This window comes from Sphaeramia orbicularis, chromosome 15, assembly GCF_902148855.1.
Source record: "Sphaeramia orbicularis chromosome 15, fSphaOr1.1, whole genome shotgun sequence".
In the NCBI taxonomy this organism is placed as follows: Eukaryota; Metazoa; Chordata; class Actinopteri; order Kurtiformes; family Apogonidae; genus Sphaeramia; species Sphaeramia orbicularis.
In genome coordinates, this window is record NC_043971.1 from 33100985 (window position 1) to 33234114 (window position 133130).

At 37.6% G+C, this 133130-nt stretch overlaps 3 protein-coding genes across 10 annotated transcripts; 1 reads left to right on the plus strand and 2 right to left on the minus strand.

The window, feature by feature from the left end:
• Positions 1-2863: 2863 nt before the first annotated feature.
• LOC115434474 (SH3 and PX domain-containing protein 2A) lies at positions 2864-54513 on the minus strand. Of its 4 annotated transcripts, XM_030156439.1 has the most exons (15): positions 54175-54513; positions 52375-52455; positions 46869-46944; positions 46017-46093; positions 43287-43378; positions 39760-39798; positions 34754-34785; positions 21601-21729; positions 11538-11651; positions 9338-9421; positions 7220-7337; positions 6813-7141; positions 6374-6423; positions 5968-6087; positions 2864-5841 (listed from the first exon to the last, which is right to left on the minus strand). In XM_030156439.1, the coding sequence occupies exons 1-15, from the start codon at positions 54244-54246 to the stop codon at positions 3907-3909; spliced, it is 3348 nt and encodes a 1115-aa protein (XP_030012299.1). In that variant the 5' UTR covers positions 54247-54513; the 3' UTR covers positions 2864-3906. The 4 variants fall into 4 exon arrangements, with proteins under 4 accessions (XP_030012299.1, XP_030012300.1, XP_030012301.1 ...); XM_030156440.1 differs by lacking the exon at positions 39760-39798; XM_030156441.1 differs by lacking the exon at positions 9338-9421.
• Positions 54514-55995: 1482 nt separating this feature from the next.
• slka (STE20-like kinase a) lies at positions 55996-78649 on the plus strand. Of its 3 annotated transcripts, none has more exons than XM_030155709.1 (19): positions 55996-56591; positions 59229-59393; positions 61591-61639; positions 62233-62382; positions 63320-63392; positions 63667-63861; positions 64080-64161; positions 64327-64458; positions 65554-66852; positions 66939-67069; positions 67476-67599; positions 67942-68121; positions 70415-70507; positions 74084-74213; positions 75091-75215; positions 75323-75517; positions 75650-75775; positions 76543-76656; positions 76773-78649. In XM_030155709.1, exons 1-19 carry the CDS (start codon positions 56442-56444, stop codon positions 76917-76919), a joined length of 3660 nt encoding a protein of 1219 aa, XP_030011569.1. In that variant the 5' UTR covers positions 55996-56441; the 3' UTR covers positions 76920-78649. The 3 variants fall into 3 exon arrangements, with proteins under 3 accessions (XP_030011569.1, XP_030011570.1, XP_030011571.1); XM_030155710.1 differs by lacking the exon at positions 70415-70507 and adding an exon at positions 72711-72782; XM_030155711.1 differs by lacking the exon at positions 70415-70507 and having other exon boundaries at positions 55997-56591.
• Positions 78650-79329: 680 nt separating this feature from the next.
• On the minus strand, positions 79330-114954 carry col17a1b (collagen, type XVII, alpha 1b). 3 transcript variants are annotated; one of them, XM_030156467.1, is made up of 56 exons: positions 114582-114954; positions 113231-113299; positions 110827-110877; positions 110570-110677; positions 108552-108815; positions 108357-108413; positions 108231-108266; positions 108052-108102; positions 106035-106181; positions 104032-104658; positions 102647-102730; positions 102483-102545; positions 101849-102001; positions 99866-99955; positions 99741-99785; positions 99504-99647; positions 96511-96738; positions 96022-96453; positions 95897-95941; positions 95729-95755; positions 93954-94007; positions 93764-93868; positions 93602-93655; positions 91083-91118; positions 90930-90974; positions 90793-90828; positions 90671-90706; positions 90519-90581; positions 89552-89587; positions 89341-89412; positions 88664-88690; positions 88482-88517; positions 88333-88368; positions 88169-88249; positions 87990-88025; positions 87812-87904; positions 87545-87625; positions 87333-87383; positions 87167-87226; positions 86512-86571; positions 86386-86412; positions 86175-86210; positions 85959-86045; positions 85776-85823; positions 85338-85439; positions 85131-85250; positions 84690-84803; positions 84405-84557; positions 84192-84311; positions 83843-84019; positions 83016-83156; positions 82643-82888; positions 82288-82452; positions 80608-80688; positions 80408-80518; positions 79330-80325 (listed from the first exon to the last, which is right to left on the minus strand). In XM_030156467.1, exons 2-56 carry the CDS (start codon positions 113286-113288, stop codon positions 80270-80272), a joined length of 5592 nt encoding a protein of 1863 aa, XP_030012327.1. In that variant the 5' UTR covers positions 113289-113299; positions 114582-114954; the 3' UTR covers positions 79330-80269. The 3 variants fall into 3 exon arrangements, with proteins under 3 accessions (XP_030012327.1, XP_030012326.1, XP_030012328.1); XM_030156466.1 differs by having other exon boundaries at positions 96022-96738; XM_030156468.1 differs by lacking the exon at positions 113231-113299 and having other exon boundaries at positions 96022-96738.
• Between the last annotated feature and the right edge of the window lie 18176 nt (positions 114955-133130).

The window sequence follows — 133130 nt, forward strand, 5'->3', positions numbered from 1 at the left end:
CCGTAGTTAATTTCCCAGATAATGATACCCTTTAAACATCTCATTTGCACAGAACACTGACCGCTGCCACACAAAATCCAAGTGTCCCACAGTGTGTTATTGTTTGTGAGCATATAGGTTTATGGCCCACAGGAGCAGCTTTACAAATACACTCAGGTATTCAGTGTTAATTAACAGTGACTATGGAATAATACTGGAATATAAAACTGTAAGAGTAATTGCTACATGTATATTTGTGTCTTTAAAAGTTAAATTTTTGTACTTATGTTATTGACCGTAGGTAGAAAGATTTAACAGCTAACAAATATCAGGTGTGATTAGAAATTTAACCATCAAAAACCTAAACAGTCACCAGTGACCAAAAACATCGACTGATCTAAAATATTAAATAACCCTTGAACCACTAAATCCTATCAATACATGTAAATAATTCAGGTTAAATGCAGTTTCTCAGCTTTTCATGGTCATCAGATATAACCCATTTGGACGTTCAGAGGCTCCGTAGTGAACATGGAAACACCATCATCTTCTATAACATTGATTCACCAGTAAAACCCATGGAGTTGGATCAAAGACAGTGGATGGAGACACTTGTTTTTATGTTCAGTTTGTGAAATATTTGGCTGAGAAACTCACTTTTTCTTCAGTTTTCTGTTTTTATATAATAACCTTTCTACATAATCAGCAAACTGAATATAGCAAAATATCTTATTTTCACTGAAAAATGCAAAGGATATTATTATAATAAATGATGTTAAGTCACTAGAAAATGTTACATTTGGAAGTCACCACAAAAATAGCTCTAGGTTTTTAAGGATTAAAGACTAAATATGCAAATATTCCAGCCTTTTATGTGACTTGAGTTTCTCTCATATTGAATACTGTATAACTTCCTGGTCACTTGCTGCTGGCACATCACTCAAATCCATAGAATCACTTTTTAAAAAAGCCATAAAAATATTTGATAAAAAAAACATTTAATTTTCACCACTGCATTGTTTTAGATAAATATAAATGTCTTAATTTTAATAATTTTGTGAATTTTAAAAATGCTTGCCTGATATATAAAGTCTTGCATGGACTTCCCCTCCTCCCTTGACAGATTTTATCAAATCCCGCTCTGTCAGTGGGATGGTCACCAGGGCCACAGCTCGAGGAGACTGTGAGGTGCCACGCAGGCGCACTACTTTTGGACAAACTGCCCTTTCAGTCACTGGAACTAAATATTGGAACAGTTTACCGCTCAACATAAGAGACTCACAATCATATGCCTCCTTCAAATAACAATTTAAACATTGGATGAAGGAAAACCAAGCCTGTGACCATCAGTAGATCATCCTCACTGTGTTGTTCTGTGTGTTTTTAGGATGTTTTGCATTTCTGTCTACTGTCTTTTTATGATGTCTTATAATATTTTGCCTTTTTGTCAGCTGTCTTTCTTGTCACTTGCCTGGGGACTACAGATGGAAATTAGCACTGCCGCTACAGTCTGGCATATTTACAGCTGCAACTGTTATAGATGTTCATTAATATGCACTGTCCCTATTAAATAAATAAAATAAAATAAAAAATAAAACTTCAGGTTTGGGTATATCATGTAAAAATACATTCTACTTGTCTTACTATTTTTCAATGTCCGCTGTTTAGTTTCACACTGCTATCATCCCGGTTTAACCTTTTAAGACCTAGAACTGTATTTGTGGTGACTTCCAAATTACATTTTCTCTACATTTAACCTTCTGAAGGGATTTATCACCAATTAATAAAATATCATCCTCTACATTTTGCATGTTTAATGCTAATTCATTATATTTATTCAACTGATCATGTAGATGTTTATAAAAGTTCTGTGTAAATTCAAAGCCAGGGTTCATACACATTTTTAAGGTCATATTCAAGAACTTTTAAGGGTCATTTTAAATTTTTTTCAGCATCTCACTGGGGTAAAATACATATCTACATATAATAATAATAATATACATATACTCATGATCATTTTTTCACTCTTTATCACAATGATGTACATTGTATTATGCTATAAACATCTAAAATTATGTTTCATAACAGCAAAAAGTTTAGAAATTAAAAGACAACACAAAGTTTTATCCACACTCACACCAAGCCAAATATTAAAATATAAATATACCTGGAGTCGACCTGAGAACACCCACTAATTTTCTTTTTGACATAAAGTTTAATTTTTCAAAATGTATCACCTCTCTGTAAGTAGCTTTGGCTTGGCATCTAACCTGGTAGAGTTAATATAAAAAATAAGTATACAAATAAATAAATAAATCACATCACAGAGTTAGAATTAAAGTAAAATTCAAGCACTTTCCAGTCCCTGAAAACAAAACAAAACACTGAAATTCATGCATTTTCAAGGATTTCAAGCACCAGTATGGACCCTGCACAGGTCATTATATCCAAACAGCAACATATATCATTAACTTAATATAAAAACAAGCATCTACAACTACTGTCATTTATCAAAATACACAGGCTTTACTGTTGAATCCACATTCACTGTAGAGCCTCTGAACATCCAAAAAAGGCACAACTGATTCTGCTGAAAAGCTGAGAAAATACATTTTTATGTGAATTATTTAAATGTATTGATAGTGTAAGAGGTTCAAAGGTTGTTATACATTTTAGATCAGTATATGCTTTTGGTCTTTCAGGGTTAATATACCAATCATTATAAGAAAAGGACAAATTAAAACACTTTGTGGTTGTGTATGTTCATAATCTGTGCATGGATTTACTCTGCTTTTATCTCCTTCATATCCATAGTGATAAATCAGCTACTAGAGAAGCAAAACACAAACCATTACTGAAGTAAATTAAACAAAGAAAGTGTAGATAATGGTTCAAAAGTGCATTTATTTAATTTGTTCTTTAGGCACTTCAGTTAACATCATTGGTCACACAGTTAAGAAACAAAAGCATCGCAGTACTGCTGCAGCTGAAGAATTACTGTATGTGTCAAATTTACTGCCCAGCAGAAATTTTTAATTGTCATAATAATTAATAGAGCAGTTTCTAGAAAGGCTTTGGCAATTGTGAAAATGTCTGTTTCTGTTTTTATGAGGTTTTTTTTTTTGTAATAAAGAAAGTAAGTAATTTTAAAGTAGTGAATAAATATAATTCTTGCTGAAATTAGGAAAATTTAAAGGTTATATATGTTTGGGAAATTATCAGAAATTATATTTTACATTTTAAAGAAAGAAAATACTGTCGCGATCAGAGATGCTCACAAATTGTTTCATTAGCTAAGACAATATCAGACAATTAAATGGGTAAAATATTTCACGTAAAGGCGACATATGAGGAATATAAAAACATGCAAAGAGACAACATCAAGATGAGACTAACACAAAGCAGCTTTGGCAACATTTCAGGTGTTTTTAAGAGAAGGAGTAGAAAATTGCTTCATTTTAACAGCCCAAGGCATTGTCAGTATAATGAATCCTTTCAAACATGCAGTAAGCTTTAAATGCTTTTTTTTTTTAAAAATGCTTTTAGAAAATGACATAAACTTAAAAAAAAAAACCAAACAGTTCAAGGAGTGGACACAAAATGACTCACTTTCAGACAAATCTTATTTCAAGTTAAAGTTAGCCTGAAGAAAAGCATCATTCCTCCACTTTCTGGTGTTCTCTTTGGCTGTCTCAAAATGCTCCAAATGCAACATCAGAGGCACTGCACTACTCATGTCGACTCATTTTACCAGATGTCTCATTTCATTTCAAAGTCATAATTTGATCTGGCTGATCGTTTTGGCAAAGGTACCGGGAAAAACATAATCCTCATTTAACACATTTAATGGCTTTCACAAAATAAATGTATCTGTTAAAGTAGTCTTTACACACATGTTGAGAGTTCTCCCAGCTCCATACATGCGTGCTAGTGCTTTTTCTCGAGGTAATTTGAGGGAACCCATCCTTTCTTTGGTGTGCCATTGTCCAGAACCTTGCAGTACCACCACCCGTTGGGGTTCTTTTCAAGAACCTCCAGGTTTGTCCCCTCAGGGAAGCCCATGGTCTCCTCATCACCATGGTAATCTGCAATTGAGACGTACATCTCTCTGAGATTGTTGTGGATGATATGTGGCTTGGGCTTCACTGTGGAGACAGGGAGTGTGTTCTTCTGGGAGCTGTGGCCGAGAGACTCAGAGCTACCGGTGCCGGATCTGTACCTGCTGGGAAGTGTTATGTTATTTGGGGCCAGGCTACGGGGCACGGTGCCAAATGAGGCGTTGCGTCGCACTGTGGGGCTGGCGCGAGGGTGGTCTGTTGAATTTAGGGACTCATTTCTTCTCAGAGAGCCAACAGGGCTGGGACCATCCACGATGGGGGCTGATATGAAGACAGACTGAGGTCGAACAACCTGCTGCTGTTTGGTGCTATTCTGCTTTCGTGATCCACCAAACAAGCCCAAAGGTTTAGATAGGCCACCAGGGGGTTTGGAAGGGATGGGTGGGGTGACCTTTTTCAGGTTTTGATTGATGTTGTTCAATGCCTGCACCCTTTGCTCATTTTTCTCCAGGCTGTTGGATTTGCTGAGGCTTCCAGGTTTGGTTGGGGTACCATCTGATTCTGATCCTGCCACGTCATCTTGATGCCTGATGGGCTCCAGGTAGTAGGTTGGGGCCCAACCCTCTGTATCACCCCAGCGAATATACCACCACCCACTCTCCTGCCTCTCCAGTACCTCCACCTCTACTCCGGCGGGGAAGCTGAGCTCAGTCTCTTGGACTTTCTCATAGGGGTCTGTAGTGCGATAAAGGGTGCAGCCTTCCAGGTCCGAGTCTCCCCGGCTGCCTTTGGAATAGATGGAGGAGAGGTCAGATGTGCTTTGAGAAGAGAATGAGTCCTCAGAGGAGATGACCGATGCCGTCTCAGAGTCTTCGCCTTTGGAGGTTTTGGTGCCATTCTTCAGCTGCCCTGTTGGCCGCAGCTGTCTTCTCAACGTACTGATGTCCATCTTTTCTGCACTGGGGGTCTTGGCAAGCTGCGGTTTAGGCCTCACTACAGGTTTTAGTTTTGAAGAGGACTTGGTGGATGAAGATGCCTTGTTCTCCTCCTGGTCCTTCTTAAGTCTGGACTGCTCTGGGGTAGACTCCATGGAGGCAGATTTTGGGCTGGATACTTCCTCTACTTTAGTTGAAAATGAGCTTCCATTCAAGTCAATCTTGAGTTTGCTCCCTGCAGGTCTCCATCCCCCAGATAAAGGGCTTAAGTTAGCAGTCTTGCCAGTTTCTGACAAAACACTTGTCTTGGAAGAATTTGAGTCCCTGCTGCACTGCCTCTCTGGGGTCTCCCTAAAGGGCCGGAAGCCATCATTCTCATAGATACACTCCTCCTCTGGCTCCCCCTCTGCCTCGTGGCCATCTTCAAATGACTCACCCATCTTGAAGGAGGCGCTGTGCAGAGATGAAGCCGGGGAGGGCTTAGAGGACAGATGGGATCCCCTCTCAGAACATGTGTCCTCATTCTTTGCATCCACTAAGGAACCTTCTCCCCTTAGGAACTCAAACTCAGATTCCAAATCCAGATCACCAATGGCAGGTACATCATACTCTGGTTCTTCATACACAGGCCTTCCAGGAGACACAGGGGACTCTGGGGCTTCGGACCCAGGACTGCTGGGAGGTGCAGTCTCCACGGAGTCTTGTTTTTTGACTGGTGGGGCTGGGGGTGGAACCTTTGGGCGACATAGAGTGCTTGTTCTGCGATTCAGGTTGGGCTTTTTACGTTTGTCAATATAGGAACAGGGAGCCCAACCTTCCTTCTCTCCTATCTGGACATACCACCAGCCTCCAGAATTCTTTTCAATGACCTAAAACACAAATTAAGAAAAATCAATTTGACCATTACAGAAAGGCATTTTACACATTTTGCATACGCAGTGTTGTGAGAAATGAAAACACAAGTTAAATATTTTAAGCTGCATAAGAAAACATACCTCCGCTTTCTGTCCTCCATTGAAACTGATGCCATCTGATATACAGGACTGAAATTCTGCAATAGTGTAATACTCTGCTTCAACTGTAGGGGGCTCTGGTGGGGAGGGCAACTGAAACCCCTAGACACAAACGAGATTAACATTATTGGATACAGACTGCAGGAAAAACAGGAAAAAGCTATGATGTAACTCCTTTCACTTCTTAAAAACTGATTGTCCATTGTGAAAATGCAACATCAAACTCTCACAACAAAAGTAAAGTTACAATCATTGCCCTCCCAAGGGATGTAATTGTTTCAGCGTGCTTAGATGCATCCTTTCATGCTCCATGCTCTTTAAGCATCCACATAGAAAACCAAATAAAGGAATAAATTACATTTGCATGAATAAAATAAAACACTCCTACCAGTGTGGCATCTCGTCTTGGGGGAGGTTTTTGCCTGAGAACTGGAGAACCTGTGAAGCAGCACAAAATGTTAATATTTTAACATCTATGTCCCTTCAATACCTTCAAGCCTTTCAATGTCGTCTTGTTCCACACTGACATTACATATTCTATATAATCTTGCTCTTTTCTTTCATGATGCTAGATGTGAAACATTCCCCACCAAAGACTATTTTAATGACTGTACCACATCTCATCAAATACTGTGTCAGTTTAGAAGCCCTTCCTCAGACATGTAGTATGTGGTATCTTTGGAAACTTTGAGGTCTCTATCTATCTACTGTTTTGAACACAGAGAGAGCAATTTATTACTGATTCTGCTCTGGCTTGTAATTTAGCAGTCATTAGTGTATGGTCCCTTACGAACAAAGATGAAGACAACTACATCAGCACGACTAACCAATTTCCACTCGATGAGGAGCAATGCGGGCTATGGCTGGTGAGGCAGGTTCTGCTTTGCTTTTCCCATCCTGCTGGCTGTTACCCGGGCTGCTTTCGGGACACGGGATCGGCATACTGATCTCCTTCCTGGCCACCTGGGGGCTCTCAGGGACCCCTTCACTTTGTACATCCTTCTCACTCAGGGCTTTCTTGTTGAGAAGATTACTGATCTCCATGATGTTGCCGATGATCTCCACCGGGCCTGTCACGGTCTTCTTCCGTGGAGTGAAATCATCTTTTACTTTCTTTAGATAAGAGGCTGGAGCCCATCCTTCTTTATCTTGGTACCTGTGAAGTGGTACAGGTTGTTATTGAAGTAGTCAAATCATACCCATTTCTTTGTCATGGAGCTTGAGTGAGTCCTACCTGATAAACCACCAGCCCTCTAGGTTCTTCTGAATCACCTCTACAATGACTCCTTTCTCAAAAGCAATTTCATCCTTGCCCTCGCCGGTATAGGACTGCACTGTTATGTACTTCTCTTCTGCCGAAAGCAGAGCAGAAAATGACAACACATTTCAGATATACAGGGCCATTTCTGTGGCCAAAATAATCACTGTATTGCATGTGTACTAAAAAGAACAGAAAGACGGGCATATTCTAAAAATCATCTAAATAGACTGCATGTATAGTATTTAATTCATCACATTCAAGAATAAATAATGAAAGATTCAGTTTTGACGTATTTGCACCAAATTTACAGCCTATAACTGGGCAGACGTGTATCTTTTGTTTTATACAGACTTGAGTTATTTGGTTTCTGGCTGTGCACCGGCCAGATGTAGTAGTAAATTTGCAATGTGTGTGTGTGTTAAAAAGCCTCCTTGGCACACACTGTTGCATCAGATTCGTCCATAAATTTTTTATGAATCTAAAGGTACTTTATAATGCAGTGAATAAATGTAAGGCAAACTAAGTTCCTGTAATTAAATATCAATTTAATATTGTAGTAGTTGTGTCAGTGAAGTTAAACATATGATGACACTCTGCAGACTTGAGTGCAGTGTTATTGTTGCTTGTTATGTTGTCAGCTCGAGCAACTCATTATGACAGGACTAACAGTGTCCTTGGACTCGGAACAGCTAGCATCCCTTAACTCAGCATATAATAGAGAGCATGCTGATTTATGCATTCCCAAGAGGCCAAGGGGCAGAGCAAAGACACCATTTCCTGTCATTACAGCCATTCCTGTCTAAACAGAGACAGCTCAGGGAGAAGAGGTGTGTTCAAAAGAAAGACGAGCAGAAGGAGAGGCGCCTTTCCCTCCCTGTTAGTACACAGAAATCAACATTTTGGTCAGACATTATTCCATTTTCCTATTCTCCACCCTTTCCAAAGTTGTGTAGGAGCTAAATGTGTGTGGGATAGTAAATCCCTTTAACAGCAAAACTACAGCCTGCACCATGGGTACAGAATATTTCTGTATGCTTTATTTTCCTTTTGCCTGTTTCTTCCGGCCTCTTTGTGTTACGGCTGGTAGAACGCTTTCCTCTGACCAACCTCTTTCAAACAATATCCAGCAGTGCAGTGAAGGGAAACTCTGAATCAGATGTTATGTTAACCACAACATGCATCGCCTGCATCAGTGTTATAAATTATTTTTGTGGAGTCAGCAAAACATCAGTCGTTTTTTTTTTTAACACAAGGCAGCATTTCAGTCCTAGGGTGGAAACAACTCTCTCTCTCTACTCCAGAGAGCAGCATTAGGTTTTCTAGGAACCGCTGCCAAGCACAAAGTTTGGGCTGAACTCAATAGCCTATCCTCACTCCACTGTCAGCAATCCAACTGCATCTTCTGTGACAAGAAAAACCCTTGGCCTTGGTGAGAACATGTGCAAGATAAAATGATTGCAATTATCTTGCTATCTAAGTGATAGATTAACAAGACTCTTTGTTTATCCCTGAGTACTAGTGGAAATGTGCACCATGGCAGGAAAAATGTCTGTTGCTACACACACACACACACACACACACACACACACACACACACACATACGCGCTTCATTTGCTCATAAAAAGCAAAATATGGGTTTAAAATGCAGCATAAGGCATTCCAAAGTCTATAACGCAAGTACTTTTAGATTAGTGGGTGATGATTTTTTTCTGTAAAGTTTCTGAGAAGATTGGTTTTGGCACACAGTGTGTAATTATAACAAAATGTGAACATTGAGCAGTTTTGTAACATAATTTGAGCTTAGCATCAATAATTGCTGTATATAAAGTTGTAGATTTCACCTTTGCTTTCCAGGCGTATTTTATATTAACACCATTTAGTGGTTAGTTGTTGTGGATTGTGGCTCATGATGAAGGCATTTGTTGGAAAATACCATGGGATGCAAGACTGAACAAATGCACACGTGGGAAGGGACACAATTAGCCATGTGATAAAAGACAATAATAACAAGAATACAGACAGGGTGAGTAGAATAACAACACAGGGTGGGAGAGTGAGAGGGAGGTGATTCAGCATCTGTCTCAGTTCACCTCGGCTCTGCTGCCTGCTGATGACACCACCCAAAGTCCATCTCCGGTCCAGCCTCTTCAGATGGGCCTTATGTCGCTTAGTAACTGACACACATGGTGGCCAGACGATAGTACACAAACAAACATGGGAGACATGAAGAGCAAGCACAAATATTACACAAACACACAACACACAGGACATGAATCCAACCACAGGGTCGCCATTATTAGCTACGCAGAAGACATAAAAACTAGACCACAAAGCAAAACATGGTGGGCAGTTAGAGTGGATGGATGCATGGATGGGTGGATGAATGAGTGAGTGAAGGTTACAGAGGAAGTGTTAAACCAAAACGTCGTCTCTGTGGCTTTTAATTAGGACGCCGTTAGCGTGGTTTCCCCATCCTCTTGTGTTTAAGCATCTGGGCTGCACATTGCATCTGCAGGCATGCCATCCAATTAATAGAGCAGCTGAGAGCGCCGCTCGGCAAGGGGAGTCTATAATTTCTCACGCCTTTTGTGGCTACAACACTGGAGATGGGAATGACTTGTTAACTTAAAAAAATGTTGCATACAATAACGCAGTTTAAATTGTTCTCCGTGAGAAATTGCTAAATAAGAAGCTATGAAACCGAAGCAAAACATCTGCTCTTGTAATAAATAAAACCCAAACATAGGAGTCTGTGCTTATACTGCTATATGTAGAGGTTCACAATCTGTACGTCTCTTTTTCAGCTTTCTGACAGAAGTATCATCCAGATCCTGCTAAGTAGAAATATGACTTTTTTTTTGACAATGTAATGGCACAGACTGCTGAAGACCACAGCACTGACAAAAAGATGCTTTATGAGTTTCATGCCATTCCCATGACTGGCTAGACACATAAACACTAATTACACTGACAGATTGTCCTTCCCAAAATCCCCTGGCAGCAAACTCCTGCTATCTCTGAACCAGCAGATAGGAGTGTTGGGTGTAGTTTGCATTACAGTATGCATGTGCACTAGTGTGTGGTCATACATTTGTTTGCATTCTGAATTCCTCTGTTGATAAGTATGAATTTAGTAAGAGTAAAAGGATGACAAAAATTGCATGTCAGCATATTGTGAAACACTAACACAGTTTAGACGTCAGCGTTTTCTCTCAAAATCGTGAAGTCATAAGATATACAACACCAAGGGGCTTCTGGGTCCCATTGTTACAGAGTATACAAGTGGTACAGCAAAAGATGTTCTGGCTAGAGTACTGGAAAATCATGATGTTTGTTTGGAAGTGTAATACGCAACTTAATTATTTCCGTACTTCCAGTTTGTTGGGCTTTCTCTAACACAATGCAGCATAAATCAAAAGTGTAACTGCTGCACTACCTGACAAAACTTCATTAAATTGTTACATTTTGACATTAATTGAGCCCTATTTAGAAATTAAAATGTCTTATACATTATGTTAAAAATGTGTGAGGTATATGTTGGCTTGAGTATTTCTCTGACTTGATAACCATGTCTGACAGGGAGATCAGAATGATTGCGTGATCTGACAAGGTCTTTGGCTTCGACTATTGACATGATATTCTGGCAGAGCGAGCCTTTTATAGGTATGTTTCCTATCAGGATTTTGGATCTGGAGTTGACTTCAGTAAGATCATGAAATTTAACATCAACACCCCACCGTACTGTAACTTATCAGCAATGCACAATCCCATGAATTGGCATAATTCATGTTAGAGCTTGCTTTAATTTTAGGATAACCATTAAAAAATGATGACTCATGAAAAATCTTCATGTTTTATTCCCTGCTGCTGATGGAAACACATGCCTCATTCATGAGCTCACTGAACAGTGGTCATATCTCATCATGTTGCCTTACATCTCACCCGTACAGTGAATTACTATACAGAACATCATTTCAGTGCACCTCAACACACGGCTGTGGTCTGGTGCTCCTCCTCGCTGTTTACCCAGGTCTGAATCTGTACTCTGTTCAAGTGTGCTTATGATGGCAGGCAGACAGAGAGAGTTGTTCACAGCAGCCAGGCGTCTACCGTTAGCGTAGGCCGGCGGCAGTGAAGCAGGTCTTTGGGGTGAATTTGTTCCATTTTGTCACAGATCAAAGACTGGGGATTGGGGGCAGAGGTGGTATCTGTGTGTGTGGGTCTGAGACAGAGTGTGTTTGCATGTGTGTGGGTGGGCAGAGGCTGCACAGTGAGTCTGGAAGGACTTACCTTCCCCGGATTTAGAGGCACCCAGCTCCAAATCATCCCGCGTGCCACTGTGGGAGTTTAGATACGTTGCCGGGACCCAACCCTGCTCTTCTGCGGTGCTGACAAACCACCAACCTGTGGACACAATGAAGAAATCACCAGAAATTCTTTAGCTCTGGCAGAATTAGTTAATTACCTGTAAATTAACAGATTAACAATGTAAATTCATGTAGATGATTGATGAAAGAATATTGGTTAGTTGCAGAAAAAAGATATCTTGCAGTGAATAAAAAGTGAAGTAAAGGAAAACTGCACAATGGCACAAATAATTCACCACATAATAAAAATGGATTAGATTTCTATCGCACTTTTCAAGGCACCCAAAGCACTTTACATTATTGATCCATTATTCATTCGCTCTCACATTCACACTCTGGTGGTGGTAAACTACGCTTGTAGCCATAGCTGCCCTGGGGGAGACTGACAGAAGCTTGGCTGCCAATTCATGCCAAACGGCCCCTCCGACCACCACTGAACATTCATACGCATTCATACACCAGTGTGAGTGACACTGGAGGCAAGGTGAAGTGTCTTGCCCAAGGACACAATGGCAAATGACTAGGACAGAGCTGGATTTCGAACTGCCAACCCTTCAGTTTTTGGATGATCCACTCTACCTCCTGAGCCACGGCCGCCCACCATGATGAGTTTTTTTAGATGAGTTTTTAATAATACTCACTGTCAAAATGTATACATTGAACATGTCAGTAACTGAAAAGGCTGATGTACCCATCCTGTACTGCACGGTTTATATCCAGTGTTTGTGTCTTTTTGTAACTAAGCCTGATTTAATTAAATATGTCCTAACACATGAACACGAGGAAAAAATCACCTTAATTGCGCTGACATAGAATCTATGACTATAGCCAGAGCCGAGGACCTAAGAGGGAGCTCAGGCTGACTGGAGCTGGGTTAGTGAGGGGCTCTTGTTAAACCTGCACTTCATCAGGATCACTGGTGGACATTGTTCTAGTAATGTACCATCACTGGCCAAAATATTCATTTGCAGTGTCACAGCTGATTTGAATTGGTTCCTCTGGGTATGACGACATTGCTCCAACATCTACGACAAAGGCCACACATGGAAAGGAAGCGGTACATAAAGTCGTGTTTCATTTTAAACATCTGAACCAAATCATGTGACTTAACAGTGATCCACTGTGTTAGGTTAGTACTGTCCTTTCACACTCTACTCACAAAAACCGCTGCACATTTGTAAGGCTATGTCAGAGCTCTGCAGGAGACATAAGTGGCAAAGTTGGCATGAAAACTGTCCTGTATGAGGTATGCCACACATACCTTATTTGTTGTGGTAACGGTAATACAATATGGCCGACAGCTGTCTGGACAACCCATAAAGGGGATATGACTGTTCCATCACACTTTCACAGCTGGCCCAAACCTCCACTGGACATTTTTAGAAATTATTTAGGGTCCTCTAGGTATGAAAAATGTTGTGTAATGTGAAGGAACAGAAATGTATTATACTGTACACAGCAAAGAAATGTAATGGACATGGAATGAAGAAAAATGAAAGAACAGCCAGTACCGACACTGTTAGCATGTGCTGCACTTAGAAAATTGGCATTTAATACCTCAGTAGTTCATAATGTGTTATGATTGTTTTGGGAAGAACAACGCCAGAAACCCACTTTTCTCATTGTAGATGGCGTTTATCACTCCATTATATTAAATGTGCAATGGAAGAAAATTACCCTCAAAGCCATAGACACTGTGGATAATTGGCCTTCAAGTTGTTTCACACCTGTTGGATTTTAGCATTTCATCTCAAACAAACTTGACAGGAGCTGCCTCTACTAACAATAATAATTTGTTGAGGTTACACCCAAATAGCATTCAGTTATTTAATTGAAAACGTCCTTAAAATCTAACATCACTTCTCTATGTCAGGTGCTGTCATAGCTACTGCAATAAAAGCTAATAATTATTGCCTGATCCAAGATGCTGATGTCTCGTTCCCTGGCTAAATGCTTATCTGTCCACTAAATTCAATTGCAGTTGAGATATCCTGCTGACACACTAAATCCATAACATACACAGTGATTTTTTTTCCCAGGGCTTTTTGTAAACTTCACATGCAATCTCTGTGTTTCATGTGAAGAATGATGTGTTGAATTAATGAATTTGCTTAGCTACAGAATAAAAAAAACATAATCAGCTGTGCAGTGGAGTTATTCTGTGTGGGGCTAGGTTGAGTCCAGATTTAAGAATGCCTTTGCTGTTAGTGTCTGGCGCTCAGTACCACACTGGCTGGGGCTCAAGGACGTAACAAGCCATGTAATGTGCTCAGCCTTTGCACCAAAGCTGTGGCTTAAACAAAACCCTATGTCTATAAATCAGCTGCAAGCTATGAAAAACAAAATGGTGTCTCCATCACTCAAGAGGCAAAACATAGATTTTTTTTTAATGTTGCCAGTACAAATCTATGCACAGATCAGTGTTCTAATAGTGGTATTAGAAAAAGAGGTATCAGCAGACACTTGGAATAAGCAGCTACGAAACTCAGTTGGATCATAGAGCATTAAAAATATTTGATATATCATGCTCAGTGACAAGGAATATCAATGGAATTAATGAGAATATTGTGGGAAAAAAAATGCAACTTGGCAAGGCCTTTGTCAAAGCAATAAAAAAAATCCCTGGACATGAAAACTGCCATTTTCACACAGGCATGCCAGCTTGAAGAAAATGTCATCTTTCACCTCAACAAACTGACACATACAGAAATATAAGCAAATATGAGAATCAGGTGCAGGAATGTATTTTAATTTAGAGCACTTGGCTGAAAGTCTGAATACAGATATACTGTGCAAAGACTGTCACTTTAAAGAGGCTGAATAAATATATGCTGGTTTTCATTTCTAGAGGTGCCTTGCTTGTGTTTTTCTCCCATATGGCAGGTGCTTAGGCTGAGTTCACTGAACCTCAAAAGAGGCAATAAAAATACTTTAAAAATGTACACCCATTACGCAAGTGCTGATTTCCGGACTCTTGCAGGTTTATATCACATAGGTTGTAATTAAATGCAAAAAAAATGGAAGAACTCTCCTAAAAGAGGGACCTGTTGTATGTCTTTCTTCGCAAACATTTGCTCAAAATACAACTATAACTTTGCAGCTTACAATAAAAAAGCTGCATGGTAAGTGTACTGTATATGGACACCAAAGAAACCTGACCCTCGAGCAAACATTTTTCACATGAGATCATTCACTTAGAACTTAACCTAAGGGCAGAAGATATAAAATTAAACTACTTAAAGTTATTAGATTAATAGTAAATATTGTACATTTTGATGGGAATACGTCTACTGAGAATACATACATCCATAAAGGCTGGGAGGGGAGTCTCTAAACTTTTGGGTAATGCTATCACAGTCATATTTGACAGGGTTATCGGTTACAAATTTTTTACAATGACACAGACCTTAACCGGTTGTTCCAGAAGAAACAGCTGTTTTCTCAATCTCCTGTTGCCAAGAGAAGAGGTTTGCAGAATTACATAATGCCTAACTTTTCAATGAATCATTTTGGACCAGGCTATGCAGTTTCTGTAAGCTGCTAGCCTTAATTGGACTACATCACTGAAAAACCCAGAGATGTTCAACATTGTACCCTTGGGTTTCTGTAGAGCCACAACTACTTGTATGTAATACCACAAAAAACAAAATGAGTCATGTAAGTAATAGGTAATAACATCAAAAGTACTGCATCTGACACAGGTGATTGTAAATGTGTGTGCTGCAAGGTAAATACCAGATAATGGAAATTAGATTAAATAAAATGTGCCCTTTTGTCTTGGTTTCTGGATTGCAGGGATTATGAGCACAGATGTGAGGAGAATAAATGACACTAATGGACACCTTAAGTCTGGAAAGACCTGGTCTTAACTGTGTCTGCTTTTATGCACATGTATCTGTGCATGTCTGTTTGTCATATATCAACTGTCTTGATGTAGACCTAAAAAGCTTCACCAGTATCTACATCTGTATCTATATCACAAACTGCCCCTTCCACATGTTTCTCTACCATTGTCTCCACGTAAGGAAAAGCTCAAAATCCTGGAGACCACAAAAGGAAAAAACATTATAGAGCCAAATGCTGTCTGGCAATATACTTTGCAAATACATTTCAATAATATGATCGAAGCTCCTCTGGTTAACATATTGGTAAATCAAAAAGCTTTTAAAAAGAATTGCACAGTTTACTTTTAATAACTTTTTGGGGGGTCAAGTTAGACAATAGCTTTATCCACAGCAGGGATCACATGTGACATCATTACATCACAGAATCACGACCACAAAATCAGCCTCAAATGAAATGTCACAGTCGGAGAGAGAGTGAAGGAGACAATGCTTATTTATCCGTGGTATAGCCTGCTGTGAGATGCCAAACACTGGTCTTTTACGCCCATGATTTAATTAATTTTGATTACTGGACAGGGAATGAGTATGTCATTTGCACAGCATAGAGAGTCTGAATTCAGATTAGACTAGCAATGCACACACATAAAAAAACAGTTGAGTAAAAAATGGAAATACAGCTGTAAAGAACTGCAGCCACTGCATCACTGCCAGGCAAAATAAATTGCTTTTATATCATATCAATATTTCTGAAAGCAAGGAAATTTCTGGTTCACCCTTCTAATGGCGCGGTCCCTATTTGCATAGATCAGGACTCCAGACATACAGTACAATGACAAAGGAAGAGGACAAAGGCAGCATTTCTGAGCCGTACTCATTTCTCATACCGTACCTGCCATCTGGAAACTCTATCAGCTTTAAGACCCATTCCTTATTTTTACTGTAATCAACAACAGCCTCTCAGCTGCAACAAGAAGCTGGATTTTGGCCATTCTGTGTTTTTCCTAAGTTGACTGGATAACTTATAAAACAAAACTGCAATATGTGCGTACTATCAATCACGTCTGGTACCTAAGCAATGACATACATAACACAGCATGACAGTGCAATGAATTACTGTCTTTACTTTATGCCATACATACTCCTGCAAATTTATCACTGAGACAAATCGGCTTAAAAGTAAAATGTACTGAAACATCAACATTCTTCTGTGCTTTAATGCAACACTTCAATCCTCTGAAAAGAATTCAACGGATATAGCATGAATATTAGAAACACAGATTCAGCAGCTTTTTTTTCTCAACCTGAAATGATGAGGAATGCAGTGGCTCAGCAGTCCTGCAGATATCCGACACCACTGTTGAGAAGTGCAGGAGAAAACCCCATTCATTTCCAGCTTCTGTATTTATTAACAGTATATCCAGTATCAAAGCACAAGGGGGAAGGTATCCAGCCCAGTGCACACACTTTCAGTTTTCATAAAACACTGGGTTTCAATTACCTGGGTGGCTCTGGTAGGAGGAGGGAGGTTGAAAACAGCACAAAACGACTTTGAAAAGCTGATGTTGACCTAAGGAACAACCTTCTCTCACTCCCAGTCCCTGAAAGGATCCCCTCATGGACTAAACTCAGCTGTAGCCCACTACCTGTGCACTCTTTAGACTCCACTGATTTGGAAACACAGCAGCCCTTGAGAGCTCGAAAGCCCACCACTTAAAATGCTGGTTTTACTCAATGGTCAATTCTTTTGACTTTTGGCTCCAGACAATCAGCCCACAGACCACTTTCTGTGGGGTAATACTACTATTATTTGCGCTCTTAAATGCTGTTCTTGACACTTTTGTTTATATGCTGAACCTTTTCCACCAACTCAAGACACAAGAGCACATTTCTGAATCTAAAAACACAGCATAAGGTCATCGGTACTTCCTATGGTAAGCTGAAGAATGTGAAGGGTGGGGATTACTATGAGTGGATAATGTGTCTTCCATGTGCTCCTGCAAACCTCCAGTTAAAAAAGGCATTTAACACTTGGCAATTTACTCTATCATGTCTTTGGTGGTTCATTGACAAGAGTTATAGTGTTTCTTTGCTTTATACACGGAAACATGTTCTTGCTGAAGCTGCACATACCGATTTGGGAAAGTTTTTGCAAGACTTTATTATAAGTCTCCTGTAGAAACACTGCTGCTGTGATTACTTGAAAATTCAACTCTAAAATACTATTCTGGACAAATCTACACAACAGTTGTAGTTTTCCACAACAAAGCTTTTGGTGTTATTACCTAGGCACAGTGGAAAGATATTCTAATAAGATGCAGTCTATGCAGGATTGTTGGAAGGACATGGAAAGGTGAAATAAATAGATTAAGAGCTTCCAGGAGCTACACAACTTATTACCACTATTAAAGTTATATCTCTGCATTATATATAAAAACCTTGTTTAAGGGATGGTACATTCTGGAGGTCGAAATTTTGTTCTATTTAAAAAGTATTAACATATGTCACACTGCAAGTGTGTGTTGTGGACTATGCGGATTTTTCAAAGGCTTCCTCTGACTGAGCTCCAAGGTTAAAGACAGAGACTGGAGACATTATTGTATAGCTACATTTTTTCCATGTGAAGGCACACTAGACATGTACATGTACATCTGTCATGCCACACTGAGGCCCATTCCTTTTTTTATTTGCAAGGATTTCCCTGCAGTGGTCTCAACTGAACATTACCTGTGGGACACCTCTGTAACCTCCCAGCCTTTTGTAAAGTTTAGCAGACTTATACAGTATAAGTCTGAACTAATGAGTATAAGTTATACTCATTACTTCATCATGGTTTGCAAAGGGCATTTTAGGCAGAAAAGTTTTCTGTGTCTTTCTCTGAAATTGTACATACTCCACCCTGCTTAAGTAAGCTGGGTGGAGGAGTATGGATACGATATATACAGGGTGGTGCCCAGGCTCTTTGGGGAGCAATAAGGACTGAGTTCACCTCTTCAACACAGACACCTGGAGATCATCTGTCAAACTGTTTTCCAAAGAGGGTAATCTAGAATAAATAACATTTCAATCCGGAGCGGTTTATAACGAGAGATTTTGTAGAGAGGAACAATGTGCACATCTCTGCCCTTGAGGTGTGGGCAAGCAGGCTACAATAAATACAACATTTCCAGAAGCGAGTGCAAATTATTTTTTCCTTTCCTACATACTGTTCAATTAAAGGCCAAAGTTTAAACCATTGAAGACAGGGCATTTGAACTGACCAACAAGTCTGCTAGCTTTGGTTAACATCTCTCCAATATAGTGTAAACTGAAGAGGCATCCTGGAGGATCCATTAAGCCATTATAATGAACCAACCTCTCTGAACCAGTAACTTTGGCAGGAAATGGCTTTTTCCATTTTCTCTTTGGGTTTCTCCCTGCACTGCTCTCTCCTCCTGAGCCAGCATCCCCCCTGGCAAATTCTCATAAAATAGACAAATAAAATAGCTGCAATCATGCAGCGAGAGTGAGGACAGAATTAATCATTTCAAAACAAATGTTAATTAAAGATCTCCTTCATGATTTTAGACAGCAAAGCACTGGTTTTCTAACATTTTCATACTGGTTCTATAAGTTAATGCTATATGAATCCCTTTAAATGACAATGTGTGTGTCTCTGGAGTTTTAGACAATTGGGGACATCTTCAAACAACTTTTGTCTACTTCAAACAAAACATAAAAACTGTCAATGGAGGCAGAAAAGCAAAGCAAATTATGATACTGTACCAGCTGAAACAAAGGCAACGACATAAACTGTCAAAAAAGAAAAAAAAAAGTCAACCCAGTGCAACGGAAAATACTGCCTTGGCTTGGGACAGCGAGTAGGAAAAGTGGGGAAAGCTGAGCTTGCTTATAGGTCTGACCTAGATTCACTGCCCTGTCGAAGGCATATATTATCTAATCCAAGGTAAGGAAAACTCGATAACTGCGCTGGGCAACAGGCATAGCCATGGTCTATGGTACAGTAGCTCTAACAGCAGGACTTCAACTGTTGATAGACTACGGTGCATAACAAAAATAACACAGGCCTGTGGTTTTTCACTTCTAGATATGTCACTATTACACTCTCACACCTTTACATAACAAATGAAATACAAGACAAGTCAGACACATATATAGTTAGGGTGGATTTTTATGCTGGATTTATGGCATTATGACAGCATAAGGAGATTTTCCACTGAGTGCATCCAAAAACTCTGCAGGGAACACATGCTGGTTTTAAAGGATATATATATATGTGTATCACTACTGTAGTTCAAAACTCTATAAAAATCCATACAATGATTTTGTCATTACAAATGTAATGGATACCTTTTAGTACCTGAGGCACAGCATAGTCATTTCTCAGCTGCAATTCACAGATTAATCTGTCAGAAACCATTAAAAGGTTGTACTTAACCTGCAAAGGAATGGATGCAAAATCAAATGAGCTCTGAAATCTTCTTTGCACACACCTGGTCTTGTTAGGATTGGCAAAGGGATCTGGAGTGAAGTCACCCAGCCAAATGGAGCAGATTTAGCCTACTTCCATAGCAGGAGGTGTTGAGATTTAGTTAAATGCTTGCTGTGCTGCTGGAAACAATCTCCATAGCAAGATGTAGAGGTGCCGTGTTTACTTCAGATCTTTGTGAAAGTGTCCGTCAGTGTATAATAAACCTGTCAAAAGGCCTAAAGATGTGTTTTAAGAAACCCTTGTTAACTGCACTCTACTGTTTAGCTTTCTAGAAGCTCATGACAAATCCAACTAAATCAGAGACAAATGATTGGAATGACATCTACCTGCATCTGGGAAGAAAATGAAAGAAAAGCAATAACAACACAGAAACTAAACTAATAACCCCAATACCTGGAAATCGTAAATCTGTAAGACCCTTGAAGTGCATGAGTTTCACATTCTGCATGGATCATCACAACGCTAAGATCAACTACCATTACTGTGTAAAGCAAAGGGGCCTCTACTCAAAAGCACTTCTAGTTCATTTATGTGCTGGAGGAAAGGTCTCATATAAGGCCCCCTGATAAAAGGACTTCAAGGTGTTGGAATATCCGCCTCCCTGTGGCTCCCCATTGGGTTGAAATCCTACTGGAGCAGGGAGTGAAAACAAATACGTGAACCCAAAGGCAGGACACATAACACTTCAAAGCAGTCCTGCTCTACTGACGCTCTTCCTTAAGGCCAGTGTGCCGTGGGTTTTCACTCACACCCATCATGAAACCCAAGTCCAACTGCCCTCCTGATCACTGTTTCCCCTTCCATCTCTCTTTTTCTGAACACATGAGGCCCATTACTGTTTTACTGTTTCAGCACACCGTTAAAGCTGAACGTCCGACCCTGTTCCTGGGCCTATTCCTGTCTGGTCACTGTGGTGTTTCATACGACAAATGAAGGAAATAACTCAGTCGGGTGCTTTTGAATTGCAGCACAAAAAATTTATCAAAAGGATATATTTTAACACTTGTAGATCATGGGTATCTTTGTTGTTTCTTCGACGTTAAAAGTCTCTTTGTGCTCAATTCCATGACCCACAAAAGAGCAAGAACCATAACAAACATGACAGCATGTTACTAGAATATCAGCTCAGGACTTTTGCCTTACATAAGCATTTTGTTGCCTCATTCTACATCAAATATTTAGGTACAATGAATGATACAAACTTTCAAGTATAATCTTGACCTACAACCAGCATTTTCCAGAGGTTAAACAGCTGACTAAGGGCTCTCTGCAGCTGGCATTTGTAAATCCGGCATGTCTTGCTGGCTTTCCATTAAAGTGAGGTGGAATAATTAATACAAGTCTGGAAGACATTCCTCTTGCTAGAGGAAACATTCTGGCCCCCAGCCTAAACCAACAGTGGGAAAAAACAGGGCTGACTGCAGGCCAAAGCGAGCCTCCAGATGGGGCTAAGAAACAGCTAGCAAGCTGTGGACAAAAGAGGTGAGAGGGTTGAAGAAGGAAAAAGAGAACTGTGGAAGAATACTTAAGGAATAGGGACTAAAGAAATTTGGCTTGCATTATGAAAGTCTGTGTCTGTGTTTGGGTGTTAGAAAACAATCAGTATTTCTGTCAGTTCATGTTTTTGTCATGCATTTGTTTTGATTACTCACCACTCTCGCTCTTTTCAATGACGTCAACCACCTCACCCGCTTGAAGACTGATTTCAGCAGGCTCTTGTTTCTCGTAACTGGCCACCACCACATATTGTTCCAGGAGCATGGGATCTGAAGCATCCAGACCTGGAGTTGATGGGAAAAAACATGCTGTCAGCCAGCTGCCAGCCATAGGTCCACGAGAACGACTGTTGGGCACCCGTTGTGCCATAGGCCAATTTGTCAGTAGAGATCAGCCAATCACAAAATTCACAGGGCTCAGTGCATCTTCCTGAGAGTCTAGCCATAGAGCTGCAACCCCGTCCAGCCCAACATCAATGATGAATGGAGATGCTGAGCGCCTAGAAAAAGCACCTCCCTCCAGAAAGTAAAAGATCAAGCGGTCAACTGCAGAAAATCCATTCTGTGTTACTGAAGGAGCCAAATCCTTATTGTCCAACAAAGCTGAGAACACGTCAGAAGAAGCAGGTAGACACATTAACACAGTGGAAATGGGAGCAGTTATCAGAAAGCAGAAAGAGCTGAACAGCAGTGACAGAGAAGTGAGCTAAAGCCAGTTGAGGACAGGACAGTGGAGAGGGAGAAAGAAATGGTTTCCCTTGGAAAATAAACCATCTGCTAAAAAGCCTCCTTCTCCTCAGTTGGGGCTGGAGCTGGAGGAAGAGTAGGGGGTTGTGTACGCCAATCATAAGAGTCGGCACTAGAGGCCTTAAATAGAACCAGATGAAGGGGCTGGAGCTGTGCTCAGAGGGATGGCCCTCTGTCTCCATGAAACACTAGAGCTCTGACTACAGCATGCAGCCCAGCCAATGGAAACCCTCCTTTCTGTATTTCACAAAGTTAACCATATAAGCACCAGCAGTGACTTAGTTTTCTTAGTTTGTGGCTGATCTCATAACTCGACTAATACTTAAAACAGGGCATGGTTCACTTTGATTGAATGAATGCTTTTAATTGTTTACTTTTGTGAGGAAATGCAAAACTAAATTATATTCAAGAAGTTGTTACATTTTCTCCCCAAAATAAGTGAGGCTAGACTCCTGTGAATGTTGCTCAAGCCTCGATCATGACAAATCTTTAAACAAGCACAGCTGAAACTCAAAATGACTAAAGCAGATCTAACAGGCGTCAGCTGGGCTCCAGAAACAACCCCAGCTGACTCAAAGTTCACACATTGACATGGGCTTCTGCTAACCATGGAGCAAAAGCTAAACAATATAGAGGGCTGCTATGGGTACACACACACTTTAGATTAAATCTGTTTACACTAATAAGGCCGCTGGAGATCTGGATGTTTCTTCAAGCTGATAAAACAATCTACTGAAGTTTTATGTTTAAGAAAAAAAAAAGATTTACAAACACCATAAAGGCCACGTGTCTATTTAGCGTATGCTGTTTTTGATAATCATAATTGGCTAGCATCATTAGCGAAGGGAAAAATTACGTTTATGGGCTCTTGACCTACATAATTAACAAATATTTCCAAGAATATTATGTCACCAGTTTAACTAAAATATTTTTCCCTAAATACAGTTTATGGAAAGAGTAACTGTTTTATTCTTAGGATGGAAAATAAGAGCAATCGAGTCCAATAGATTGAAAGTGTAAATCTTAGATAAGGAATGATTGAAACAACTTGGATTTAGCAGCTGTTGCTCTAAAGAGGCGACCTGGCAACAGTATTCCAGACTCAAGATTAACATTTCTGTAAATCGGGATAAAACTTGCAGACAGTGCTCTGGTTCAGCAAGCAGGTTTGAAATGTCACGGAGCTAATAAGTTATGAAGATGAACTCAGCACCATTAGCATCTTAGATTCTAAAACTGCCAAAGGCTCTGACGCTGGATTACTGTGGTCGGCCTGTGGTTTACGAAGCTTCACGTTATTTGTGCAAGATGTTTAGTTAAACCACAATGTTGGGTGCAGAAACACTGGAAAGAACATGTTATTTAAATTCTGAGTTGCCTTTTAGTTCACCAAAGTATAATATGACAGTATAATATGACAGCAATTACTTTAGTTACAGAAAATGGGATATTTCTTTTGACACTATTCTCTAAAAATCTATGGTTAAGTGGTTTGTTTGAACACAGAGATCAATTAAAATTAATCAAGCTCAAAAGAGACATGAGTAAAATATTGTTGTGACATAGCTATTACAGGGTTTTTAGAATATTTCTTTTATTTTCAGTTGCATAATTGCATTATTGAGCACAACTATTTAAAAATAAGCTTTTGTTAATAAATAGTAAGTATTTTCTTTACAAAAGGAACTGCGCTGACTGTCTAAGTATGTACCAGACTACAAGGAACAGAGACTGAGGCTTTGTTATTCAGGTTACACAGGCTTGATTTACAGTTTTATTATTGTGAAGAACCTTTGTTGAGTGCTTTCGAAATGACTTTGACTGGTAATTTCCTCTGCATGTGACAAATCATCTGTATATAAATTAGTATACTATTGATTATGTCTTACAAAATTTTGCCTTGGACTGCAATAACAACCTATCAGGAACCCAATTTCAAGTAAATACCATCAAGTGGTGATTGTTTCATCAGAGAAGAAAACACATACATCAGCAATATAAATTTAAAGACAGATGCTCGTAAAACTGAGGAGGTCACGATCTCATTAAACTATAATCTATGTCAAATGATGTAAATGGAGGTTTCTAAAATACACAAATAACTACTGCTTGGAATGAGCAGTAAATCTGAAACCAAGGTGAGTAAAGACTTTGTCAGCAAAGTCAATAGGCCTGAAAAACAAAAGCTAATATTTCAGCCTCGTTCAGGAAATGAAATGTTTTGCAACAGCAGGAAGACAGAGCCAGAACAAGGAGAACATGTGTGAGAGAAACGGGGTGAGGCAACTTTGGACAGGATGGGTCTAATTTCAAATGCACGTCTATTATGCAGAGGACTGAATGTAAAAAATGTTACATAAATTAGTGCATAAAAACACAAGTTTAAATGAAATGCATCGGACCTGAAAAGTTATTTCCATCAGTCACTCAGTGAAGGTGATTTCACATGGGGTGTGGGGCCTGCTTGTGTGTTTTAGTATGTGAATTATATTATATGTGCATTCACAGTTTGGGTATTTATGAGCTATGAAAAGAAAGTATTTTCTGCTTGGCTCCCATCACATAACCCTATTAGCCACTCTCTCTGTTTATATCTCTCCTCACTCTGCTTTATACATGTGCTTCCTGCTCCCACCCTTGCACTCCCAGACGTCCAAACTCTATCCAACCCCCACCTCACCAACATCAACCCACACACGCACGCACGCACGCACACACACACACACACACACACACACACACGTCATCATCGTCATCCAGACAGGACAACAGTTGGGAACTTTGCAATAATTCATCACCCAGAGGAGTAAACCAGGGAGTCTAATCTCACCATTTATACCAAGGAATTTTCCTGCATGGGAGTTTTTCAGGATCAGACTTTTTGGTTGATAGCATAGTTGGCACTAATCTTTGTATGTTGGTGCCATATTCTGAACCCCAGGGTAACTTTATGAGGACAAAATTGGGTTGAGAGGAGTAAAATTTGGCAAAGAGCAATGCCTTTGTTTGGCTCATCAGCAGCAGATGTGCAGTTGGATTAGAAAGGGACACTGCACTGCTGTTCAATGTAGTGCAGATGCACTCATGTCATTGAATCAGTATGTGGCCCAGAGGGAGAAAGGGCAGACCACAAACAAATAATACAGAAACTTTCTCCTAATCATCTTACGGTAAAACAGGCTGCATAAAGCGGTTTAAAGCATGCAAATAGATTTATTTAATCTGGGGGTGTTCTCAGCATTGTAATATTAAAGTGAACATGCCAGAGAAGTAAAAAGTGAAAAGCTATATACGTATTAAATACAACCACATACACAAAAGAGACTCTAGACTCTAGTATTAGACAAGATATTAGTACTTTCTGATGACACTGTAAGCCCATTACACTGTATATCAATAGTGGACGGAGGATCCAGTGGTTTCTGACCTGTTGTTCTGTTGCTATTTTGAAGTCAGTTGTTTGTGATATGGACATCACTATTGTAGGTATTTTGGGCTACAAGTGACCACATTTGGATAAAAGGGGCAGAACTGAGCTCAGCTAATCCTAAATACTAGTTCACTGACTCAGTACAACAGTAAACTTCATCAAGTACTGCTTAGCAAAGTCATTTTATAGTCTTGTTAGTGGAACTTACTAACTATAATTACAGTAGAATTATGTCAAGAAAAAAAGTGTTTTATAAACTCTGAAAGTCTTAGCAGACAACCAAGCAGTCATACAGACCTGTCACTTAAAGCCTAATACTAGCAAAGACTAAAGCCAATAGACAGCTTTAGCCTGAGATCTTACTAATGGAAGAAAAATCTATAGATAGACCACTAGATGACTTATTAAAATGGATGAGACTGGAATCAGTCAAATTACTGACTTCAGCCCTATTCACTGGGAATGAGTATAACATATAAATTACCCCCCCCCCCTGTGCTGCATATGGCAGATTTATATGGGATACGCAAGGTCTACTTTTTACTCAGATTTACTGACATTATTCCTTTGTTTTGATGTCAGGGCTCACCACTTAGATATAACTGTTGAAAGATAGGAAATATTCCTCTCGATACTCTGCATTATTGTGCATGTCATCCATTTTATCATCCTCTGACATGTCATTTTTCTGCAGGATTTAAGTTTGCTCTTTCAGTGAATATCCATGCTCTTAAAATTGCAACCGAAACACTTTAAAAACCTTCATTTATCATCAACAGCATAGCTTCCTTAGTCCTCGACCAGGGAATATGCTGTATAAATGTTTGACAGAAACACAAAATGTTGCAAACAGCTCCAAATCACAGAGATGTTGATTTTTATTGGACTAATATTATCCCAGGAACTCTACGTTTGCTGAAACAGGGTAGATAATTTGTGGTGGAATTTTTACTTTACAAATTACAACATGGCAGATTAACACAGGACTAGGATCACAAATGACCTCTGCATTTATTACAAATTACCAGAAGTCTACAGATAATACAAATACAGTGTGAACAGGGCTTTAGTATTTTTCAAGAGAAGTTAAATGTAAATCTATGGGCATCGCCTCTAGTGGCCGTCAGTGGTATTACAACTTTAAAATACTTCCACATTGGCTTCATTGCTGAGGTCATGTAAATCTTTAAAAGCATAAATAAGCAAATCCTAAAACATTACTCTAAACATCAGAAAATATATGTATTTGTTGGGACTATTTTTTTAACATATACGTGGCCTTTGTTTAAACTAACTTTAAGTTGCATGTTTTTAGCAAAGAAAAACATATAATGCAGTCCTAGAATGTGACTCACTGGGGTTTGAATCATTTTTGGACAATGATGGAGATCCATGACGCAGAGGACGAATTGATTTATAATGTTTTCATTGCACAGGCAGTACTTGTCAATGGAATTAATTGATTTTTGATTTTGGCATTTTCATGGGAATTTCTGCAAACAAAAGTTTAAAGAGCATAGCCATTTCTTCAATGTTTTTCAAAGCTAATGCTAAACATAAGGATGCCTGAATCACTAAAGAGACCTGATAAATGAAAGCAAAAGAACATTGTGTTTCCCCTCGACCTGAAATTAAAAAACACTAAAAAAGTAAGTTAACATCAATCATGAAGAAAAAGGAAATAAAGGACAATTCTTTTATCCTCAGTTAGCAATCACATTCATTACTAAACATTTATTTTCTTGGCTTGAACACACTGTTTGTATCAAGAAGCCTAAGTGCTGCACCCAGAGTGGGAGTCTTTCCAGGTTGTGGAGTCCACTGTGACAAATGGTCACTTATCAGAAACAGAACAGTCTGTATTGGATTGCCTCCACACTGAAGGAGGTGGAGCAACAGCACTGCCACTCCAGACTGGCTTTCTACTTTAAGTGTAGTGTGGACTTGGAAGAAAAAAAAAAAAAACACTGCTAAAGCTATACCCATTACGTGAACTGAAAGATTCATGGTTTTCAAGAGCATTTACTAAAAAAACCAAAAAGCCACAATTGATTTAAACCTTGTTTCACCCACAGAATGTGTCTTCCAACTACTGCGAGACTCATCATCTTGCATGAAAGCTCTGGGTCTACCGGGGTAGTATCAGATGAATGGTATTCAATCGCTGTTCATTGGGAAACAGGCTTCTGAAACAGTGTATGCTTGTTAATGTGGTTTGGGAGTGCTCAATTGACTTAATGATTTCCTATGCCAGTTAAAAAATCTTATCCATCTGCACACACAAATAAACACACAGACCTCTTGACCCACCCACCCCTGACCCGTGCATAGGTTAACCCTTCTCCTCCCACTGAGCATGCATATATTCATACCCTGATACAGTATGTAAACACACAAACACACACTCACATGCACACACACCCACCCTACAGGCCTCCAGAGACCTGCAGCTCAAATAAAGACAGCAAGTCTGCACACATAAATACACTTCCTCAGTCCGCGCACAACACTGAAATGGTTTCCACTTGCCACGTAAACCTCCTCTCCTCTTCTCTCCATCTGCTTTTCACATGCACTACACCCCCGAGCGCTCAGTTTTCTTTTTTTTTTTCTCCTCAATTTCTGTCTGTCCGTTCATCTGTCTTTCTTGATTGCACATTAAGAACAGATTATTCTTGATGTTCTGCGGACGATAAGATGCTCCTGATCATAAAAACGCTTTTAATGGCTTTATTCACATGTGGTAAACAGTAGATGTGCCACATATCTGGGTTAACTGGTAATTCAGCTGCTTTATTTTACCTAGTGAATACATTTCTTTGCCATACATACAGATTATGAAAAACATAAAGTCTTTGTGTGTCCTCTAATCTATTCCAGTTATCTAGGAGTGGTTCATACCGACAAGCCCAGCATTTGACAACTCCATTTTATGTCAGATAAGGTATAATCTATCTTCACGTACAAAAGGATTCAGCCATGATGCTCTGTTGATAATGGGGATGGCCACAACCAACAATCAATTTATTTTAAATTTGTAATTTGGATGGATATATAAGATATATAGGACTGAAGGCAACTAAATATTAATGAGAAATTAAAATCAGATAAAATGTAGACATCTATCAAATGTACCACAGGTGAAGACTGAGCGAGATGGAAACACACACATAGAGTAATGACGTCAATGACTGAGTGTGTCTGTGTGTGATGAGTCTAACAGTACACGAGTGTCTTTGAGTGCGTAAGTTGTTCAGATCTGAACAGTTTGCCAGGTAAACAGAGTTCTTACTTAAACCTCTAACCACTTACAGTTTTGTGGTAAAGGGAAACATTCTCCTGTTAGGGCAGGGGCTCAGTAAACTCTTATGGGAGACCAGAAGCCTGTAATTATGGAAACCATAAGCTGCAGCTACAGCACAAATTCACCACAGACTCAGTGCACTTTATCTGCTGTCCTGCTTTACAAGGGAAAGATCAATCTTTCAGCTGCACTAACCTCTAATGTCCAGCATGGGGGCAGTGGTGAAGCTTGAACGAGAAGGAAAGGCCTGTACAGTATGTGCTCAGTGTGAAGTGTGGACAGTAAATTAACATGAGCACTGGACAGACAACCTAATGTTATTGTTTTTATTGGTATAGGTAGTCTCATCAATCAATATTTAACCCTTTCATGCACAGTGGTCACTACAGTGGACAGTTATTCATAGCTGTTTCCTTGTATATTCATGGGTTTTGTTGTTTTAGTTCCATATCAGCCAACACAGTGGACACTTATGCATCATCTCATACACTGACATTCAAACTATTACTGTAACTTTGCTGTTCTTGATAAACCTGATCTGCGCTATCATGTTTGAGTGGAAATCAATTGTTATTTGTTAGAAATTTTTTTTTTTTTTTTGCATATTATCTCCATGAAAAGAGTAATAACTGGCATTAGAATGTGTTAAAATGTGAGAAAACATCAGATTTTATTTTATTTCATTGTTTTCATATCACTTTCTGATATTGGGTTTACTTCAAAAATTAAATGCATGGACATTTTTGTAACTCCATGAAAAAAAAACCAAAACTTGATCATATTGTTTTTTTCATGCCTATGGAGGAATAAAAACACTCAAGAAAAAAAATCTTAACTAAGGTTCTCATAATTCATACATGAAAGGGTTAAAACCATAGATGGTAGTATATACAGTCTGAAGGAAGCTAATTTGTAAGTATTTGCAAACTAACCACTGTTTCACACTGCAAGTGGTTGAACTACAGCAAAGCCTTTCCATGGAGACATGTACATTGTAAACTAAGCAGCTGCGAGTAGTTCATTAAAAATGACAAAATTAACAATAAGAGGAAAATATAATACAAGAATTTACGTCAAAAAACGTCAAGTAGTATTTTTAGTGTTTTATTTTTTTGTCTTTAGTGTGTTGTTTAAATATTCTTTTCAAGAATTTGTCGAAAGTGGTTTAAAGCATGTACATAGGTTTCTTTAATCTAGGGGTGTTCCTATAATTGTAATATTCAAGTGAATATGTCACATAAGTAAAATGCTAAAAGCTACATATGTATTAAATATGACAACATACATAAAAGAATCCCACACCCCAAAATTAGACTCCAATATTACAAATAAAAGAGTCAAGATATTAGTCCTACATCTGCCTTTCAGTCTCTCTGATGACACTGTAAACTCGCTGGTTCCAACTAAAGAACATCTACTTTTGTGTTAGACATGTTAATCCATTGCAATGGAATCAAACAGTTAACCCTCTCCCTTGATATCCCAATTGCACAAAAAAAGATTACACTAAACTTTGTCTCCTATATGTTTACGTACTTGGCAAATAGAGATGTTTCTGATTCTGCCCCCTCATCACATGGTACATGTCACAAATACCAGAGACAATTACACTGACCAATCACCTCTGTGACTTTTGGGTGTGCAGTTCTTTTTTTACTTAAGTATCTTCTCTACTTTCACTATTGATACTTATATCTTTTAAACTGACAAACATCATATATGTAAATAATGTCATGAGTCAAAGGGTATCTAAAATAAGTCGTCCCTTCCCTATAATATAATTTTTTTCTGCAATAACGTCCCATGAGGTGGAACCAGAAGGGACAGGACTTCAGCTCTCTATAAACAAATCCTAAAACACTTAAAACAACATATTAATACAGCAGAAAATAGTGTATTTGTTGAGATTATTTTTACTTAGCTTTGGCCAAATAAATGATCCCATACTCTAATATTTCATGTTTCATATTCTGGAGATATAGGCAATGGATTGTGCAAATGTTCTAGTATCGATGGCGAAAATAATATCTTATGGGACTGAGATCTGCACATCTCTCATCTCCTGTAAAAAGACCTTTGGACTTAAAGATTGGAGATGTTGTGTTAATCAAAGAAGATAAACTGCCGAAGCATCTTTGGAAAATTGGCCAAATCATAGAAATTTACTTGGGGAGGAATAGAAAAGTTTACTCTTGCCTTATTATGCTTCCTTCCAGGACTACTCTGAGAAGACCTGTACAACTGCTTTGTCCTCTTGAATTTTATTAGTGATGAGCTAACTGGAGTCACTCTCAATGGCTGGGAGTATGTTGCAGCTATTCGGGTGCTTAAAACCAACACAGCAGTTTCCAATGAATGGATTACCTGCTGGAGGTGTAGTTATCTTACAAATGTTTGTTCATTTATATTTTTTTTGTGTGTATATGTCAAAGCAAAGTAAAGAGAATAGAAACAGAACTCGAATCTCTGTCTTCCTTCAAAACAAATAATGTCATAAAAAAATAAACAGTGTGTAATGGAAAATATATATTACTCCATATGTTAGTACTTCATCTTCGTGTTATAGAACTACTAGGATTATAAGATGTTTATGTTTGTCACTTAGTGGTCTCTGATGTGTGAATAACAGCTTGACCTTTGACCTAGTAAGCTTTGCTCTATCTCCTGTCCAGCCTGCTAGAATAAATCATGCACAGCCTTGTTTGCATCTATCAGGTTCGCACCCCTTCATGGATCCTTGGAGGACACAAAACTGAAACACATTTACGATGTTAAATTCCAGGCACATATTCCTCTGTTGACCAGAACACATAGTATTGTCTCTTGTTACGTAGATTATTTTGTATATTTTCTTCTCAGAGCCACTCTGATAAGACTACCCTGTCCTCTATCAGACTGTTTTCCTTCTGTGTAGAATAAATTTATGAAAATCCGCTTTTGTCTCAGCAACTTTATTTCTTCTCTTCACCAGTACCGCAAGAAATTCCCCACAACACAGTATCATAAAATTTACTTCTGTCCTTTTTTGGACATGCAACATTTCTGAACCTCGACCTGACAAACTGCCTCTACAGCAAGGGTCTCAAACATGTGGCCCGGGGGCCAAAACCGGCTCACCAAAAGGTCCAATCTGGCCCATGGGATGAATTTGAACAGTGCAAAAATTACACTGAAGATACTAATAATCAAGGGTGTCGAACTCATTTTAGTTCAGGTTCCACATTCAGATCAATATGATCTGAAGAAAAATAATAGCATAATAACCTATACATAGTGACAACTCCATTTTTCTTTCTTAGTTTTGCTCTTTTGAAGCAAAACTAGTCCAGTTGAACCTCGAAGAACTACCAAGAAGAACAATGACCTGGGCAAATGAGAAATTGAATGAGAAATTGTTCTTTTTTTAGTTCCAAACTCCAAATTTTTAGCAATACTATACCTGTTACCAAATGTTTATGTAAGATTGTGTGTAATGCGCTTAAGTTGAGGCATAATATTGTTAAAACTGCATTTAATTTTCTCACAAAATTTTATTTTTTTTCAGGTTATTCATGTGTTTTTTGTGAAAGGATGGTTTGTAAATGTAAATATTTTCATAATTAAATATAATAAAATAATAAAATAAATATATAATAATAATAATAATAATAATAATAATAATAATATAATAATAATAATATAATAAAAGTTTTTTTTATTGCACTAAAACACAGAGAAAAAGTAATTATAGGTTATAGTTGAGGAGTTCGACACCCCTGCTCTACAGGCTTGTATTGTAGGCACTAGGCATGATGGGTAATCACTTCCTCCTTCATCCTTTTCTCTTCTCACCCTGTCCTTTTACCATTGAAACACAGTCCAGCCTTTATGTTCTCAATCAAACTGATGGTTGTTTAAGAAATGAGAAGCTACTCAACTCAGTGCATCAGTTAAAGGGTTAAAGAACTGAAACACATTAATCAGTGCTGTAATTATCCAGAGGAAGGGTCTGAACTATTTATGAGGGGTCTTATTTTCCTGGCCAGGCTATGTACCAGAACTATTATCTTAGTATCTTAGAAATTATAGACATACATAGAATCAAACTATAGAGTTTTAAACAGTTGGGTATCTGTTAAAACTCTGCCCACAAACTGTTTGACCAAGTTTCCAAGCTCCCAATATACATGGAAACCCATCTAATATCTTGTGCAGACTGAATTTAGGCGACTTGACACACACACACACACAGCTGAAATAAGACAATTTTTCCATTTCTCAGTGTAGCTGGAATTCTGTGTTACATAAAGCCCCAATACCATGGAACACATAATGAAATTAGTTTGGGGTCTCATTTCGTTTGGAGGCAATGCCAGTGCAGCCTTACTTTAGAGCGGATCACCCACAGCAAATTAACTTACAGGTCATTTACTTAAATGGTCACTGCCCAGCTATGTTATACGTAAATGTGGCAGATTTCAGGAAGGACAGCCGCAGCAACTTTGCATCTGATTGCAGGACTAATGTGTAATTTAGTAATGCAAGTGGGTATTCCAAGACTGCACGCACAGATACGCGTGCACCAATACACATCACTTTAACAGCTGTTCACTAAACCCCTCTCATACTTTTTCTGCTTCCTCCTACGCTTGCGTCCCCATGCTCAGCTGAGTCACTCAGTCTTTCTGTCTTCACTGCACTCACACACACAGACATCACTTCAGCAGCCAGAGTGTATATACACAGTACACAGCATAGCACCACAAACAGGTGGGGCTGAGCTGATATAATGTGATATCATGAACGTTTTTCTAATTTAGTTTGACAAGGCATGTTTGGACATGTGCTGCACTTTTAACCTGACGTCTGTCACAGAAATAAATGATGTACTGGGAAAAAGCTCATCTCGCAGTGCCTGGAGGTAAGAAAATCTGCCTCCTAGCATCATTTTAAGTCATGATTAATACATGACAATAACATTTTGTAGTGTTACTGGGACTTGCATGAAGGACTCCCAGTAACACCACTTGTTATCACCACTATGACAGTGGAGATAATTCTAGAAGGGTATTTTTTTTATTTTTCCACCTTCACAAAGAGGTGTGCTAGCTGTTTCCCTTGCTCCCCATCTTAATAATTTTGTAAACTAAACATCTGGCTGTAGGATATACAATCAACAGATCTAAGAGTAGCATCATTCTTCTCATGTTACCCCTGAAAAGAGAATGAATAAATCCCAAAATACCAAACTATTACTTTAACCCTTTCATGCATTGTGGTCACTACAGTGGACAATTATTCTCCAGCTGTTCTCTTGTATATTTATAGGTTTTGTTGTTTTAGTTCCATTTCAGCCAACACAGTGGACACTTATGCAACATCCCATAATACGCTGCAATTCATACCATTACTATAACTTTGCTGTTCTTGATAAGCCTGATCTGCAGTAACATGTTTAAATGTAAATCAATTATTTGTTAGACAAAAATAGTTGTTTTTTGCATATTATACGACGTAATAACTAGCATTAGAGTATGTTAAAATGTGAGAAAACATCAAATTAGCAGCCTTAAAAATGTTTTTATTTCATTGTTTTCATTTTACTTTCTGATATTGGGTTTTAAATACATGTTTCTTTACTTAAAAAATTAAATGCACAGACATTTTTTTAACTCCATGAAAAAAAAAACACTCGACTGCAATTTTTTTTTATGCCTACGGAGGTATAAAAACACTCCAGAAAAAAAAATCTTGACTAAGGTTCTCATAATTCATGCATGAAAGGGTTAAAGTGCAAGTCAGTAAAATAAAGTCAATACTAACTTGTAGATGAGATTAATACTCCTTACCTGATTTACGTTTGCCAGAGCCTCCAGAGTCTCTGAAAAAGAAACAACACCAGAGACTCATGGTCAGTGTGTGTAAATCAGATTTGATCAAACCAGTAACCAGTCACAACTCAGTCCCTGGAACAATCCTAAGACAGTTGGCACACGAGTACCAGCCAAACCCCCGTTGAGAATGCATGCAGAACTTGACCCACTATTAAGGGAGGGGGATAGGGTGGGTCACATACAGGCGTGTGGAGGATGGGTATGTGTGTTAGGGAGTGTGTCAAGGACAGTAATAGAGCAAATGAGCTAATCTTTTTGTACTATATACTGCCATGTGTGTTCGTATCTGTTTGTAGAGCTGTATGCAGCTGCCTCCGTTTAACAAAACAGCATTTAGTGAATTGACAACAGTATCATATCCCCCGATGAGTCTCATTCATGTTTAGATGTGAAAGCGTCTTTCTGTTCTAATGTCTCAACTGTAACAAACACCGAATGGATTTCCATCAGTGTCACTGAACCCCCTCTGTGCTTTGACGCTCATCGGCAAAGAGACACAAGGATATTTTGTATGTCTGTGTGTGCCACCTACTCCTGCACAAAACAAATCAACCTTCATACACGAAAAAAGGGGAAACATTAATAGATTTTCACTAGAAAGCATAATCCCCTTGTGACCACAGCTCATGTCTAGACTCAGACTTACATATGTAGAAATAACTCACATTAAGCTCCAAATCTTTGCAGCTTATTGGGTGGGAAGATATTATTTCACCTCTCCCCAATATGTATATGTATCTTGCACAAATGATGAGTAAACTCTAAATATATTCTCCTGCAGTCAAAAAACCTTTGCGTGAACATGTTATAAACACTTGTAATTAAAAGAAAGCCTTTTGCGGTTGATTTAATATAATTTAGACTGAATAACTTTGATCATTTCTGACACAGTTATATCTATTCAGCCAACAAAAATACATTCGTTTGACAGAAATGAGTCAGTTCCATGCAAATAAATGAAACATAAATCAGTCATTAAAATTATTTCAGGTTAATTTAAATGACTATGCCTCATTTCATATTGCACATAATGATGTTTCACAGAGTTATTTACACAAGTTAATGGGAATGTGTTATACTGTGTAATGGGAAATGTATAAAGACTTCCAAGTATATCCCAATGTTTGACACTATCTTTGCGTGCATGTACTGATAGTATATGTATACGCAGATCAATACATATTTTAGGAAGTGCTGGCTGGCTTCATGTCCCCATTTAGTTAACAGACCTGCAGAGAAAGTGCCCTGAGGAGAAGCTGAGGTTTGATGCAGATGGGAACAGACACCTGGCTCTCTAGAGAGGGCAGCAGCAGGACTGGAGCCACAGTCGGTTATGGATATGAGTACATGTTTGGATAAGCCTTGTCCGGCATTTTCTAGGTTACAGCCGGTTTGTCAACCCTCTGAGCTCTACGGACACCAGTTTATTGCCATGGCAGACATATATTATGTTAGAGTGTTGTACAAACGAGGCTCTTTAACTCAGATTTGACCCTGTCATTCAGAATAACATGAGCCACTGATGTTTAGATTTAGCTGACATAACTTTGCATTTGCATTAATATCACTGCAATTTCAAACAATAATATATGTCAGTCTCTGGCAAGCAGTTTAAAAAGACTAGGGTAGTTTAAGCACAGCAACACCCCATGTTTAATCAAAATATTTTTTACCCATAATGATATTCCTTTGTTACTTAAGATAAAGTCATTTTTGGCACCAAGTGTTTCTGTTTCCAGATGCAAGAACAAGCATGAGACATTTCAGATCACACATGTAATAGCTTACAGCTCTGCTCAGCTCATTAAAACCATAAAATATGTACTTCCTTGATTTTAAAATAAAAAATAATAAATTCAACAATGAACACTCTACAAAATTGGACACAGTGAAAACAATGTTTATATTATATCTTATTGAAATGTTCATAGTGTGGAAGAAAATTATCACACACCCACAGCTTATTGACTATCATCACTGTCTATGAGATGAGAAATGAATCTACGGCAACACAAACACAGCTGTGGTTTGTCTCAGACAATTCTACACCCAGATCATGGGTTTCCAAAGGATGAATGAAATGTGTAGTAGGTGTTCAACTCTCAACAACTTTAATGCCATGTACTGTTTGAAATGTCCATATTCTTTCCTAGATAATGAAAAGAGCAAGCGGTAGTAGTTCTTTAGGCAATGACATGTACAACACCGATTTCAAGAAAGTTGGGATGCTGTGTTAAACGTAAATAAAATGTTTTGGGCCTGTTACTTTTGAGTGTGTTTAGTTGGTTTATTCCTTTAGGGGTGGGGGGTGGGAAGAGTGCACAAAGGAGAATTGCAAAATGTAAGACCCAGTATCATTATGTTTGTACTGTATCTGGATGATTTTCTTTTGTGAAATAATAAGATATTTAGAAAAAAAAAAAAAGTAAATAAAACATAATGCAATGAGAGGCAAATCTCATAAACCCATATCTTATTTCCAGTAGAGCATAGAAAACATATCAAAATGAGAACATGTATTATATTAAGAAAAAAATTATCTTGATTTATCTGTGCTAAGTTCAAAAGCCTTCATCTGTGATGGTATGGAGGTACATTAGTGTCTATACAATGGCAGCTTGCATATCTGGAAAGGTACCATCAATGCAGAAAGGTCTATACAGGTTTGAGATAAACATATGATCTCAGCTTCATAATGTCTTTTTCAGGCCATGAGTATTTTAGCAAGACAATGCTAAACTGCATGTATTACAGCAGAATGGCTTCGTAGTAGAAGAACGTTTTGCTGTTGGTTTAGTATAATTTGGGCTGGATGACTTCTATCATTTCTGAACTGGCCTACCAGCAGTCTTGATCTTTAAAGGCAGGTTAGGAGATTCTGGAGAAATGGTTCGAGCAGCTACATTTTGACAATACACAATTCAAAAGTCCAAACCCCTTCCTTCAGATTTCCCCCTGAAGCCACGCCTCCAGAGTAACGTTTAATACCAGAGGGGGAAAGGGGGAGGGACAAATAGCAGTTGAGTTTGATAGACATGTCACCATTCAATCATTTTGATGGGATGGTTAAAATGATTGGATGATGTTTTTTCAGTCCTGTCCATTCCACAGGTGACTAAAATTTTTTATTTTTGTGTTGGAGCATTTAATCAATTGGTCGCAATCAGGGTGTGAAGGGGATTTTAAGGAATATAGTCAAAAATGCTCCCCTACCTTTAAATGAGGGAAACAATGTAGCATATCATGTAATGAAGAATATGGTAAAGAAGACCTAAGACTGTTGAGCAGCCACAATCTTATGTCAGACAAGAACAGAACAACAGCTGTTCTAGTCACTTACCAAATGTTTATGGACTTGTGTTAAAAAGAAAAGGTAAACATGGCCCTATCCCAACTTTTTTTGGAGATGCGTTGCTGTCAACAATACACTTTCTCTGCCTAAAATGTATGGGTTGATGAGACTTACAACTAATTGCATTCTGTTGTTATTTACAATTTCCACAGTACCCCAACTTTTTTTTGGAATGAGGGTTATACTGTTATCTTGCTGCTGAATAGCCCAACAAGCCAAACCATGTGACACAATAACGCATTTCTCAAGCATTAAATGATGAATGCCTTGTTTATTTTGCCAAAATCCACTAGGGTGGAGATGAAACTGAAGGAAGGGCTACAGAGGGTTGAAGAGAAATGATGGGGATAAAGTAGATGCTTGACCTGCCCTGCTCGCTAGTGACCCTTTGCACAGAGCTGGAATAATATTCTTCCCAGGAGGAGACTGAGCACACAACTCTGGCTCTGTGCACTTTCCTCCTCCTATCACTAGTAAAATCTAATAGATGTGTGGAAGTTAAGGGAAGCAAAATATGTCCAAACGCTATTAAATTTTTAAGACTTGGTGCCTGCGTTTTGGGGGCAAAGTTTAATATTTGCTTAACAAGAAAATGGAGTGGAGTGATTCACAGTTTGTATTCCGTTAACCTTATAATGTGCCATGCCAGAAGATGCACATTCAGCACACATATTCATACAGTGGAGGGGCTGAACACATCATTAAAAATCTAAACCCCTGAGAGTCCATCCTGAGCTTCAGTTGAGAATAACCATCTGTTTGCACATAACTGCAGTTCACTCTTTGTAGGTGGGCCTATTAGAAATGGAATGTGTGAGATATTAGTCCTTTGCTCACATTTCTCAGCCAAGCCAGAGGACTGAAGTATCTGCCCTGCTACGTGTATACATTACACAGACACTGCTGTCCAAAGATGACCTAAGATTAACCTCTGCTGGAGTTACCTCCAACTCACGGGTCAATAGGTCAACATCATTGAACAGGAAATCACTCTGACAGATTGGACGTCTGGTTTGAATACAGAAAAAGAGCAGTGTGAATAAACTTAAGAAAAGTAAGAAATCTGCTCGTTCATATCCACACAAATACACACACCAGTCCAGTAAAGTGAAGCCCCAAATTTTAAGTAAAGCTTGGTCATAATTTCACAATGATGTAAGGGGAAAAGAATGGTAATCTGACCACAAATCAACCACTAATAACTTCCCTTGTGGTGAAACACTGTTGTAATATTAAATTTAAGGCTGTAAAACAAAAGACTTTAAAACAATTATATCGTCTCTTGTTACAGTTTAGTCCATGCATGAGGGAGTCCTTGTATTAATCACAGGGATGAAAAATATGTTTACACAATTACTATGTGTGTACCTACCTCCCATCTGGAGACAAACAGAGGTATCCATATATTAATCACTGTATTTTACAGACATGGTTAGGAGTAGTGATGGGGGTGGCAATGGTTAAGGCTGAGGTTTTAAAGGTTTTAAGCTGTTTCCTTGCCTGTGTTGTGCTGCAAACTGGTTGTTTGTTAATGCAAGTGGAGTCTCATTCCTAAGCAAGCAATAGTGATTGTTTTAGACTGCAGTCAGGAGGGAGTAGAGATGCTCACCTTTGGATTTTTGCAGAAATCTTTGCAGATTTTGTCAAACTGGGCAAATGAGACAGATTATAATTCTGTACCAACAACATAAACTGAATAAAAGCTCTAATATAAAATAAATAAATGGTTATACTACTCCTTTTAAAATGACTGTAACAGAGGCAATGTTGGGATATTTTGCTAGAAATAGGTACGGTTGAACCATTTACCAGTAGAGAAAACTTGGAGGTGATGCTTTTATACACATGTTTTTAATAATTGTTATATTTCATGGCCGTGGTAGTGGCCATAAAATTAGACACTTTACCATATTAGGACGTATCAGATGCAAAGAGCGCATTACCCATGAGGATCAGTAAAATATAACTGTGTATTCTCTAAAATATTGTGGGCCACTTCTTTGGAATAATCTACGACCTGAACTTCAATCAACGTCTTCTTTATCGTTATTTAAAAAGCCTCTGGAGAGGAGTCTAATTTATGAAAAAATTAAAGGCTTTATGTTATTAGTTTTGTATTTGTATTTTTTTTTTTTTTAGATTATTATTTCAGTAAATTGTATTTTTATTCTTTTTTTCTGTGTATTGTTTATTTCCAGGGAGGTATTTATATGAGTCTTTTTTGGCTTCTATCCTCTCCTGCACAATGGTGTTACTTGCATGAAAATATTTTTTTATTTATTCTTTTTCCCTTGCTGTTTGTGATGTGCAAATAAATAAATAAATAAATAAATAAAAACTTCTTATCACTTGCTAAAAATATAATGCTATGCAAAGTTACATTGCAGGTACGATATCACTTGGTTTGTAATTACCTGTGTGTGGAATTTTTTGGGGGCTAAACAACTTTACACCTGAGCACAATTACGTGCTGGAGTTTATGAAAAGCTTTATTTATGTTTTGTATCTGCCAGTGGGATTAATTTACATAGAAGAAGTTTCAAGTCTATAATTAAATATTCCTTCTGTCATATCCTGTAATTGGAGCTACAGACAGGGACCCAATTTGCCGTATATATTTGTTTATCATTCAGCCTTTATTATTTCTCCAAAGCAAGTTTTATAGTGGTTTTATAAAACAGTTCACTTCCACCCTCAGTTTATAACAAGATATAAGAAACTTTTAAAAGGCCTCACACTTTTTGCATATAAATTATTTGGAAGAATAATGCATAATCAAACAGTTCCAGTTACGTATCAGCCAGGAAATGATTGATCACCCACCTGAGTCTTGACAAAAGAAAAAACATTTTTACTAGCATTTCACTACCATCTTCAACTGTTGAGGAATTTCCCACAGGGGTCAAAGCAGTACAGTTTTAACAAAGCTTTGAAATTGAATTTATGATCATTTTAGGAGGCCAATCAAGCCATAAAAACAAAACATTTTCCCTTGCTAGAAAGCATATGTCTGTGACACACACAACCTCTGGCTTCGATTAGTGCATTCTGATGCCACAAAGCGGGGGAAAAAAAATCTTCTCTTGCAATTATATTAACTATGCAAGGCTCCCTCTTGTGACCAAACAACGTACCACATGAATTTAATTTTCCTTTTTCTAATTTGGTGCAGTGACATCAGTTGACCAGTAGATGGCAATAGCAACCATTTCAGTTTATGCAGGGAAAGCATTAAACTGTAATTGGTAGGAATAGTGCTGCTTGTGGAGAAAATAGTCCTTGAGCAGATCATGAAATTAGTCATGTATGATCAGCCATGTATTTAAACACTGAAGTAATGAGGACACTGGATTTCAGTTATTATAAGCAGAGAAAAACTGATTTTCTTTTTCCTAAAACTTACTTTTCCTTCAAAGACCCAAACAGTCGCTTTCAACCAAAAGCATCTATTAATCTAAAATATTTGATAACACTAATCTTCTCAATACATGTACATAATTCCAGTAAAAAAAACAAGTTCTCAAAAATAAGTTTCTAAAAAAAAAAAAAAATTAAAAAAATTTGTAAATAAAAAATTACAAAAAAAACAGTTTCTCAGTTTTTCCACGAGCATCAAGTTTGACCCTTCATAAAAACCGTCATCTTCTGAAACCCACGTAGTTTGACAAATGACAGTGGTTGAAGACGTTTGTTTTTGCATTCAGTTACTGATATAATAACTTGTGAATTTACTCTGAGCATGAATGAGCATCTGCATGATCACTAAATTAAATATAGGAAGTACATGATTATCACTGAAAAAAGCAAAATGCAGCGGATGAATAATAAATCATCATAAATCACTTAGGAAGGAATAGGTTTAGATGAAAAAATAATTTAGAAGCCACCACAAAAACATTTTAGGTCTTTAAGTTCTAAATATGTTGCTTATATTTCCATGTTTATTTCAAATACCTCTCTAGTGAGAATAGAACTTAATAGTGGTAGCTTTGCAGTCATTCTGATAATTTACATTGTGTAGGTAAGCGCTAATGAATAAGGGTCAAAACACAGTAATGTCCCATCAGAGAGCAAACTTTAATTGATTGCCATTCCAACATTTATTTCAATATGAAGTCGCTCCTTATTTTGGATAATCCCTTATGGTCCAACTAAAGCAATAATGAATTTAAAAGTAAAAATGTGGGTCATTTAGCAACACTAATCTGTTCAATTGTCTCTAAAATGTCTCGTCAAAGAGATTTCAAATACCGTCTTATGCCCCATAAACAGTGTTTTTTGTGCATCTGACACAATGGGGTTGTACTTTCTGTAATTATAAGAAAAAATATTCAGAAGTCTTTATCCTTTGTCTCCTTTTCCTTCTTAAAAGTCATTTTTAAGTGTGGATTTTCTACGTTCAGGACAGTGAACTCAGCACTTGGGTGGCATGGCTTCCCGACCTCAACATCTCAATATGCGCTGTGCAGGGAGACTGGAGGAGGATCTCACTTTGAAGTGGGATTAACTTGTATATGTGTTGGGGTTAGAGGTGGTTAGCCTGGTGGTAGTGGGGAGCCCACTCAAGACGTTACTCGACCACATTCTTCTTCTTCAGACAGGCTTGATGAGTTCAAACTCGTGTCTTAATAAGGAAGTGATTTTTGGACACAGTGGTGAGTAAAACTGGCGCTTTCAAAGAAATTGAACTGGAGACAAATCCAATACAAGGAATATGATTTAAACAAAAATAATCCAGCACCCACTCAACAGGGGCACGTCTATAATTACTTCCACTGACTTTGAAGTGAGTATGACAAATGACCAGACTGAGAGCCTCATCTGCCCTGCAACTTGAACTCATCTGTACTCTTATGACACCACTGAGCCTTACGCATTCGTTCTGGGTTCAGGTGTCACCTCAAAGAAATCATTATTAATAAAACATAGTGCCTCTCCTCCAAAATCAATCAATCATGTCTGAGGCGGAACAAAGCCATGTCGGTGTTGTTTAAAGACATCTATCCCAGCTGCTGAAGGGGACAAACACACAATCTGAAACCCACCCACAAGAGGGCAATGTTTGGTATCTAATAGTAAGGATGTTGGTGTTCCGTGATATTTTGTGACTTAAAGTGTTCAGTAAGTGTTACTCACTCTGCAGGAGGGTTGAGATCCTCTGCCTTGGTCTCAAAGAACTTAAGAACCTCCTCACTTTGGGAAATGTGGGAGGGAAGCTTCATCAAAGCCTGTGGGAAGGAAAGGAGGACTTGAACTACTTGTGGCAAGTAAAGAACATAATACTTTAAAGGTAACAGTGGGCGATAAAGTAGAGGAACAAGAATATCAGTTTTGATTCCATGCACGATCTGATCATAATGTAGCATAGATCAAACAACAGCTGCAATGCTTCAATATGCTGCAAATCATATACAGTATTATAGTGCTTAGACTTCCTGAAAGTGCTCATAACTCATAACATCAAAGTCAATTACCACTGCTCACTCTCTGTGTGACATTATGAATGCAGAAAGAATCCACATACTATATGTAAAGACATGATTCTCTTACAGATGGTGTAGGGTTAATGTCTTGTCATGGCTGATATACTGGTGCCGATAAAATACTTTGCACAATGTCAGTATCTGCAGAACTAGGCTCCATAAGTTTTATAATATTATGTGTCTCAACTTTAACAAAATTAACCTACAATCAGCTGTTTGTTTATTTTTAATGTGATATTCAGTTTCAGATTTATTGATTAATTGCTCTGACAATGACGTTCAGTGCTAGAGTAGCAGACAATAGCCTATTCTATTCTATTCTATTCTTCTATTGTGTTCCAGTTTATATCTTCAAACTATACTACTGTACATATAAAACTTATGTTGTTTTTTTTTTGTCTGTTTTTTTTTCTCATGCCTATACTTTTTATTGCTTCCCTGCTGTAATGCTTTTAATGTTTTATGTAAAGCACTTTGAATTGTCTTGTACATGAAATGTCTTATATAAATAAACCTGCCTTGCCTATATCAGTCTTTAAAAATCCACCATCAGTAAAACCTCTAATGTATTTCATTATGTAATGCACCTTGGCATTTTAGGACAGTTAATAGTTTTTTTTATAGAACTACTTGTTTATTTTTAAGATGCAGCGTTCAGGTTGTAGCCGTGTTAAACTTTTTTTTTCACTTAAGTTTTTATTGAAATTTTATAAACACAGTCACCAAAAACAACAAAAAACCAACAAACAAACCTTGCTTGGATACACTACACAACACTACATTCACATTATTCAGTCCTTCCACTATTCTGGGTTCTGTAATCAGTCCATTTATTCCATTTTTTGTCCATTTGTGTCTCTTGTAGTTGCAGTTTGTGAGTTATTTTTTCCATTGTATATATTCCCTCAATAATTGTGATCCATCGGTTGGTCCGTTGGTGGTTCTGTCTTTGCCCAGTTGTTTGTAATAGCTTTTTTGCAATCCACCAAAAGTATTTTAACCAAGTATATGTCGTTTCCCACTACATTTCCATCAGACAAGTTACACAAACACTACATCACAGCACATTGGAATCTCATACCCCATTATTTGATGTTGCACCCCACACACCATCTCCCAAAACACAGTTATTTTATCACATTTCCAAAAGACGTGTGTGATCTACATCAAATTCTCCACATTCCCTCCCACATTTCTGCTGTCTGTTTAACTGCTTACTTTTCTTCTTAGGTGTTACGAAGAAACGCACCAGATTTTTTGAGGCGAACTCCCTCCAGATCCGCGAACTAGTGGATGGTGTTAAACATTTTCACTTTCTGTTTTTTCTTCATTATAGTTTTCACAGTAAAAATAGGCAATCTTATTGTAAAGCCTCTATTATATACATGGTGAAATTGAAATATTTTATATTCCAGACACCAATAACAGGAGAATAAGCCACAAAAACCTATATAAAGGCCTAGTCATGAAATATAAATACACATTAACATACTGTAAAACTACCAAACACAAAAAAATAGTGTCTTATAAATGCTTGGTCAATCTGCCCAGCACTATTTAAAGGTAAAAAAAGTGCTTAAGTTTGGTTTGAATGGCAATGAGTAACCAGTTTTTGTAACTCTTAGTCATTGTATGTACGTCAGTAGGATGGGAAGACCACACCAGGCGGAGATGTGGAGGGTGTGGAGGGGAAGGAAGACAGTTCTGAGCTCAGAGTGAGGGAAGCACAAAGGAAAACACACAGGGGTGATATAGCAAACCTCAGTCCCAGCTGCATATGTATACATTCAAAAAGGGATGGTTCAGCCCACTGCACGCGAGTCAGAAACAATATTAAAAAAGAAATCTTGTTTTCTCAAGACAGGCTTTCCTTTAAGTCTCTTGCCTTCACAGCAAATCTAGTTCAGTTCTTCTAAATGAAACTGTTGCTACACTTGGCACCGCACCTGCACCACATTCCTCGACCTAATGAACAGAAGAAGGTCAGGCAGTCATCTGCATTCAGGGCTACGAGTACAGTTGCTGATTCATTCTTGCTCTTCGGGTTCTGTTTTACCCCTGTGTGCCCCCATTTCCCCTGTTTCCTTTATAAGCCGGCTATTTACATTGGTGACAGGAAATGACCAATGCAGATAGAGCTGTTTCTTTCCTGTTGAGGCTGGCGGGGAAGATAAATGCTGAGGCCTGCATTGAATTTTCTGTGGCAAATTTCTCACAGGGAGTGGCCATAAACCCCGATCAATTCTGTTCCTGCCAACACTTAACCAAAGAATGAGTAGTCAATATTTTTTACCCAAGAAACCCATCTGTAATTTTGCAAATAATAGATAAAACTATTCAGTTATTCTGAGTTTTGTTTCTGTCTTTATAGCCTTTGTCGTACCTTGCAGTAGTTATCCAGATGCTTCAGTCGTCTGACAGCTACGTCTCTTATGTGACTTCGCCGAAACAAAACTTTACCTGGTGAAATATACAGAATTGTTGCTCAAACACACTTTTAAGGGGCTCATGCAGAGAGATTAGAATATATCTTTTCAACAATCCTACATAAAATTCCAAAAAGATTTTCTCCAATCTAAATGTTCAAAGATGGCTGCAGTAAATATATTTTTGCCTTCTCAAAAGTTAAACCTCTCAGTAAAGCAGCTATTAATATTGGTGAGAAAGCCCACTGAGCAGTGAAAATGTGTGTGCTGTTTGTTGTGTGTAAAGGCATATAGATCAGCCCAAAGGTGGGTTTAACAGAAGATCAAAACAGCACTGGGCAGACTTGAGCAGTAAAGCTTGTCTAACAAAGGGACTCTTCTGCGCTCTCCTCTGCTCTGGGCCACAATGAGTTTATCAGATTAGACAAATCCCTCTCTGCCATACTCCTACTGCTATGGCAGGCCACAAATTGATTTGGCTTGGGAGGAGTATGGTAGTTAATAACATAATGCAATGTGGTAGGCCATGCTATGGAGCATGTAGGAGGACTGACAAACATTTGCTTGCTGTTCTTGAAAATATCTGAAGGCATTTGTGCGGCTAATAATTCAGCCTTTGAGAATATACAATATAATATAATATAATATATGTAATATTTGAGCCTTGAGAATACACTTCATATACAATTAAAGTGAAATTAAGTTGTAAATCCCCCGTGACCCTAGTGAGGATAAAGCGGGTTCAGAAAATGAATGAATGAATGAATAAGTTGTAAATCATGCCATATTGTATTGTGAACATTTCTTACCTGGCAGAAATGGAATAATCCTCTTTTTGGGATCCTTCTGTCCTCCTTCGATTGGAAATTTGTCAAGGATTCGCATCTGCAGGAAGGAGCCATAGGATTAGAAACCATGGACTAAGTGGTAAAACTTCAAAACAACCTTATCTGATACAGTAGTTGAGTAGTAAAAAGAAGAAATGGCAAAGAATTATTGTCCTCTGACTGTTTTATGGCTAAACCACATGAACTGTCTTTAATCTATCACAAGATTATCAGAGAAAGTTCAAAGTGACAGGATCTGAGATTGGAAGAACGACAACATGGGGGTATAAACTCCAGTAACAGAAGACCTCCCTGTAACATGAATGTAATATGGGGTGTAATTATACATCTTCAGAACAGTTACTATGTCGTGTAACTAACAGTGGGATCACTTTGATCTGTGGTGCAGCAGACAAGGTTGCGTCACCCATATTATCCGGGAAAACCCTCAAAAGCCTCAAAAGCAAGTTCCACATAAGGAGCTTAAGAGTCCATCCCTGTAGATAATGTGGTGCTCTTTATTCAAGATCTATTCACACAAAAGTACAAGTGAATTACACTTGAGATGCCTGCCTATTTGGAGATATGGGACTAAATTGAAAAAGAATTATGGAGAAAATGACACCTTTGAGAGCTATTCAAGAAGACAGCATACAATCCATCCTACACACTGTCGCAGTTTGTAACTTTTTTATGCGTCTTCTTGGATACTGTATATGAGAACATGTTTCCCAAGTGTGTAAGCAACATGTGCTGTGTTATGTATGATGTATGATGTATGAGCACGTTTTAATGAGTGTTGGATTAACATGCTCTGCAAATGTGTATGTGCCTGTAAGCATCATGGTCAAATGTTTCTAGTTTCCTCATCAAATAAATCATGATAAAATCCTGAAGGCACATGAGAGCATCTTACAGAAACAGTACACTGAAATCCAGATGTAACTCTGCCTTAACTCTGCTTTGCCTTGTTCCAGATGTGCTCTGTTAAACAACAATGACTGTGAGCATTAAACTAAAGCACACTAAACTGGGAGGAGGAGTCCAGAAAACTAGTTCTGGTCCATAGACCAAGCCAAAAAGGACCAGGTGGACAAACAGAACCAGCTTTGCTCTGGGTTGGATCCACTCTGTCTGGGCCTGTAGGAGTTGTTTGTGAGACTTCTCCTGTAAGAAGAGGTTTGGTTTCTCTTCTTGTGGTTCTGCCTTTTCTGTACACATGTGCTGCCTTTGCTAAAACTCAAAATTTCTTTCAGGGCTTGGCATTTCCCCCTTCCTCTGGAATATGGACAGCTAACACAGAATGGTTTCCTTTGAAGACGGCTGCCATCATTATTGTGTTTTAAGGGTGAAGTAAAATGCTGAGTATAAAAACAGCACTGGTTAACCACACCTGCCTAAAAAGGCAGAAATGCACATAAACATATCCTGGTGAGATTTCTGATCCTACTATGATGAAGTTTAATGTTCCTTTTCAAACCAGACTGTTTTCCTTTGGACATTATAGTAACTATACAATTAAAGTCCTGGAGTATAATTTTCAAAAATCACAGTTTTTTACTGTACATTGGCAATTTTGTTGTTTGTCTGACACACTGTCTGCACACTCATCATGTTATCAGTTTCCCAGCTGGATGTAGTAATATACTCCCTCTAAGATGGGAGTGTTCACTCAGCACCTCAGAAACCGCCCCGCCTGACTTAGAGGTTTCTCATCCAGAAGCGATGATGACATCCGCCCTGGGGACCCGCCTGGATACACTCAGTGCTCCACAGGACAGGTGTGAAAGCTGTTTCTATGACAACAGTGAAATAATGTGGAACAAAACGCTGAGAGCAGAAATTTCTCAAATTTCCTTCACCTTCAATTTAGGGGCTTTAGACTTTTGGCCGACAATGTTGTATTTACAATATATTACTTTCCCAAACCCTGCAAGCTACAGTTTTCAGTCTAGGGTTCCAGTGGGAAAATGAATATGTCAGTGTAGCAACAGGTGCAGTGATGTAATCACATTTCCTAGTCTCCTTCTCCACACTCAACAATTAGCACTTTAAAAACAGCTGAGGGTCAGTGTAGTAGACAGTGCACTCAGTCATCATATCAATATATGTGTCTTTTAGCATCGTGACACTGTGAATGTTAATGATGGTAATGTTTAAAACCCCATACAGTGTCTGTACTACACAATGACAATCATTTCAAGCATTTAAACTTAATTGCACTGACAGGAATGGGGAGGGTGATACTGACAAAGAGAGCTGGGAAGAGAGATAGTGCACTGTGTATCGGACAAAGACAGTTTTCTGAGAGGAATCTCAGACAGGGGGAGTTGGGAGGAATGTTTGAGTGGGAAAACAATCCAATTCCATCTCTGGGCTGTGTTTTGACATCTACTTCACCGTTGTTTACTGCAAAGAGATTATAGTGCAACAGCCGTGTTGGACAGAAATTGTTGCTCATTCAGTAAAAACTAAATTTTTTATGCATGCAATGCTATTGATGCAATGCTACATATCATTTTATAATCTAAAACTCACATTTAGGTTTCTTCTGGTTAATATCTCTTGTACTTGAGACTAACCTGCAACTTTTTTTTCAGCTATTACATGCTCCCCACTCCCCAGGTTTGATAACAGTACTAACCTTATTAAAGGCTAATCTTATATGTAGGTATGTAGGCCAGACACATTCTAACACAGACAGGCTAGAAAAGACCTTGGTCCAATTCCCCAATCCAAAAATAATGTCGACTTAGGGATTTTTGGAGAAGTTATTGTCCAAAAGGAAACCAGGCCAGCATGCACACTCCACAATCCCCCAGTGGAATGCCGTGACCCATGTGCTCAGTCCTCTGTGGTTAAAGGGTGTGGAGGGGGGGAAACCTCACACACTTCACTCGAAGGTAAACTCTGTTTGACACATTGACCAATTCTGCTCACGTCAAATACATGTTGGTCAAAAACATCTCCCTCGCACACCAGAAAATTCAGTCTCAGCGTTATTCTAAATGAAAACAAATGGATCTAAAAGAGAGAATCTATCTACTTAACTCTCTGCACTTTCAACAAAAAGCAAACCTCACTTTAGGTCAGCAGAAAAGATATGGGGAGAAGAAATCAGATAAAAGGGAGATGGGTTTTTGATAATTTATGATAATTACTTCCCGGAGGAGTTGTTATGAGTTATAGAGTCCAGTGAGAGGTTTAAAACATTAGCAGAGAGTGCACTTTTGGACATCCATTTGGCAATGAAAATGGATACTTCATCTTTAAAAGACATACTGTAAAGCTGCCTTTTGTTGACAAGGGATTTATATGACCAGCTATACAGACCTCTCTGCTTTTAGACAATAAATAAATAAAAGATTGGCAATTGCTTAAAAGGCCTTTTATGTTTTGTGACCTTACTAAGCATTTCATTCTAAATTAAGGGTTATCAAATGAGGCCATTGTCACATTTTGTGAGGCTTTGTGAGGTTTTATCCTGACAGCTTACAGTGAACATAAAACATGCAATTGTGCTGCAGAAACAGAGGGCTTTGCAGAATTTGGAACTAACTGTAGGTGTTAGTTGGCAGACACACAAGCAAAAGCTCAGTTTCTGCTTGGAAAAGAGACAAACGTTTTCAACAAATCGGCCGATGAGCTACATGATAAAGGATTGTAGATATGAAAAAATGATCATGGAGAAAATACTCAACGGCCATGAAATGTGTCGATATAAGGATACAAAATGGGGAAGAAAAACAGTTATTCCATGTTTGTTTTAAATTTTTTACACTTAAAATCCCTTTTAGTTTTCTGGCTTTAAGCACCTAGTGTCACTGTATCTTAACCTTATCTGTTGTCTTGTTCATTCCAAAAATGTTTCAATACTGGGGTGAATTAGATGGAGATAGTTCTGTGCTGCACCTAAGACACTTCCTATTTCACCTATATGAGTATTTTCATATAAGAACAATTAAAACCCACCATCCCCACCCGTTTTGTATGGACAGCTGTAGACTGTTGTTCTTCACGGATTAACATGGCCAGACGCACACACCCCGGCAGCAGGGTTCTATGGGTAACACTAATGTTTACAGAGACAGGAGAGAAGCTCTGTTTCCATGAGCAGGGCAGAATTTTCCTGGCTATTAGCAAGAGACCAAAGAACAAAGGGTTTCCTCTGCTGCCTTCAAACACAGTTAGTCCAACAGAGCATCAGCGCTGTAGTGAACAGTCTGACTAAGGGCAAGGAGCAGGAGAAGGTCTTTTACAAGGATAACAGCTGACAATGACTTGGTTTTAACGACCTAATAAAGATTAGGCTAGTTACCTGAGGAAGATTGGATAAATTCACTGCTTTTTAAATGATCCAAATCAAGATTTATTTTTACTATGTTGCTTTATTTGTTATTCCATGACTTACAAGCCTCTATTACCATAAAAACTGGGACATTTCTTAAATAACTAAAATCTGTGATTTGTTCATTCCTGCAAAATGTTATTTAATTAGTAAAAGTACATGACCAACTGAACTGTATGTTGCTCCTATAAACAAATAAGGATTGTGACACTTGTACACTAAAAAAATAAATCAATTGCCAAGTTTATAGAATATAAACAAAGAGAAGATTCCATAATTAATAGATTAACTGGTAACAGGTCTGGACATAATCATGCACATCCACTACAGGTATTTGCAAGAAATGATGAGTCAGTGAAAGTATTTTCTTTGTAGTTTTGACACTTAATAATTTAAATTAATTAACACATCTGGATTTTAGATTTTATTGCATTTTAGAAACCATAGAAATAGGGTGTGTACTTCGATCACTTTGTGTACAACTACACATTATTTTACCCTTAGTTTTAATGGTTATTTTGGTCAATGCCAGTGATTGCATGTAATTTGGTTTGTACATTACTTTACAAAGGTAGTTCTGAGTCAGTTACAATTACCTTATTACTACTCAACTCTGTTTGGATTGAAACATGTTATAGCTGATATATTTTAGCCCTGTGTGTGGGAGAACTGATTTTTTTTTTTTTTTTTTCACTGTTAGAAATCCATAAATTCTGCTGAAGTCATCTATAGACTGCTAAAAACTCTAAGGTCACATTTCCTGCTTTCATTTTATACAAATGACTATGACGCATCTGCCGCAATTTTGCCCCCATTAGCCTGTTGCTGTGCAGACACTGCTGGTCTTAAATAAAGCCTTTCACTATGCATATTCCCTTCCAGCAACTGAACAGAAACTGACCCCAAACTCATTCAGACCATTCACATCACACAATGTAAAGTGTTACAGCATTATCTTCAACAAACATGTCTAAATTTTCTCCATTTCAGTATTAAATTAAATAAAGCCAAATGTGAAATGTCAATTGCCCAGAATCAGTAAGTAACACTGCTTTTATATAGCGCTCTTCAAAGCAAGCGCTACATGATAAAATAGCAGAAATAGTGACAGAAGCAGAATTTTTTTTCAGTGTCACATACCTGTAGGTCAAAGAATTTGCTGTATCTTCTGTAGATGACATGGGAAGTGGAATCTGAATATGTCACATTGATGAGATACACCTAGTAAAAGAAAGATGAGCACAAACAAAAGAAGCCCATTAGGAACAACGTCACTTTGCCAAAGACATTATAGCTTCACTTTGGCTTTACTTCCCTCTAATGACATTCCTGAGTGACTTAACTTAAGGAGGTCATCAAAGGTCAAATAAACTCATTATGTTTGTCACACACTGGAAACCCATCAAACATAAGGGATTGGAACTATTTCACAGACTAACACACTGTTTATCATATAAAATGTAGTTGAATATAGTATTTAAAATTGTTTTTCATATACTGTTTTGTTGTTTTCAATTGTTCAATGAATATTTGAGTATTTGTCTATGCATTATGTAGTCTATTCTGTAATGTATTTCTATTTTTCCATCACATTGTCTATCCCGATCCAGTACGGCAGTAAACAAATAATGCCCCCGTTATATGCTGCTCTATCTGCACCAGGGATACTGGAAAGGCGGAAGCATTTATTCATACAGAAGCTGAAATGGCAACCACATTGTCCTTGGCTAACATCAGTCATTTACAGAACAAAATACTTTTCTCTGAAGTTTACCAAAAATAATTCTGTATTTGCCTCAACAGTAAAGAGCCTCCAAACAATTGTGCATGCACTGAAATTCGGAAACAGATGTCTTCAACAAATGCATCTTCATTTAAACTCCAAAGTGTTTACTGAAGAAAAATTCACACATATGGTGCCAATCTACAAGTACATCAGTTAGCAGTTGAAAAATGCTGTCTTCGTTCTGTACACAGTTCATTAAAGAAGAAGTTCTGCAGCAACTCGCAAATTAGATACAGACAGCGTGACCAAACACTCTGAACTGAGGTAACAGCATGGCTCAAAGTGAGGCTGTTTGAGGACATACACGTAACTTTACCCCTCTAATGTTTGTGCAAGACCCTATTTACATGCTGAAGAATATATATAAAAACAGTACATTAAGAAATATTAGTAGAAAAGCAACATCAAGAAACATCAGGAACTGATTCTGTTGGCTTCAACCAACCTTCATACACAGACCTGGGCATTAAATGCAACATTATTAGTCTTTTAACAGCTAATAAAAACAGGGGATTTTACAAGTGGTGTCCCTACAGTGTATAGGGCAGTCACGATTTACAGTTAAGTCATAAACATGGGATTTGATGCAATATAAACTGCAATCTGAAGACCTGCCACTGGCTCCCATCCCTTCTGAAATGATCCCCTTCTGCAAATGTGTGTAAACAAGGATTAGTTGCCATGCAGTCTCCAGCTCCAGTGCCATGAGTCCTGGAAGGAAGTCACACTTGAGCAGTGGGGACAGAAGACAAAGGGTTGCTTCTTTCCTCTCTCAAACCGGATAAGCATTTTCAGTTGCTTAGCTCATAGATAATGAGATTTTATTTTTTCTTCCTCTTCTTCCCTTGTGGGGACTTCCCAGTCAACCTTCACCTCCGGTTTTGATCCCAAGGGAAAGTCTGTGCCCTATATGCTCTCGTGGAGCCACCCCTCTGCAGGAGATGGATGGGGCAATTGATCCCAACTCTCAGGTTAATTAATCCAATTTTACCTGATGGACTAATTGATTTTTGCAGTCCCGTAGAGACTCGTCTCATGGCCCATTTGATTTGATTACTAAGGCCCAGTAAAATGACACTACAGACCATGCACTCGGTGGTATGCAACACGTGAACTAACATTATAGGAGAAAAACAGAAAGATCGTTGACTTACATAGTGTTTGGATGGATTCCTCCTCTTCTGCACATCCACAACATTCACGTCAAGAACCGTTCGGAGCTGCATCTTGATGAAAAAGCTTACTTTTAAAGCTATAGAGGAGGATGCTCACCCATGAAATAACATTAGATACCGAAAAGTGTTCAGGACAGCCTTATAAGGACGGAGCGGAAAAAAACAAAGTTTGCAAAAGGAAAAAAGACTCTCCTCACTTTCTTTCTCTCTCTTTTTCTCTCTCTGTACTTATGCTTCCATTAAATGATGTTGGCAGGCGGTCTCCGGCTTCTGAAGTCCTTCAGACTGAGCTGTGAAACATGACAACGCAGTAAAACTGGCGTTTAATCTGCCTTCTCCTCCCTTAAGGGGGATGGGGGGGTGGAGGGGGGGGACGGACCTCACAACAAAGTACGGAGCGCATGTCAATGTATGGGGCGGTCCCGCTTCTGCAGGCTGGACCAACTACACTGCATGGGACTAGTGTTGGACCATGCATGGGTGATTGTCGATCACATATGTCATACTGAATCAAACTGCCACAGAATAAAATAAAATAAATGAAATAAAATAAATACAAACATAAAGTCATCATTTTTGGCAGTTTCATGATGAGATCAAAGTTTAGAAGTGGACTGAAAAGCATCACACTTTAACTCCATCACTTGTACTTTTACCGAATTACTAATACAAACTTTATTTTAGCTTTCTTTAAGGATTTGTGACCAGATAAACCCGATATGAGGTAAATGACTTTGCTCCCTCCTAGTGGATGATGCTTGAGTAGCCCATATAAAAGTCAAGAAGACAATAACATTTAGAGAACCACCCACACCGGGGCGCTACACAACACTATTTCAATACTCCATAAAAAAGAACAAAATGGTGCATCTACTCAGGTTCCAAGTATTTACATAAATGGTGACAACAGGGAGACAATGTTATATGAAAGTGATCTTCTGATTGCTTGAGTTTTATAAGATTTTTTTCTCCTCCTGTTTTTGACATTCTCATAAATTGCCAATTTAAGAGGTCACAATCCAAGAAAGAAAAGTTGTCAGTTGTTGTTATCAGGTCTTTATTTCATTTAACCATTTAGGGTTTTGATCAGAGAAACGTAAATGTGCTCCTGTTGCAACAAACTAAAATGAAAAAGGAAAAAAATCATTGCCACATAGGACTCTTTCACACTCCAAGACTGCATTTTGAATAAGCTGACATGATCGATTACATCATATGCCTCATTTTTACCATGAAGCGGGTTAAATTGTGAAACAACTTCTTCCCTTTCTTATGCCTCAGTATGACGACAGGAACACAGGGCGCATGCGTAGTGGAGTCGCTGTGCTCTACGTCCTGTCGAGGAGATTCAGGAAACAGATACCGCTAACTAGCAGCGTTAAGCTAATGAATGACACCCGAAGTGACAACGGAAACAAACACATTTATCCTCCAACATAAAGGACTTTGTGTTTCTGTGATTTTGCTACTAAAAGTCTATCAAGATATGTTATATATCTTGGCATACAGCAACCTGTCTTCATAACATATGTGCACTGAGCAAGACGGTATAAAATGAGTTAACGTTTAGTGCTACATCAATAAAACACGGCTAGCTAAGCTAACGGTGGCTAACACATGATACTACATCAACATAGCGACATGCTAAAAGTTAAGATTCCCAAATCTATTATTTGCTTATAACTACCTAACTTAACTCACGAGTCTTTAAAAATCTAAAACATTATTGGTACACGAACCTGTGTTGGTTAGTAATGGTTTTATTTTGAGTGCTCGTACCGGAACTACTTTTTGCTCGTTTGCTAGCTTGGCGCAGGTCCGCTAACTTCTGTGTGGTCACCCAGGCGAAGCATGAGGTCCTCTGGGTTGTCCGTTTTTCCTTAATAACGTTTACGCGAAATGATGCAAATATTAAAATTGACGATATCTGCTGCTTCATGACTTTACGGTCATTTGGATCGGGAACACCAGCGTCTGCGGAAAAGCGAACTCTTCTCTACACCTTAGCCTTCGACCAGCATCTTGTATTAGTGGTAGCTACGATGTGGATGTAAGGAAAAAAAACTGGCGTCGATAAACTTACACTGACATTATTATCAGGGCATTTTAATGGCTATAGCCCTGTTTCTATCTAATACCTCCATGCTATTTCGATAGCCTTTTCAACTCTGCGCCGTGGGGAACCGCTATATTTTCTTGGCGGAAATAACAGTCGGCATCCACAGCTCTGTACTTCACATCCGAATATGTCTTTCTTCAATTTTCGGAAGATATTCAAGTTAGGGCCGGATAAGAAGAAGAAGCAGTACGAACATGTACACAGAGACGTCAATCCAGAGGAAATTTGGGAGATTATTGGGGAACTAGGAGATGGAGCTTTTGGGAAAGTGTACAAGGTAATGTATGACGCCCACCTTTGCTTTTACAGTCCATTTTCTAAAGTAATCGATTCTATTATATTTCGTTTTATTCAATTCAGAGGATTAAACCTAACATTTTTCATGCCCATAGTAGCAGCACTGCCCTCGGCTGGCTACATCCTCTAGGCCAGCCCATTCTCTGTTATTTTCCTTGGTAAATACATGCTACATGATGACAGTACACTCCTGTAATGTTACCTGTCCTATGCACTACTTTCTAAAACCCCCTGGTGGGGAAATACATTAAAACACAACCTAGGGCTGTTTACAGGAGCTGTAACTAAGCTTTGAAGCGTCTCTCAGGGACATTTCCCATCTTAGAGGTTTTATGTAGGCCCAGTTACATTGTCAGGTTATAAAGATGACTTTGTAATGTCATTGAGTAGGGATAGGCAAACTGTTGAAGGCGTGGTTCACTACCAGAATAAACATGGCCTTAGAAATGTTAAACAGGATTGTCTATGGTTGACAGGGCACAAAGTAAAATATTCCTGAGGGCAGGAGCACTTGAAGTCAAATAAATGTGTCACTCCCATTCTCAGAATCAGCCATTTCAAGGTAGGGCCTTTATTTACACAGACAAGGGCAAGTAGCCTAATTTGTTAATACCAAACAAGTAACAGGTGCCTTTGCAAATTTACTGTGGGACGTAACAGTTTTTCAGCTAAAGTTCATTGTGAGCTTCTGCATACTTGTGGTTTTATGCAAAGCTAGCATTGAATAACATAAGATAATATAATAAATATACCAACAGCAAAGTCTGTGTTCAGTTAAAGGTTTTCATTTGGTCAGGACTGTTTGATGGTCATTCCTTGAGCTATAGTTTGATTGTTGTGATTCACTACTGTACAGCTTTACATGGTTTTATCCAGCCATGGTTATGTGAGTTAAATGGCTTTCCTTGATAAAACACTTTACTTGATCTTGCACATTTAAATTAATTTAGGAGTTTTATTTAATTACTCTCAATTTAACAGTCCACTATCTTCAGATAATCCATACTTTGTTCTTTACTTGAACTCTGTTGATGAAATAATACACGCAATGGCTCTGATATTTCCAGATCCCAAATCATATTACCCAACACTGATGGAAGCCAGAAGACTTTGATGCCTTGTAAGACTACAGATGCAGATTAATATTCACATGACAATGTACTGCCCTTTTTTCCCCATATTTGTTGAAGTAGGGAGGAGAATGCATGTCATCAGTTATTTCACAGGCTTTTGGTGACTGCCTCATTTGGGTGGGGTGACAAAGGTTGAATCGAAGTGTGAATCAGCTGTTTTTCATCTGTATTGTACTCTTTGCACACACATAGCTCGATAAGTTGCACGGCACCTGGTGAGGCAGCTTTTCATTTGGCCTAAAAATGTTACCATGAACTGCTTACACAACTTTTGTCTCACAGGTAGGTGGTTCTCATAGTTAGACTGATGAACACTTTTGCCCTCTAACCATGTCGTGTACCTTTGGTGTGACTGATGTGGTTACTGTAACAATTCATATACTGAGCCAAGTTATTTGCTAGTCTGTATAATTAAAAACAGCACCTGGTTGTCATTTTATAACACCGCGTAGTGTCATGTACTTATTGTGTACAAGCCATAGGTGAAGTTTACTTGAAGATAAAAACAAATATATCACTTCACTCTCTTTGCCATCAATCTGATATGAATTTGTCACATTTTGGTGATGGCCTATGGGATCACCCAGCAAGACTAAAGGACAAGGGGTGTGGGTGTGTGTGTGTGTGTTAGGTCAGAAATGTGTAAATATAGGGCCTGACATAATCTGCAATGGTTGTTCCCAACACTCCCTCCCATTTCTTTTTCCTTAACTCCCAGAGATTGTGTCTGTATCCATAAACATTAAGACCAAAGCTGGCCTTAAAATAACTCTTTGACTTCTTGTTTGACAGAATGTGAGGTTTAGTGAAATGTACAGTTCTTTTTATTACAAGTGTCTATTCTACAGCCTGTTGTTGAATTGAAATTGAAAAAATTCAGGTGTGTTATCCATTTATTATTATAAATAAGCATGATATAGTAAGTATAGTAAGATATCTGTATGGAATAAAACCCAAACAATACTTTGTATGTCATATGTGATCTCATATGAAGGTCTGTCTAAGTGAAAGAGGAAAGGTTAAGAGAAAAGAAAAGCAGAAAGGTTTACTGGCACAGTTTGTTTGGTATTAGGGTACTGATGATGAGGATTTTGTCTGTAAAATGCTACTGTTTTCACAGCATAACTAGTGATCATAAAGGCTCTGTGAATGTATTTACAGAGATTGAGTGCTGTGCAAGTTGACTGTAAGCAATATAGGGCATGAAATTGCTTTGGTGGTTATTGCTGTAGTTCAAAATAAGCTTTTGTCTTAAGTGATATTGTTAATGTTGATGGATGTTATTGCTCAGCAGTTACTCCACAGGACTACCATGGCTCAGAATCTAAGCCAGCCTTATTGTTTTGTTTTGCAGCAGTGTCAAAAAGATATTGACCAACTCACTACATTCATGCAATCCTAATTTGTTCTTTCACTTTTCTAATTAAGATGTTTTGTGTTATGATTTTATGTCTCATTTCTCTTAATGTTTTTGCTGGTTTCAGGCTCAGAACAAACAGAATGCAACCCTTGCTGCTGCCAAAGTTATTGACACAAAAACAGAAGATGAATTGGAAGATTACATGGTGGAAATTGACATTCTGGCTTCCTGCAATCACCATCATATTGTCAAACTGCTGGACGCTTTTTATTTTGAAGGCAAACTTTGGGTAAGTTAGTGCATGGCTGAGAGGAATCTCTCTCATGTGTTGATGTTGATTTGAAGCCAAGGAGACAGCAAGCCAGTCACGCATGGTGACACAAATAAATAATAATAACCAGAACAGGCACTCCTAGAGTCCATGTACCTCTGACTGAATTGCTGGACTGTGGGGTATTGGCAAACACCCTCTCTCTCGCTGTTAGAACAAAGAATGAAAGAATCCAGGTTATGTTTCAAGAATTTGTTCAAAGATTTACTGGATTCTTCCTTAGTCCTTGACCTACGCTTCCACCAAGTTTCAAGAAAATCAGTGCAGCTTTTGTAGAATCCTGCCAACAGTCAAACAAATAAACCAATAAACAGATGTGGGTGGAAGTAATAGTAATATTTATTTACACAGCAAAAAATCTGTATTACTAAGTGCTCTATACAAAACAAAAAGCATAAGCAGGAATTTAGGAATAAAAATGAAAGATAAGAAAGGGTTTCATAAGGACCCACTGCAGGGGCTTATATTGAAGGATAATACAACTGCATTTTTCTGGGATTTAAATTCTGCCATGTGACACAGCCAGAAGCTAATACAGTACAATTTATTGATTTTCAGAAGTCACTGGTGGTGATTATGAAATGTAATATCTGATTCACCAAATAATTTCTGACATCAACTGTAGCCTTTGGCCAGTGTTACAACTAGTAAATCCAGTTACCAATTTATGTTTGTGGCAAATGGATGCCAAAATAAAATAAAGAATAAGCTATTTCTGTCTTTATCAATATTATGAAGACAAATAGCATGGTATCTCCCATTTTGTCCTTATTTTCACCCCATAAATTAGTGATCAGAATTGTAAGGAGTATTATTTTCTAAACCAAAGTGTACAAACCAGTCCTGCCACTGTGAAATTTACATTATGCTACACTACTATGTTGTGCTGTTTGAACCTGGTCAGTTGATCTCATTCTGTGTGCAGTAAGAGGCCCCAGAGCAATTAGGTCCTGGCAGGTGGTGTCATGTGACCATCCCTTGTGGACTGGCCACATCTATGGGAAGATAATGGAGTGGTTTTCGTGGCTGGAGAAAGTGCCTGTGAATAATTCAAAGCTGCACGCAGGTTGTCCCTCTGGTCCAGGCTTTACGCAGCTTGATGAATGTGTAACTGCCTCAGCATTGCAAATGCTTTGCAAATCTAGTGTTTCCTTTTTCTACACAATATGACTGAAATGTGTTTTATACAGTGGGTTTAGACTCTTAGTTGTATGACCATTATAAAGTATTTCTTCCCATGCCTTACACATAACTTTGGTTTGTTTTCACAAATCTTAAACATGTGAGCATGTAACAGCTGAGAGATTTATAACAATTTAAATGACAAACCAGCTTCCCTTGACACAACAAACTGTTAGCTATGTATAACAGGAACATTGTCTGCTTCCCCTCTTTGTTTCAGTCATAGAGGGTGCGCACGGTTGTAGCTTTGATTGATTTTTGTCTATCATTTCATGCTGTGAGATCCCAGTTAAAGTGTCTCCCGATAGAGATGAAGTAGTGGTGGGATATATTACATTACAGTATAACTAAGACCAGATACAGTTTCACCTCTCAATAACAGTATCAAGGCTGTAAAAGTCCTGCCAGTGCATTATCTTCCTCTAATGTACTGCAGCTTTCCTGAGTAAACCAAAATGTTCTTGTAGTTGTTGTATTAGTAGACAGTTGATCACCTAGTGAGAACAACATACAAGATATCTTATTTTAGGTAATTTTGGTCAAGGAAGGTGCACAAGCAGTTTTGCATAAAAGAAGAGAAGGTAAGAAAGAGGCATTCAAGCCACACATATCCCCTCGGGTCATGGATTATGTAAAGCTGCCACACGTTTCTTTTGTAGCAGTTTGTGAAATACCTTGAAATGTTTTCAAAGAAGTCCTTCTAGGGTAATGTTATTTTGCAGTTCTTCCCTTCCTCAGGACACATACATAGAGCAAGCATTTTTACCAATATTATGTAGACATGTAATGTTTGTTATGTATGTTAGAATAGTTATTGTCTCTTCTCGTCACAGTATTTTGTCATACATGCAAACTAAACTTGTTGCAGGAACTTGCTGTTCTCCAAAAATAGCATTCAATTTTGGGGCTTTAGGCTATTGCTTTTCAGCACATCCTACTTACTCTTCCACGTTCTTTTGTTTTATTCTTCTAGATTCTGATTGAGTTCTGTGCGGGTGGTGCAGTGGATGCCATCATGCTGGGTAAGTCCCACACTTCATTGAAGGAAACAGAAAAAAAAAAGGCACCATAAAGTTCTGGAGCTTTCTCTTCATTCTGTCCTCAAGTGCCAGCTCTTTTTTATTCCATCCAGAAGCCTCGGCTGTGGGATTTTTTTTTTTTCCTTTCCCCCAGTTGGTGAGGCCTTTCCAAGAGTGCAATTATTGTAGCTCAGATTTCAAGGAGCAGTTTGTCCACTTCTAATGCCTGCAGTTTATGTACGTTATTTTGAAGAAACACCTCACTGCCAATTCTCACTTATAAACTTTTATATCATGAAGAAAAACAATTGACTCAACTGTTGTTTTTTTGTAAATGGGTTGGGGGACTCGGATGTATTGTATGACTCACCTATAATAAATTTTCTTCACCACATACCCAGTCATACGTGCTAGCTAAGGGTAGAGTTTGGTCCTTGTGTTGTTATGATACTAACAAGCCGGTTGAGTTGATGTATACATTCATATACTCATAAACTTCAACAAGAATGTGTTCTTCGAAATCTTTGCTACTGTTCATTATGATAACATAGTAATGTATTACCTGTATATATATGTGTGTGTATGTATAAATGTAGAACTGGAGAGGCCCCTTACAGAACCCCAGATCCGCGTGGTGTGTAAACAGACCTTGGAGGCCCTGTGTTACTTGCACGAGAACAAGATCATCCACAGAGACTTGAAAGCTGGGAACATTCTCCTCTCCTTGGAAGGAGATGTGAAACTGGGTAAAAATGTTGCTGCATTTGTCTTTGTAATTTCTCACCAAGTAAAGATCACTGAGTTTTGCTTCCAAGGCACTTTCCTTATAATAAAATACACACAACAAATGCTTATTCACTGTTAATTTCTCTCTCACTTAGTGGCCATTGAGAAACTTTCCTGAAAGGGGAACAGAAATTGACTTAAAAAGCTTATTAGGAAAGATAATTGTTTGGTGCCATGACAACCAGCTGTACTGTGTGATGATGGTGGCACATTGCTATTTACATACAATTAAAATGAGTTGTGCCTATGGTGTAAAGCATAACAACATGTAAAAGCAAAGTGTTGTTTTTTTTTTCTGTAGCCAAAAGGCAATAGTAAGTATTTTTAAACACCACTTGTGCACTGGTTGGCAATAAGTTGAACCAGTTACATAATTCTCCAGCTGTAAAGGTACTAATGGGATGTTGTTGCCGTAGCTTCCATAGCGGCTGGTTTTGTGATGACTCATGTTCTGTAGGCAGAGGGTCATGAAAAAGCCCAGTAAACAATAATTATCAAACACTCAGCAGGGACATAATGGTGGATCTCTGTATTCCCTCTAATGTGTACATACTGTAAAAAGAGAAGATGCTGAAATTGTAGGTAACATAGCCACCGGAGATGATAATGGACATTTAAGAGCATTATTGAGGCTTTTGAGTCCACTTATGAGGTTCATAATTGAAAGCTTAATACAGGCTTGTTAAGAATGAAGCTACACTTTATGTGAGGTTTTGTATTTTCATTTATAGTCCTAACAATATATGCTTGTAGGTTTTGTAACTTCAGTTGCTTTCATGATCTTATGCTTACATCATTGGCAGACCCAAATAGCCCCTCTGCTTCTGTCAATACATGAATGACTTTTTATTGTATTTAATTCATTCATTAATCAAAGGAGTCTGTTTGTACTTTCAGCCGACTTTGGGGTGTCTGCTAAAAATACCAAGACATTACAGAGACGGGATTCTTTCATTGGCACTCCATATTGGTGAGTCATACAGTCTGGATGCAAGAAGGCATTCATCCCTTTCCATTGGATAATTGTCTGAATGTGTCCTATAGCTAGGCGTGATAATTTTTTTTCTATGCAGTCAAAAATGTCGTCATGGGTAATATACGAGATAGAGGGAAAAGTAGCTCAAATAAGCACACACGCTTATTGTATTGACATTTTTGCCATCAAAAATAGAAAGAATTCCTATATTAAACAACACGTGCCGTCCTAATTTTGGTTCATGGTAATCTCACTCACATTTTTTTAGGATGGCCCCAGAGGTGGTAATGTGCGAAACTTCTAAGGACCGCCCATATGACTACAAGGCCGACATCTGGTCCCTCGGGGTAACCCTGATCGAGCTGGCGCAGATTGAGCCGCCCAACCACGAGATGAATCCCATGAGAGTGCTGCTGAAAATAGCCAAGTCCGAGCCGCCCACACTCATGCATCCTTCTCGCTGGTGAGATGGTGAAGTGGTGATAACAAAACAAGTGGCACTGGAATGTTTTCACAGTGGAGATAAGGATATGTTGACTGATAAATGCGTGAAAGTATGGTGAATTGTTTATGTACAGCTGAATGGTTGCACAGGGATTTAACATCTTAATTTTATTCCATAAAGATACTGACCCAGTGATGTTTAGCATTCTAAACTTTGTATATATTTGTTCTTCAAAGGTCTCCAGAATTCAATGACTTCCTCCGTAGAGCCCTTGATAAGAATGTGGACAATAGGTGGAGCGCACCACAACTTCTGCAGGTGAGCGGCGATAATGTTTTCACTACTCTTATCTCATTGTGTTTCCTTCTAAGCAACACTCTGCTCACAGTGTGACCTACAGAACCCTGTTTGTTAATTGACAGTTTGTGGAAAGTGGTTTTGTGTTTGATTTTAATATTTTGTGTCCCCTCCTCACCCATGAAGCATCCATTTGTCTGCACTGCTTGTCATAACAAACCTCTCAGAGAGCTCATTGCTGAAGCCAAAGCTGAAGTTACAGAGGAGATTGAAGAAGGCAAAGAGGAGGAGGAGGAAGAAGAACCTGATACCTCTCTGGTAGGCTGCGGAATACATCTAACACTCTTAGTGTGCTGTGTTGTTTTTCAAGCTGCCACCTCCGGGGTTGAAGCCAGTGTAGACGTGCAGATACCTGCAGTTCCTCAAAATGTCCACCTGAGCCTGGTTACTAAAGGCAGTCATCCGGAGTCAAAGTTATAAATGGTTTGAACACTTATATGTACTGTAGTTTCCCCATTTAGGACAAATGTACAGGAGGTGGATCTGTATGGAATTCACCCATTTAAATTGTATTTAGGTTAGATTGTATTATGGTTCGTTAAGGTTAATTTTGCATAGTTTAGTCAGTGACTGCTATGAGCCACTATAGAACAGAATAGAATAGAATAGAATAGAATGCCCTTTATTGTTATTATACTGAATGTACAATGAGATTGGAGAGCTTCTCCTTTTTCAGTGCAAGCGGGTAACTATATATAAAATATAAGGTGCAAAATACATGCAAGATAAAGACCTACAAGACAATGCGGTTAGCTTTATATACAAATATGAAGATAAATGGATAAAATTCAGAATATAAAAAAATTTAAAATGTATTGCACATTTAAGGTATATCACAGGTGGCTCAGTGTGACTGACAGGTTGGTTATTGAATAAACCATTTTATTTTTCCTGAAAGACAAATGTACTACAGTTGTAGAGTAGCTATTTTAATATTTCGACATTTCAAAAAGGTTTCGTGAATTTTACCAGTATTTACTTGCCAGTCAGCATCACTTAGATAACAATTGCATTAATTTTTCATTACATTACTGTTGTCAAACATGCAGTATTAGCAACATTCAAGATAGATTGATTTTTAGCAGAATATTTCCTATTTAGCAGTATGGTAGGTATTGCATCGTAGCAGTATCTTTAGCCAAGTTTCACCCATTCACCCCTTGTGCTTCACCTGCCAAGAGCCAAACTTGAGGCTACTGTCCAGTAAACCAGTTGGTGACATTAAAAGGCTACATCCACTCTGTTTATACACGTTTTTGTATATAAGGTATGACAGGTGTTGTTGGATTTAATGTTTGCCTTCAAAAAGTCCAGTGTTGTGATGTTTTTCCAATTGTCATTCTTCTTCTCTAGGGGCAGACTGTCCCTGGACACAAGCGTGCACCATCAGATGCCAGCGTAGCCAGTTCAGAGGATGACAAAGTTCTACCAGCTGTTGCTGCTCTGGAGTCTGTTGCAGAGAAGAAGGAGGTTGAGCCTGCTGAGGACAGGACCAGCGATAAGCTCTCTGATGAAGGTCTGGGAACTAGTGAGGTGGACAAGACTGAGGAAGAGAAACTTAATGAAGTGTCTGATGTCAGTAATGAAGACCTGGCCACTGGCCCAGTGGAACCAGCCAAAGAACTTGTCTGTAAGGAGCCAACAGAACCTAAACCAGAAGATGGCCAAGGTATGGAGATTTCCTCTGAACTTACAGAATCACAACCAGAAGAAGCTTTAGCCACAGTAGAAACTCAAGAGTCTGTGACAACCGGTCAAAAAACAGAGGAAGAAGAAGATGAGACAAAGAAAGAAACAGCAGAGCATGAACCTCCTCAAGTAACTGAAGATGTGAGAGAAGCTGAAGATGAGAGGAAAGAAGAAGAAAAAGCACCAGCTGCAGAAGAAACTGAGACAACTGGACAGTTTATTGAATCCAGAGAATCACAGGAACAACCACCAGAAATACCAGTAGAACCAGAGGTGTTATCAGGACAGGTAGAGCAGAAAGAAGAAATCAAGCAGCCAGATGAGGAGCATCCTCAGCAAAGACTGACAGATGACACAGAGTTAGATACTGGTAATCTAACTAACAATGAAGAACCTGATTTAGAATTAAGCCAAATTGTCACTTCAGATTCAGTCGTCACAGAGGATGCTGACACAAAGTTAAATGTAGATGAGTCATCTGCAGGAGTTTTGGTGGATGAGGAGAGCCAAAAAAGTACACCTATTGAGATAACAGAGGACGAAACGGAGGCTAAGGCTCCAGAAGAGGCAGAACAGTCAGAAGAGAACCAGGCTGAAGAGGTTGTAGAGGTGGATGGAAAAGCACAAACTGAATCCACACATGGAATCAACGATGGAGGCAAAGACATCTGTGAGGATTCTGAACCAGTGGAGCCGCCTAAGGATGTCCCACTTACAGGAGAGGAGGAGAAAATTATTAGTGTTGATGAGAGCAATTCTCAAGATGCTGTTTCTGTCCCCGAGAGTGAAACTGACTCAGAAACCAAGACTGATCAGGGAAGTCCTGCTGTACTCAAACCAGAAGTGGAGAAGGATTCAGATTCTGGAAGTAGCTCTGCTGCTGATACCAACAGCCTTGACCTTAATCTGTCCATCTCCAGCTTCCTGTCCAAGAGCAAAGAAGGGGGCTCTGTGTCTGTGCAGGTAATGTTATTAGTTTCTGCTTAATTACTAAATATCAAGTCTAATTAAATAATTTGAGCGCTAAAACATCCTGCTTTTTCTCATAGGATTCAAAACGTCAGAAAAAGACTCTAAAGAAGACACGCAAGTTTATAGTGGATGGTGTGGAGGTTAGTGTAACTACATCAAAGATAGTCACAGACAACGACACCAAGAGTGAAGAGATGAGGTTCCTCAGGTAAGTCCGTCTCTTGTGTTCTACATGCTTCACCCATATCTAAATATGGGCCATGACCCATTTAACATGCCTGCCATAAATAGGCCTTTCATTTCACAACTCCCACAGCTTTTGACAAACGCCAGATGGGTTATCTGCTCTGATGAATGTTTCATTATTTTACTATCATCTCCTGTGTTACCTTTTAAAGACATGAAATGTGCTGCTCTCTTATGGGTTGGGCTGTGTGGAGGAAACAAATCTGATTGTAATATGTTTTACACACAGAAAAGAAGATAAACTAAATAAAAGAAAAGAACATATGAGATTTAATAAAATAATCTCATCTCACTCATGACAAAGTACTGATTTTATGATGAGTGAATGTGGGCGTTCCCCAGTAATATTGTTATTGTGGTTTGATCAGGCGGCAGGAGTTGAGAGAGCTGCGTCTCCTGCAGAAAGAGGAGCAAAGGGCTCAGCAGCAGCTGAGTAACAAACTGCAGCAGCAGAGAGAGCAGATCTACCGCCGCTTTGAACAGGAAACTACTGTGAGTCATTTTGCTCATGTTGCAACGGTGCGATGTTGTGTTTTTTGGCCAGCTCTTTGGAAACAGACTGTTTCATCTCAAAGTTTATGTCAATCTGACAGAAGGGTACAACTAAAACACCTTTGGAAATAACTTATCTGTGCTCCTTATGTCATAATTATGACCTTACTGTATCCTCATGTCATTATTATATATAAACACTTATAAGCAAGGCAAAATTACACCATATTCATAATATTTGTTTTCGTGAATTTCCTCTTCTCTTCCAAAGCAGTGACAACAACCGCGGGCGTTGGTCTGTATTATATGCTGATGCCGTTCTTGCCCATTCTGTCTATGTAGGCCAAAAAACGTCAGTATGACCAAGAAGTGGAGAACTTGGAAAAAAAGCAAAAGCAGACGATTGAACGTCTGGAACACGATCACACCAGCTGGCTCAGGGATGAGGCCAAACGCATCAAGGCAGACCAAGACAAGGAGCTCTCCAAGTTCCAAAATATGATGAAGAACCGGAAGAAGGAGGTAAGGTATTGCATGAGAGCCTGCAGTGAAGTGATTTTAGTGCATGGATTTGACCTTAGCAGGGGAATTTGGGGTCGTAATCATTTGCATGTTATAGATGCAAGATGTTTTAAGTTGCATGTTTTTAACATCTTAGCCTGTAGCATAGTTAGCTGTGCTGTATTAATCCTATGGGAGTAGGTTGCCTTGCTATTCTACATAGCACTGTTGGTGTGCTACGTTTTCTCATATATGCTGCTAAATCCATGTTGTCCATGTTGTTGTATCTATTATTTATCTGCCCTGAAGCTTATTTTGTTTCCCTGTAATGCTGCGCTATAACTACAGTGTTTTAATCTCAGAGGACATCTAAAACATTATTATGGTTTGTTGGGGTAGTGGTACATATGTTAGCGCTGTATCATTCTGTCCTGCCTTATTCTCTTCTTTGCAGTAGTACATACTTTAGGTGTGCTTAAAGTTTCCGTGCTTAGCTTTCTGTAGCCTCTTTATTGCAGCGGTGCAGACAAGCATTGTATTGTGCATCATGATACCTTGGTGGTGGTGACGCTTCTTGCTATTTGTGTTCTAGGCTTTTTGCCTTTTAGTGGTGGCTTTAGATGTATACAGTATTGTGGTTGTTCAGATTCTAATATACTGTGTTTTACATTGATTTTCATAGGGCTGTGCAATGTGACCAAAACCTCATGTTGCGATAGAGATCTTATCATATCTACATAATGATTCATATCATAATGTTTTAATATTTTTTTATCTTGCACATGGAAAGATTTCTTCTTATTTAAATTTTATTTGGAAATTGGAGACATGTAAATTGAGGTGAAATGGGAACATTTTTCATCTGTAGTTGCAAACAAAGTATATATAGGCTTAAAAGGTGAATGTGACAAAAATACTGGTGTATAAAACATCAAATGTAAACACTTAAAATGTGAGAAGCAAAATAAAGAAAAATAAAGAACGAAAAAGCAAAACTTCCACATCTGTGCAATGTGAATGAACACTAAACATTGTCAAATGATTGAAAATTGTGCCTGACAGAGGAGTTTAATTTGCGAGATTGTTACAAAAGAACATAATCAGACACAAGATGCATTTTTCTATCATGGCATGATATATATATCGGCATATTACACAGCCCTAAAGTTTTATATTTTAATTCTTTGCAGTGTTATTGACCAATATCTTGAACTGTATTTACTGTAATTAACTTTGTCTCATTTGTATGAGTGTGTGAGGTGGCTTTGGTCACGGGATTGCCAATGTCTAAAGAATTTTAATTATGGTGTTGGGCTCAGAGAAGAAAACAATAACAGCTTTGCATCACAGTAACTGTTATTTAATAATCAAATATTTAACAGTCATGCCAAATAGCATTGCATGTTTGATGTGATTTAGCGTTTATGCCTGGACTGTTAAACAAGAAGGCCTGGTTTGGCAGATTATTCCACATCAGTTACTGTACTTTGTAAAATCTCAAGAAAAAGTGATCATCTTGGTGGCTGTGGGGCTTAACTGAATGCATATTAATACGGGAGTACGCTGGTTTGAGACTAATATATTTTGCCGTTTAACAGGCAGATCTTTCTGTTGACTGTTGACATGGCTCTTAAAGGTTCAGTGTGTAACGTTTACAGGGATGTAAGCAATCTAATTACATGAATTATATACAGTATTTATAGTTATGCTTTCGTTAGGACATAATGATGTGAAAATATGAATAATTGTTTTTTTTATGAGTCATTTATATCGGCAGCAGGAGTATTTCACCTTTGATGGAGTCCATCATGTCACACTATGTTTCCACAGTAGCTCAGAATAGAGTCCCTCTTCTTTTTTCATTATTCAGCAGTTGGTATTCTGCATTGTTATCACCTTTACCAGAACATACACTGCATGATTGCATTTCTAGTAGCCACTGTATGGGAAATGGACACGAGGGCAGAACTGTGAAATCTAGAACTTTGTCAATGGATCTCAGTAAATATTGCACACTGAACCTTTAACCATGCAACTCAAACTGACATTTCTGACATGCTCTGAACATCCATCCTCTAATCAAAAGACTAGTCATCCACTGAATAGTTGAAATGGACATTAAACTGAGGCTGTGGGAATTGAGCATGATGTGATTTGAACCTGTTGGTGGCCAGCAGAGGTTTCTCTCCTTTCAATCGGGCTTGTGCATGTCTTCCTCCTGGTGTTGGACAGCTTTGTGAGATTACAAAATATACATATATATATATATATATATATATATATTTAATAATTGGTGCCTACAAACACACTGTAGGCCAAACAGGAAGTTGGACAATCACCCAGACACATGAGAAAAGAGCTCATGAAACGCTTAAAGGAGGACCTGTCGCTCCTTAAGAGTGCAGAGGTAAACCATCATACACTGTCTTTAACTCTCTAACACAGTATCTTTTTCCTCTTCATCTCTCTTCGTCCCTCTCTCTGTCCTCTACTTTTCTGACTCCTTGTTGGAAGGTTTTCATATTTAGACACAAATAGAAATATACACTGTGTCTGTAATCACTCCCTACCCAAAGCTTTGTATTTACTCTCCTGCATTTTATTTTAAGGTCTGTTTTGGGCATTAGATGTGCATTCTTGTTGCAGAGGGCTGTTGTGTATTTTTTCAAATTATCTGGCAATATTTTAAGACAGTAATTGTTTTACTATGATAGTAATTGATGGTATCTGCTTTACATTTGGTACTTTGATTTATGAGGCATTTAATTGACTTGATCAGGCAAGAAATAGACATTTTTATAAAACATGTTTCTAAGGAGATTCCAAAACATTTGTCACAGTATTAGGACTGTAACCATGGGTTTTACTTGGAAAATTACTTAAATGAGCATATGATATTCGATGAATGCACTAATCTATTAATAATTTCAGTTTCATCTGGTGCATATGAATGTACAGTGCTGTGCAAAAGTCTAAGGCCACCTCTAGGTTTGTTATTTTTGCAGGATATATTTCTCTTATTTATTCTCATGTTTATTTCTCATTCTCTTTTCTTCAGATACAAGAAGAAAATACAGGGAATATATGCACAGCCTTACGAGACGCATAAAAAATGGCCTAAATGGGTTGTAAAGTTTAAGTATTATTAGTACTATTTAGTGTGACCTCTGACCCTATGACAACAAGCAGCACAAACAGAAACATCTGACGTGTTGAATGAAACCTGGTATAAAACATCAGAAAAATGAATGCAATAAATCTCATATTGTCTGAACAAAAGGGTTAAAGACCTCCTAAGTGCAAAGAGCGGTCACACTAAGTACTACCACATTGGTTTATAAACTTTTGTTTTAAATGCTCTACATATTTACCATATGTCCAGATTTTATCTTAGTACAGAGACTGAGAAATGCATATGCGATGTTTGCACCGCACTGTACTTTGATGAATTATTTTAAATAGAATATATTTTCATTGGATAGATCCATAGAAAAAGGCTATAGAGCTCTCTCCTTTTTAATCCATAAAGACCCAGTGCTATTTTTGTGGAAGTTCCCAAATGGATTTTTCTTTCTTTTTAACCTTTCTTAAGTGATTTATCACCATTTATTATAATATTACCCTCTGTATTTTTGCAGTTTTTCACTGAAAATCAGGTATTTTCCTATATTAGATTTACGGTCGTGTACTTTAATCATCATTCTGATTTTACCTTTGAGAGTTAATATGTCAAAAACAGAGAAAATTAACGAAAAAGTGACTTTTACAGTAAAATATATCATTAACTGAATTTAAAAACAAGCATCTCCAACAACTGTTATTTATTTAAGTACATGGGTTTTACTAGTGAATCAATGTTGTTGAAGATGACAGTGTTTCCATGGTAACTATGGAGCCTTTGAACGTCCAAATGGGTCATATCTGATGACCATGAAAAATGAGAAACTGTATTTTACACCAATTATTTACATGTATTGATAGGATTAGTGGATCAACATGTATTAAACATTTTTCATCAGTAGATGGTTTGAGTCGCCAGTGGCTGTTTGGGTCTTTATGGGTTAAATTAAAATGATCTGTTGCGTCATCGTTTAGCCTGAACTCAAATCATGACGATGACCTAAGTATTGATAATCCGTTTACTTCTCAGCTTAAAGTACCTATTCATCAAGTGCTGCAGGCGATGGAATAAGGGAGTGATTTCAGACATGGCTTTTCACATCTCCACTGAAAAAACTTTTTCCTGACATATATTTTTAATGCTTTAGACATAAGTTCAAACCTATAATCGTCTTTGATCGGTACCTCTCACAGTATTAACACTCAGATGCCTGCAGCATGAAAAGCATCTGAAAACCGCTCTCTTTATTTACAGCTGCATTAAACTCAAGCGCTCGAAGTTGTAGCCACTTCAAAGCATGAGAAGATCCGAGTATTTATAACTAACCGATGATTCCCTCCAAGCAAGCTCAGCGATATGTAAAAAGTGACAAAGGGCCATCTTTAGGAAGAGCCGGTGTGTGTTTGTGTGTGTGAATGAAAGCTCCTCAGCCTGCTGTGTGCTGTCTGTCCCTGATCAGGGCGAGTGCGTTGTGTGCTCTCCTCCGCAGGCAGTGGCCCAGGTTATGATACAGTCTTTTCAGTTGTCCTCATGTGCACTCTTCAACGCTCAGATGCAGGATGTAAGTCCCCACCCCGACCTGTTTCTCTCCATCTTTGGCCCATACTTAGATGTGTGCGGAGTGTCTTCTCAGTGACAGGATAGTTTGTAATAGTTCAGCACATGTAAGCATGGGCAGTGTTGTTTTTTTGAGTGTCGTCATCACTGTGTTTGTGCAGTGGTTTCCTCCTCTCCTCCAGCTCAGTATTTTTCTCCACCAGTCCACAAATGTGTTACATTAAGTCTGTACTTGATACATGAGATGAAGTTTTAGAGTTAATGATGCTTTAGTCCAGAGTAGGGCTGCACGATATTGGAAAAAACTGACATTGCGATTTTTTTTTTTTTTTTTTAACCCTGCGATATATATTGCGATATGAAAAAATACTGAGGAGTATTTAATAGCTGTGTGGTGCCGACATAAATGGTCAAACAAATTAGTTGTGTTACCTCTTGTTGTGGCAGCAACGTGCAAGTGTAAGGCATTATTGACACAGAACACGTGTTTCAATTTCATCCTTCTTGTAGCCGAAATAATTCCAGATAACTGACGTTGCTTTTCTTTTTGGCACCAAGTCTTCATTTACAGTGATTTTCTCTGGTTCATTGCTCATTTTTCAATGTTGTTACCAGTTACTCACTCCAAACTCCTACATTGCAGGACCTGCGATGTGACTATTGTGTACACGTACATTCCGATGACAATGTTCAAACGATATATTGTGCAGCTCTAGTCCAAAGTTGAATTTTGTTGTAATAATTTGAAATCTACTTCTAAATTACAACATGTAGTGTGTAATTATATGATTAATTGTGCATAATTCTAGATAGTAATAACATTATGCCACCTATAATTATGTATAATTATTAGTCCTCACCTACAAATCTAAAGTATAGTTTTTAGTGTGTATGGCTAGAAAAAGAAAGTCTAAAAAAGTCTAATACCTGAAGCTCATTAGACATATTGTAGGCTGAGTTCTGGATGCTGTGAGTGTCATTGTAGATGTCGTCTTACATAAAACTGTGAATCTGAACCTCTGTTGAACTGTTAACTTTTCTTTCTTTATCTCTTCATCATCATTGTGGATCTTTGCCATCCATGACCTCTGAGTGTCTCCTCTACCGATTCCAGTTGATGATGTGACATCTAGTGTGTTGTACTGAACTTGAAGTGTGTGACCTGATAACACAGGCAGTGTTTGAAGCTTTGATGCACTTGTGATTTGGTATTCTGTGTTCCTACGTCTCTGCTCTTGGCTGTCCCTCTCCCTTCATGTAATGGCTCTGTGTTTCTCACTGCTCTCCCTCTCTGTGGTTCCTCAGGAGCAGGAATTCTTACAGAAGCAGCAACAAGAGCTGGATGGAGCTCTGAAGAAGATCATCCAGCAGCATAAAGTGGAAATAGCCACTATTGAGAGAGACTGCCTCAACCACAAGCAGCAGATGATGCGAGGTGAGGGTTCACTGCGTTTGAAATTAATGAGGTCATTCAACGCTTCTAAAGGAGGAAGTGGAAATACCTGCTGCAGACAGACGGAAACCTTCATTCAAAGCATTCATTGTGTTCTTAGAGTGAAAACTTCAGCAACACTTGTAGTATAAAAACAACTTTATTACCAGGTCTATGGTGAAGCCTGTTTACTTCCAAGTTTTATTTTTTACAGTATTCATCATTTTTGTTTAATTTAATAGTCATTTAAATTTTTATAACATACATTCCCAGACAACGACTTGTTTTGCTTCATTTTCAGTTTGGTATGAAAATCACCTTTGGTAACCCACAACATAATTTAGGATATGCAAATCATTATAGGAATATGACATTCACACGGCTGTATTTTATTTTAGTTTTTTCTCATTGTACAGTAAAGCTTTTTGTCTGCTGGTGAGAAGAGACACATCTGACATTTCTGGGTTCGACTTCCTGGCAGCACAGCTGAAAAGATGCTCTGTTTACCAATCAATACACAGTGATAAATTGCATTTGACAAACAGGAAATTTGAACCATCTTGAGCAGGATCCAAGTCTACTGATTTCATCGTGACTTTCAGTGACATTAATAGAAACTAGTCCATCATGGAAGGCTGTAGTATGTCAGTGATGACTTGTTCATCATCAGTCTGTGCATAATGACTAATGACCTGCAGATAAATGTGAACACCTCCCAAGGAGACATGTTACTTCTTGTCTTAGTCACTGACTGTTTTCACGCTGGTTTGTTTTCACCACACTGTCTTGTACGTGCTAACATGCATGTGCATGTCTGCTGACACTTGGGTTTGTCTCTGCTTTTGAATGTGTGTCACGGTACTTCATTATGTGTTTACAGCTAGAGAAGCTGCCATGTGGGAGTTGGAGGAGCGCCACCTGCAGGAGAAGCACCAGCAGCTTAAGCAACAGCTGAAGGACCAGTACTTCCTGCAGAGACACCAGCTGCTTAAGAGGCATGAGAAGGTAATGAACACAGAGAAAGGTGCAGTTCTACCACAGTAACACAAGCTGATGATCAGTTTATGTTTGTTTTCACCTTTAAAATTTCTCTCCTTGCATGTGTTTTATAGGAAATGGAGCAGATGCAGCGCTACAACCAACGGTTGATTGAGGAGATGAAGAACAAACAAACACAAGAAAGGGTTCGTCTGCCCAAAATCCAGCGCAGCGAGGCCAAGACCCGCATGGCAATGTATAAAAAAAGCCTCCGTATCACTGCTACAGCAGCGGTTACCCAGGAGCAGGAGAGAGAACGGATAAAACAGGTACAGACCTGAGGGCTCTGGATCCTTTTTTTATGACATACTGTCGACTCATAACAATGCACCTGCAATGGGATGTAAATACACACTAGCATAGTCACACGTGTGTTTCCTGTTTTTGTTTGTGTGGCTCAGTTTGCTTCCCAGGAAGATAAGAGGCAGAAGAACGAGAGGCTCCATCAACACCAGAAACATGAGAACCAGATGAGGGATCTACAGCTGCAGTGTGACTCTAACATCAGGGAGCTGCAGCAGCTGCAGGTGAGGACACACACACCTCAAACCAAGGCACTGTTAACTCTGAGTATGAGGCTCAGTGTGACAGAACAAGATATGGTGAAAAAAAGGTATAATCTGAAAACTGGCATGTAATTAAAGAGGTCAAATAAATCAGCATCCTACAGTTAGTACAGGGTTTTCTGCAGGTGTTGAAATTCCTTTAATACAGTTTTTATTGAAGTTTTGAAGTGAACGTTACTAAAGTTGTACCCGCTCTTGCCTCTATGGGGAAAACCTGTACTCATCATATCATCACAAAACTAATAAGGAACTAATAATCACAGTGTAGTCTGGTCAGGACTGAACAGAATATATGCTGAGATGTGATGTGTGAGCTAATATAAACTCCTCTCATATAAAAAGATCACTGTTTCCAGTATCAATAAATTAAAATGGTCTTTGTTAATGTTAGCCTCATCTGATTCAGCCATAAAGTGCAATTGACCTGGTGGCAAAACAGCACATTTAGTGCTTGAATGAAGCCTGTTGAAAATAATGAAGTCAAATTAGGAAATGAGACACTGAATGTTCTGTATTCACACCAATAGCATCACCAGAGTCAAAGTCAGGCTCCAATTTTGTGTTGTACCATATGAAATAGATCTTACATTACATCCACAGTGGTGTTAAGAAAATCATTAATTTACTGAAACTTGTAGAAAACCTGAAGTTAAGGAGGTAGAGAATATTGTATTTATAATCCATCACACTACAGTTGAAGGTACGTGGTCATCTGCTTTGTGTTTCAGAATGAGAAATGTCACCTGCTGATTGAACACGAGACCCAGAAGCTGAAGGAGCTGGATGAGGAGCACAGCCAAGAGATAAAGGAGTGGAGAGAGAAGCTGAGACCCCGTAAAAAGGTGTGGTTAATAAACATATAATTCTCAAAATCATCTCCTCAGTCCATCTCATGTCCTCAGTAAAGCCCCTGTGCTTTGTGTTTGACTCTGGTGTTTGCTTTTGCTGCCCCCTGCAGGCACTGGAAGAAGAGTTCACAAGGAAGCTGCAGGAACAGGAGGTGTTCTTCAAAATGAGCGGTGAATCAGAATGCCTTAACCCCACCACCCAGAGCCGAGTATCCAAATTTTATCCCATCCCACACCTGCATAACTCCGGTTTATAGCCTCCCGTCGGCGTCGGACAAGGCTGCGGGTACAAGACTCTTCCTGCTTGAGTGAGAAACATTTTTCTGACCGTTACTGATAACCATGAAAATGTCCTCAAGGCTTTGATTCCACCGTTTGTGAGCATGACGTGCCTAACCCGAGTACACACACACACAAACACACCACTCCCTCACGTAATCAGGCTCTCTAGGCTTGTTGGGAAATGTCCAAAGGGGCAGTATGCACTTTTCTGAGCATGTTCAACATTAATAAACCTGCAGTAGGTAGCTGAGGCCAACTGTGCTTGTCAGATGAATTGTTAGCGCTGCCTGCTACTGAATGAATGATCTCCAGTGCCTCATATGTTATGTTTTGGTTTTTATTCAATGCATTTAGGCTCTGGCCTGTGTTTTTTGTTTTTTTTTTTTGTTTTTTTTACAGCTAGCAGTAATTAAATTTATCTCTGAATGTTTTGCACTTAAAAATTGTTATCATTTCTTCTCATAATTAAAGTGTGGCTAAATCATTTTAATTATTAATCAAGCCAGCTGTTTCATGGGACATATCCTGATGATGGACTTCAAAGAGTGGTTTCATACAAGGATTCAGTGTTGTCATGGAGAAAAATGACGCCATAGTGAGACGATCAGATGTACTGTGTTGTAAATGATCCGCTGATAAAATGTTACATGTGTATTCCTACATATTAAGTTTAATCAGATACTGTGATGAAGATTTTATACTTGAGGGGTAAATCAACAAAATTATCCGTTGCTGTAGTTGATTATTTGATTTTATTGCTGTACCCAGAACACATTCATTCCCCTGTTGATTTTTATTCTATTAGAGAGGGTTTTTTTAATTATCTATATAATAAATCTTTTTTTTTTGTTTGTTTGTTTTTTTTTAGAGTTGCTTTGAACAGCCTTCTCATGAACAAATGTTTTTATGTTACCCATGAAGATACTTAAGGAATGTAATGCTGTTGATTTGCACTGTTTCGCCACATGAGCTAAAAAAAAAAAAAATAATATGCAGTACGTTAACTGTCATGTGTCTTTGACAGCGAGTCACCTTTCTTTCACGCCTGCCTACTCAAACTGCAAAGCGACTGAATTCTGAAATATATTGCCTGCTTCATTTTATCACTTACAATTTAACCTTTTTTCCCCTTAAATAAGCCCTTAGTATTTTATGACCACATTTAGTTTTGTAAACATGTATTACTAATGTATTCAGGCTGTCATTGCTGTTTTATGACGGGCTTCTGCTCTTTTTGAGACCAGTGTTGTATGAAAGGTCTAATGCTGTATCTGTAACTCCATAGGTGTATGAACTGTGTGAAGAGGTGTCCACTGTATTTTATGAGCAAAGCGAGGATCCACACAAACCAGTCATTCAAGAGGGAGTTTATTTTGCCACTGCATATCAACAGTGCATGTTCTAATTACTGTGGGCTCAACATTGTGTTTTTTTTTTTTCCCATAAAGATGACGACAAAATGTCATGAATGCTGGATTTTTATTGGGGTTAATGGAGACTGTGTCTGTGAATTACACCATTGGCCCCATAGATTAAAATATTTTTTTATTTTGTTAAGTTACAGCATTTCTGAAGTGTTGATATCATTCGACCACAATGAATATTCTTAGTATATGCATTTTTGATGTCGGATTAAATGTATTTAAGCTGTCTTTATAAATGGACGTTTTTGTTGTAAATAAAAATACTGACTGTTAATTTGCCATTTTAATTGTCTTGAAACACCTCAGTAAAATAATAACATAACTTATAAATAATGTCAACTACAAACTTTTCTCTGTTTTAGAGTGAATAAAGTAAAATTACATGATGACAATGTTTACATTTATCAACTATCCTTTATAAAAATATGAATAACATGAAAAAACAGAAATTTAATGAGAGATAAGTGTAATTTTAACAATATTCTGCCTCAGCCTCTCATTTGCACATGTACATTACAACTTACAGATCAAAGTGGATCTACAAATACACAATATATTTTGTAGAATATCAGTAAAATTGCACTTACATCTTAAGAAATTTCAGGTTCATGTTATTCATGTTTTATTTTGTGAAAGGATGGTGTGTAACTGTCAACATTTTCATGTAATTGTACTTATTTTTACACAAAGAAAAAATTTTGTAGTCATTATTTATAGGTTATTTTAATATTTTACTGGTCTGATCCACTTTAGAACATTTAGTCTGAATGTGGATCCTGAACTAAAATGATTTTAACCTCATTGATTGTTAATATATTCAGAACAATTTTTGCATTTCACAAATTCATCCTATGGGCCAGCTTGGACCCTTTGGCGGTCCGGTTTTGGTCCATGGGCCATGTGTTTGACACCAGTGCATTAAATGATAAACATTGGTACAGACTGTTACGCCATACAAATGTCAAGACTCAAAAGTCCAAAAATAAATTTATTTGTTCGTCTTTGTTCAAATGATAAATGAAAAAACATAACCTGGGAACATCTCATAATTTAATCTTTCTAACACTTAATATGTATAATAAAGAAAACATCACTTTCAGTGCGCTCTCATACAAAAATATACAATCCAATCAGTCTTTTCTTAGTGATTATCTGACTCCCTCTTAAAACACTTCAAATACTTTTATTTTTTTCCACCACATCTTTCAAGTAAAACATCAGTCCTGAATCCAGTACAGATGAATTATCCAGATTAAACAAATGCTCTCTCCCATCCACACAAACAACCCTCAGTTAACTGTTACTATCTCAGATCCTCTGCAAATGTATTTGAGAACTTTGCCTTAAAGGCTGGACGATGGCTTGATTTATGCGGATTAATATGGGAGTAAAATGGAAATATCGTAATCTTAACATAAACAACAGTAACAGCATTGGACACTTGTATAATCCTCGATACAGTATAATCCTCAAAAGACAACAAATACAAAAAAAAAATACACCAGACACTCGACTCACACAAGCAGTGGAAAAAGAAGCACAAGTGCAAATAAAATAATTGTTATTGTACTGTAGCTTAAACAATGCTGCTCCTGTAACAAAAAAAAAAAAAGAATGAATGCAAGCTTCTAAATAAGCAAGTAAACATTATACACCCACGTGTCAAAACTGTAAAATATTACAAAACACCGACCGGCAGCTATTTCCACCCGCTCTACTGAAGCCACTTTAAAGAGACTGATGCGATTTTGGCCACTTTTATTTCTTGACTTATCTTGGCAAAATGTAATAGCATTTTCTATCATTTCATTGCTACAGTTAAAAGACCTAAAAAAAAAAAAATTCTGAGTAAAACTGAAATGGAAGACATGATCCAGTAGTACTTTTAGCCCTTTGAATGTTTAGCCACCGTTAGCGTGACGGCGATGCTTCTGTCGACGAACGGCCTCTTTATGACCTGCAACGGACGACAAATGTCAACATAGCAGTGACTCAGACAAATACAAGTTATTTTTAATTAGTTTGACTCGTTTTCTCACTTGTATCCCTCTTTTGGATTCTTCTGTGTGGAATTTGGACAGTGTATGTGTGCTGCCCCGTTGTAATCGGGGTTCCTGGTAATCCCGGTAAACCTGGCAGCCCACGGTCACCTGTAAACGTAAAAAACAGTCAAAGTCTCTGCTACTCTGAAAATATCTAACCTAATGTGTGTGTTTGGTGCTTTCTGTTCCTTCTGTACCTTTGTCTCCTTTGGGTCCTGGGAAACCTCTGTCCCCCTGTACACCCGGGATTCCAGGAGGGCCGGGGATAGTGCCATGAGCTGCACAAGAGGAACACATTCAGCTATAATGAAGCAACATTTTCCATCGACCGTTACATAAGTGTACAGAGTTTTCCATTCCTGTAGAGTTTGACCTGTTTTTTTTCAGAGTGGAAAAGGAACTCAATTCTCCCTCATTTTTACACCACGTTTGTTTCTATAACCCACTTATTTAAGAGGGATGTGTTTACTTGTGATATATACCAGTAGTATAGCAGTTACTTTGCAGATTTAGATTCTATGCTTAAAAGACTTTGTGGAATATTGATAAAAGTTGACTAACATAGTTCCACCTCTACAACCATCTGCAAAAAATTAAAACTAGAGGAGTACTCAGAGAGAACAGGCATCAAACAAACATATACAGTCGTGGAAAAAATGATTAGATCGCCCCTTGTTTTCTTCAGTTTCTTGCTCATTTTAATGCCTGGTACAACTAAAGGTACATTTGTTTGGACAAATATAATGATAACAACAAAAATAGCTCATATGAGTTTAATTTCAGATTTGATATCTATCCATTTTCCATGTTTTCTTGATAATAACCAAAATCACTTCAGATCTTACATCAATATCTATGCAATTGTTCTGCTGAAAACAGTGCTTTTAGGCGTTCTGGGTTTTCTGTCTGTTTTAGTCACATGATACACACAGGAGTTAGTACTTGATTGCATAACCATTGTTTTTGATGACTTTTAATGGTCTAATTATTTTTTCCCGTGACTAGTTAGTGCAAACCTACAAAATTGGTGAAAAAAAACCAAAAAATATATACTAGAATCCAAATTTTTTTTGTCCATTGGTGTCACTGATTAGTTGTTTTTTCTTCCAAAAAAAATGTTGTGTGATCCCTCTTGTTTGTCAGCACATTAACACAAAAAATGTTGCACTGATGCTGGAGAAAACCCACAGAAACAAGATGAGGCTGGACTTGTTCACTTACTTTAAAGGTAATATTGAGGGACATCTAGTGGTGAAGTTGTAAATTGCAACCAACTGAACACCCCCTCACACACATTCCCCTACAGCAGCTGCAAAAATACGTAACGATAAACAAAAAAACATAACCTCCTATCTGAAAAACACATTTTTTCTCTGAAGACTTAAAAAAAAAAAAAACTTGCTGTTTTCCTACAGAATGTTATTTGGTAGCAAAACCCAAAAAATAATTCGCTGCCTATAAAATATCTCACTTTTTATAAATAGCATTCTGCAAGAAAACAAAATAATTAGCATTTTCTCAAACAAGTGCATGTTTCAGATTTGTTTTGTTTTTCAGCCATTGATGAGTCCCTTGTGAATCAACGTTCCTTTGTTTATTCTGAGACTTTTAGTTAAGGGAATCATAATAAACTCAGAAACAGAAAGTGGTGGTGATGTAGAAATGATGGATAACAATCATTATAAAATGGAAAAGGTACAAGAGAAAGCCCATTTGGATCTATTATAAAAGTAAAATGTCATCAATGTGAATTTGAGGTTTCTATTATACTGAGAAAAGGGTCTGTCTCTGGTGACTGTAGTTTTCGTTACAGTACAAGTGAGTCATTATTCCACCACTGCTGATTTATATTATATGTGAGTAATCAGTGTCCTCACCCCTGAAGAAGTCCATGAGGTCAGCTGTGATGTTGCCATAGGAGGCAAGGACTCTGCTGTATCCAGGAGGTCCAGGGGGGCCAGGAGGACCAGGGGGGCCTTGGATTGCTCTGACTTGTGCTTTCCACGGGCCCTCAACCAGATAGTCCTGCAGCAGACCTTGATCTAGAGGGGGGTGTAACATCTCAGTACTGTTCTAACATCTTTAACACTTCAAATGGCGATAAAAATGTGCAAAAATACAGTCCTTAACAATTGTTTCTTGTACTGTTTTGCTCCAGGCTCGAGAAACCTGCCTCTGTTTAATGTAAAAAAAAAACAAAAAACTTGTGATGTTGCGCCATCATCTACTCACTCTTTATGTAATCTGAAACTTTCGCTGCGACGCTGGAGTAGTCCATCGTCTCAGTGAGCCTGCTGACATCGATGTCTCTGCGGTCAGACCCATAGCGAGAGTCGCGAGAGTCCCCATAGGCGTAGGTCTGGCCCTGCACGTGGCTTTGGACGTATCCTGGTTCACCACGATCTCCTTTCTGTCCCATTGGCCCTTGTGGACCTGGTGGCCCTGGAGGGCCGATGAAGGACCGCCGCATGCTGTCACCTGACAAAATACATCACGTGTGAGGTCTCTCAGTTTGGTGAAATGTTGTTAGGGTTAGGGTTAGTCCATAAGTATGTTTGACTTCAGCCACTAGATGTAACCACAGTGTGTGATGGGCGGAGCTTACTGGTCAGATACTCCTGCAGTTCAGCACGAATCGTCTCCCGAGGGAAGTTTGCACCATATGAGTTTGATCCGCTGGACCTGCCTGGTGGACCCTGTGGACCTGGAGGACCAGGAGGGCCAGGAAGACCTCTGAACCCAGAGCCTATGAATGAATCAACTGAATGTTACTATTCTTCTACTCTGAACATGGTACAGAGAGAACAAGGGAGAAGTTATTACAGGACATTGGTTTGAACATATTTAGTACATTTATTATTTACTGAAACATTAATGTCGTGTAGGGTGTACAAGGCTTCAGGTTTGATGAAGGATCACAGGAAAATATGTAACTGAGTGTTTAATAATTGAAGTAACATATATTGAAGAACCAGGGTATTCCTTCTTCAGTGTGTGTAATAGCAAGTTGATGCAATCCACACAGGTACAAGGAATCATCAAAGTCCATCCCACACTGTATTGATCCCAGCAGAGGGAGTGTAATACACCATGTAGGTTCAACAGCACATAAGCGCAGGAATATAAGGAGACAAGGTACAAAACAAGCAGATATCGGAACAGTGCTAATATGGCTACATGCTTATTTATGTCAACATATTAAATAAAGCCAATATACTGTATTAATGTGGAATGTAGATGATATCTGGTGTAAAGTATGTGGGTGAACATGATATTTTACAAAATAATCTTTTCTTCCAAAACATACCACCATCATAACAGACTATATCACTGTACACATGATTTGTGATTTTTAAATATATATTAAATTCTGATTCAAACTGTCTGTGACAGTAACTACACTGCACACAGTCATAATGCATTCACACTCACTCTGCAGGTAACGCTGGATTTCCTCCATGTTGTAGCTACGACCTCCTGAACCACCTGTATACACAGTGGCAGAGGAGACTCCAGGTGGCCCCTGGGGACCAGGAGGGCCTGGAAGCCCTGGAGGACCAGGAGGACCTTGCGGTACAGCAGAGGAGACCCAGGATCGGAAGTCTGGATCTAACAGAGCAGGAGGAAGAAACAATGAAGAAGATGAATAAAGGTTCATGTTCACTAACTTTTCACTGCTGTTGGAGACAATTATGAAGAAAATCTGAAAAAATACGCATAGAGTTTATTTGTGAGACCAGATTAGTGCCTGTTAGTAAACAAATCTTTAAAATGATCTTACTCCTCAACAGGGCAGAATAATCGAAGGTGGTAGAAGCAAAACCAGAGCCTGCTGAACCTGCGGGACCTGGTGGTCCAGGTGGCCCAGGTGGTCCAGGCAGACCTCGAGACATTCCTCTGTCTGAAAATAAAAAACAAGACCAGATTGAAACACGTTCAGGAGAGACAATGCACTTAAATTCTTATTCTCAGTGGAGTGTTTCTGTTTGTTTACCGTTCATAATTTTGAAGACGTATGTGGCGATCTGTTCTGTAGAGTAACCTCCTAAAGCGTCCCCTGATACCCGTGATGACCCTGCTGGTCCTGCTGGTCCTGGTGGCCCTGGTGGTCCTGGTGGTCCTACCAGGTATCTCTTCACATCGTCTCCTGAACAGTTCATAATAAACATGCATTGAATCTTCTGACAGTCTGATTTAACTCTAGTCTCCAGACAGTGAGTACATAGAATCTAATACAAACACATACTAAGATGATGTGGTTTAGGAGCTCTGTACTTACTCTGCAGCATGGCGATGAGAGCATGAACTGTCAGAGAACCAGGGCCTGGAGGTCCAGGAGGCCCAGGAGGACCCTGAACAGCCTGGCCACTAAAACTGAAGCCTGAGCCTGAACCTGAAAATGCATAAGTTCATTAAAACCACAGTATGTAATTTCTACTATTATGGGGTTCTCAGTCAAAAAAACATGTAGCACATGATATCACTGTGAATTATGGGATCACTGGGATATCAACTATATTCTAAGCATACCACAATATGTTTGGTAACATGGGTATATAGGTTCTTCTGTATGTTTTTTTTTTTAATCATTGCTGGAAACTTTAATATAATGTGAGGCTGAGTCTTTTTCAGGAAAATGTTGTATTAACATATTAAAGTGTTAAAAGTGACCCTTTACTTCTATATACATATTCACTATCAAGGACACACAAAAACCTACGCTGGATGTATGCAATGACACGAGCAGAAATGTCCTCCAGAGATCCTGAGGAGGTTCCCGGGAGACCAGGAGGACCAGGTGGACCTGGAGGTCCAGGGACAGCAAGCTGACTGCTTCGACCTGCACAGGACAAACACAGCATGTTCATTACCTGCCCTGTCCCTCAGAGAGCTGCTGCTTTAGGGTCTGGACAGAAAAAACACATACTTATATAGTCAGTGATGTACTGCCGCATGTCACTGGAGGAACCAAAGGAGCCTGGCTGGCCTGGAGGACCAGGAGGACCCGGGGGACCAGGAAGGCCTTGGCCTGATGAAAAATGAGACGGTAAAAGAAGGTAATCTTTATAACCTCCTGGCAACAAACTGTGCTTTTTCTTACACTTTAAAACAAACATGACATTGCATATTGTTGTAATGAAAACTTAGGTTCAGTGTAGAGGATTTGTGCATGTTGCACAAAAAGAACAGAGGAGAGACTGTGAAGCAATGAAAATCTGAATCTGTCATCATGGATAGTGAAAACGGAGACAGTTGCTAGCTTTGTAGTCGACTTAACTAAAAATGACCAAGTCCCACAAAGCAAACTTCAGCCCAAACATCACTTTATGAAATTAGAAAAAAATGAAGACATTTTGCCCTTTACCTCTTGAAGAGCCAGGAACACCTGGAGCACCAGGAGGTCCGACGTCACCTAGAAATAATAACACACAGGGTGTATTTCATATGCATTCGATATCATACATATTATGTTATCCGTATTTTAGAATTCAGATACAGTAATAGAGAATACATTTTAACAGCCTTTGATAGGTGTGGTCTGATTTACCTTTATATCCCTGTGGTCCTGGACGTCCAGGAGGACCTGGTGGTCCTGGTGGTCCTTGTACTGCGTGTGCTCCACCATAAGTGGAAACTGTAAAGAACAACAATATAGTCTATATTACAAACTTTTACCTTTTCCCTCCCCCAGTGTAGTCCATACGGCTGAAGCTGTCAGAGGACGGCTGGTCCAATACTAATGCTGGATTGATGGAGAACGTACCTGTCTCAGAGCTTCTTCCTGGTTGACCTGGCTCACCTGAGAAGCAATTATGAAATCACTGCTATTAGTCTGCAGGATACAACTGTATACAATAAAGCTCACTACATTTATTATTGAATAATAGTCAAAAGATTTATAATGTGTAAAATACAGATAAAAACAACAAATACAAACTCCATCAAATAATAAAATACATTAAAAAAATCTTTACCTTGATACCCTCTTGGTCCAGGAGCACCTACAACAGTAACAAAATGTCATTAGAAAGTACTAATGGTGTGAATGTAATTGACAGGAAGTTGAGGACACAAAGTGGGTTCGTTATAATTGTGATCACCTGTGGCTCCCTTCTGTCCAGGAGGCCCAGGTGGCCCAGGTGGTCCACTACGGTATGATCCTGCATGACATACAAAGAAGTATTCAGACCCTTTGACTCTAAAACTGAAGTGGAGTGGAGGTCTGTAAAGCACCAGTTCATCACATCTGGGTAGTAACTGAGTATTTAGTTACGTTAATAATAATGACGGATTAGCTTTATATGGTGCTTTTCTATTAACGCATACTCAAAGTGCGTACAATGGATCCATTATTCATTCACTCACACATTCTCACTCTGGTGGTGGTAAACTATGTTTGTAGCCACACCTGTCCTGGGGCAGGCTGATGGAAGCGTGGCTGCCAATCTGTGCCAACGAAACCTCCAACCACCACCAAACATTCACACGCATCCATAGAGTAGCAGTAGTAGTAGTAGTTCAGAGTAGCAGCACTGGAGGCAAGGTGGGTGAAGTGTCTTGCCCAAGGACACAATGGCACATGCTAGGAAAGAGCGGGATTCGAACTGCTAACTGCCAACTGTTACTGGACGACCCGCTCTCCCTCCTGAGCCACGGCCCCTGTTCTACGTTCTACTACTGTTGCATTATATCAACTTTGCCATGTTTTGTTTTACTTTTTGCAGTGATTTCTCATGCAGAGACAATGGAACATACCAGAACTGGACGCAAAACCTGGATCCCCTTTGTCTCCTTTAGGACCTGGTATTCCATAACCTAAAAAAGCAGAAATCATGACAAGTTTGGTATCTATGTTGGAATCAAGTGGCAAAAAACACACTGTACAAGCATGAAAACTGGATTTATGAGCTGAAGTACTTACCTGGCTGACCTGGTGGACCTGGAGGTCCTGGAGGACCTTGTCTCGAATCACCTACAACATAGTATTAATATTAAACTGTCAGTGGCTGATAAATGTTATCACTGCAGAAGCAGAATGAGGCCACTCTTAGGTTGAATGAAACAAATCTATCAGTGAAAATGAGAATGAAATCTTTGATGATACATCAAACAGCCTGTTGTTCGGTTAGTTACCTGGGCGTCCAGGTTGCCCAGGTGGACCTGGTGGGCCAGGTGGGCCAGGTATTCCTGAGCCTCCGCTTGCTCCATACTGGCCTAAACAGAAAGCAGTCTATTATTTCAAGTAATGAATGAATACATTTGAGTCTGTACATGTGAGATACATGTGTACAAAGATTTTTGTTTTCTTTGTTTATCTGAAGCTGATGATGGAACATTGCAGACACAACAGTTTCTTCAACACTCCATATTCATGGAGAGTCGTCATGAAACACTACTCACTCTGGGTTCTGCTGGAGCTTATAGTTTCAGACGTTCTCACTGTTATTCCTGGTTCTCCTTGGTCTCCCTTAGCTCCTCTGTCACCTTTAGGACCTGCAGAGACAAACACAGCAGACTCAGTGAGGTCACTGTACAAACTGGGATGCTTAGTTTGGAACTGAAAAGTGTGATGACCTACCAGACTGACCAGGCAGGCCAGCAGGACCGATGGGACCTGAGGAGGTACAGGACACAAAAAACGAACAAATGAGTAAAGATAAGGATACATTTCTGGGGTTGGGTAGTTTTTCCGGTGTTAGATACAGAATATGTGTTTAAGCACAACATGGATAAATTTTGAGCTGTGAAGGATCAGACCTGATAATCCAGGAGGTCCAGCAGGCCCGGGAGGACCAGCTGGTCCAGGTGGTCCTGGGATACCCACAGAAGTGGATCCAGCTAAAAAATAAAGGTCATGGTCAGATATGTATAAACTGATCAAAAATGAATATCCATTAAATCTGTTGTTTATGCTCTGGTACCTGCATTGATGACTCTTCCTGCTTCACCTGTTTCTCCTTAACACACAAGAAACATTATGTTAACATTATAAAACCACCATGTCCATCTTGTTTCTGTTACTGCACCATTTATAATCCCTTCAAAGAGGAGCAGTTCATAGTCACGCTACCTTTGGCCCCTGGACGTCCTGGATTTCCTGGTATTCCTGACAGAAAAAGTAACCAGATTTATAGTAGCAGCTGTATTTAAACAAACGATTTACAGAAAGATGTTCTCAGAAGAATTCAAGTCAAGCATGATATTCATACTAAAACTACAGTATATATAATTTTTACAATAATAGAGCCATACCTGGTGGTCCTTGAAGTCCAGGTTGTCCTGCAATAGAGTAAAAATTATTCATACATAAATATCATATTAGGCACTAGTGATAAGGTTACTACACCTAAAGATTATGTATGATTATAATCAGGGATGTAACGATATGAAAATTTCGTATCACGGTTATTGTGACCAAAATTATCTCAGTTATCATTATTATCACGATATTGTTGAAACTGTGCTCAAAATGTTCAAAAAGTACTTATACACAACCTGAAATAATATAATCAAGATGTATTTTGAAAAATAAATACTAAATAAAATTAAATAATAGCCACAATGTACTTTCTGTTGGCAGAAACATTAAAATATTAACATGTAAACAATCAAACATACAAATGTGCATTAAAGATGGCACCTTAAGGCCACTGTTTGACCATTTTCCATATAAAGTTTGAGTTGTTTTAGTTTCTTTTTCATAGATAGATAGATAGATAGATAGATAGATAGATAGATAGAGTGCTGCTGCTTCTCCAGGAAATGAGCAGTACCATTAGTTTTCAAACTGCGGTAATCAAACACGGTTATCATGATAATTAGAATTTAAACGGTAATACTAACCGTCGGGAATTTTACCGCGGTTCATCGTTATACCACTAATCATTACATCCCTAGTTATAATAAGATTAACTTCAGGTTTAGATTACCTGGAAGGCCAGCATCCCCTGGAGGACCAGAAGGGCCTCTGAGTCCAGGAGGACCAATAGGACCTTGGTCACCTGAAAGGAGAAAAATAAATAAGTGATGATTTCCAATCTGGATGAAAACACTGAATCCCTGATGAAGAACTGTGGGAGATGAAGAAGCTCTGTTTTAAGCTTGACCTGATACATTCAAAGTTTTTGATGATTTATTTACCTCTTGAGCCTTTTGCACCATCTTGTCCAGACAGACCTGATGAAAAACAAAACAAAAAACAGTGAGTTAATATCAGTCCAGTGGTCACGGTAAAAGTCTTGCTGGTTTGTGTGTTGCTGAGAGTCTGAGTTCTTTTAAGTCAAGGTTAAAAACTCACCTGTTCATTGCTGCCTTTGACTAAAAAGCTTTTTACTTTTTAAATTTTATATTCACTTTCGAAACTCTGCACTGCAACTCTTACTTTAATATGTGTGTGTTTTTATATTTTTGGATTTTAAAGTAAAGTAAAGTAAAGTAAATTTTATTTATAGAGCACTTTTCACAGACAGAGTCACAAAGTGCTTTATCAATTCAAATCAGAATCAAATTAAGTTTACAGAGACCCAACCGAATCCTTCAGGAGCAAACACTTGTGATTGGTGACAGTGGCGAGGAAAAACTTCCCTTTAACGGGCAGAAACCTCGAGCAGACCCAGACTCCTGAAGGATGCTGTCTGCCTTGATTTTATGTGTTGTTTTCTTACTTGCTGTTTTTAATCACCCTTTACATGTTTCTTTTATAATGTGTTAAATGTGTTTCTTTTTCCCTGTCGTTGTATTTCAATGTCCTGTGTGAAGCACCTTGAATTGCCTTGTTGCTGAAATGTGCTATACAAATAAACTTGCTATGCCTTGCCTTGTTGTTCCTAAAATGACCTACAGGGGGAGTATATGCTTCTCTGCTTCCCCCTGGTGGTAAGATGCCATTAGTAAAGTAATTTGGGGATGTGAGTGCTTCCACTACTGCCTCTACTGTTCTTCCACAACAGAAACTGAGGCCATTAGAAACCGTTTGTCATCAAAACATGTCCATGCAGTAGAGAAGAATTACATGACAGCAGTGTGGACAGTTTTTCTTCTGTTTGTGCAGCTCATACTGTGGGTACAGAGAACATGCAAAAATCTAAATGTTCCATCTGACACTCACCCATTGACCCTTTCTGTCCTTTTTCTCCAGATTGTCCGGGCATACCTGGAAAACCGGGATCACCTGAGGAGGGGGACAACTCAATGAGAAAAAAAAAAAAAAAAATCACAGTTTCTACAACATACCAGTGTAAATGATGAAGCTTCACTGACCTGGCAGACCTCTGAGACCCTTGTCACCAGGTTCACCTAAAATAAACAGGAAATAATAAACATTTAGAAGTGTTTACTGATGCCACCAGTCCTGTACAAAGTCTGACAAATCACCAACAAACCTTTAAGACCTGTAGGTCCAGCGAGCCCTCTGTCACCTACACAGTGAAAGAATACAACCCTATTAATCACACAATTCCCAAAATGCAGGCGATCACTGCAGTTTCTGTTTTTACCTGCATAATGTTATATAACCTACCTTTTTGTCCAGGTGATCCTGGCTCTCCACGGAAACCAGGTTGACCTGCAACAAAACAGAGCCGAGGTCAAACTGCAGTAAACTTCAAATATTATTCAACACGACAGATAACTTCAGTGCTCCACATAAAAATGAGGATAATGAGGAACTGACCGGGTGATCCAGCCGGTCCAGGAGCTCCAGTTAAGCCTAGAGCAACAAGGAATAACCATTAGTAACAGGTACATGTGGCGTTTGTGTTTTCAGGGTCTAAGTTTAAGTTTTGTCAGTGGTTTAGCATCTGATTGTGTGTATTTTCTATTAGGGCAGTGGATCCAGACCAAGGTTATACTAGTTTTAGATTTTTCATTATAGTTTACTTTTATTTAGTTTTGACTTTTTTTTCCTCTAATTCAGTTAGTTTTAATTAGTTTTTAGAGCAGATATGCTAGTTTTTATTAGTTTTCGTTATTTTCTAAATGCTTAGTTTTAGTTTCTTTATATCTTTTATCTTCTTCGCCGTCGAATTCAAATAAATCTCTTACAGGACTCTGCTGCTTTCTCCCAACTTTAGTCTCCATGTTTCCAGGCAGAGTGGGGACCAGAAGACGACTCTAAACCACAAGTGACGAAAAGTGACGGACCATTAAATATCATACGGTGCATGCAGCTAAAACTGGTTGAGGGAAATAAATCAATTTCATATCAATCCGACGTTGACAAAGACGAAAACAAAGGGAATTTTGTCCATAATTTTTATACGTTTTAGTTAGTTTTGTAAGCACACAATACAGTTTCAGTTAGTTATCGTTTTTTTTTTCTTTTAATTATAGTTTTTATTTATTTCAGTTAAAGAAAATATTTTTGCAATTCTAGTTTTCGTCATTTTGTTAGTTTTCGTTGACGATAATAACCTTGATCCAGACAAGGGTTCCCAGTGGGGTCTGAGGACTACAGCCAGGGGGTCTGGTCTAGTTTGTGACGTGGTGGATTTAGGTCAATAAAACATCACATAATATTAACTTTGAGCTGAACAAACTCCTGTTCCTGTGCCATGAGGATTTTTTATTAAAAAAGCATTAAGCACTGTTATGATAACTATATTGCATGGATTTACAGTTTGTTATTTTTGTATCAGGATATTACTCTTAAATTAGTAAAATTATTTTTCACTCATTATTTGTTATCAAGTGAATTAATCATTTAGTTTTTATGTGTGTAAAAAGCCGGATAATGCACAGTGAGGGTCAGGGTTTATTTTGCTATAATGATCTGCATGCTCCCTTACTCAGAATTTCAGAGCGTTACGACAATTATTTAATTGTATTCATTATGCTTAGTGATTTATCGCAATCAATTATAGTATTGTCCTCTGCATTTTTCATTTTTCTGGAAAAATCTGGTATTTTCCTATATTTAATTTACTCACCATGTAGATGCATAAAATCTCAGAGTAAATGCAAAGATTATTATATCAGAAAAGAGGAAAGTTAAGAAAATGTGGGTTTTTCAGCTAAATATATCATTAACTTCATATGAAAACAAGTGTCTACAACCACTGCCATTAGCCAAAATATATTTTATTATTGGTAAATCGATGAGCCTCTGAACATCTGAATGGGTCACATCTGATCGTGCCAGAAAGCTGATAAACATAATTTTACCTGGATTATTTTGATGTGTTGATAGAATTTGTCGTTCAGAAGTTATACAACATTTTAAATGAGAGGATACTTTTGGTTGCCTGCAGCTGTTTAGGTCTTAAAGGGTTAAAGTTGAAGCTCTTACTAAGGTTTACTTTACTTTATTAGGCCTGGGTCAGTAAATGTTCATTTTAGATCAGTTACTTAAAGTAGATCAGAAGTCCAAATGTAGTCTGAAAAACACTCCTAACACGTAAACACACATAAAACAATATACATGATATTAACGTAACTGAAACTGAAATGCGTTCCTCTTTATCACTTTGAAAATAGTTATAAGTATTAAACTGAAAATTAAAAAAAAACAAAAGAAACAAAAACAAATGGTATGTATGAAAAGAGATGGTAATAAGCATATCCTCCTGAGACCAAGGAAAGTGAAAATTTTACCTTTTTTACATTAAACAATTGTCTTTATTGGAAACTGCATAATGCAACAGTTTTTTTTTAGATACATTTTTAAGATTTTTATTCATTATTATTATTATTTTTTTTAAATGGAATGCCCTTTGCAATGGACAGCATTTCTTAAGTAAAACTGTCAAACTTTTGTCCTGTACAGAGGACAAAGAAGCATTGCTGGGTCTCAGGAGGATATGTTTAATTTAGTTAAAGCACTAATGATCCCTGCAAATATCACACTACAATCACACAACAAGTCAACTTTAATATCGACTATTAAAAGACAGTGATTGCTTACTACTTTAAAGTGTAATCTAGATCTACAGGTGTAGCATGTACTTATTACAAAAGTAGCATATTAGCAGAAAATAGTACAACAGCTAAAAAATTTCCATAATTATCATCATCTTTATTGTTGGTTGATAATTACTTGTCTTCATGTGTCCTTGTCTGATGGTTCTCAGTCTCTAAGGCTTTAGAAGACTCTGTGCTGCCACCTGGTGCAGTTTATAGTAATACCATGTGGCAATAATCAGCCACAACTGGATTTAATTTTTATTATTTAGAATTCCACAAAAATGCTCTTACCCTTTGGTCCGACAGGTCCCATAATGCCAGGAACACCAGCATCTCCAGGAGCACCTGCGTGAACACACAAGTGTAACGTCCACTTAAATCTGTCTTATCAAGAACACTTATAAAAAAAAAAAAAAAAGGCGTCTTTGTTAGTGACAGATATTTGAGTCGTACCTTTGTCACCTTTCTCTCCAAAGCCTTGTGGTCCTGGCTCACCTCTGGGACCAGCTGGACCGTCACGCCCCCTTGAACCTGGCATCCCGTCCAGTCCGTGTTCACCTGGTCAGACAAATAAATATTCACTAACGATACGCTCATTAGTGACGTCACATGATGAACCTGAGGTCTGTGATGGTGACTGTACCTGTCTGTCCTTTCTGTCCTTTAGGACCCTCTGGACCGGCAAGACCCATGGGACCTGGGGTCAAAGGTCAGTGTAAGTAAAAGATAGTCCAGCCAATTGTATAACATGAAGACAAAAAAACCCCCAAAAAAAACCAAATGAAGAAATTTGTTTGGCTTAAATCAGTTTTTGCATAATTCCAGTTAGTTTTTATGTAAAACAAAAACAAGTCAGCTGAATATTAACATGTGTTTTTGGTGGTGAATTATTACATTAAAAGGCTGAAAAGTAGTCTGAGCTTCATTTTATGCTGTACATTGTCAGATTAATTTATATTTTAATTTCACATACACTACTATTTTCCGTTACTGATGACGTCTTATTTGATCGGTGTCCCTAAGACTCACTCTGAAAACAAAGGCATTTAACCTAACTACAGTTCCTATAATATCTCTGCAGAAGAAAGTTGCCTTTTCGCTGCTCTTACGTGGCATTTTCTTTCCTTTTTTTTCTACTTTTTTGTGAATTTTACCTTCCCTGTCAAATTGCAGAGGCGTGTTGGTCTGCGGTTTGCACACAGCACTTAAACAGCCTTATTTAAGTTTATTGGGGTATTTCCTTATGCTAACTGCAAATTGCCTGGCACGCTCATCCAATTTAAGACCAGACGCAATGCATTTACATAATTCGGTTGGTAAAAACACACGCTGGCTGTCAGAGCATGTTTCATGAATCCCACATAAGATTTTATTACCTGCTACTGTTTTGTGCAACAACATGTAAAAGAGAGAAGTTCCTGCATGAGGCTGAAATAAGGTTATAATAGTTTTAGATTGTTGATTATAGTTTAGTTTTATTTAGTTTTGACTTGTTTTTTCTCTAATTCAGTGAGTTTTATTTAGTTTTTAGAGCAGGTTTGCTAGTTTTTATTAGTTTTCATTATTTTCTAAATGCTTAGTTTTACTTTTTTTTTTTTAATATCTTTTCTCTTCTTCTCCATCGTATTCAAATAAATCCCAGACAGGACTCTGCTGCTTTCTCCCACCTTTAATATGGTGCCGCTAGCTAACATTGCTTGAGGGAAATAAATCGATTTCATATCAATCCGACATTGACAAAGACGAAAACGAAGGGAATTTTATCCATAATTTTTATCCGTTTTAGTTAGTTTTGTAAGCACACAATACGGTTTCAGTTAGTTATCGTTTTTTTCTTTAATTATAGTTTTTATTTCAGTTAACGACAATGTTTTTACAATTCTAGTTTTTGTCATTTCGTTAGTTTTCGTTAACGATAATAACCTTGGGCTAAAATAATAATAAAACTGAACTGAACCCCGAACTGGCACTGAAAACATGTAGACAGAGAAGAAATGGTAGACATATCCCGGGTGCTTTCTAATAGGATATGTCATCACGACCCATCCATGACTCGTGCTCTGAACACCAGGTATTTAAAGAGAATAGAATAGAATAGAATAGAATAGAATAGAATAGAATAGAATAGAATAGAATAGAATAGAATAGAATAGAATGCCTTTATTGTCATTATACATATGTACAACGAAATTATAAGAGACAACTCTCTGGTGGTGCGTAGTGCAAAAGTTTAAAGAAGAAAAGAAGTGTAGATATATATACAGTATAAAAACAGGCATGCCACCAACCAAGAAAACAGTAGAGCTAAGTATATATTGCACTTTGACCCGGCTGAACACTATGACATATGTTAAATATATGTCATTTAACAATGTCCTTTAACAATACATGTCCATATGTCCTCTAACAATTCCTCACCTGGAAGTCCAGGAAGACCAGAATCACCTGTGATAAATAAAATACATACGTTACAAAGACAGAACACAGCAGATAAAAACATGATGTAAATAACAGTAAAAATGAAATTATGGACACATTTTTATTCTAATAGGAATAGTCTGACACTAAAGAATAAAATGTTTGTACCTTTTGGTCCGGGCAGACCTCTCTCTACAGATGAAGATAGAAGAGCTGAAATAAAACAGACCAGTTTAATAAAGATAATCCTCTGTGTGTTGTTTCTATGTAAATGTTATGAATAAGTGCTGTACCTCTGAAGGCCTGCGACTGCATTTCACTTCTTAACATGTTGTGGATGGTCAGCTGAAGAGCAGAAACATCTATGTATCCTCCGCTCACTCCGGTTCCATAGGCGGTACCACTGCTGAAACTGGTACCAGCACCACCAGCAGTACCGCTGTAACTGGTCCCAGAGCTGGTAATAATGGTTCCTCTGCCTGAGCCTGCACTGCTGCCTGTGCCGATGTCAATGACGTTGTCACCGGTACCAACACCAGCACCGGCACCGGTACCTGCACCGGTACCTGCACCAGTGCCGGTACGACCACCAGCTCCAACAACGACACCAACACCTGCACCAGTGGATCCACCAGAGCCGGTCGCTCCACCAGCTCCACCAACACTACCAGCTCCACCGGCAGCAGCACCAGTAGCTATACCGCCACCAGTACCAGCACCAGCACCTCCAGTAGATCCACCGGCACCAACAGCGACACCAACACCAGTACCAGTGGCTCCACCAGCACCAGCAGCCCCGCCGCCTACTCCTACTCGTGTGCCGGTACTAGTCCCTGAACCCCCAGCACCAGCCAGATATATGGTGTGGTCAGTGTGGGAGCCTCCACCTCCACCATTTATGTACGTGTTGATGTCATTAGAACCCGACAGCCGACTCGTACGAGCAGAAACAGCAGACGACTCAGCCTCCAAAGCAGCCACACGGTTCTTCAGCTTCCTCACATCTTCAGCTGTGAAGGGACGACAAGTTTATTAACATCAGCACAGGTAAAATCAGTAATTTAATCATTAACTCTTACCCTTATCTCTAATTTAGGTTAAGGTTAGGCTTAAAAAATGAAGCCAAAATACAAACACCTTCTAGTTTAACATGTGCCTAACCTGAACCTTGACCCCAGTTTAGGGATTACACCAAAAATCATACAGATCTCACTAAAAGTTAAGCAATATCTCTTCTTGGATCTTTGAACATGTAAATATTATTCATTTCAGTGGTTTAACTGTTAACACATGCTCTGTTGGAAGCATATGAGCAGTAATAGACTAATATTTCCACACAATACTTATACAATATCCGTCACAAATCCTGCTTTTAATTACACAACTTTTAAGATGTTATGAGATTCAAACTTTGCACAGACATTATTTTGTGTGAATTTGGAATGAACACCCATTCAGGTCTTTGAGTGGAGGTGGAGTATGTAAGGAAAATATTAGGAAATAAAAGCAAGCAGATTAGATACAGACGTAATCGTTGATCCTAGCCAAGAATCCAAATTCTCAACATCTGTACCCACAGTAAAACAAGTCCATATTGGCAAATTTCAAGAGTCCTGAGTGGTTTGATTTATTTCATCCAGCTCTTGTCCATGTTTGGTATTTTTCTGTATTTTATTTATGTTTGTTAGTTCTTCTTTGTTCATCTCCATTCACTCTTTTCATTTTAACCCATAAAGACCCAGTGTGACTTTTATAGCAGTTCCCAAATTAATTTTTCTTTCTATTTAACCTTTCCTAGGTGATTTATCACCATTTATTACAATATTTCCTCTGCATTTTAGACACCTCTGTGTCAACATTTATGGTGTGTGTATATATTATATACATGGATACTCAAAGTTGGTGTGTGCAGGATAAAAAGCTACTATATTGCTATGGAGACCCCTTCTGGTTACGGGTGGGCGGGAGAGTGGGTATTTACCAATGCACTGATGTTAGTATTTGATGTGTGATGATGTGATATGTTTGGAAAAAATAAATTAAAAAATGCAAGTCATAAAAAATATTTCTTCTGAAATTTTGCATTTTTTTGTGTGAAAATCATTTATTTTCCTATATTTAATTCACTGATCATGTAGATGTTCATCAAAGCTCAGAGTAAATTCAAAGGTTATTGTATCAAAACATTAAAAAAAAAAGTGACTTGTTTAGTACAATCATTAACTGAACATAAAAACAAGTGTGTCCATCCACTGCCATTGATCCAACTCCATGGGTTTTACTGGTGAATCAGTGTTGTAGAAGATGACAGTGTTTCCATGTTCACTACGGAGCCTCTGAACATCCAAATGAGTCATATCTGATGACCATGAAAAGATGACAAACTCTATTTTACACCAATTATTTACATGTATTAATAGGATTAGTGGATCAACAGGTACAGTAAACAGTAAACAGTTCACATCAGTGGATGGTTTTGGTTGATGGTGAATGTTTGGGTCTTTATGGGTTAATGCTGTGAAGTAAAGGCTAATTTCCTCAAAATAATATTTATATTCGTCTAATCTAATAAGTTAAAACTGCTTCTTAAGGATGGAAAACATGGACAAGCATGTATCCCACAGGCTTAAGTGACAAACATGTCTTCATTATCAGACAGTTTTGTACAGTTGAATCATCCGTGAGTCTGCTCTTAAGCCCAGTAGCAGCTTTAACCTTTTCCCACGATTCTTCTGCCAAAATCTCATTAGCTGAAGTCAAACAGTCAAAGTAACAGTGCCAAACCCTCTGTTGGGGCAAGTCGTTGTCAAAACACCAGACCAAGTCAAAATGAGACAAAAGCATAAAAACACTCATCATATTTATAAAGCTGCTACTGTAATGTTCGATCATATTAGCACAGTTTGGTTTGAGAGGCTGTTAACACTAGAAATGATCTGCCTAAGAGAATAAATGTGCTAAATCTTACATATTTTAATAACATACTGTATTTAATACTCCCAATATACAGTATATGATAAAGTGTTATTACACCTATTTACGTTGGTTTATTTACATGTATACAATAGATTTATACATGTTCCAGTATAAAGAACATGTAAAGTGAATGTATTAGAATGTGCAGACAGTGTTTTGAGGCAAACATTCCTTTTTTCTCACATTAACTTTGAGCATTTTACATTTTGACCCAAGGCTGTATCTGAAAACTACAGTCGACCAGTGTTTTTGACTTAATTTTTTCCTTAGTAGTGCCTCAAATGTTGTAAAATTTCACTACTTTTTTTCTGGAGGCATTTTTCTTGTAGAGCAGTGTAATTAAAATGAAGCTGAAGACTCAAAGGTTATAATTCACAGTTAATGTGTGTGTTAAGTGCCTGAATCAACAGGTTTGTACATGCTTCAACAGTCTTATATAGATAAATCCAGATAAACCTTCATAGACAACTTTCCTCTTACTGGAAAACTAAGTGAAGCTCCGATCTGTGACGTCATTAAGCAACAATTTGTGAAGCTCCTCCGCTGATGAATACCAGACAGACTTTATGGCATTGAGACAGTAACCACGGATCCTATTTCCAGGGAGAGGAGTACATTTACTGTCCCACAGCTCTTTGCAGCGCTGTGCAATAATGCTCACTTGACTGTAAAAACAGATTTTATTGGTTCGGTCCCAGTCTGCTCTTTTACACAGCAGCTGCAGAGATTTGTAAAGTTATATCTTTATCTTCAAGGGAGATTTAAATGTTTTATGTTAAATCTGATAATGTGGCCTCACCCAACGCAATGAGTCCAAAGAGGAGTCCCAGAAGCAGCAGAGAGAGGAGGAGGAGACCGAGCAGCCATTTCCACCAGGAGCAACATGAGTCCGCACAGCAGCACAGTCCTCCACCTCCGAAGACCCCGCTGTCCCTGCGAATCTCTGAGGACGCACGGAAAAGACAGAGGGAAATGTCACTTTGTAATTCTGTTATAAAAGTTAGAATCGAATCACAGCACATGCAGACAAAAGTACCTGCGTAGGTGGCTTTGTCTTTCATTAAAACTCCAGAACTTCCATCTAGTGGATAAATAACAGAATTAACAGACATATATACCACTCACTCTTTCAGCATTAACATTGTCTGATATTCCACTCACAGTATGAGTTGGCTGTCTCTGTCTTCAGCGGAGCTTGCTCATAGCTTGCAATAATTTTCTCTTTTTTTATGGAATCCCCAGACAATGATCCTGAAACACAATCAATCAATCAAATTTTATTCATATAGCTCCACATCATAACAAAAGTTATCTCAAGACACTTTACATATTGAGCCGGTCAAAACCAGACTCTCATTTCAGCTGTTTAGAGACTAGAAATGGAACATTAGTGTGGTATGAGATTGCATTGGTGGCACTAGGCATGTAACGATATGAAAATTTCATATCACGGTTATTGCGATCAAAATTATCGCGGTTATCATTATTATCGTGGTATTATTGAAATTGTGCTCAAAATGTTTAAAAAGTACTTATGTACACACTGAAATAATTTAACCAAGTTGTATTAACAAAATAAATAAATAAATAAAATAATAGGAACAATGTACTTTCTCTTGGCAGAAACATTCAAATATTAACCCTTAGCGGTCTGAGCCTATTTTGGCCATTTTTAGGTACTTTTGATTTTGCCTTTATATATCATATAAAGAAATGTTTACTATACCCATGTTTGATATCTTTTTTTCAGCACAACTTCATCTATATCATCTGCCTATTATTTTTTTTCACTTTAACCTACTATATAAACATAAAAGGCCAGAAAATTTAAAAAAAATATAAAATCCAATTTGAAAAATGTATATACTTTATTGCATAAATAACACAAAGATGCTTAACGAACCTTTTCAAAGACTTTAAAAGGGAATATTGGTTCCAAATATTAGGTATAGAAAATCAAATCAAAATTGTAATAAATTAAAACTATACTCAAATATTTGACATAAAAGCATATCTTTACATAGGGTTTTTTCCCCTAAAAATGCCGTAATCAAACACGGTTATCATGATAATTACAATTTAAACGATAATACTAACCATCTGCAATTTTAAGTAAGTAAGTAAGTACATTTTATTTATAAAGCACTTTTCACAGACAGAGTCACAAAGTGCTTTACCAATTTACCGCGGTTTATCGTTATACCGGTAATCATTACATCCCTAGGTGGTACACACTTCTATAATCATATGAACTATATTGTGATGGATTCATAGTGACATTATGAGTTATTTCATTTAATCCTTTTTATACTCAATAAATAAATAAATGCCTGTTTATGATTATTCACACACTCACCACAAGGACTTATTTGCCCCCTACCAGCAGGTGGTGCCCCCTACCACCCCTAACAGTTTTTATCTATTTTATGTGTTTATCTGTTTTTGTTTATTTGTTTTTTTTTTGTTTGTTTTTCTCATGCCTATACTTTTTATTGCTTCCCTGCTGTAATGCTTTTAATGTTTTATGTAAAGCACTTCGAATTATCTTGTACATGAAATGTGCTATATAAATAAACCTGCCTTGCCTCGCCTTACCAAAATATCTTTATGAATTAGCAGGAATGTTCTCATATTAAAAATACTCAGTGTGTTTCCCTATTTTCCAGTGCTATCATTAAAGTAGCCTTTCGCCACTTCTCCCGTAGCTAATATCACTGCAAAACACATTCAGTTTGAGAGAATATGCAGGTGATACAAGTCTGAAATTGCTCAGACAGTGTGTTATATGGATAAAACAAAACACATAAGCTGATTTACGGAGCAAAAAAATGGTTTATATTCAATTCTATTTAACATTTTTTCTGCAAAAATCTTTCCTCTGTGAAATTTAAAAAGTCTTCATGTGCTCAAAACATTCCAGCATGTCTCCAAAAAAGACACACAGATATAATGCCAGACTGTTGTGAAGACTGCAGACGCCCAAGTAATTTAATTCTGAAATCCATGACACATACTTTAAATGAACACTAGCAGAGATGACTGATATGATTTAATCACAGAGGAATTGTTTACAAGTAGATCAGGAGTGTTTTTTGTTTTTTTTTACATAATTTAATCCCCAGATGAGGGTGTTATCTCACTGACCTCCTCCTATTCCGACGCTTCCGCTGGTGAACTGCTTTCCGCTGTCTTTGGCCAAAATGAACATTTCTGCATCTCTCTTGGCTGAAACATTCTCCTTTTCCATGATCAGGAACTTATCCTTCTTATATGCATCATCTGTTTGAGATCTAGTGGCTGAAAAAATGGAAAAATACAAGTGAGGTTTCATATTTAATTCCATAGAAGCAACAGAGAAAGAAAAACCATATATTTGGTTTCGAAGAAATGTATTTAAAACCCAACATCATCAAGTGATATGACAACAGTGAAATGAAACCATGTTTAATGCAGCTAATCTGATGTTTTCTCACATTTTAATATATTCTAATACTAGTTATTACTCACTTCATGGAGATAATACACAAAAAATAACAATTAACAATTGATTTCCACTCAAGAACCAATCAAGAACAGCAAAGTTACAGTAATGGTATGAATTGCAGTTTATGAGATGATGCATAAGTCTCCACTGTGTTGGTTGATATGGAACTAAAACAACTAAACCCATGAATATACAAGAGAACAGCTGGAGAATAGCTGTCCACTGTAGTGACCACTATGCATGAAAGGGTTAAAATTACATTTCTTTCTGTTAGTGACTGAAGGATTCACTTACTTGTAGAAACTCCAGTGCTGATAACACCGCCGCTGTTTGACACGTTTTTCTGAACCCCATAGCCTGTATGGACAAACACATGTACAATACACACATGTAAAGACAGACACACAGGTTAGGACTACAACTACGGTTAAGATGTGTCCGAAAACTCAGGACCGCACCTCCCAGGTTGGCGCTAACGTTGGCTCCACTGGTGGTGAGCACACTGCCAGACGTGGGCGCCAGATTATTCTGAAAGCCGTAAACTGAAAAGAGAGATGCAGCATTTAAAACCAGGACTAAAACTAACTAATACTAACTATGATGATATGATAATTATAAAAGATAATGAGCGAACTGATTATTTACTTCGGAATAATTCAATAATTTCAGTCTGGAAACTCAACTGTTCTCTTGAAATGACTTGTCCAAGACTAATATTACTATAAAACATTCATCACACTATTTTTTACTGGAGATAATTTACTATTTCTTTCATTGAAGCAAAACAAAAAGAATCTCAGAGACACAGCAAAGTAATGATTTTGGCTTTTTACACTAAATAATTGCCGTGATTAGAAACATGATGCAATAATACATGATTTTTTTTTTTTTAAGGGAATGTCCTCTGCAGTGGACAGCATTTTTGATATTTTTTTGTAAGTAATGTTGTGAAACTTTTGTCCCCTGCAGAGGACACAAATGCATTGCTGGGTCTCAGGACGATTATATGTACAGTATATAACCAGAATCTATCCAAATATTGTTTTTACTTCATAACCGACTAATGCTATTTATTAAAGTTCAGTGTGTAAGATTTAGGGAGAGTAACACTGATGTAACTGAAGATATTAGAATGGGTGATGCCAGCCATAATGGTTAATATTATATTGGATTTTTTTTTTGTTAGCACTGTCGCTTCACAGCAAGAAGGTTCTGGTCTGCTCTTCATCCTAAAATCTTATTAGTAGAATAATAATTAAAAGATGAACCAGCAGGTCATTTATTAGAGGTTCCTAAAAATACAGATCAGACCAGAATGACAAATGAAAAAAAAACAAAAAACAAAAAACCCAGTGACATAGTGTTTTTAGGGAAGTTAAACTAAGTCTGAGTGTAACACCTTTTGGAGCACCATCTGGTGGCCTTTGTTGGTATTACACTTTAATTTTCTTCTCATAGGCTTCACCTTCTTACTTTAGTTGTTGCCTAATGTTCCAAACAGGCATTGTCTTCTTTTCTCTGTTTTATCTATGGTTTCATCCAGTTGATTATTGTCACGTTGTATGTTTTTTTGCAAACTAGGTTTAAGATTATCTTATCTAAGCAGCTCAGAGTGGACAAAACATTGGTTACAACAAAGGACGTCACATTTTTTCATGTTTTTACTGAAGAAGTGAGGATTATTTATGTGTGATATGAACACTGAATGCCACTAAAGATTACACACTGAACATTTGGATTGTTTTATCATCAAACCTACTGATAACTTCATCAATACACTCAATGTCCTCTCACTTCTCTGCATAAATGGTGACTGTGATGTTGGAAGGATGTTTTGTTTTACCTGACAGGGAGGAGGGTGAGGCGGGGCTCAGCGGCGAGGACCCTCCCATATTGTTGGTGCTGACCTGGTAGGAGTATGTGCTGGTGCCACCGGCCGTCATCGTGGTGGAGGCGGTGGGCAAGGTGGAGGTGGACCAGGGGAAGGATGGAAGGATGGCGTCCAGCGTGGAGGTGTCGTACTGGGCAGACCGCACACTGGTGTCATACTGGCTAGTCTTTACACCAGAGTCAAAATGGTCCGATTTCAGAGTGATGTCATACTGTCCCGACTTTATACCAGTATCATACTGTCCCGACTTCACACTGGTACCATACTGGCTTGATATAAAACCAGTATCAAACTGGCCTGATGCCAGACTCCCGCTATACGTCCCTGTTTTAACACCAGAATCATACTGCCCTGACTTCACACTGACATCATACTGGCTCGTCTTTAAACCAGTATCATACTGGCCTGACTTCACACTGACATCATACTGGCTCGTCTTTAAACCAGTATCATACTGCCCTGATTTCAGACTGAGATCAGAGCGCCCTGTACTAAACTGCCCTGAACCTATAGTGTTATCATAAAGGCCAGTTGTGTCGATGAACTGGTCTGATCTCAGACCAGTGTCAAAACTTGAAACTGTATGGAAGAGAAGACAAGAAAAAAAAAACATCAGAAGGGTTGAACTCATCTCTGGTTAGGTTTTATGTATATTAAAATTAAAGAGGTGAGTGTTTTTCAACATAAATCTCTGGCAATCTCTGAAAAAAAAAGTCTTTAAACAGTTTGCTGACCATCCTATCAAGTTTGATTTAGTGATTTAGTGATTTATTCTGAACATGCAATGAAATTTAACATATATGCGAACAATTAAAACACAAATAATACAACAAAAAAACAATCTTAGAAAGAAAAATAGCACAACAGTTTTATTTACATGCCCGAAAAGGGGTGGGAAGAAGTGCAACTTAAAGTTTCCATCGTGTTGCACAATATATACAAGTGTTGACACATTTCTCATGTTTTGACTGATGTTGGCTGGATGTGACACAGTAACATGCTTGATTTCTAACAGTAACATCAATATGTTTTATTATCAAACAAATGTACTGTGTATGTGTGTATGTGAATAACTGGCAAAGTGGTAATGTATGTGGATGTAAATGTTTTTCTGACTGATTGCTTTGAGATACTTTTGAGGAACACTGCTGATTACACTTTTTAGTACCTTTCGAAATGATCATATGCATGTTTTTTTAGTACTGAGTTTAGTAGTTTTTAATGTACATTTTAGTGTGGATGTATGGGTGAGATTTCTGTCCTGTAACGTTCTATGGCTGCTGTCTTGGTCAGGACATTCTTGCAAAAGGGATTTTTAATCTCAATTAGTCATTTTTCATCATGGTTAAATAAAGACTTTAAAAAGTGTGCTTTTTATATTAACATTATTTCCTCTGAATTGAACTGAATTGAATTGAATTGAAATTCTACATAACCTTACTCCTTCCTATCAGAAATTTTAGTGCCTTTCTCTGCTTTTCTTGTGTGTCAGTGAAAAAACAGTGATTCCCCTTCTGTTTCTAAGTGTATATGTAGTGATAAGCTCTACAGATATTTATAATAGGAAATTAAAGATCAATGTTTTTACTCTGACTTAATTTGAGGTAAAGTATAGCCTCAATTTTATTTTAATTGTTTATTGTATTGTTTTTAACCCTGATTTCATTTAATTTATAGTCATTTAACTTGTCCCTTTGCAACACTATATTGAGCTTTTGCTCCTGTATATGCCTCTGAACCTGGGGTAAGTATTTTCTAAACAGACTTGTGCGTCTTTGAATAAGTGCCAGGAATTTATCTCTCAACGAACAAATGCTTGGCTGGTGATTCAGAGATGTTGATAAATCATGAGTGGAACCAACCAGAGCTAAATTAAACCATGTTTGGAGTGAGAGACGGAGGGAGCGTGAAAAAGTGTCAGCGGCACGTGCACACACGTATGAGGTAATAAATACCGGACTGAGTGGCCACTGAGACTGTCTTGGTTTCCACGCTGGCCTTTTTGGGGACCGGCAGGGTGATGGAGGCGCTGGAGGAGCGAGTGGGGCTGACACTGCTGGAGCGGCCTTTCAGAAGCTTTTTGACATCATCCAGCTCCGTCCCTGCAACAACATAAGCGCTCTGTCAGCTTTAAACAATGCTTTATACAAACAGGCTGCACATTAGCTTTAGTTTCACTGTATTATTTAAGTTTGCATCATTTTTAAGGGTTTGCATTTTACTCGCATCACTTAATTAGTTTATGTTTCTACTTCCTTCTTGGTATCATATACAGTCGTGGAAAAAATTATTAAACCACCCTTGTTTTCTTCAATTTCTTGTTCATTTTAATGCCTGGTACAACTAAAGGTACATTTGTTTGGACAAATATATTGACAACAACAAAAATAGCTCAAAAGAGTTTCATTTCAGAGCTGATATCTATCCATTTTCCATGTTTTCTTGATAATAACCAAAGTCACTTCAGTTCTTACATCAGTCACTATGGCATTGTACTGACAAAAACAGTGCTTTTAGGTATTCCATGTTTTCTTTTCTTTTTGTTTTAGTCACATCATACACACAGGAGTTAGTACTTGATTGCATAACCATTGTTTTTGATGATTTTTGATGGTCTAATAATTTTTTTTCCACAGCTGTACATTACATGAGGTCTTCCAGATAACATACATCACAGTATAATTATCTAACTTTCATAAAACAAAAGCTAAATGTCATTAAAAAAAATGCTCTCCTCTTGAAGTGCATGTGAAGAGCTGCAAAACTGACTTTTTGATTTGATTAATTATGCTTGCTTTACATACAATCACATTATAACCTTTCAAATATTAGGTACTTATAAGGATAAAACTCTCCTATGCAGTCAAAATTCATGGCTTTCAATTCAGTGGAATACATCAGTTGAAGACCCATGCGTCTTCTAGTGACTTAATATTTATGTGCAAGATTTTGGCTTAATATGGTTAAAATACATTCACAGCTAAAAGTTTTGGGAGTTTTGTTTCTGATAAATTTGTTGCTTAAGTTTTTGGTGTCTTAGGTACACTGAAGAGCAATTACAAGTATTAATCCCAAATCAATCACATTACATTTAAGAACAGATTTTTTGTCATTCCCCAAACTTTTAGCCATGAGTGTATAAATTGTGTCCTGAAAGTCTGAGTGCTTAGATAACTGAGGAAGGGTTAATGACGGGATGCAACATATGTGTGGCGGCAAGAGACTGAGTCTGGTATTAAACCTGACCCTGACCCTTCTATTTTTGTTTCCTTTCCATGCTCTTCAGATGTCAACACTATAAATATAGAGATAAAATGACTTATTTACATCAGGTATTCCCCCGTCTGGTTGCTTTTTTTGTTCAGTTTATTATGTCATATATTGAAGTATATTAATCAGACAGGTATAATGTGTATAAATAAACTGTACCTAAAGATCTCTGTTAAAATGGTGTCAGTTATGGACTCTGATCAGCAGGGGGAGCAACAAACATCTGCAAAAGTCTGACCCTGCTCTGAGGTGGCGCTGCAAACAGTGACTCATGTGTGCCATTGTTGCCAACACAGATTTGCTGTTCTGCCCTTTTTTTCTCCTCCTCACAGGAACACAATGGAAACAATCCGGCGATACTCCTCTAGTTTCAACCTCACCCTTTTCCTCCTATCTCAGATGTAAATCGACAGTGTGCACATGTGTTACTAATTGAAATTTTACGGCTCCAAACATGCACATGAGAAGCAGAGGAGAAAGAATGTTCTATGAGTGATTTACTGAACACCAAAGTACTTCTTCTGACAGCGGCATAACTCAAAAATACTGCTCTAAAGTGATCCATGTGCGGGTTCTGTGAACACTCCTCCACTGTCCAACCCCTTCTTTGAATGAACACACTCAAATAAAGATGCTTTTGTTGCTTTACAAGGAATTGCATAACCATAAGCGACGTGATCCATGCGTCTCAAGTGGTCTTACATCTGGTGGCAGAGGGAGAAGTGCTCTGCAATCTGGCTCTGATCTCACTCTCTGAAAGAAATGCACACACACACACAATAGACAAAAGAATTCTGAATTAATGAAAGTTAAGCTTGGGCAATGCAGAGTCAGATGGTGCAGAAACAATGAATAGAAAAGGGAAAACAACTATTAAATACCTCTGCTTTCACTCCTCCCTCTTGTGCTGCTGGAGCCTGAAAACAGACAAACACACACATAAAGATGAGGAAAAGTTGGAGCAATCATCCACCATACTAAACCATATGGCTGCCAGTCTCACTCACAATAGTTTCCATAATCTTTGCGTGTAAATTCAGGGGAGGAATTGGCACTGGAACTTCCTAGAAGGAAACACAAAGGGTAAGCAGAAATATAAACAGCACCTTTGTGCCCTTCAGTTTCCTTCACTTTCAGATTTGTGTGTTTCCTCAGACGCACACACTCATGCCAACTCTTCAGTGCTCGTCTTATCAGCTCACCGTCATAACCTCCTGAGCGGCTGGTTATGGTTTTCCTCTCCCGGAAACCTGGCGACAGGCCTCCTGATGAGCCAGCAGTCTGTGTCCTCCTGCCACCCCCCGCCGAGCTGGACCTCACCTTGGTCACAGAGCTCACGAGGTAGCTCCCCCCGCTCCCGTAGCCTTCACCGTCCATGAAGCCTCCTCCTCCATCACCTCCTCCTGAGGAGTCTCCACTGAGGTAAACCCCTGAGGAGGAGTTGTAGCTACTCACACCTACAGAGGCTGCACGGACAGTCAGAGGACATAGTCAGGTAGAAGCACAGGTAAATACATAGATTCAGCTTGTTTACCTCAAGTTAAAAAGTACACACTCTGAAATATACCTAAAGTAAAAAACAAGGGAATTTCTTTTGGCTCAGTGCCTGAAAAGACATCATATAAACCCTTAAAGACCTAAACATCCACCAGTAACCAAAAGCCTTGACTCATCTAAACCGTTTAATAACTTTTGAGCCTCTAATCCACAGGGGTCAAACATGCGGCCGGGGGGCCAAATCCGGCCCGCCAAAGGGTCCAGTCCGGCCCTTGGGATGAATTTGTGAAATGCAAAAATGACACTAAGATGTTAACAATCATTTTTGTTTAGGTTCCACATTCAGACCAATTCAGTCTCAGGTGGATCATAGTAACCTACAAATACTCACAACTCCAAATTTTTCTCTTTGTAAGTGTAAATGTTTTCATGTATTTACACTAAAACAAAGTATAATTTCACAAAATTATCTGAATAACCTGAACAAATATGAACAACCTGAAATGGTTTAAGAGAAGTAAGTGCAATTTTAATAATATTCCACCTGTTACTAAATGTTTTGTGTATCTGTAGATCCACTGTGATTTATAAGTTATAATGTACATGTATAAATGATAAACTGAGGCAGAATATTGTTAAAATTACATTTTTTTTTCAGTTTGTTCATATTATTCACATTGTTTGAAAGGATATTTTGTAGATGCAAACCTTTTCATAATGTAATTTTACTTTTTTCACTCTAAAACATAGAGAAAAGTTTGGAGTTGACATTATTTATGTATTATTATATTATAATTTTACTGATCAAATCAGATCAAATTTAGCTGAATGTGGCCTCTGAACTGAAATGAGTTTGACACCCCTGCTCTAATCCCACCAATACATGTAAATAATTCAGGTAAAATGTAGTTTATCAGCTTCTCAGGACCATCAGATGTGTCTTTTGGATGTTAAGAAACTATGTAATGCAGGTGGAAACACCATCATTTTCAATAAATCCCATATAGTTTGGTTTTACAGTTAAAGTTTTTTTTTTTTGTTTTGATATAATAAACTTCAATTTTGTATGGACATCTACATGGTAAGTAAACTATATAAGTATAAATACCTGATTTTTACTGAAAAATGCAAAATACAGAAGATAATCTTATAATGAATAGGGATAAATCACTTATGAAAGATTAAATGTAGAGGAAAAAACATTTGGAAGTCACTATAATAAAGCTGTAGGTCTTTAAGGGTTAATATATTGGAAAGACTATTAAATCAGTCTAATTTTCATATTAAAACAAACAATAATTTGAAAAAAATGAAAAATAAGCAACAACTATGATCCATTTTCTTTTGTTATGTTCATTGTGTGTGATTTCTGTGTAATTCTTTCATTCTTAGGTTAAAATCAGTCTTCATATTGAAATTGTCTGAAATGATTCACACTAAAAATACGTAACAATGAGGAGTAATGACCTTTAAATGTCTTAAGACTAATGTACCAAATCTGTTTTGAGAATTTAAGAAGAAAAAACACACGTCTGGGTTAAAACTGTCATCACGTAGAACAATAGGATTTGACTTTTACGTCTTTAAAATATGTGATATTACACCTAAACCTGGGCATTTGTTTTCTCTAACCCAACGTCTCAAGAGTCTCAGAGCTACTCTCCAGACCTCAAACCCTCAGCTTCCCCAAAATTTTGGTCCACAAGTGGAAATTTGCTCTCACATGAAGAGAAATACGTTCCACTGCTGTTCTGCGTTAAGACATTCTTCTCCAAGCCCAGCCCTCCAGCACTACTGGACATATTCCTGTGATTTGATCCACTGGTTCCCTCTAGCAACGAGAAGACACAGAGCAAAACAAGGAGACGTTGTTACTCATCGGGGACTTCCTTCACGACCGCTCGGCTATAATTATTGTATTATGCCTGGGTTTACTGCTGATAATTAAAGAAAGTGTGATGGGAAGAAACAGAGACTCACTTGGTGGTAGAGAAGTCACTCGAGTTGTGGAAGTGATAGTTTCAGACACAACTGGCCACATAGAAACAGAAGAAGATGGTTAATCTCTATGGAGCGTAACGTATACCCTCCTATAATTGTTTTAATATGAAAAGGGTCATCTATACTATGAGCGGTATGTTATTGAGGGTCATTAATGTTTATTGAGGTTGGCAGGTGATGACTGCTGCGTTGTTTTCCGTCACTGAGCCGGCGTGGAGCGGCTGGCATAGTGATGATTTCAGAGTCGAATTAAAGCTGGCGTTTACTGGGTGTTTGAGCGATCGCGTCACACTGTCACAATGTGGGGGGCTTTCACAACAAGGAGGGGGTAAAGGGAGTTAGTGCTGTTGTCAAATGCATCAGTGAAGTGAACACATGCAGGAATCAGAAAAAAAGGTCAGCACACTGGACCAAGAACTCCCAAAAGTCTGCCTGAAGGGACATTTAATTTGGAAAAAAAACAAGAAAAGCTGCTGAAATAGTGTAGATTTTTTTATTTGACTTTTCATTCAGCTCCTGCAAAAGGTATTTTGTGTAAGCCAACCATTCCTTTGCTAACTTTCTAAGTTATATTTCAGCAACTTAATATCTATAATATACATAAAAGTTTCAGTCGTCTACATGAAATATGAGACCTTTTTAAGAAATGTGAAGCATTACTTGATTTGTACAGTTTTATAAAAGAAATAGCATTGTTGTGTTGAAATGCTGTTTTTTCCAATCTTATCAGAGTTCATTTATTAATTTGAAAGAGTCAGAATCAATCCAAGGAACACTATCATATAAGATTTTATCTAATTCATGGGAGATTGTCTTGTAAACATGCCTTCTGATCTTACCTGCAAAGTGTAAAAAATGTTTATCATGTAGGAAAGTGATGTTTCACTCATGCAAAATACTTTTACAGGTGCTGGATTATAATTTTTTTATTTACTTTATTTTGTTAGTCTGATTCTGACTCTTAAAAATCAATAAGTTTACTCTGCGGAGATTGGAAAAAAACAGCATTTCAACAGCATTTCCTTTGGTAAAACTGTACAAATCAAGCCCTTTTTTGAAGGTCTCATATTTAATGTAAACAACAGAAGCTTTTATGCATATTTATAGATATTAAGTTGTTGAAATATAGCATAGAAAGAGAAAAAATACGTTTTCCAAGTAGAAAAGTAATGACCTGTTTGCTTTTACAAAATGCTTTTACAGGTGCTGGATTAAAAGTCAATCACTATTTAAATAACTTTTCTTTGTTTTTCCAAATTAAAATGTCATTTAAATAAGGCTGTTGAGAGATTTTGGTGCATATTACATGTAGAAAAGTGATTTTTTTTTATGCATATTTATAGATGTTAAGTGACTAAAATATAGCTTGGACTTGAACATGGTTTGATCCGTTAATTTTAACCCTTTTCTTCCACTAGGAGGCATGTAGCTCTTCAGCTGGAGCTTCTTCACTTATTAGATTCATTTGTAGATAATACAAATTCCATGTCAATTTCATGCTACTGTCTTCCTCCTCCTTTTCCTAAGTCTCTTCATGCCTTTTAAGGACAAGGCTGTTTCAAGTTGAAGCCTGAAAACTATAACTTTGTGTGTCTTTTTTGCTGAATAAATATGGAATCTCTCAATAGTTTATATCCGTTTTCTTTAGCTTTCGGGTGATCTGTGTAAAACCACACTATGATGTCTGTTTTTCTTTGTTTTATGTCCTCATTTCTAAGCAAACTGTTTTTGGAAAGTACAACACGAATAAAGTGAACTTTGTGCTTAGGAGTGACACCAAAAGAGGACAGAGTGACTGATTATATGTTTTGTGTCAAACATATAATCAGATGTTCTTCTTTGACCTCTTCATCCTTCCCAGCGTCAAAGCTATTGAAGTCAAACTGAGCTGTCATTTTAGATTTGATTATGACTCTCCCATCCCACGCTGGATCCGCATCTTAATATACTTTTTATAGTCATTTTAATCCCAGCCAAGTCCAAGTGTTAGTCAGATGAGAACAGAAATGGAAACCAAGACCAGTGAAGGTGACAGTAAGCCCCACAAAAAAGAAAAGAGACAAAAGTAACACCCGAGAAAATACAAAAATGGACTAAAAATCTGTCACTAAGCTTCCAGAGAAGGTGATTTTTGCATCACTTACCACGATAATGTATGTAATTAAGTTGGAATTTGTTTGTGAGACAATGTTTATGGAAAAATATGTTTCTTCAGAGCTCCTCAAATCCATTTTCTGGGAGGTCACAATGGTGGGTATCTTCAAACCTCCACAAATAAAACTAATCCTAACTAAATACTTCCAAGTCAACATGATTAGTTTTTAGTAAGTCAGCTTTCTGTAGTTTTAGTTTCAAACATTTAGAATAAATTCAGAAATCTCACCCCTTTCTTCAGACATGCCTGATGCCGACAAGTCCATCTGTCTTGTTAAATCCTCCATCCCATTTTAATCTGGTGAGATGATGATAAAATATTGACCATGATCATGCAAACTGAGCCTGATTATCTTATGAATCCATTTACTCCCTCAATTTTAAACAGCACATCAAGAAAGATTTGATATAAAAAAGGCAGAAAAGTCACAAGTTATTCCAGGAAAAACACCAAATTTGGATAAAAGACTAAATTGACTGCACTAATTTCAGACACATGACACTGAAAACAGAGAAATAACTCATACCCTAGTTAATAAAACTGTTCTGTAAAGTCATGCTGCCTGGTTATTACATGACCAGATTTATTTTTGTCCTGTCAATCTTTGCTCTAACGATCTTGACTCCAGGGAAAGTCACCACAGCACATCCAAGGTTGAAGAAGAAAACATGAAATCCACCTCTAAAGTCAACTTTTCAGTATCTTTCCAGGCACATGTGAAAGGATTAAGGCTATAATAAATAACATACCTATAGATTTCAACAGACCTGGATTCACTTCTTTATCTCTTTGAAAAGTATACCAACAAAGGAACAAAAGAGGTTGGTGGATCACTGCTTAGTTCCTCCCACCACACCCTTTCCAACCAAAAGACATTATAAATTATGTGGTCCATCTAATGCACGCAATAATCTCAGCCAATCTTTAAAGAATAACAAAAGAATACATGGCCTCTTTCCAAAAACTCCCCGGACTGCTGTGCGTCTTTGCGCATTTTAGTTGCGACAATCATCATTAAACTGCTTCCAGCCAAGAAAAAAAATCTATAAATCAGCTTTTTATACATGAAGCTTTCAAGGTCCAACTTTGCATCACTTCTGTTCGTGGATAACTAGGTTTATAAAACTATTATAGCCTGTAACTGATGCTGCTGCTCCGGACCATTCAAGTATATTTAGGTGGATGTAAATAGCTCAGCAAAAGTACCCAACATGTAAAACTACACTGCTATCACTGTGACAGACAGATTTTTAGGTGGCACCGGAAGAAAAATGATCCCTCGACATCCCCTAGAGAGACTAAAAGCATATTTGTGGTAAGCGCATATTGTTAAATTTATAGGAACATTATAATAAACTTTGCGCAAATTCATCCAAGGAAAGCGAGCCCCTGCGTAATAAAAGAGTTTGCGGTGTTTTGACAGCCCATCACCAAAACTCCCAAAGTGCATTTATTAGTGCGGAACAGACAGTGATGCATCAAAAGCCAGGTGGAGAAAAAAAACAAAAAACAAAACATCCGCAACATCCAGCTTTTAACAACTTTTTCTCCATTTGAGTCCAGTTGTTTACATCCATACCTTGCGCCAAGTTGAACAATCAATGAAATCCCGTTCAGTCCAGATGCGGATGAAGTGTCTCTATGTTGTTGACGCACCGTCCTGGGGATGTTTTGGAAGTCGTCCGTCCTTTTTGTGCCTTTTCGCCCAACTTTCCCAGACAAGTCAAAACACAGATTTGGGCACCGGTCCCAGCCGCGCCCATCAGCGGCTGGAGCTTTGGCAGGCAGGTGTAGCAGAGCGCACGAAAGCCAAAGAAGTGGAAGGAGAAGAAAACGGAGCCGCAGGGAACCAATTTACTTGTCAATCGCACTCCAGAGCAGACAGATAGGATAGTCAAACTCAGCCCTGGAAAGAAAGAAAGAAAGTGATGAACTCCCCCTGCTGCTTTAGTCACCACTGGCAAAGTTTTAGTGAGTGGAAGGGAGTGTTTGGGGAGGTGTCTTTTTTCTTTTTTTTTCTTTCCTTTTTTTTTTTTTTTTGTGTGTGTGTGTGCAGGAGTGAAGCTTACCCACCATGTCAGGCCATTTCAGGATCTGCTGATCTATTGTATGCAACACATTCTGCAGCTGCTTCACATCTGGTGAACACATTGGATGCAGAACAGAACATTTTCATGCTTCCAGCCACTATTATTACATAAGCAAACACTATACACTTCATATACAGTTGATTTTTTTTTTTTAACCCTTTCATGCACAGTGGTCACTACAGTGGACATATTCACAGATGTTCACTTGTATATTCATGGATTTTGTGGACGCTTATGCATCATCTCACATACTGCAATTCATACCATTATTGTAACTTTGCTTTTCTTGATAAACCTGATCTGCAGTAACATGTTTGAGTGTACATCAGTTGCTTGTTATTGTTATTAGACTGTAACTAACAGATTTTTTAAACAAAAAGGTTTTATTTTGCATAGTATCTCCATAAAGTGAGTATGACTAGTATTAGAGTATTAAAAAAATGTGAGAAAACATCAGATTAGCAACTTTAAAAAAGTTTTTATTTCATAGTTTTCCACACAATATATTTATTTTATCTTATTTATTTATTTATTTATTTATTTATTTATTTATTTCGAACACACAAAGAAACAAAATAAAATAAAACAAAGCAAATTAAGACAAAAAGAAAATAACATTTAAATGAACAGAATCTATGTTCAAGTACGTGCAAGTCTGAATATCAGTTAAAAAAAAAAAAAAAAAAAAAAAAAAAAGCTTCAAATATTCGACACATGGTGTCGAGTTGAGTGTACGTTTTTGCAATTCCATGAATTCCATGCAATTCCATTTTTTATGCCTAAAGAGGAATAAAAACACTCAGGAAAAAAAAAATCTTGATTAAGGTTCTTGTAATTCATGCATGAAAGGGTTAAAGCAGCAGTATGTCTTATTATACTTGACAGTGTAACTTTAACTAACTTCCAGGTCTGTGATCTTTATTTAAGAAACTGTCCAACATGTTTGTGCAGCTTTTGAGCACTTAAAATATCAGTTTCGCTGTTTCCCAGTGGGATGAGGAATAATGATAGTTTCCATTTGACACTACTGATCATCTTAACCCATAAGGACCTAGTGCTAGTTTTGTGGCAGTTCCCAAATGAATTTTTCTCTCTAACCTTTCTTAAATGATATATCACATGCATGTTTCACTGTAAATCATGTATTTTCCTGTATTTATTTTAGATGTTCATGAAAGCTTAAATTAAACTCAAAGGTTATAATATCAAAACACTGATTTTTTTCAGCAATATATATTTTCAATTGAACATAAATCGAGTGTCTTCTTCTTAGAGCAGGGGTGTCAAACTCATTTTAGTTCAGGGGCCACATACAGCCTAATGTGATATAAAGTGTGCCGGACCAGTAAAATAATATAAATTATAGGTTAAGAACTTTTGATTGAAAAAAGTAAATTCCGTAATGAAAATGTTTACGTCTATGAATTGTACTTGAGCATAACATGAACTAATATGAACAACCTGAAAATTCTTTAGTAAAATAAGTGCAATGTTTATGTTTATGTTGTTTATGCATTTGGCAGACGCTTTTTTCCAAAGCGACTTCCTGGGGAAAACCAATTAAATCACTCAATCAATCAAATTTTATTTATACAGTGCCAGATTGCAACAAAAAAGTTATCTCATGACACTTTATATATAGAGTTGGTCAAAACCAGACTCTAAGCCAATTTACAGAAACCCAACAGAATCCTCCAAGAGCAAACACTAGTGACTGGTGACAGTGGCGAGGAAAAACTTCCCTTTAACAGCAGAAACCTGGAGCAGACCCAGACTCCTGGAGGATGGACGTCTGCCTTGACCAGTTGGGGTTAAAGATAGAGCGATAGAGATAGAGACTGGGGGAGTAGGGGGAGACAAATGGAGGCAGTTGAGGATAAGTGAGTGATGATGATGAAGGCAGGAGAGAGGCAGGACCACCGCAGCAGGTCCAGAGATAATCCTGGGAAAGTCCGTGATAAGCCTAGGAAGAACTTAATTAAAATATTTAAAATGGAATGTCTGACAGTGCTAGGACAGGAGGTGCTCCTGGAAGAGCTGGGTCTTCAGGAGCTTCTTGAAGATAGGGAGGGATACCTCTGTTCTCATAGTACTTGGTAGAGCATTCCACCAATGTGGAACGACCCATGAAAAGAGCCTGGACTTTGTTGTACAAGGTCTAGGGACCACCAGACAACATTCCCTAGACGAGCGGAGTGGTCGTGGGGCAACATACAATATTAATATTAATAAATAACATAACAACATTACGCCTTAGTTTATCATTTATTCATGCAAATCACAACTTAGAGATCACAGTGGATCTACAAATACACAAAACATCTAATAACTGGCAGAATATTATTAAAATTCCACATACTTCTCTTAAGACATTTTAGATATTCACATTTTTTGTAAAAGGCTAGTCTGTAAATGTGAACATTTTGTGAATTAAACTTTTTTTTAACACTAAAAGAGAAAAATTTACAGTTATTTATAGGTTGTTATGATAGTATTTTACTGATCTGATCCACTTTAGACTGAAATGACCTAAAATGATTTTAACATCCTTGATTGTTAATATCTTCAGTGCAATTTTGCATTTCACAAATTCATCCCAGGGGCCGAATTGGACCCTTTGGTGGGCCGGATTTGGCCCCTGGGCCACCTGTTTGACACCTATGTCTTAGAGTATTTAGATAGAATTACTATTCACCTAGAGAGTGACTAGTTGTCTGTCCCCACACACACACACACACACACACACACACACACACACACACACACACACACACACACACACACACACAGTTGGTTTTGATTACTTATTTTAATCTTCCATTTTATTGCAAATCCAACAGTGGTCTTTTTCTTTTTTTGTTTTGTTTTGTTTTGTTTTTTAGTTGGTTTTTTTTTTAGTTTTTGGTGGGTTTTTTTTGTTTTTGTTTTTGTTTTTCTGTTTCTGTTCCTTCTGTGTTCGTGTTTTGTTCTGTCTTTTCTTTCGGGGTGGGTGGGAAGGGATGATGGCTTATTATGGTTCATTTGTAGAAGCCATATGGGCTGGATGGAAATTGCTGCTTTCAGGTTACATTGTACTGAGACAACTGTCTATTACCTTTAACTACAACACATGGAAATATTGTACATGTTAGATATTGCTGATCTGTGTATGAAAATCCAATAAAAAGATTAAAAATAAATAAATAAATAAATAAATTGAGTGTCTCCAATCACTAAGTACATGTGTTTTACTGGTGAATCAATGTTGTAGAAGATGACAGTGTTTCCACATTCACTACGGAGCCTCTGAATGTCCAAACTGGTCATGTATGATGACCATGAAAAGATGAAAAACTGCATTTTACACCAATTATTTACATCTATTTATAGGATTAAATATTTTAGATCAGTAAATACTTTTGGTCACCAGTGGATGTTTGGGTGTTTATGGGTTAAGGAGGTGCAGCGTTCCCCACAGAGGTCGATCACTCCCACATGAGGGTTGTTTCTAGAAGCTGTTTTTAATTATATCATCATAATAAATGCTTACATCCATTCATTTACATTTATGCATTTTGAGACAGATTAGATGCTCTCCTCTGCTGGCAGCCGCAGGCAGCAGTAGGAGCCTTCACCCACCACACCCTGGCTGCATAGACATCCACCCACCCTGCATGAGTCACAGCGAGTATGACTCCAATCTGCTCAAATGATGGAAAACAAACGGCCCCAAGGATGGTTTTTATGGGAGGAGGAGCTGCTCCAGTCACATCTATGTGCAAGTTCGACTAATGCCAAATCTAACAGGAAAGGAGAGAGCTAGTGAAACAAAAAGGAGTGAACCGGCCTGTCAAACACTTGTGGATGAAACACACTCATGTTTGTTCTCAAGATAACAACTTCCCAGATAAGAGCGGGTCAAAACCGAGTCAGTTTTACATCATTACTTTACAGACTATTGTCAGGGTCTAGTCCATGTCGGGGGGGCTGTTTCAGAGCGTTCAATCACATCTCATGATCGTGTTCAATTTTTAGGCAGTTGCCACTTAAACTGAGAAAGTAAAACTTCCTTTTTTGTTCTCAGAGGACTTGAACGCAGCTGAAGTTCAGAGTTCACTCTTGATTTGGAAACAGCAGCTGTGAAAAGAATCACCTCAGGAGGGCTGTTTAGTAAGTCTTCATATCCTGCAACATGAGCTTCATCTGTACTTTGGGGATTTTTTTCTGACTAAAGTCCCAAATGTGTCAAAAAAAAAGGGAAAATATGATCATATACAATTCAGTGACAAGAGAGTGAACTCCACTGCTGACAGAAAACACCAGAACTTACACTGATGTTAAACAGAATTTGTGTTGAGACTGATTACTCATCTGTGATTTTCAGGTTCAAGAATCCATCGTGTATAGATTATTGTGGTTAATATGTAGACGGGAAATGCGTCAGTAAATTGAGCTGTATGTCCTTGAGCACTTGACAACCAGCTTAAGTGAGATTTACAGCTTGTGTGGATGAGAATTTTAAGTTCAGTTATTCTCGGTGGAAAGACTCGTCAGACATTCTCTGACCTTTGAACCCTTACGACGACCCTTAAGTTCATTCTATAAGCTGCGTTTTTGCGTCGCATCTATATGTAGTATAGACTAATTAGATTTAAGACTGTGCAACTTTTAGGTTATTTGTACTTTATTGTTATTTATATGTAAAACTGAAGCAAATCTTATTATCACCCCAGTCGATACTTGATTTTTTCACAATTTTCTTACCTTGTGATTAACATGTTCTCTCTGTTTGTGAACTGTGTGTTTCTGTGGTGAAACGCTGTAGCTACAGGATGAATGAAGTCATAGGTGTAGATTTCAGAGCGTATATGCAATGTCCTCCTCCAGCGAAAACATACAAAAACAGCAACAAAAGAAAACAGTTTTTAATAATTAAGGAGGTGTTAAATTCATAACCAATACTACTAGCAAATAATAATACTATAATAATAAAAATAATAAATAATTATACAAATACAAAAAAAAAAAACAACAAATAATAATACTAGCAAATTAGGCTACTGGCATTATTATTATATATTTCTGTATTATTACAACAAGTATTATTTTCCCCCTCACTCCCCCCTCTCTCTTTCTCACTTTCCTTCACACTCCCCTCTTCCCTTTCTCCCTATCGCCCCTAAACAAGCTATATTGTTTTGTTGCTCTTTACATTTATGATCTTTTTCATTGTAATATGATGTTGTCATTGTTGTTGTTTGTCATTACTGTGTCGTTGTTGTTGTTTTTGGTTTGTTCATTTGTTTGATTTTCCCTTCATTTATGTGTTGTTGTTTTTCTGTCCACAATGTCTTGTTAACTATCACCAATTTAAAAAAAAAAAATAATAATAATAATAACCAATATTAATACTTTGTATGTTCAGTGGATGGATTTTTCAGGTGGATTTACCAGTGAGAAAAACAGTTTTGGACTCATTTTAGTTTTTCAGTGCATTTCATGAGGTGTAATATTACATTATTACTGCATTTGTGATGTACTTTCATAATGAATTACATTTCATACATACAGTGGCGGAAAAAAATATTAGACCACCCTTGTTTTCTTCTAATTTCTTGTTCATTTTAATGCCTGGTACAACTAAAGGTACATTTGTTTAGACAAATATAATGATAACAACAAAAATAGCTCATAAGAGTTTAATTTCAGAGCTGATATTTAGCCATTTTCTATGGTTTTCTTGATAATAACCAAAATCACTCCAGTTCTTACATCAATATCTATGGCATTTCCTTTCTGTCTGTTTTAGTCACATGATACACAGGAGTTAGTACTTGATTGCATATTGATTTTGTTGACTTTTAATGGTCTAATAATTTTTTCCGCGACTGTATACTGAAAGTTATGTTTTTTTTTCAACCAGTTAAAGTTAAAGTTGTCAGTTAAAGTTTGGATTTCAGGAAGATGCAGAATTTTTTATATGCTTTTATTATGAATCTTGAGCTGAAAAGGACACAGAAAGGGATCATAATGGATATCGTGTTATGAAAACATGTCTTCCATATAAGTATGAGGAGCTCCTATGCCAGTATTTCCCCTGTCTGTACATGACATATGTATTCCATATAGTACTGTGTGAAAGCCAAAGACCAGCATTAGGTTTGTTGGTTTAGTAAAGTTCTAATGTCAACACACATGCATTTCAACATACATCTGGATATACGTGAAGCATGTACAGCAGTAAAAAACAAAAAAAAACAAACAGCTTCTATAAACCATAGTTCTAGTATGACCTCCCTTTACATTGAACATGTCTTTAACTATTTTGTTCAGACAATATGAAATTTATTGCATTTGGTGATATTTTATACCAGGTTTCATTCATCACATGTCAGATGTTTCTATTTGTGCTGCTTCTTGTCATTAATAATGACTTTAGTAGTAGTAGTAGTTTTATTTCAAGCACATAGAATCATCAGATAACAAAGAACCATACAACATAGTCAAGCAAAAATTTTCTGTGCTCGAAAAGGAGTGGGAAGAAGTATAACTTATTGACTCCCACCCCTTTTTATAAACTAATAATCAAACTAGAGCTTCCTTTGCTTTGCTAACACACATTTTCCTCTTTATATTTTTACAATAACTCAAAACAGCCATACAAACCATTCATATACACTTTTTTGATCACCTCATACACAATCAGATTTGTGTAATCAACCATTTTTATTATAGACCAGTGTTTTCAACCTTGGGGTTGGGACCCCATGTGGAATCGCCTGAAATTCAAATGGGGTCACCTGAAATTTCTAGTAATTGATAAAAAATAAATAAAAACGTACAAATAAAAAATATATGGTGAGTTCTGAAAGACAATCAGAATACATAAAAGACATGACAAACTGTGAAGCTGAAACTGAAGCACTGTGGTACTGTTTATCTGTCAAATGTTCATTGTGGTCAGTTTCAGATGCTGCAGCTCTTTCATAATTCATAGTTTGAGTTATTGTTTCTTCAGTATTAAAGGTCAGCCTTGTAAATCCAAGCTGGACTGACTGTACATATCCTGACCAAAGAAAACAAAATTCTCACTTTGTGCAGTAATCTACACCTGGCTTTTCTGCCTCCGTCCATAATAATATACATTATATAGACTAAATGTCATCTAAAATTAACGTTTATTTACAACATAGTATAGCAAACTATTACATGATCAAAAACAAATTAATTTTAGCAAAAAAAAAAAAAGCCTCTGTTTTGAATGTCTGGGGTCGCCAGAAATTTGTGATGTTAAAATGGGGTCACGAGCCAAAAAAGGTTGGAAACCACTGATATAGATTATAATATTTATATGCACTTTAAATATTTACTCCAAATACAATGATCAATAAATGTGATAAGATCTTCTTATCATGATAACCAATTAATTACAATAATATCTTATTTTATACGTACTTCTATGTTATAACTAGATATTCACTTATTCAGATAATGTTCTATATTTTGTTTTTATAGTGGATTTATACATCTTTTTAAATGCACAAACTGAAGAAGACATTTTTAAATTTTGCTCTAGATTATTCCACAGATGTAACCTTTTTAACCTTTACAACCCCTTTCATTCACTTTTTTGTGTATGTTTCAAGGCTACGCATACATTTTCTGTATTTTCTTCTTATATCTAAAGAAAATAGAATGAGAAATAAATGTGTATGCTCATTTTAACCCTGCAAAAACTACAAAGCTGAAGGTGGCCTAAGGCTTTTGCACAGTAAATTATGTCTTGGTGTAGAAATATGATTGTGAGTAGTACTGGTCGTTGTTGCATCGTCTGTCATTGTCTCCATACAATAGGTCTCTGAACCAAAGCTTCAATTAAACTTGGTAAACTGTCCTGTGGTCTTGTTGTCATAGTGACGTCTTCATTGAGTATCTTTATAACACAAACAGATACAGAACAGGCACAAACAGGAGAGTAAAAACCCACCAGAACGCAGGAAACCAAATATTTCCAGTAGGAGGAACCCCAGATCCCTCCCTTCCCACTTAAAGTCCAAACAAAACCCACAAATGAAGTCACATTATATTGCAGAATAAACTTCAAATGTCTCCTGAGTCCAAAATCAACAGAAAAAAACTGCATCACATAGCAAAGACCATAATCAGATGAGGTTTGTCAGAATTATGTGACATGTACACAGGAGGAATTTGACAGTAAGGTGTTGTCAGAGAACCACCAGCTTCCCCTCAGGTAAAGCGGAGGACACAGTCACGCTACATGAGCAGAGTGATGATGGAAAAGACATGTTATATGATGTTCTGTATTGTTTTTCTGCTGGTTTAAAACAAACCGCTGTGCTGTATTGTCAAGAAATATTTCATAATTTTAGCAAGTGTCTTCTGCATTCTCCTGCAGGCACATATCTTTCCCCTGATTATGATGGTTTGTTTATTATGTACCATAAAAAACTGCACAGACTTGCTAAACTATGAAAATGACGTGTTGACCTTTAAACATATGCAGAGGTATCTCCTCCCGTGGATTTATCAGGGTTTATTTATTTAGTCTTCCTGCTGAAAGTGCAGCCTGTCGGGAGGTTAAAGACGGAACAACCCGAGGATTTTATGCAGTTAACCCTTAAAGGACTACACGTATTTTTATTGCGACTTCAAAATACATTTTTACTTACATTTATGAAATTATTATCCTCTGCATTTTGCTTTTATAGTGAAAATCAAGTGTTCTTTCTATATTTAATTCACTGATCATGTAGATGGTCATAAAAGCTCAGGGTAAATTCAAGGGTTATTATTTTGAAACAGAGAAACCTGAGGAAAAACCCCCTTTTTCTCCAAACTACTGTATGTCATTAACTGAACATAAAAACATGCATCTACAACCACTGTCATCTGTCAAACTGCATGGATTTTACTGGTGAATCAAAGTTTCAGACGATGATGGTGTTTCCACATTTACTACAAAGCTTCTGGATGTCCACATGGATCATATCTGATGACAAAGAAAAACTACATTTTACCTGAATTATTATTATTGATAGGATTAGTGGATCAGAAGTTATTGAACACTTTAGATCAGGAGATGTTTTAGTTTTGCCAGTGGCTGTTTAGGTTTTAAAGAGTCATTTATACTGTAAAACGTCCAGAATCACGTTGAGCTTTTAGAAAACTCATCACTCATCAGACATAGATAATGGTGTCATAATGCGCAAACACCTATTTATTGTTTGCTGGTATTATGAGTTTTTAACAAATGTACGTCTGTGAGTGGAATTTAAGACAATATGTTAAAACAATTATACTAATAGAAAAGAAAGAAAGAAAGAAAGAAAGAAAGAAAGAAAGAAAGAAAGAAAGAAAGAAAGAAAGAAAGAAAGAAAGAATAAATAAAAACGAGAGATTGAAAAAGTCTTAAAATATGAATGGGAGGACACACATTATTCAAGCAGGTGATACGATATGATATGATACAATACAATACGATATGATACAATTTGATATGAAATGATATATGATACAATACAATATACGAGGGCCGTTCAATAAGTTCATGGCCTCACCCAGAACAGAACAACACAGACTGATAATTTATATTTTATTTTTCAACATAATCTCCATTTACAGCATGCACTTGGTCCATCGATGTTCAAGCATCACTATCCCATCACGAAAGAATGTAACATCCTGTATTATAACAACCAGTATTTCTGGGTGAGGCCATGAACTTATTGAACAGCCCTCGTACATGGTACAATACATATGATACGATAAATACAATACAATATGATACAATACATATGATACGATAAATACCATAATATGCAATGTGATGTGATGCCATACCATACCGTACCATACCATACCATACCATATCATACCATAGACTTTATTGTGCCCCTGTGTTGGATCCCAGTACTGTTACATGTAGCTACTCATTCAATAATCAACAATCAATGAAAATCAGAAGCAATGACACAATTAGACTAGTGTGTTGACCCATGGGGATCCACGAGTTCTAGATGTGGTAGTTTTTATGCTGTTGTGTATTCAAGCATGCTGTACTACATTTGTCCAGCAGTCACCGTCAAAGCGTTGTGGGTATAGCAACGTGATTGTGAGGCTAATGCATTCCAGAATTACTAATATCTCCCAAAATATTGGTCCTATCAACTTGCCGTTTTCGCTAGTCTCTTCCTTGATCAAAAATACGTATGTATGCCAAACTGAAGTAGCCAGCTCTTTTTGGATTTTGTGTGAGTCCCCAGACACACATACAAACACACTGAGGTCACTTGGCTTTTATAATATAGATAAAATCAAGTACAATAACAACAGCAACAATACCTTGTAAATATGACACCATTATAAAACCTCATGGCTCAAGCACACTTCATAATGAATAAGACAGGTCCATATTACACAACCCCTTACAGACTCAAAGAGATGCATTTACCATTACTAAACACACTATGTTCTATGACGATAATCTGACCAGGCATCCACGTACCACCCAGCAGCAGCCAGAGATCAGACAGCTTTTTAAAGACCACTAAACCTGATGGTCAGTGCTTTAAACCAGTAAAGTCAGGGGGAATGTTTGGCAGCGGCACATTATTATAGTAAATCTGCAATAAACTGCAAACGGCTGGTAAGTTAAAATAAACAGATGTCCATGCTCAAGTAGCTGCACACAAGTAAACTAAAGGTCAGCACTGTTTTAAAGGAAGGGAAGGAGACAATATTAGCACAAACACGATATAAGACTGTTATTTATGACACACAGCAGCATAATGCACCTGAGATGAAAGAACTGGCAGCATCTGTGTCTCACATGCAGCCTCGAGATTCTGGAACCACCTACTAATGCTGCACTTTTACTTCTTTTATTGCAGAAAAGAGAAGCGCCATCGTCTTCCAGAAGAGGCAAAAGTGCACAAATTATTTAACCCCATAGAGGTACAGATGTGTAAAGAAAGCAGATTTACATAAAGGTGAAGAAGAACAGGCTCTGGACAAGTCCAAAAGGTAAAAGTAGCTGTTAGAAGGCAGTTCTATCAGCTGTGTCTGAACCTCATGTCATTTTTATCTGATGTTAGGAAGATTAAACTATTTTCAATAAAAAAATAATAATAAACTGAAAATAATTAACTGTAACTGCGCTCCAAATCAGTGTTTAAGTCATTACGCTGAATACTGACTGAACAGTTGGAGTACGAACCAATTTTAGCAAAAATTACAAAAATAAATGACAAAAAAATAACATTTATACATTATCCCATCATTTCTGATCATGTTCCAGCCTCCATTTAGAATAGAATAGAATAGAATAGAATAGAATAGAATAGAATAGAATAGAATAGAATAGAAGAGATACTTTATTCATTCCCCATGTTTTCAAACAGCTCATATAAAATCTATAATTACAACAATCACAACAACACAAGAAATATATGCAGATGTAAATAAAGGTATGTGTAGAAAAGCAAAATAAGTATATGTATTAATGTATTTTTTTGGTCTTATTATGTATTTTTTTGTGTAGCTATATCTCTTTTATCTTTCATTGCACCTTTTATGTCATATTTATCTTGTTCTTCATGTTATTTTCAATCTCTTATGATGTTTTTGTCTCGTTGCATCTTTTTCATCTTGATGTGACTTTTCTGTCATTTTTCACTTTCTACATATTTCTTGTCATATATCTTTTATATTCTTTTTGTCTTGTTTCATCTTTTTTCCATTTCATTAGAGATGGAGTCAGGCTGTGTGGTCCAGTCTCATCTGTCACTGTGTTTGTTTGTGATCATTTCCACAGTGTAACTCAATAACAGAGGTACGATGGTCGAACTCAGCAGTAATGTTGACCATGAACCACCCTGGACACCCATAAATTTGGGGGTCAAAAGGTCAAAGTTGAAGGTCATGGGAAACTCCTATATTGAGTGCAGGCTTTTTTTTTTTTTTTTTTTACCTTGTTACGTCTTTTACAATGGTTCCATCTTGACACTGTTTTTGACTTGTTTTCATGTACTTAAATCTTTTAAATTATTTCTCCTTGTTTTGTCTTTTTCTTGTTACATCTTTTACTCTATTATTTACGGTGGCCCAGAGGGACAATAGCCCAAAAAATTATCCACTATAAGAAAAAAAAGGAGATTGTAATTTATTTAAAAAGAAGTATCTGAAAAATAAATAAACCCCTTAAATAAAAATTACTATTTTACAGTTGTTTCCAAATTTCATCTCTTTTGTCTTTTTTGACTCACAACATCATGTTTTCATGTTTTACAGTGTTTTTGATTTGTTGGATATTTTTCATTACATCTAACCTGTTTTTTTTTTTGTTTGTTTTTTCTTCTGTTGTTTTTGTCCTGTCATGTGGTATACATTATTTCTCTTTTGTCTTTTACTTTGTCTTTTTGTTATATTTGTTGTGTGTGACATAGTCTGATAGATACAACAACAATCATCTCATCTATATGTTCCTGTTCCATCCATTTAGCTTAACCCTTTCATGCATAGTGGTCACTACAGTGGACAGTTATTCTACAGCTGTTCTCTTGTATATTTATAGATTTTGTTGTTTTATTTCCATATCAGCTAATACAGTGGATACGCTTATGCATCATCCCATACACTGTAATTCACACCATTACTGTAAATTTGTTCTTCTAGATAAACCTGATCTGCACTAACATGTTTGAGTGTAAAAAAAATGGCTATTTGTTTTTTTCGTTGTTTTTTTTTTTTTTTTTTTTTTTTTTTTTTTGCATAGTATCTCCATGCAGGTATGTTAAAATGTGAGAAAACATCAGGTTAGCAGCATTAAACATGCTTTTATTTCAGAATGTTCATGCAGTATATCAGTAAATACATGTTTCTTTGCTTCTTTAGCTGAGTGGACATTTTTGTAACTCCATGAAAAATAGGTTTATATATATATATATATATATATATTTTTTTTTTTTTTTTCATGCCTTAAAAGGGATAAAAGCACTCAGAAAAAAATATCTTGATTAAGGTTCGCATAATTCATGCATGAAAGGGTTAAAATATACATGTAAATTGTCGGTAATTCCCCTTAAATGCATTAAGACTGAAGTAAAGAGTCTGTTTTGAAACTGTAAGAAGTGGAAGCGCAGACGTTTATGCCAAAAATAAGGAATAAAAGAACAAATAAATACTGAAGGAACATGCAGCTACCTGAAAACTATTTCCAAGAATTTGTGGTTTGTTTCTTCCCACTAATGGTCAACTTTGTTCAGAATGAGACCGAACAGTGACTCAGGCGTAGTTATTATCCTTAACCGTCAACCCTATAACATTCATCCAAATAAAATGATAAAAACTTCTTCTCCCTGGGGTGTGTAATTTCATCTAAGGAAAATGTTCAAGTCTAGGCAGGATCAGGTTTTTAATTCACACCTTTCCCCTCACGGCGACACAAAGACACGTCTAAAAACGCAGGACTTCAAGCCTGAAAACGATCTAAAACAAATGAAGATTGGATCAGTCCTCAGGGATTTAAAACAAATCCCCTAAATAGAAGTGAATCAACATACGGATGAGAAAGGATGAATCACAATATGACTGGACCCAGAAGCAGCAGCGGTAACTAAGAAACACCAACACAAGCCGATGAGAAATGTCCCATCATGGGGGCAGTTAAAGTTATTTTAAGGGTGTCAACTTAGCAGAACATGAAGTGAGAAATGTTGAAGTGAAAGCGATGCATCGGCAGATCAGCCTCAAGGAATAAATAATGTTATGTTAGTGGACCAGACGTTGATGTCACTATCTAAATCTTATGTGACAGTACAACTAGCCGTCATGTTTGGAGGTTATGGTATGGTATGTCTGCTGTCTGGGGGCCAAGCAAGGGGCAATAATCAGCTGTTACCCTCTCATCCTTCAGTGTAACCTAAGAAGGCGAAGGGTAAAGGAGTAATACTGATCTGCAATGTCACTGTCTGGACCAAACCCAGGGTCCTGTTGATACCATCATATACCTTTTCTGTTCTTTTCTTTTCTTTTTTTTTTTTAGATCCCTGTAATAGGGGCCGCGCATAAATTACATTTGATTTATGGTTAAAGGCTGATTTTTAAAAAGATAGAGGGTTAGATTCAGGTTAATTCATGAATCACACTGAGGTATGCATAAGGCTAAACATCTGGAAAACAGAATCTGAGGAAAATGCAACTAAACACTTTAAAACTGAAAAGAAAACATAGTTTTACAAGGAGAAACTAAAATAGAATAGACATTTTTTATACAAAATTCAAGATACATTTTATTATTCCACATTATGCCTTGGGCTTTTACTTCCACTACACTAACATCTATATGACTCTACTAGGGATGTAACGATATGAAAATTTCATATCACGGTTATTGTGACCAAAATTATCACGGTTATCATTATTATCACGGTATTGTTGAAATTGTGCTCAAAATGTTCAGAAAGTACTTATACACACACTGAAATAATTTAACCAAGTTGTATTAAAACAAACAAACAAAAAACAAATAAAATAATTGGTACAATGTACCTTCTGTTGCAGAAACATTCAAGTATTAACCCTCAGTGGTCTGAGCCTATTTTGTCCATTTTTCAGTACTTTTGATTTTGCCTTTATATACTATGTAAACAAATGTTTACTATACCCATGTTTGGTAACTTTTTTTCAGCACAACTTCATTTATATCAAGTGTCTATTATTTTTTCACTTTAACCTACTATATCAAAATAAAAGGACAAAAAAACACACAAAAAAAATAAAATCCAATTTGATAAATATATATAATTTATTGCATAAATAACACAAAGATGCTTAACTAACCTTTTCAAAGACTTTAAAAGTGAATATTGGTTTCAAATATTAGGTATATAAAATTAAAATTGTAATAAATTAAAACTGTACTCAAATATTTGACATAAAAACTTATCTTTACATAGGTGTTTTCTCCGGAAAAGTGTGGTAATCAAACACGGTTATCATGATAATTAGAATTTAAATGGTAATACTAACCGTCTGCAATTTTACCGTGGTTTATCGTTATACCGGTAATTGTTACATCCCTAGACTCTACATACCCTGTGTACGCATACATTAACCCATAAAAACCCAAACAGCCACCGGTGACCAAAACCATCTACTGATATAAAATGTTTAATACCTGTTGATCCACTAATCCTATCAATACGTGCAAATAATTGATGCTTAATGCAGTTTCTCATATTTTCATGGTCATCAGATATGACCTGTTTGGAAGTTCAGACGCTCCGTAGTGAACATGGAAACACCATCATCTTCTACAACATTGATTCACCGGTGAAACCCATGAAGTTTGCTAAATGACAATGGATGGAGACATTTGTTTTTACATTCAATTATTGATATTTTTGCTTTAAAAAAAAGTCACTCTTTCTTCATTTTTTCTCTGTTTCTGATATAGTCACCTTTGAATGTACAGTGAGTTTTCATTAATATCTACATGATCAGTGAATTAAATATAGGAAAGTGCATGATTTCTACTGAAAAATGTAAAATACAGAGGATAATATTATGGTAAATAGTGATAAATCACTTTAGAAAAAAAAAGTTAAATATGGAGAAAACTTCATATGGGAGCTGCCACAAAAGTAGCACTGGGTCTTTATGATTTAAAAAAAAAAAAAAAAAAAAGTCAGACATTCTTTGTTCTATCCTGAAAAAATTTTCCACCTTTTAACATTTTAATTGAGACAGGAACAATAGAGTTAAAACATTCTATATTGACATAATAGCTTATTTACATCTTATAGAAAACTGATTTTTTCCAAATAAGCAGAGTGTGTTTACATGAGACAACGAGGGGCAAGTTACCATTCTAATGGCATCTATAACCTTTTTAGTCTTTTTGTTTTATCTGATTATTAACATCTATTCACACAGCTGATATCAATTCACACACTTGAATGAATATCATACTATACTATGGAACATCATATCAGGCCAATAAACAACATATACAAATCTGATGTCTATTGGCCTGGTTATATTCTTAGTTAACTTTGCGTCATAAAACTTGCATATTCTCAGTGTATTTGCATATTCACTACATATTACAGGTCGTAGAATATGACTTGTTTTACTATGTCCTTCAACTTTTGGTAAAAAAGCAGGTTTTCTACAGCTTACGATCAAGTTAAGCAGATATACTATATAACTAAAAGTACTCATCTGAATCATGAAGGTGCTGTTAATAAAAAATAAAAATAAAAATAAAAAATCTGGGAAATTCAGTCGGTCAGTAAAGAACTGTTTCTAAATGATATTTAAGTAATATTTGATACCTTTCATAACTTTCGTGCTAACATTAAGTTACAGTGGGAAAAAGACCTCCAGGTATTTCTCATCACAGAAGGAGAAAGATTTTAATGCACTCCAATTTCCTATCAAACTGTGAGGTACAATTTAAAAAATATATTTTGATCATATTTAACCAGATGAAAGAAAATGCATCAGTGTTAGACAGACTCACACTGGTGTGGATGAACTGACTCATGGAGCATTTGGACTAAATGGATGAAACAACTATAACTCTACAAAAGATGAACAGTGGTTGTAAACGTCACTGGACTTGGATTAAACCATTATGAACTCATCTCATCTGAATTAACAGAGGATGTTCTATCACTGATTTAAGATACCAGTCTGGAATGAAATTCAGTAACATGTTTTTATTTGGTTGGTATAGGCCTGTAAAATATCGATTGTAAATAATGGAAAACAGGTCGACTCTGCGCCCTATGGTCTCTTAGAATTTCATTGCATAGTTTTATGTTCTATGTATGTGTATTGTTTAAATTTTAGATGTTATGTCTTTTTTGTCGTGTCTTCTTAAATTTAATTAAAATGAAAGAAAAAAAAAAACAGGTTACACTTTCAGTGTATTACAAGTAGTGTATTTTCTTTGAAGATATTTCCCCAAGTCTCTTTCTTAACAAATAGCAATACATAGAAGGTAGTTAAACTTCTGCATTTGTGATTCTTTATGTAATGAAAAAGGGAGGTTTTGTCTCAATGTTTGAGGTAACCTACAGGATAAAAATACTCATCAGTTCCATGTAAACTTTCATTTTATATCACTGCCCTGAAATGTGTAAATACAATCAGAAGTGTTTATTTATAGTATTGTACAGGAAGCTATTTTAGAGGTAGTTTTTTTAACAAGTGTCTTTTAGAGTATATATACTAACCTTAATGTCAACCTGGCTACTAATCCACTGTTGTGTTTTGGTTTGTTTGTTTTTCGTCTTCTTGTGCTGTATGCAAAGCTGCTGAATACTTCAATTTCCCTTAGGATCAATAAAGTATCTATCTATCTATCTATCTATCTATCTATCTATCTATCTATCTATCTATCTATCTATCTATCTATCTATCTATCTATCTATCTATCTATCTATCTATCTATCTATCTAAACTAGGACGTCAGATCAAAGTACACACTTTATTTGGAATTTTAAGGGAATAATTTCATTAACCCTTTCATGCATGAATTATTTGAATCTTAGTCAAGAATTTTTTCCTGAGTGCTTTAATTCCTCTTTAGGCATGATATATAAAAAAAACCCAAAAACAATGCACTCCATTTTCATGGAGTTACAAAAATGTCCACTCAGCTGGACACCATGTGTTTAATTTTTTTGAAGCAATGAAACGTGTATTTAAAACACAATATCAGAAAGTGACAAACTGTGTAAAAACTATGAAATAAGAACGTTTTTAATGCGGCTAATCTGATGTTTTCTCACATATTAACATCCTCTAATTCTAGTTATTACTCACTTCATGGAGATAATATGCCGGAAAAAAAGCATTATGTGTAAGAAAACTGTTAATTACAGTCTAATAACAATTAGCAATCTATTTACACCCTAATATGTCACTGCAGATCAGGTTTATTAAGAACAGGAAAGTTACAGTAATGGTATAAATTTCAGTTTTAATGGATGGTGCATAACTGTGTTGGCTGATATGGAGCTAAAACAACA

Coding starts and splice junctions, on each gene's coding strand:
- slka (XM_030155709.1), top strand. CDS start 56,442: ATGTCTTTCTTCAATTTTCGGAAGATATTCAAGTTAGGGCCGGATAAG. Junction 61,640..62,232: donor AGTGGATGCCATCATGCTGG/GTAAGTCCCACA, acceptor GTATAAATGTAG/AACTGGAGAGGCCCCTTACA. Junction 75,518..75,649: donor AGAGAGAACGGATAAAACAG/GTACAGACCTGA, acceptor TGTGTGGCTCAG/TTTGCTTCCCAGGAAGATAA.
- LOC115434474 (XM_030156439.1), bottom strand. CDS start 54,246: ATGCAGCTCCGAACGGTTCTTGACGTGAATGTTGTGGATGTGCAGAAG. Junction 39,799..43,286: donor GATCTCAACCCTCCTGCAGA/GTGAGTAACACT, acceptor TCATTTGCCCAG/TTTGACAAAATCTGCAAAGA. Junction 11,652..21,600: donor CATTGAAAAGAGCGAGAGTG/GTGAGTAATCAA, acceptor TTGTGTCCACAG/GTTGGTGGTTTGTCAGCACC.
- col17a1b (XM_030156466.1), bottom strand. CDS start 113,288: ATGGAGGATTTAACAAGACAGATGGACTTGTCGGCATCAGGCATGTCT. Junction 106,182..108,051: donor TTCTCCCTCTGCCACCAGAT/GTAAGACCACTT, acceptor ATGTTGTTGCAG/GGACGGAGCTGGATGATGTC. Junction 91,119..93,601: donor GGGACCTGTCGGACCAAAGG/GTAAGAGCATTT, acceptor TTGTTGCTCTAG/GCTTAACTGGAGCTCCTGGA.